This window comes from Scyliorhinus torazame, chromosome 4, assembly GCF_047496885.1.
Source record: "Scyliorhinus torazame isolate Kashiwa2021f chromosome 4, sScyTor2.1, whole genome shotgun sequence".
NCBI classification, from domain to species: domain Eukaryota; kingdom Metazoa; phylum Chordata; class Chondrichthyes; order Carcharhiniformes; family Scyliorhinidae; genus Scyliorhinus; species Scyliorhinus torazame.
This window is the reverse complement of record NC_092710.1, coordinates 366,394,667-366,538,845: the sequence shown is the minus strand read 5'-3', so window position 1 is coordinate 366,538,845 and position 144,179 is coordinate 366,394,667. Positions and strand designations below refer to the sequence as shown.

Below are 144,179 nucleotides of genomic sequence, written 5' to 3'. Positions count from 1 at the left end.
GTGTGTCACTGCTGGAAGGGACAGACAGCACAGAGCTGTCCAGATAGACACTGGTGTGTGTCACTGCTGAATGGGACAGACAGCACAGAGCTGTCCAGATAGACACTGGTGTGTGTCACTGCTGAATGGGACAGACAGCACAGAGCTGTCCAGATAGACACTGGTGTGTGTCACTGCTGGAAGGGACAGACAGCACAGAGCTGTCCAGATAGACACTGGTGTGTGTCGCTGCTGGAAGGGACAGACAGCACAGAGCTGTCCAGATAGACACTGGTGTGTGTCGCTGCTGGAAGGGACAGACAGCACAGAGCTGTCCAGATAGACACTGGTGTGTGTCACTGCTGAATGGGACAGACAGCACAGAGCTGTCCAGATAGACACTGGTGTGTGTCACTGCTGGAAGGGAGAGACAGCACAGAGCTGTCCAGATAGACACTGGTGTGTGTCACTGCTGGAAGGGACAGACAGCACCGATCTGTCCAGATAGACACTGGTGTGTATCACTGCTGGAAGGGGGAGACAGCACAGAGCTGTCCAGATAGACACTGGTGTGTGTCACTGCTGGAAGGGACAGACAGCACAGAGCTGTCCTGATAGACACTGGTGTTTGTCACTGCTGGAAGGGACATACAGCACAGAGCTGTCCAGATAGACACTGGTGTGCGTCACTGCTGGAAGGGACAGACAGCACAGAGCTGTCCTGATAGACACTGGTGTGTGTCACCGCTGGAAGGGACAGACAGCACAGAGCTGTCCAGATAGACACTGGTGTGTGTCACTGCTGGAAGTGGGAGACAGCACAGAGCTGTCCAGATAGACACTGGTGTGTGTCACTGCTGGAAGGGACAGACAGCACAGAGCTGTCCAGATAGACACTGGTGTGTGTCACTGCTGGAAGGGACAGACAGCACAGAGCTGTCCTGATAGACACTGGTGTGTGTCACCGCTGGAAGGGACAGACAGCACAGAGCTGTCCAGATAGACACTGGTGTGTGTCACTGCTGGAAGGGACAGACAGCACAGAGCTGTCCTGATAGACACTGGTGTGTGTCACTGCTGGAAGGGACAGACAGCACAGAGCTGTCCAGATAGACACTGGTGTGTGTAGCTGCTGGAAGGGGGAGACAGCACAGAGCTGTCCAGATAGACACTGGTGTGTGTCACTGCTGGAAGGGACAGACAGCACAGAGCTGTCCAGATAGACACTGGTGTGTGTCACTGCTGGAAGGGGGAGACAGCACAGAGCTGTCCAGATAGACACTGGTGTGTGTAGCTGCTGGAAGGGGGAGACAGCACAGAGCTGTCCAGATAGACACTGGTGTATGTCACTGCTGGAAGGGACAGACAGCACAGAGCTGTCCTGATAGACACTGGTGTTTGTCACTGCTGGAAGGGACAGACAGCACAGAGCTGTCCAGATAGACACTGGTGTGTGTCACTGCTGGAGGGGACAGACAGCACAGAGCAGTCCAGATAGACACTGGTGTGTGTAGCTGCTGGAAGGGGGAGACAGCACAGAGCTGTCCAGATAGACACTGGTGTGTGTCACTGCTGGAAGGGACAGACAGCACAGAGCTGTCCTGATAGACACTGGTGTTTGTCACTGCTGGAAGGGACATACAGCACAGAGCTGTCCAGATAGACACTGGTGTGTGTCGCTGCTGGAAGGGACAGACAGCACAGAGCTGTCCAGATAGACACTGGTGTGTGTCACTGCTGGAAGGGACAGACAGCACAGAGCTGTCCAGATAGACACTGGTGTGTGTCACTGCTGGAAGGGACAGACAGCACAGAGCTGTCCAGATAGACACTGGTGTGTGTCACTGCTGGAAGGGGGAGACAGCACAGAGCTGTCCAGATAGACACTGGTGTGTGCCACTGCTGGAAGGGAGAGACAGCACAGAGCTGTCCAGATAGACACTGGTGTGTGTCACTGCTGGAAGGGACAGACAGCACAGAGCTGTCCAGATAGACACTGGTGTGTGTCACTGCTGGAAGTGGGAGACAGCACAGAGCTGTCCAGATAGACACTGGTGTGTGTCACTGCTGGAAGGGACAGACAGCACAGAGCTGTCCAGATAGACACTGGTATGTGTCACTGCTGGAAGGGACAGACAGCACAGAGCTGTCCAGATAGACACTGGTGTGTGTCACTGCTGGAAGGGACAGACAGCACAGAGCTGTCCAGATAGATACTGGTGTGTGTCACTGCTGGAAGGGACAGACAGCACAGAGCTGTCCTGATAGACACTGGTATGTGTCACTGCTGGAAGGGACATACAGCACAGAGCTGTCCAGATAGACACTGGTGTGTGTCACTGCTGGATGGGGGAGACAGCACAGAGCTGACCAGATAGACACTGGTGTGTCTCACTGCTGGATGGGGGAGACAGCACAGAGCTGTCCAGATAGACACTGGTGTGTGTCACTGCTGGAAGTGGGAGACAGCACAGAGCTGTCCAGATAGACACTGGTGTGTGTCACTGCTGGAAGGGACAGACAGCACAGAGCTGTCCAGATAGACACTGGTGTGTGTCACTGCTGGAAGTGGGAGACAGCACAGAGCTGTCCAGATAGACACTGGTGTGTGTCACTGCTGGAAGGGACAGACAGCACAGAGCTGTCCTGATAGACACTGGTGTGTGTCACTGCTGGAAGGGACATACAGCACAGAGCTGTCCAGATAGACACTGGTGTGTGTCACTGCTGGAAGGGACAGACAGCACAGAGCTGTCCAGATTGACACTGGTGTGTATCGCTGCTGGATGGGACAGGCAGCACAGAGCTGTCCAGATAGACACTGGTGTGTGTCACTGCTGGAAGGGACAGACAGCACAGAGCTGTCCAGATAGACACTGGTGTGTGTCGCTGCTGGAAGGGACAGACAGCACAGAGCTGTCCTGATAGACACTGGTGTGTGTCACTGCTGGAAGGGACATACAGCACAGAGCTGTCCAGATAGACACTGGTGTGTGTCACTGCTGGAAGGGACATACAGCACAGAGCTGTCCAGATAGACACTGGTGTGTGTCACTGCTGGAAGGGACAGACAGCACAGAGCTGTCCAGATAGACACTGGTGTGTGTCACTGCTGGAAGTGGGAGACAGCACAGAGCTGTCCAGATAGACACTGGTGTGTGTCACTGCTGGAAGGGACAGACAGCACAGAGCTGTCCAGATAGACACTGGTGTGTGTCACTGCTGGAAGGGACAGACAGCACAGAGCTGTCCTGATAGACACTGGTGTGTGTCACTGCTGGAAGGGACATACAGCACAGAGCTGTCCAGATAGACACTGGTGTGTGTCACTGCTGGAAGGGACAGACAGCACAGAGCTGTCCAGATAGACACTGGTGTGTGTCACTGCTGGAAGGGACATACAGCACAGAGCTGTCCAGATAGACACTGGTGTGTGTCACTGCTGGAAGGGACAGACAGCACAGAGCTGTCCAGATAGACACTGGTGTGTGTCGCCGCTGGATGGGGGAGACAGCACAGAGCTGTCCAGATAGACACTGGTGTGTGTCACTGCTGGAAGGGACGGACAGCACAGAGCTGTCCAGATAGACACTGGTGTGTGTCGCCGCTGGATGGGGGAGACAGCACAGAGCTGTCCAGATAGACACTGGTGTGTGTCACTGCTGGAAGGGACAGACAGCACAGAGCTGTCCAGATAGACACTGGTGTGTATCGCTGCTGGATGGGACAGGCAGCACAGAGCTGTCCAGATAGACACTGGTGTGTGTCACTGCTGGAAGGGACATACAGCACAGAGCTGTCCAGATAGACACTGGTGTGTGTCACTGCTGGAAGGGACAGACAGCACAGAGCTGTCCAGATAGACACTGGTGTGTGTCACTGCTAGAAGGGACAGACAGCACAGAGCTGTCCAGATAGACACTGGTGTGTATCGCTGCTGGATGGGACAGGCAGCACAGAGCTGTCCAGATAGACACTGGTGTCTGTCACTGCTGGAAGGGACTGACAGCACAGAGCTGTCCAGATAGACACTGGTGTGTGTCACTGCTGAAAGGGACAGACAGCACAGAGCTGTCCAGATAGACATTGGTGTGTGTCACTGCTGGAAGGGACAGACAGCACAGAGCTGTCCAGATAGACACTGGTGTGTGTCGCTGCTGGATGGGGGAGACAGCACAGAGCTGTCCAGATAGACACTGGTGTGTGTCACTGCTGGAAGGGACAGACAGCACAGGGCTGTCCAGATAGACACTGGTGTGTGTCACTGCTGGAAGGGGGAGACAGCACAGAGCTGTCCAGATAGACACTGGTGTGTGTCACTGCTGAAAGGGACAGACAGCACAGAGCTGTCCAGATAGACATTGGTGTGTGTCACTGCTGGAAGGGACAGACAGCACAGAGCTGTCCAGATAGACACTGGTGTGTGTCGCTGCTGGATGGGGGAGACAGCACAGAGCTGTCCAGATAGACACTGGTGTGTGTCACTGCTGGAAGGGACAGACAGCACAGAGCTGTCCAGATAGACACTGGTGTGTGTCACTGCTGGAAGGGACAGACAGCACAGAGCTGTCCTGATAGACACTGGTGTGTGTCACTGCTGGAAGGGACATACAGCACAGAGCTGTCCAGATAGACACTGGTGTGTGTCACTGCTGGAAGTGACAGACAGCACAGAGCTGTCCAGATAGACACTGGTGTGTGTCACTGCTGAAAGGGACAGACAGCACACAGCTGTCCAGATAGACACTGGTGTGTGTCACTGCTGGAAGGGACATACAGCACAGAGCTGTCCAGATAGACACTGGTGTGTGTCACTGCTGGAAGGGACGGACAGCACAGAGCTGTCCAGATAGACACTGGTGTGTGTCGCCGCTGGATGGGGGAGACAGCACAGAGCTGTCCAGATAGACACTGGTGTGTGTCACTGCTGGAAGGGACAGACAGCACAGAGCTGTCCAGATAGACACTGGTGTGTGTCACTGCTGGAAGGGACAGACAGCACAGAGCTGTCCAGATAGACACTGGTGTGTGTCGCTGCTGGAAGGAACAGACAGCACAGAGCTTTCCAGATAGACACTGGTGTGTGTCACTGCTAGAAGGGACAGACAGCACAGAGCTGTCCAGATAGACACTGGTGTGTGTCACTGCTGGAAGGGACAGACAGCACAGAGCTGTCCAGATAGACTCTGGTGTGTGTCACTGCTGGAAGGGACAGACAGCACAGAGCTGTCCAGATAGACACTGGTGTCTGTCACTGCTGGAAGGGACAGACAGCACAGAGCTGTCCTGATAGACACTGGTGTGTGTCACTGCTGGAAGGGACATACAGCACAGAGCTGTCCAGATAGACACTGGTGTGTGTCACTGCTGGAAGGGACAGACAGCACAGAGCTGTCCAGATAGACACTGGTGTCTGTCACTGCTGGAAGGGACAGACAGCACAGAGCTGTCCTGATAGACACTGGTGTGTGTCACTGCTGGAAGGGACATACAGCACAGAGCTGTCCAGATAGACACTGGTGTGTGTCACTGCTGGAAGGGACAGACAGCACAGAGCTGTCCAGATAGACACTGGTGTGTGTCACTGCTGGATGGGGGAGACAGCACAGAGCTGTCCAGATAGACACTGGTGTGTGTCACTGCTGGAAGGGACAGACAGCACAGAGCTGTCCAGATAGACACTGGTGTGTGTCACTGCTGGAAGGGACAGACAGCACAGAGCTGTCCTGATAGACACTGGTGTTTGTCACTGCTGGAAGGGACAGACAGCACAGAGCTGTCCAGATAGACACTGGTGTGTGTCACTGCTGGAAGGGACATACAGCACAGAGCTGTCCAGATAGATACTGGTGTGTGTAACTGCTGGAAGGGACAGACAGCACAGAGCTGTCCAGATAGACACTGGTGTGTGTCACTACTGGAAGGGGGAGACAGCACAGAGCTGTCCAGATGGACACTGGTGTGTGTCACTGCTGGAAGTGGGAGACAGCACAGAGCTGTCCAGATAGACACTGGTGTGTGTCACTGCTGGAAGGGACAGACAGCACAGAGCTGTCCAGATAGACACTGGTGTGTTTCACTGCTGGAAGGGACAGACAGCACAGAGCTGTCCTGATAGACACTGGTGTGTGTCACTGCTGGAAGGGACAGACAGCACAGAGCTGTCCAGATAGACACTGGTGTGTGTCACTGCTGGAAGTGACAGACAGCACAGAGCTGTCCAGATAGACACTGGTGTGTGTCACTGCTGGAAGGGACATATAGCACAGAGCTGTCCAGATAGACACTGGTGTGTGTCACTGCTGGAAGGGACAGACAGCACAGAGCTGTCCAGATAGACACTGGTGTGTGTCACTGCTGGAAGGGACTGACAGCACAGAGCTGTCCAGATAGACACTGGTGTGTGTCACTGCTGGAAGGGACAGACAGCCAGAGCTGTCCAGATAGACATTGGTGTGTGTCACTGCTGGAAGTGGGAGACAGCACAGAGCTGTCCAGATAGACACTGGTGTGTGTCCCTGCTGGAAGGGACAGACAGCACAGAGCTGTCCAGATAGACACTGGTGTGTGTCACTGCTGGAAGGGACAGACAGCACAGAGCTGTCCAGATAGACACTGGTGTGTGTCACTGCTGGAAGGGACATACAGCACAGAGCTGTCCAGATAGACACTGGTGTGTGTCACTGCTGGAAGGGACAGACAGCACAGAGCTGTCCAGATAGACACTGGTGTGTGTCACTGCTGGAAGGGACAGACAGCACAGAGCTGTCCAGATAGACACTGGTGTGTGTCACTGCTGGAAGGGACAGAGCACAGAGCTGTCCAGATAGACACTGGTGTGTGTCACTGCTGGAAGGGACAGAGCACAGAGCTGTCCAGATAGACACTGGTGTGTGTCACTGCTGGAAGGGACAGACAGCACAGAGCTGTCCAGATAGACACTGGTGTGTGTCACTGCTGGAAGGGACAGAGCACAGAGCTGTCCAGATAGACACTGGTGTGTGTCGCTGCTGGAAGGGACAGACAGCACAGAGCTGTCCAGATGGACACTGGTGTGTGTCACTGCTGGAAGTGGGAGACAGCACAGAGCTGTCCAGATAGACACTGGAGTGTGTCACTGCTGGAAGGGACATACAGCACAGAGCTGTCCAGATAGACACTGGTGTGTGTCACTGCTGGAAGGGACAGACAGCACAGAGCTGTCCAGATAGACACTGGTGTGTGTCACTGCTGGAAGGGACAGACAGCACAGAGCTGTCCAGATAGGCACTGGTGTGTGTCACTTCTGGAAAGGGGAGACAGCACAGAGCTGTCCAGATAGACACTGGTGTGTGTCACTGCTGGAAGGGGGAGACAGCACAGAGCTGTCCAGGTAGACACTGGTGTGTGTCACTGCTGGAAGTGGGAGACAGCACAGAGCTGTCCAGATAGACACTGGTGTGTGTCACTGCTGGAAGGGACAGACAGCACAGAGCTGTCCAGATAGACACTGGTGTGTGTCACTGCTGGAAGGGACAGACAGCACAGAGCTGCCCAGATAGACACTGGTGTGTGTCACTGCTGGAAGGGGGAGACAGCACAGAGCTGTCCAGATAGACACTGGTGTGTGTCACTGCTGGAAGGGACAGACAGCACAGAGCTGTCCAGATAGACACTGGTGTGTGTCACTGCTGGAAGTGACAGACAGCACAGAGCTGTCCAGATAGACACTGGTGTGTGTCACTGCTGGAAGGGACATATAGCACAGAGCTGTCCAGATAGACACTGGTGTGTGTCACTGCTGGAAGGGACTGACAGCACAGAGCTGTCCAGATAGACACTGGTGTGTGTCACTGCTGGAAGTGGGAGACAGCACAGAGCTGTCCAGATAGACACTGGTGTGTGTCACTGCTGGAAGGGACAGACAGCACAGAGCTGTCCAGATAGACACTGGTGTGTGTCACTGCTGGAAGGGACAGACAGCACAGAGCTGCCCAGATAGACACTGGTGTGTGTCACTGCTGGAAGGGGGAGACAGCACAGAGCTGTCCAGATAGACACTGGTGTGTGTCACTGCTGGAAGGGACAGACAGCACAGAGCTGTCCAGATAGACACTGGTGTGTGTCACTGCTGGAAGGGACATATAGCACAGAGCTGTCCAGATAGACACTGGTGTGTGTCACTGCTGGAAGGGACTGACAGCACAGAGCTGTCCAGATAGACACTGGTGTGTGTCACTGCTGGAAGGGACAGACAGCCAGAGCTGTCCAGATAGACACTGGTGTGTGTCACTGTTGGAAGTGGGGGACAGCACAGAGCTGTCCAGATAGACACTGGTGTGTGTCCCTGCTGGAAGGGACAGACAGCACAGAGCTGTCCAGATAGACACTGGTGTGTGTCACTGCTGGAAGGGACAGACAGCACAGAGCTGTCCAGATAGACACTGGTGTGTGTCACTGCTGGAAGGGACAGACAGCACAGAGCTGTCCAGATAGACACTGGTGTGTGTCACTGCTGGAAGGGACAGACAGCACAGAGCTGTCCAGATAGACACTGGTGTGTGTCACTGCTGGAAGGGACAGACAGCACAGAGCTGTCCAGATAGACACTGGTGTGTGTCCCTGCTGGAAGGGACAGACAGCACAGAGCTGTCCAGATGGACACTGGTGTGTGTCACTGCTGGAAGTGGGAGACAGCACAGAGCTGTCCAGATAGACACTGGTGTGTGTCACTGCTGGAAGGGACAGACAGCACAGAGCTGTCCTGATAGACACTGGTGTGTGTCACTGCTGGAAGGGACAGACAGCACAGAGCTGTCCAGATAGACACTGGTGTGTGTCACTGCTGGAAGGGACAGACAGCACAGAGCTGTCCAGATAGACACTGGTGTGTGTCACTGCTGGAAGGGACAGACAGCACAGAGCTGTCCAGATAGACACTGGTGTGTGTCACTGCTGGAAGGGACAGACAGCACGGAGCTGTCCAGATAGGCACTGGTGTGTGTCACTGCTGGAAGGGACAGACAGCACAGAGCTGTCCAGATAGACACTGGTGTGTGTCACTGCTGGAAGTGGGAGACAGCACAGAGCTGTCCAGATAGACACTGGTGTGTGTCACTGCTGGAAGGGACAGACAGCACAGAGCTGTCCTGATAGACACTGGTGTGTGTCACTGCTGGAAGGGACATGCAGCACAGAGCTGTCCAGATAGACACTGGTGTGTGTCACTGCTGGAAGGGGGAGACAGCACAGAGCTGTCCAGATAGACACTGGTCTGTGTCACTGCTGGAAGGGGGAGACAGCACAGAGCTGTCCAGATAGACACTGGTGTGTGTCACTGCTGGAAGGGACAGACAGCACAGAGCTGTCCAGATAGACACTGGTGTGTGTCACTGCTGGAAGTGGGAGACAGCACAGAGCTGTCCAGATAGACACTGGTGTGTGTCACTGCTGGAAGGGACATACAGCACAGAGCTGTCCAGATAGACACTGGTGTGTGTCACTGCTGGAAGGGACAGACAGCACAGAGCTGTCCAGATAGACACTGGTGTGTGTCACTGCTGGAAGGGACAGACAGCACAGAGCTGTCCTGATAGACACTGGTGTGTGTCACTGCTGGAAGGGACATACAGCACAGAGCTGTCCAGATAGACACTGGTGTGTGTCACTGCTGGAAGTGACAGACAGCACAGAGCTGTCCAGATAGACACTGGTGTGTGTCACTGCTGAAAGGGACAGACAGCACACAGCTGTCCAGATAGACACTGGTGTGTGTCACTGCTGGAAGGGACAGACAGCACAGAGCTGTCCAGATAGACACTGGTGTGTGTCACTGCTGGAAGGGACATACAGCACAGAGCTGTCCAGATAGACACTGGTGTGTGTCACTGCTGGAAGGGACGGACAGCACAGAGCTGTCCAGATAGACACTGGTGTGTGTCGCCGCTGGATGGGGGAGACAGCACAGAGCTGTCCAGATAGACACTGGTGTGTGTCACTGCTGGAAGGGACAGACAGCACAGAGCTGTCCAGATAGACACTGGTGTGTGTCACTGCTGGAAGGGACAGACAGCACAGAGCTGTCCAGATAGACACTGGTGTGTGTCACTGCTAGAAGGGACAGACAGCACAGAGCTGTCCAGATAGACACTGGTGTGTATCGCTGCTGGATGGGACAGGCAGCACAGAGCTGTCCAGATAGACACTGGTGTGTGTCACTGCTAGAAGGGACAGACAGCACAGAGCTGTCCAGATAGACACTGGTGTGTATCGCTGCTGGATGGGACAGGCAGCACAGAGCTGTCCAGATAGACACTGGTGTGTGTCACTGCTGGAAGGGACAGACAGCACAGAGCTGTCCAGATAGACACTGGTGTCTGTCACTGCTGGAAGGGACAGACAGCACAGAGCTGTCCTGATAGACACTGGTGTGTGTCACTGCTGGAAGGGACAGACAGCACAGAGCTGTCCAGATAGACACTGGTGTGTGTCACTGCTGGAAGGGACAGACAGCACAGAGCTGTCCAGATAGACACTGGTGTGTGTCACTGCTGGATGGGGGAGACAGCACAGAGCTGTCCAGATAGACACTGGTGTGTGTCACTGCTGGAAGGGACAGACAGCACAGAGCTGTCCTGATAGACACTGGTGTTTGTCACTGCTGGAAGGGACAGACAGCACAGAGCTGTCCAGATAGACACTGGTGTGTGTCACTGCTGGAAGGGACATACAGCACAGAGCTGTCCAGATAGATACTGGTGTGTGTAACTGCTGGAAGGGACAGACAGCACAGAGCTGTCCAGATAGACACTGGTGTGTGTCACTACTGGAAGGGGGAGACAGCACAGAGCTGTCCAGATGGACACTGGTGTGTGTCACTGCTGGAAGTGGGAGACAGCACAGAGCTGTCCAGATAGACACTGGTGTGTGTCACTGCTGGAAGGGACAGACAGCACAGAGCTGTCCAGATAGACACTGGTGTGTTTCACTGCTGGAAGGGACAGACAGCACAGAGCTGTCCTGATAGACACTGGTGTGTGTCACTGCTGGAAGGGACAGACAGCACAGAGCTGTCCAGATAGACACTGGTGTGTGTCACTGCTGGAAGGGACAGACAGCACAGAGCTGTCCAGATAGACACTGGTGTGTGTCACTGCTGGAATGGGGAGACAGCACAGAGCTGTCCAGATAGACAGTGGTGTGTGTCACTGCTGGAAGGGACAGACAGCACAGAGCTGTCCAGATAGACACTGGTGTGTGTCACTGCTGGAATGGGGAGACAGCACAGAGCTGTCCAGATAGACACTGGTGTGTGTCACTGCTGGAAGGGACAGACAGCACAGAGCTGTCCAGATAGACACTGGTGTGTGTCACTGCTGGAAGGGGGAGACAGCACAGAGCTGTCCAGATAGACACTGGTGTGTGTCACTGCTGGAAGTGACAGACAGCACAGAGCTGTCCAGATAGACACTGGTGTGTGTCACTGCTGGAAGGGACATATAGCACAGAGCTGTCCAGATAGACACTGGTGTGTGTCACTGCTGGAAGGGACTGACAGCACAGAGCTGTCCAGATAGACACTGGTGTGTGTCACTGCTGGAAGGGACAGACAGCCAGAGCTGTCCAGATAGACATTGGTGTGTGTCACTGCTGGAAGTGGGAGACAGCACAGAGCTGTCCAGATAGACACTGGTGTGTGTCCCTGCTGGAAGGGACAGACAGCACAGAGCTGTCCAGATAGACACTGGTGTGTGTCACTGCTGGAAGGGACAGACAGCACAGAGCTGTCCAGATAGACACTGGTGTGTGTCACTGCTGGAAGGGACAGACAGCACAGAGCTGTCCAGATAGACACTGGTGTGTGTCACTGCTGGAAGGGACAGACAGCACAGAGCTGTCCAGATAGACACTGGTGTGTGTCACTGCTGGAAGGGACAGACAGCACAGAGCTGTCCAGATAGACACTGGTGTGTGTCACTGCTGGAAGGGACAGACAGCACAGAGCTGTCCAGATAGACACTGGTGTGTGTCACTGCTGGAAGGGACATACAGCACAGAGCTGTCCAGATAGACACTGGTGTGTGTCACTGCTGGAAGGGACAGACAGCACAGAGCTGTCCAGATAGACACTGGTGTGTGTCACTGCTGGAAGGGACAGACAGCACAGAGCTGTCCAGATAGACACTGGTGTGTGTCACTGCTGGAAGGGACAGACAGCACGGAGCTGTCCAGATAGGCACTGGTGTGTGTCACTGCTGGAAGGGACAGACAGCACAGAGCTGTCCAGATAGACACTGGTGTGTGTCACTGCTGGAAGGGACAGACAGCACGGAGCTGTCCAGATAGGCACTGGTGTGTGTCGCTGCTGGAAGGGACAGACAGCACAGAGCTGTCCAGATGGACACTGGTGTGTGTCACTGCTGGAAGTGGGAGACAGCACAGAGCTGTCCAGATAGACACTGGAGTGTGTCACTGCTGGAAGGGACATACAGCACAGAGCTGTCCAGATAGACACTGGTGTGTGTCACTGCTGGAAGGGACAGACAGCACAGAGCTGTCCAGATAGACACTGGTGTGTGTCACTGCTGGAAGGGACAGACAGCACAGAGCTGTCCAGATAGGCACTGGTGTGTGTCACTTCTGGAAAGGGGAGACAGCACAGAGCTGTCCAGATAGACACTGGTGTGTGTCACTGCTGGAAGGGGGAGACAGCACAGAGCTGTCCAGGTAGACACTGGTGTGTGTCACTGCTGGAAGTGGGAGACAGCACAGAGCTGTCCAGATAGACACTGGTGTGTGTCACTGCTGGAAGGGACAGACAGCACAGAGCTGCCCAGATAGACACTGGTGTGTGTCACTGCTGGAAGGGGGAGACAGCACAGAGCTGTCCAGATAGACACTGGTGTGTGTCACTTCTGGAAAGGGGAGACAGCACAGAGCTGTCCAGATAGACACTGGTGTGTGTCACTGCTGGAAGGGGGAGACAGCACAGAGCTGTCCAGGTAGACACTGGTGTGTGTCACTGCTGGAAGGGACAGACAGCACAGAGCTGTCCAGATAGACACTGGTGTGTGTCACTGCTGGAAGGGACAGACAGCACAGAGCTGCCCAGATAGACACTGGTGTGTGTCACTGCTGGAAGGGGGAGACAGCACAGAGCTGTCCAGATAGACACTGGTGTGTGTCACTGCTGGAAGGGACATACAGCACAGAGCTGTCCAGATAGACACTGGTGTGTGTCACTGCTGGAAGGGACAGACAGCACAGAGCTGTCCAGGTAGACACTGGTGTGTGTCACTGCTGGAAGGGACAGACAGCACAGAGCTGTCCAGATAGACACTGGTGTGTGTCACTGCTGGAAGGGACAGACAGCACAGAGCTGCCCAGATAGACACTGGTGTGTGTCACTGCTGGAAGGGGGAGACAGCACAGAGCTGTCCAGATAGACACTGGTGTGTGTCACTGCTGGAAGGGACATACAGCACAGAGCTGTCCAGATAGACACTGGTGTGTGTCACTGCTGGAAGGGACAGACAGCACAGAGCTGTCCAGATAGACACTGGTGTGTGTCGCTGCTGGAAGGGACAGACAGCACAGAGCTGTCCAGATAGACACTGGTGTGTGTCACTGCTGGAAGTGGGAGACAGCACAGAGCTGTCCAGATAGACACTGGTGTGTGTCCCTGCTGGAAGGGACAGACAGCACAGAGCTGTCCAGATAGACACTGGTGTGTGTCACTGCTGGAAGGGACAGACAGCACAGAGCTGTCCAGATAGACACTGGTGTGTGTCACTGCTGGAAGGGACAGGCAGCACAGAGCTGTCCAGATAGACACTGGTGTGTGTCACTGCTGGAAGGGGGAGACAGCACAGAGCTGTCCAGATAGACACTGGTGTGTGTCGCTGCTGGAAGGGACAGACAGCACAGAGCTGTCCAGATAGACACTGGTGTGTGTCACTGCTGGAAGGGGGAGACAGCACAGAGCTGTCCAGATAGACACTGGTGTGTGTCACTGCTGGAAGGGACAGACAGCACAGAGCTGCCCAGATAGACCCTGGTGTGTGTCACTGCTGGAAGGGGGAGACAGCACAGAGCTGTCCAGATAGACACTGGTGTGTGTCGCTGCTGGAAGGGACAGACAGCACAGAGCTGTCCAGATAGACACTGGTGTGTGTCACTGCTGGAAGGGGGAGACAGCACAGAGCTGTCCAGATAGACACTGGTGTGTGTCACTGCTGGAAGGGACAGACAGCACAGAGCTGTCCAGATAGACACTGGTGTGTGTCACTGCTGGAAGGGGGAGACAGCACAGAGCTGTCCAGATAGACACTGGTGTGTGTCACTGCTGGAAGGGACAGACAGCACAGAGCTGTCCAGATTGGCACTGGTGTGTGTCACTGCTGGAAGGGACAGACAGCACAGAGCTGTCCAGATAGACACTGGTGTGTGTCACTGCTGAAGGGGGAGACAGCACAGAGCTGTCCAGATAGACACTGGTGTGTGTCACTGCTGGAAGGGACAGACAGCACAGAGCTGTCCAGATAGACACTGGTGTGGGTCGCTGCTGGAAGGGACAGACAGCACAGAGCTGTCCAGATAGACACTGGTGTGGGTCGCTGCTGGAAGGGGGAGACAGCACAGAGCTGTCCAGATAGACACTGGTGTGTGTCACTGCTGGAAGGGACAGACAGCACAGAGCTGTCCAGATAGACACTGGTGTGTGTCACTGCTGGAAGGGACAGACAGCACAGAGCTGTCCTGATAGACACTGGTGTTTGTCACTGCTGGAAGGGACAGACAGCACAGAGCTGTCCAGATAGACACTGGTGTGGGTCGCTGCTGGAAGGGGGAGACAGCACAGAGCTGTCCAGATAGACACTGGTGTGTGTCACTGCTGGAAGGGACAGACAGCACAGAGCTGTCCAGACAGACACTGGTGTGTGTCGCTGCTGGAAGGGACAGACAGCACAGAGCTGTCCAGATAGACACTGGTGTGTGTCGCTGCTGGAAGGGACAGACAGCACAGAGCTGTCCAGATAGACACTGGTGTTTGTCACTGCTGGAAGGGACATACAGCACAGAGCTGTCCAGATAGACACTGGTGTGTGTCACTGCTGGAGGGGACAGACAGCACAGAGCAGTCCAGATAGACACTGGTGTGTGTCACTGCTGGAAGGGACAGACAGCACAGAGCTGTCCTGATAGACACTGGTGTTTGTCACTGCTGGAAGGGACAGACAGCACAGAGCTGTCCAGATAGACACTGGTGTGTGGCACTGCTGGAAGGGACATACAGCACAGAGCTGTCCAGATAGACACTGGTGTGTGTCGCTGCTGGAAGGGACAGACAGCACAGAGCTGTCCAGATAGACACTGGTGTGTGTCACTGCTGGAAGGGACAGACAGCACAGAGCTGTCCAGATAGACACTGGTGTGTGTCACTGCTGGAAGGGACAGACAGCACAGAGCTGTCCTGATAGACACTGGTGTTTGTCACTGCTGGAAGGGACAGACAGCACAGAGCTGTCCAGATAGACACTGGTGTGTGGCACTGCTGGAAGGGACATACAGCACAGAGCTGTCCAGATAGACACTGGTGTGTGTCGCTGCTGGAAGGGACAGACAGCACAGAGCTGTCCAGATAGACACTGGTGTGTGTCACTGCTGGAAGGGACAGACAGCACAGAGCTGTCCAGATAGACACTGGTGTGTGTCACTGCTGGAAGGGACAGACAGCACAGAGCTGTCCAGATAGACACTGGTGTGTGTCACTGCTGGAAGGGGGAGACAGCACAGAGCTGTCCAGATAGACACTGGTGTGTGCCACTGCTGGAAGGGAGAGACAGCACAGAGCTGTCCAGATAGACACTGGTGTGTGTCACTGCTGGAAGTGGGAGACAGCACAGAGCTGTCCAGATAGACACTGGTGTGTGTCACTGCTGGAAGGGACAGACAGCACAGAGCTGTCCAGATAGACACTGGTGTGTGTCACTGCTGGAAGGGACAGACAGCACAGAGCTGTCCAGATAGACACTGGTGTGTGTCACTGCTGGAAGGGGGAGACAGCACAGAGCTGTCCAGATAGACACTGGTGTGTGCCACTGCTGGAAGGGAGAGACAGCACAGAGCTGTCCAGATAGACACTGGTGTGTGTCACTGCTGGAAGTGGGAGACAGCACAGAGCTGTCCAGATAGACACTGGTGTGTGTCACTGCTGGAAGGGACAGACAGCACAGAGCTGTCCAGATAGACACTGGTGTGTGTCACTGCTGGAAGGGGGACACAGCACAGAGCTGTCCTGATAGACACTGGTATGTGTCACTGCTGGAAGGGACAGACAGCACAGAGCTGTCCAGATAGACACTGGTGTGTGTCACTGCTGGAAGGGACAGACAGCACAGAGCTGTCCTGATAGACACTGGTATGTGTCACTGCTGGAAGGGACATAAAGCACAGAGCTGTCCAGATAGACACTGGTGTGTGTCACTGCTGGAAGGGACAGACAGCACAGAGCTGTCCAGATAGATACTGGTGTGTGTCACTGCTGGAAGGGACAGACAGCACAGAGCTGTCCTGATAGACACTGGTATGTGTCACTGCTGGAAGGGACATACAGCACAGAGCTGTCCAGATAGACACTGGTGTGTGTCACTGCTGGATGGGGGAGACAGCACAGAGCTGACCAGATAGACACTGGTGTGTCTCACTGCTGGATGGGGGAGACAGCACAGAGCTGTCCAGATAGACACTGGTGTGTGTCACTGCTGGAAGGGACAGACAGCACAGAGCTGTCCAGATAGACACTGGTGTGTGTCACTGCTGGAAGTGGGAGACAGCACAGAGCTGTCCAGATAGACACTGGTGTGTGTCACTGCTGGAAGGGACAGACAGCACAGAGCTGTCCTGATAGACACTGGTGTGTGTCACTGCTGGAAGGGACATACAGCACAGAGCTGTCCAGATAGACACTGGTGTGTGTCACTGCTGGAAGGGACAGACAGCACAGAGCTGTCCAGATTGACACTGGTGTGTATCGCTGCTGGATGGGACAGGCAGCACAGAGCTGTCCAGATAGACACTGGTGTGTGTCACTGCTGGAAGGGACAGACAGCACAGAGCTGTCCAGATAGACACTGGTGTGTGTCGCTGCTGGAAGGGACAGACAGCACAGAGCTGTCCTGATAGACACTGGTGTGTGTCACTGCTGGAAGGGACATACAGCACAGAGCTGTCCAGATAGACACTGGTGTGTGTCACTGCTGGAAGGGACATACAGCACAGAGCTGTCCAGATAGACACTGGTGTGTGTCACTGCTGGAAGGGACAGACAGCACAGAGCTGTCCAGATAGACACTGGTGTGTGTCACTGCTGGAAGGGACAGACAGCACAGAGCTGTCCAGATAGACACTGGTGTGTGTCACTGCTGGAAGTGGGAGACAGCACAGAGCTGTCCAGATAGACACTGGTGTGTGTCACTGCTGGAAGGGGGAGACAGCACAGAGCTGTCCAGATAGACACTGGTGTGTGTCACTGCTGAAAGGGACATACAGCACAGAGCTGTCCAGATAGACACTGGTGTGTGTCACTGCTGGAAGGGACATACAGCACAGAGCTGTCCAGATAGACACTGGTGTGTGTCACTGCTGGAAGGGACAGACAGCACAGAGCTGTCCAGATAGACACTGGTGTGTGTCACTGCTGGAAGGGACAGACAGCACAGAGCTGTCCAGATAGACACTGGTGTGTGTCACTGCTGGAAGTGGGAGACAGCACAGAGCTGTCCAGATAGACACTGGTGTGTGTCACTGCTGGAAGGGACAGACAGCACAGAGCTGTCCAGATAGACACTGGTGTGTGTCACTGCTGGAAGGGACAGACAGCACAGAGCTGTCCTGATAGACACTGGTGTGTGTCACTGCTGGAAGGGACATACAGCACAGAGCTGTCCAGATAGACACTGGTGTGTGTCACTGCTGGAAGGGACAGACAGCACAGAGCTGTCCAGATAGACACTGGTGTGTGTCACTGCTGGAAGGGACATACAGCACAGAGCTGTCCAGATAGACACTGGTGTGTGTCACTGCTGGAAGGGACGGACAGCACAGAGCTGTCCAGATAGACACTGGTGTGTGTCGCCGCTGGATGGGGGAGACAGCACAGAGCTGTCCAGATAGACACTGGTGTGTGTCACTGCTGGAAGGGACAGGCAGCACAGAGCTGTCCAGATAGACACTGGTGTGTGTCACTGCTGGAAGGGACATACAGCACAGAGCTGTCCAGATAGACACTGGTGTGTGTCACTGCTGGAAGGGACAGACAGCACAGAGCTGTCCAGATAGACACTGGTGTGTGTCACTGCTAGAAGGGACAGACAGCACAGAGCTGTCCAGATAGACACTGGTGTGTGTCACTGCTGGATGGGACAGGCAGCACAGAGCTGTCCAGATAGACACTGGTGTCTGTCACTGCTGGAAGGGACAGACAGCACAGAGCTGTCCAGATAGACACTGGTGTGTGTCACTGCTGGAAGGGACAGACAGCACAGAGCTGTCCAGATAGACACTGGTGTGTGTCACTGCTGAAAGGGACAGACAGCACAGAGCTGTCCAGATAGACATTGGTGTGTGTCACTGCTGGAAGGGACAGACAGCACAGAGCTGTCCAGATAGACACTGGTGTGTGTCGCTGCTGGATGGGGGAGACAGCACAGAGCTGTCCAGATAGACACTGGTGTGTGTCACTGCTGGAAGGGACAGACAGCACAGAGCTGTCCAGATAGACACTGGTGTGTGTCACTGCTGGAAGGGACAGACAGCACAGAGCTGTCCTGATAGACACTGGTGTGTGTCACTGCTGGAAGGGACATACAGCACAGAGCTGTCCAGATAGACACTGGTGTGTGTCACTGCTGGAAGTGACAGACAGCACAGAGCTGTCCAGATAGACACTGGTGTGTGTCACTGCTGAAAGGGACAGACAGCACACAGCTGTCCAGATAGACACTGGTGTGTGTCACTGCTGGAAGGGACATACAGCACAGAGCTGTCCAGATAGACACTGGTGTGTGTCACTGCTGGAAGGGACAGACAGCACAGAGCTGTCCAGATAGACACTGGTGTGTGTCGCCGCTGGATGGGGGAGACAGCACAGAGCTGTCCAGATAGACACTGGTGTGTGTCACTGCTGGAAGGGCCAGACAGCACAGAGCTGTCCAGATAGACACTGGTGTGTGTCGCTGCTGGAAGGAACAGACAGCACAGAGCTTTCCAGATAGACACTGGTGTGTGTCACTGCTAGAAGGGACAGACAGCACAGAGCTGTCCAGATAGACACTGGTGTGTATCGCTGCTGGATGGGACAGGCAGCACAGAGCTGTCCAGATAGACACTGGTGTGTGTCACTGCTGGAAGGGACAGACAGCACAGAGCTGTCCAGATAGACACTGGTGTCTGTCACTGCTGGAAGGGACAGACAGCACAGAGCTGTCCTGATAGACACTGGTGTGTGTCACTGCTGGAAGGGACATACAGCACAGAGCTGTCCAGATAGACACTGGTGTGTGTCACTGCTGGAAGGGACAGACAGCACAGAGCTGTCCAGATAGACACTGGTGTGTGTCACTGCTGGAAGGGACAGACAGCACAGAGCTGTCCAGATAGACACTGGTGTGTGTCACTGCTGGATGGGGGAGACAGCACAGAGCTGTCCAGATAGACACTGGTGTGTGTCACTGCTGGAAGGGACAGACAGCACAGAGCTGTCCAGATAGACACTGGTGTGTGTCACTGCTGGAAGGGACAGGCAGCACAGAGCTGTCCAGATAGATACTGGTGTGTGTCACTGCTGGAAGGGACAGGCAGCACAGAGCTGTCCAGATAGACACTGGTGTGTGTCACTGCTGGAAGGGACAGACAGCACAGAGCTGTCCAGATAGACACTGGTGTGTGTCACTGCTGGAAGGGACAGACAGCACAGAGCTGTCCAGATAGACACTGGTGTGTGTCACTGCTGGAAGGGACAGGCAGCACAGAGCTGTCCAGATAGACACTGGTGTGTGTCACTGCTGGAAGGGACAGACAGCACAGAGCTGTCCAGATAGACACTGGTGTGTGTCGCTGCTGGAAGGGACAGACAGCACAGAGCTGTCCTGATAGACACTGGTGTTTGTCACTGCTGGAAGGGACAGACAGCACAGAGCTGTCCAGATAGACACTGGTGTGTGTCACTGCTGGAAGGGACATACAGCACAGAGCTGTCCAGATAGATACTGGTGTGTGTAACTGCTGGAAGGGACAGACAGCACAGAGCTGTCCAGATAGACACTGGTGTGTGTCACTACTGGAAGGGGGAGACAGCACAGAGCTGTCCAGATGGACACTGGTGTGTGTCACTGCTGGAAGTGGGAGACAGCACAGAGCTGTCCAGATAGACACTGGTGTGTGTCACTGCTGGAAGGGACAGACAGCACAGAGCTGTCCAGATAGACACTGGTGTGTTTCACTGCTGGAAGGGACAGACAGCACAGAGCTGTCCTGATAGACACTGGTGTGTGTCACTGCTGGAAGGGACAGACAGCACAGAGCTGTCCAGATAGACACTGGTGTGTGTCACTGCTGGAAGTGACAGACAGCACAGAGCTGTCCAGATAGACACTGGTGTGTGTCACTGCTGGAAGGGACATATAGCACAGAGCTGTCCAGATAGACACTGGTGTGTGTCACTGCTGGAAGGGACTGACAGCACAGAGCTGTCCAGATAGACACTGGTGTGTGTCACTGCTGGAAGGGACAGACAGCCAGAGCTGTCCAGATAGACATTGGTGTGTGTCACTGCTGGAAGTGGGAGACAGCACAGAGCTGTCCAGATAGACACTGGTGTGTGTCCCTGCTGGAAGGGACAGACAGCACAGAGCTGTCCAGATAGACACTGGTGTGTGTCACTGCTGGAAGGGACATACAGCACAGAGCTGTCCAGATAGACACTGGTGTGTGTCACTGCTGGAAGGGACAGACAGCACAGAGCTGTCCAGATAGACACTGGTGTGTGTCACTGCTGGAAGGGACATACAGCACAGAGCTGTCCAGATAGACACTGGTGTGTGTCACTGCTGGAAGGGACAGACAGCACAGAGCTGTCCAGATAGACACTGGTGTGTGTCACTGCTGGAAGGGACAGACAGCACAGAGCTGTCCAGATAGACACTGGTGTGTGTCACTGCTGGAAGGGACAGACAGCACGGAGCTGTCCAGATAGGCACTGGTGTGTGTCACTGCTGGAAGGGACAGACAGCACGGAGCTGTCCAGATAGGCACTGGTGTGTGTCGCTGCTGGAAGGGACAGACAGCACAGAGCTGTCCAGATGGACACTGGTGTGTGTCACTGCTGGAAGTGGGAGACAGCACAGAGCTGTCCAGATAGACACTGGTGTGTGTCACTGCTGGAAGGGACAGACAGCACGGAGCTGTCCAGATAGGCACTGGTGTGTGTCGCTGCTGGAAGGGACAGACAGCACAGAGCTGTCCAGATGGACACTGGTGTGTGTCACTGCTGGAAGTGGGAGACAGCACAGAGCTGTCCAGATAGACACTGGAGTGTGTCACTGCTGGAAGGGACATACAGCACAGAGCTGTCCAGATAGACACTGGTGTGTGTCACTGCTGGAAGGGACAGACAGCACAGAGCTGTCCAGATAGACACTGGTGTGTGTCACTGCTGGAAGGGACAGACAGCACAGAGCTGTCCAGATAGGCACTGGTGTGTGTCACTTCTGGAAAGGGGAGACAGCACAGAGCTGTCCAGATAGACACTGGTGTGTGTCACTGCTGGAAGGGGGAGACAGCACAGAGCTGTCCAGGTAGACACTGGTGTGTGTCACTGCTGGAAGTGGGAGACAGCACAGAGCTGTCCAGATAGACACTGGTGTGTGTCACTGCTGGAAGGGACAGACAGCACAGAGCTGTCCAGATAGACACTGGTGTGTGTCACTGCTGGAAGGGACAGACAGCACAGAGCTGCCCAGATAGACACTGGTGTGTGTCACTGCTGGAAGGGGGAGACAGCACAGAGCTGTCCAGATAGACACTGGTGTGTGTCACTGCTGGAAGGGACAGACAGCACAGAGCTGTCCAGATAGACACTGGTGTGTGTCACTGCTGGAAGTGACAGACAGCACAGAGCTGTCCAGATAGACACTGGTGTGTGTCACTGCTGGAAGGGACATATAGCACAGAGCTGTCCAGATAGACACTGGTGTGTGTCACTGCTGGAAGGGACTGACAGCACAGAGCTGTCCAGATAGACACTGGTGTGTGTCACTGCTGGAAGTGGGAGACAGCACAGAGCTGTCCAGATAGACACTGGTGTGTGTCACTGCTGGAAGGGACAGACAGCACAGAGCTGTCCAGATAGACACTGGTGTGTGTCACTGCTGGAAGGGACAGACAGCACAGAGCTGCCCAGATAGACACTGGTGTGTGTCACTGCTGGAAGGGGGAGACAGCACAGAGCTGTCCAGATAGACACTGGTGTGTGTCACTGCTGGAAGGGACAGACAGCACAGAGCTGTCCAGATAGACACTGGTGTGTGTCACTGCTGGAAGGGACATATAGCACAGAGCTGTCCAGATAGACACTGGTGTGTGTCACTGCTGGAAGGGACAGACAGCACAGAGCTGTCCAGATAGACACTGGTGTGTGTCACTGCTGGAAGGGACATACAGCACAGAGCTGTCCAGATAGACACTGGTGTGTGTCACTGCTGGAAGTGACAGACAGCACAGAGCTGTCCAGATAGACACTGGTGTGTGTCACTGCTGAAAGGGACAGACAGCACACAGCTGTCCAGATAGACACTGGTGTGTGTCACTGCTGGAAGGGACATACAGCACAGAGCTGTCCAGATAGACACTGGTGTCTGTCACTGCTGGAAGGGACATACAGCACAGAGCTGTCCAGATAGACACTGGTGTGTGTCACTGCTGGAAGGGACGGACAGCACAGAGCTGTCCAGATAGACACTGGTGTGTGTCGCCGCTGGATGGGGGAGACAGCACAGAGCTGTCCAGATAGACACTGGTGTGTGTCACTGCTGGAAGGGACAGACAGCACAGAGCTGTCCAGATAGACACTGGTGTGTGTCACTGCTGGAAGGAACAGACAGCACAGAGCTTTCCAGATAGACACTGGTGTGTGTCACTGCTAGAAGGGACAGACAGCACAGAGCTGTCCAGATAGACACTGGTGTGTATCGCTGCTGGATGGGACAGGCAGCACAGAGCTGTCCAGATAGACACTGGTGTGTGTCACTGCTGGAAGGGACAGACAGCACAGAGCTGTCCAGATAGACACTGGTGTCTGTCACTGCTGGAAGGGACAGACAGCACAGAGCTGTCCTGATAGACACTGGTGTGTGTCACTGCTGGAAGGGACATACAGCACAGAGCTGTCCAGATAGACACTGGTGTGTGTCACTGCTGGAAGGGACAGACAGCACAGAGCTGTCCAGATAGACACTGGTGTGTGTCACTGCTGGATGGGGGAGACAGCACAGAGCTGTCCAGATAGACACTGGTGTGTGTCACTGCTGGAAGGGACAGACAGCACAGAGCTGTCCTGATAGACACTGGTGTTTGTCACTGCTGGAAGGGACAGACAGCACAGAGCTGTCCAGATAGACACTGGTGTGTGTCACTGCTGGAAGGGACATACAGCACAGAGCTGTCCAGATAGATACTGGTGTGTGTAACTGCTGGAAGGGACAGACAGCACAGAGCTGTCCAGATAGACACTGGTGTGTGTCACTGCTGGAAGGGACAGACAGCACAGAGCTGTCCAGATGGACACTGGTGTGTGTCACTGCTGGAAGTGGGAGACAGCACAGAGCTGTCCAGATAGACACTGGTGTGTGTCACTGCTGGAAGGGACAGACAGCACAGAGCTGTCCAGATAGACACTGGTGTGTTTCACTGCTGGAAGGGACAGACAGCACAGAGCTGTCCTGATAGACACTGGTGTGTGTCACTGCTGGAAGGGACAGACAGCACAGAGCTGTCCAGATAGACACTGGTGTGTGTCACTGCTGGAAGGGACAGACAGCACAGAGCTGTCCAGATAGACACTGGTGTGTGTCACTGCTGGAAGGGGGAGACAGCACAGAGCTGTCCAGATAGACACTGGTGTGTGTCACTGCTGGAAGTGACAGACAGCACAGAGCTGTCCAGATAGACACTGGTGTGTGTCACTGCTGGAAGGGACATATAGCACAGAGCTGTCCAGATAGACACTGGTGTGTGTCACTGCTGGAAGGGACTGACAGCACAGAGCTGTCCAGATAGACACTGGTGTGTGTCACTGCTGGAAGGGACAGACAGCCAGAGCTGTCCAGATAGACATTGGTGTGTGTCACTGCTGGAAGTGGGAGACAGCACAGAGCTGTCCAGATAGACACTGGTGTGTGTCCCTGCTGGAAGGGACAGACAGCACAGAGCTGTCCAGATAGACACTGGTGTGTGTCACTGCTGGAAGGGACAGACAGCACAGAGCTGTCCAGATAGACACTGGTGTGTGTCACTGCTGGAAGGGACAGACAGCACAGAGCTGTCCAGATAGACACTGGTGTGTGTCACTGCTGGAAGGGACAGACAGCACAGAGCTGTCCAGATAGACACTGGTGTGTGTCACTGCTGGAAGGGACAGACAGCACAGAGCTGTCCAGATAGACACTGGTGTGTGTCACTGCTGGAAGGGACAGACAGCACAGAGCTGTCCAGATAGAAACTGGTGTGTGTCACTGCTGGAAGGGACAGACAGCACAGAGCTGTCCAGATAGACACTGGTGTGTGTCACTGCTGGAAGGGACAGACAGCACAGAGCTGTCCAGATAGACACTGGTGTGTGTCACTGCTGGAAGGGACAGACAGCACAGAGCTGTCCAGATAGACACTGGTGTGTGTCACTGCTGGAAGGGACAGACAGCACAGAGCTGTCCAGATAGACACTGGTGTGTGTCACTGCTGGAAGGGACAGACAGCACAGAGCTGTCCAGATAGACACTGGTGTGTGTCACTGCTGGAAGGGACATACAGCACAGAGCTGTCCAGATAGACACTGGTGTGTGTCACTGCTGGAAGGGACAGACAGCACAGAGCTGTCCAGATAGACACTGGTGTGTGTCACTGCTGGAAGGGACAGACAGCACAGAGCTGTCCAGATAGACACTGGTGTGTGTCACTGCTGGAAGGGACAGACAGCACGGAGCTGTCCAGATAGGCACTGGTGTGTGTCACTGCTGGAAGGGACAGACAGCACAGAGCTGTCCAGATAGACACTGGTGTGTGTCACTGCTGGAAGGGACAGACAGCACGGAGCTGTCCAGATAGGCACTGGTGTGTGTCGCTGCTGGAAGGGACAGACAGCACAGAGCTGTCCAGATGGACACTGGTGTGTGTCACTGCTGGAAGTGGGAGACAGCACAGAGCTGTCCAGATAGACACTGGAGTGTGTCACTGCTGGAAGGGACATACAGCACAGAGCTGTCCAGATAGACACTGGTGTGTGTCACTGCTGGAAGGGACAGACAGCACAGAGCTGTCCAGATAGACACTGGTGTGTGTCACTGCTGGAAGGGACAGACAGCACAGAGCTGTCCAGATAGGCACTGGTGTGTGTCACTTCTGGAAAGGGGAGACAGCACAGAGCTGTCCAGATAGACACTGGTGTGTGTCACTGCTGGAAGGGGGAGACAGCACAGAGCTGTCCAGGTAGACACTGGTGTGTGTCACTGCTGGAAGTGGGAGACAGCACAGAGCTGTCCAGATAGACACTGGTGTGTGTCACTGCTGGAAGGGACAGACAGCACAGAGCTGCCCAGATAGACACTGGTGTGTGTCACTGCTGGAAGGGGGAGACAGCACAGAGCTGTCCAGATAGACACTGGTGTGTGTCACTTCTGGAAAGGGGAGACAGCACAGAGCTGTCCAGATAGACACTGGTGTGTGTCACTGCTGGAAGGGGGAGACAGCACAGAGCTGTCCAGGTAGACACTGGTGTGTGTCACTGCTGGAAGGGACAGACAGCACAGAGCTGTCCAGATAGACACTGGTGTGTGTCACTGCTGGAAGGGACAGACAGCACAGAGCTGCCCAGATAGACACTGGTGTGTGTCACTGCTGGAAGGGGGAGACAGCACAGAGCTGTCCAGATAGACACTGGTGTGTGTCGCTGCTGGAAGGGACAGACAGCACAGAGCTGTCCAGATAGACACTGGTGTGTGTCACTGCTGGAAGTGGGAGACAGCACAGAGCTGTCCAGATAGACACTGGTGTGTGTCCCTGCTGGAAGGGACAGACAGCACAGAGCTGTCCAGATAGACACTGGTGTGTGTCACTGCTGGAAGGGACAGACAGCACAGAGCTGTCCAGATAGACACTGGTGTGTGTCACTGCTGGAAGGGACAGGCAGCACAGAGCTGCCCAGATAGACCCTGGTGTGTGTCACTGCTGGAAGGGGGAGACAGCACAGAGCTGTCCAGATAGACACTGGTGTGTGTCGCTGCTGGAAGGGACAGACAGCACAGAGCTGTCCAGATAGACACTGGTGTGTGTCACTGCTGGAAGGGACAGACAGCACAGAGCTGTCCAGATAGACACTGGTGTGTGTCACTGCTGGAAGGGACAGACAGCACAGAGCTGCCCAGATAGACACTGGTGTGTGTCGCTGCTGGAAGGGGGAGACAGCACAGAGCTGTCCAGATTGGCACTGGTGTGTGTCACTGCTGGAAGGGACAGACAGCACAGAGCTGTCCAGATAGACACTGGTGTGTGTCACTGCTGGATGGGGGAGACAGCACAGAGCTGTCCAGATAGACACTGGTGTGTGTCACTGCTGGAAGGGACATACAGCACAGAGCTGTCCAGATAGACACTGGTGTGTGTCACTGCTGGAAGGGACAGACAGCACAGAGCTGTCCAGATAGACACTGGTGTGTGTCACTGCTGGAAGGGGGAGACAGCACAGAGCTGTCCAGATAGACACTGGTGTGTGTCACTGCTGGAAGGGACAGACAGCACAGAGCTGTCCAGATTGGCACTGGTGTGTGTCACTGCTGGAAGGGACAGACAGCACAGAGCTGTCCAGATAGACACTGGTGTGTGTCACTGCTGGATGGGGGAGACAGCACAGAGCTGTCCAGATAGACACTGGTGTGTGTCACTGCTGGAAGGGACAGACAGCACGGAGCTGTCCAGATAGGCACTGGTGTGTGTCACTGCTGGAAGGGACAGACAGCACAGAGCTGTCCAGATAGACACTGGTGTGTGTCACTGCTGGAAGGGACAGACAGCACAGAGCTGTCCAGATGGACACTGGTGTGTGTCACTGCTGGAAGTGGGAGACAGCACAGAGCTGTCCAGATAGACACTGGAGTGTGTCACTGCTGGAAGGGACAGACAGCACAGAGCTGTCCAGATAGACACTGGTGTGTGTCACTGCTGGAAGGGGGAGACAGCACAGAGCTGTCCAGATAGACACTGGTGTGTGTCACTGCTGGAAGGGACAGACAGCACAGAGCTGTCCAGATAGACACTGGTGTGTGTCACTGCTGGAAGGGACAGACAGCACAGAGCTGTCCAGATAGACACTGGTGTGTGTCACTGCTGGAAGGGGGAGACAGCACAGAGCTGTCCAGATAGACACTGGTGTGTGTCACTGCTGGAAGGGACAGACAGCACAGAGCTGTCCAGATAGACACTGGTGTGTGTCACTGCTGGAAGGGACAGACAGCACAGAGCTGTCCAGATAGATACTGGTGTGTGTCACTGCTGGTAGGGGGAGACAGCACAGAGCTGTCCAGATAGACACTGGTGTGTGTCACTGCTGGAAGGGACAGACAGCACAGAGCTGTCCAGATAGACACTGGTGTTTGTCGCTGCTGGAAGGGACAGACAGCACAGAGCTGCCCAGATAGACACTGGTGTGTGTCACTGCTGGAAGGGGGAGACAGCACAGAGCTGTCCAGATAGACACTGGTGTGTGTCACTGCTGGAAGGGACATACAGCACAGAGCTGTCCAGATAGACACTGGTGTGTGTCACTGCTGGAAGGGACAGACAGCACAGAGCTGTCCAGATAGACACTGGTGTGTGTCACTGCTTGAAGTGGGAGACAGCACAGAGCTGTCCAGATAGACACTGGTGTGTGTCCCTGCTGGAAGGGACAAACAGCACAGAGCTGTCCAGATAGACACTGGAGTGTGTCACTGCTGGAAGGGGGAGACAGAACCGAGCTGTCCAGATAGACACTGGTGTGTGTCACTGCTGGAAGGGACAGACAGCACAGAGCTGTCCAGATAGACACTGGTGTGTGTCACTGCTGGAAGGGGCAGACAGCACAGAGCTGTCCAGATAGACACTGGTGAGTGTCACTGCTGGAAGGGACATACAGCACAGAGCTGTCCAGATAGACACTGGTGTGTGTCACTGCTGGAAGGGACAGACAGCACAGAGCTGTCCAGATAGACACTGGTGTGTGTCACTGCTGGAAGGGACAGACAGCACAGAGCTGTCCAGATAGACACTGGTGTGTGTCACTGCTGGAAGGGACAGACAGCACAGAGCTGTCCAGATAGACACTGGTAAGTGTCACTGCTGGAAGGGACAGACAGCACAGAGCTGTCCAGATAGACACTGCTGTGTGTCACTTCTGGAAGGGGGAGACAGCACAGAGTTGTCCAGATAGATACTGGTCTGTGTCACTGCTGGAAGGGAGAGACAGCACAGAGCTGTCCAGATAGACACTGGTGTGTGTCACTGCTGGAAGGGACAGACAGCACAGAGCTGTCCAGATAGACACTGGTGTGTGTCACTTCTGGAAGGGGGAGACAGCACAGAGTTGTCCAGAAAGATACTGGTGTGTGTCACTGCTGGAAGGGGGAGACAGCACAGAGCTGTCCAGATAGACACTGGTGTGTGTCACTGCTGGAAGGGACAGACAGCACAGAGCTGTCCAGATAGACACTGGTGTGTGTCGCTGCTGGAAGGGACAGTCAGCACAGAGCTGTCCTGATAGACACTGGTGTGTGTCACTGCTGGAAGGGGGAGACAGCACAGAGCTGTCCAGATAGACACTGGTGTGTGTCACTGCTGGAAGGGACAGACAGCACAGAGCTGTCCAGATGGGCACTGGTGTGTGTCGCTGCTGGAAGGGACAGACAGCACAGAGCTGTCCAGATAGACACTGGTGTGTGTCACTGCTGGAAGGGACAGACAGCACAGACCTGTCCAGATGGGCACTGGTGTGTGTCACTGCTGGAAGGGACAGACAGCACAGAGCTGTCCAGATAGACACTGGTGTGTGTCGCTGCTGAAGGGGGAGACAGCACAGAGCTGTCCAGATAGACACTGGTGTGTGTCACTGCTGGAAGGGACAGACAGCACAGAGCTGTCCTGATAGACACTGGTGTGTGTCGCTGCTGGAAGGGACAGACAGCACAGAGCTGTCCAGATAGACACTGGTGTGTGTCACTGCTGGAAGGGACAGACAGCACAGAGCTGTCCAGATGGACACTGGTGTGTGTCACTGCTGGAAGGGACAGACAGCACAGAGCTGTCCAGATAGACACTGGTGTGTGTCGCTGCTGGAAGGGACAGACAGCACAGAGCTGTCCAGATAGACACTGGTGTGTGTCGCTGCTGGAAGGGACAGACAGCACAGAGCTGTCAAGATAGACATTGGTGTGTGTCACTGCTGGAAGGGGGAGACAGCACAGAGCTGTCCAGATAGACACTGGTGTGTGTCACTGCTGGAGGGGGAGACAGCACATAGCTGTCAGATAGACACTGGTGTGTGTCACTGCTGGAATGGACAGACAGCACAGAGCTGTCCAGATAGACACTGGTGTGTGTCACTGCTGGAAGGGGCAGACAGCACAGAGCTGTCCAGATAGACACTGGTGTGTGTCACTGCTGGAAGGGACAGACAGCACAGAGCTGTCCAGATAGACACTGGTGTGTGTCACTGCTGGAAGGGGCAGACAGCACAGAGCTGTCCAGATAGACACTGGTGTGTGTCACTGCTGGAAGGGGGAGACAGCACAGAGCTGTCCAGATAGACACTGGTGTGTGTCACTGCTGGAAGGGAAAGAGAGCACAGAGCTGTCCAGATAGACACTGGTGTGTGTCACTGCTGGAAGGGACAGACAGCACAGAGCTGTCCAGATAGACACTGGTGTGTGTCACTGCTGGAAGGGACAGACAGCACAGAGCTGTCCAGATAGACACTGGTGTGTGTCACTGCTGGAAGGGGGAGACAGCACAGAGCTGTCCAGATAGACACTGGTGTGTGTCACTGCTGGAAGGGACGGACAGCACAGAGCTGTCCAGATAGACACTGGTGTGTGTCACTGCTGGAAGTGGGAGACAGCACAGAGCTGTCCAGATAGACACTGGTGTGTGTCACTGCTGGAAGGGACAGACAGCACAGAGCTGTCCAGATAGACACTGGTGTGTGTCACTGCTGGAAGGGACAGACAGCACAGAGCTGTCCAGATAGACACTGGTGTGTGTCACTGCTGGAAGGTGGAGACAGCACAGAGCTGTCCAGATAGACACTGGTGTGTGTCGCTGCTGGAAGGGGGAGACAGCACAGAGCTGTCCTGATAGACACTGGTGTGTGTCACTGCTGGAAGGGACATACAGCACAGAGCTGTCCAGATAGACACTGGTGTGTGTCACTGCTGGAAGGGACAGACAGCACAGAGCTGTCCAGATAGACACTGGTGTGTGTCACTGCTGGAAGGGACGGACAGCACAGAGCTGTCCAGGTAGACACTGGTGTGTGTCGCTGCTGGAATGGACAGAAAGCACAGAGCTGTCCTGATAGACACTGGTGTGTGTCACTGCTGGAAGGGACATACAGCACAGAGCTGTCCAGATAGACACTGGGGTGTGTCACTGCTGGAAGGGACATACAGCACAGAGCTGTCCAGATAGACACTGGTGTGTGTCACTGCTGGAAGGGACAGACAGCACAGAGCTGTCCAGATAGACACTGGTGTGTGTCACTGCTGGAAGGGGGAGACAGCACAGAGCTGTCCAGATAGTCACTGGTGTGTGTCACTGCTGGAAGGGACAGACAGCACAGAGCTGTCCAGATAGACACTGGTGTGTGTCACTGCTGGAAGGGACAGACAGCACAGAGCTGTCCAGATAGACACTGGTGTGTGTCACTGCTGGAAGGGACAGACAGCACAGAGCTGTCCAGATAGACACTGGTGTGTGTCACTGCTGGAAGGGACAGACAGCACAGAGCTGTCCAGATAGACACTGGTGTGTGTCACTGCTGGAAGGGACAGACAGCACAGAGCTGTCCAGATAGACACTGGTGTGTGTCACTGCTGGAATGGACATACAGCACAGAGCTCTCCAGATAGACACTGGTGTGTGTCACTGCTGGAAGGGAAAGAGAGCACAGAGCTGTCCAGATAGACACTGGTGTGTGTCACTGCTGGAAGGGACAGACAGCACAGAGCTGTCCAGATAGACACTGGTGTGTGTCACTGCTGGAAGGGACAGACAGCACAGAGCTGTCCAGATAGACACTGGTGTGTGTCACTGCTGGAAGGGGGAGACAGCACAGAGCTGTCCAGATAGACACTGGTGTGTGTCACTGCTGGAAGGGACGGACAGCACAGAGCTGTCCAGATAGACACTGGTGTGGGTCACTGCTGGAAGTGGGAGACAGCACAGAGCTGTCCAGATAGACACTGGTGTGTGTCACTGCTGGAAGGGACAGACAGCACAGAGCTGTCCAGATAGACAATGGTGTGTGTCGCTGCTGGAAGGGGGAGACAGCACAGAGCTGTCCTGATAGACACTGGTGTGTGTCACTGCTGGAAGGGACATACAGCACAGAGCTGTCCAGATAGACACTGGTGTGTGTCACTGCTGGAAGGGACAGACAGCACAGAGCTGTCCAGATAGACACTGGTGTGTGTCACTGCTGGAAGGGACATACAGCACAGAGCTGTCCAGGTAGACACTGGTGTGTGTCGCTGCTGGAATGGACAGAAAGCACAGAGCTGTCCTGATAGACACTGGTGTGTGTCACTGCTGGAAGGGACATACAGCACAGAGCTGTCCAGATAGACACTGGGGTGTGTCACTGCTGGAAGGGACATACAGCACAGAGCTGTCCAGATAGACACTGGTGTGTGTCACTGCTGGAAGGGACAGACAGCACAGAGCTGTCCAGATAGACACTGGTGTGTGTCACTGCTGGAAGGGACAGACAGCACAGAGCTGTCCAGATAGACACTGGTGTGTGTCACTGCTGGAAGGGACAGACAGCACAGAGCTGTCCAGATAGACACTGGTGTGTGTCACTGCTGGAAGGGACAGACAGCACAGAGCTGTCCAGATAGACACTGGTGTGTGTCACTGCTGGAAGGGACAGACAGCACAGAGCTGTCCAGATAGACACTGGTGTGTGTCACTGCTGGAATGGACATACAGCACAGAGCTGTCCAGATAGACACTGGTGTGTGTCGCTGCTGGAGGTGGAGAAGGAGACTCCTGTACTCGCAGCCCTGGCACAATACTGAACGGGAAACGGTGGCACAGGCGTGTCCATGGGTCCAGCAGCACGGTGCTGCCCATGAAGACGAGCTGGGCATGGAGACGGAGGGCAGGAAGTGTGGTGAACGATGCATCAGAAGCGGCGCAGCACTGTGGCAGTGTTGCATTCACCTCAAATCTCGGGTGAACCGAGAGCCCCCTGTTCACGCCAGCCTTCATCACCATTAACCCGCCATTGGGAGACTTGTAACGGAATTTTACACCAGCGGGTATTCGACGGTCTGGCTCCCACCAGATTCACCGCATCCAGCCGGCACTAAGAGAATTGGGAGAATGGGGTCCCTGGTTTAACAGAGCTGTGAGTGAGGTCGGTCTCATTGCTCTATTGGACTGATCCATTTAATTGCACGGACCCTCTCTTCACTTTCCCCATTCGTTAAACATTTCTCTGTTGAATTTTAGCCTTGCATTTGTTTCCAGTTCATTCCCGTGACTTCCGGCCTCCCCAGAGTTGGATTTGGAGAGGGTTTTCCAAAGATGTTACATTCGCGCCACACAAGTGCCCGGCAATGACCATCTCCGACAAGAGAGGGTCTCACCCTCGCCCCAGAGAGCGGGGAATCTGTGGAATTTGAAGAAGGAATTAGATTTGATCTTGGGACGAAAGGGATCGAGGGAGATGGGGGAAGGTGGGATCAGGGTATTGAACTTGATGATCAGCCATGATCAGAATGAATGGCGGGGCAGTCTCGAAGGGCCGAATGGCCTCCTCCTGCTTCTATTTTCCCGGTTTGTTTCTATGTGTGTAAGTAGCCCAAATAGCGCCTCAACCCACTGGTCACATGTGACCGCGGAACGCTCTGGGATTGACAATTCTTTGCTCAGTGTGTCAGTCTGTACAGAAAGTTTGAAACGTGACAGGTTAAAGAGTGAGTGGCTGTTTTAGAATCTGTTGTTACTTTGAAGGAACATCTGACATACCTGCAACATTCCCACAACGTGCATAACTGAATAGTTTGTCCAGACCGATCGCCAGCGCACTTTTAATATCCACGGCATCAACTTCAGTTTGAACCCTCAGGCGTTTTTTGAATTGTGCCTCAAGATAATTCTAAAACAAGAAAATAAAATCCATCACCATGTGACACAACTGAACTCGCACCAAAACACATCAGTGTTGAGGGGACTGTCCTCGGTTCCCAGGTGTGGGAGCAGTATTCATGTCCTGTGATAGGGAGACCCCCACACAGATACCCCAGTGATAGGGAGACCCACCCCACGGAGACCCCAGTGATAGGGCGACCCCCCCCCACAGAGACCCCAGTGATAGGGAGACCCGCCCCACAGAGACCCCTGTGATAGGGAGACCCGCCCCACAGAGACCCCTGTGATAGGGCGAACCCCACACAGAGACCCCTGTGATAGGGAGACCCCCCTCACAGAGACCCCTGTGTGAGGGAGACCCCCCACAGAGACCCCTGTGATAGGGAGACCCCCTCACAGAGACCCCTGTGATAGAGAGACCCCCCCACAAAGACCCCTGTGATAGGGAGAACCCCACACAGAGACCCCTGTGAGAGGGAGACCCCCCTCAGAGACCCCTGTGATAGGGAGACCTTCACAGAGACCCCTGTGATAGGGAGAACCCCACACAGAGACCCCTGTGATAGGGAGACCCCCACAGAGACCCATGTGATAGGGAGAACCCCACACAGAGACCCCTGTGAGAGGGAGACCCCCCCACAGAGACCCCTGTGATAGGGAGACCCCCACAGAGACCCCTGTGATAGGGAGAACCCCACACAGAGACCCCTGTGAGAGGGAGACCCCCCCACAGAGGCCCCTGTGATAGGGAGACCTCCTTAGCACAGGGCTAAATAGCGGGCTTTGAAAGCAGACCAAGGCAGGCCAGCAGCACGGTTCAATTCCCGTAACAGCCTCCCCGAACAGGCGCCGGAATGTGGCGACTAGGGGCTTTTCACAGTAACTTCATTTGAAGCCTACTTGTGACAATAAGCGATTTTCATATTTGTCAAGAAAGACCTTCCACGCTGACTATTCCTGATTAATCCGTGTCTAAAGTACAGATAGATTCTGTCCCTCAGAATACTTTCCTGATCCCAGCCTTGAATTTAGAAATCATTAACTGTGTGAGTGCCGGGTCCCGGGATGTGTGAACCGCCCGGGGCAGATATTTCACTGTTTATTCCAGTTCACACACTCAGCATTGACAACCCTCCCTGCCTGAGTCAGACAGATGTTTGACAGTAAAGAGAGTAAAGGGGACTCGACCCAAAAACACAGGCATTAAATAATTTCCACTGGTACGAACATTACACAATGCAGTAAACTCTGAAGGGCAGCACGGTAGCACAGTGGTTAGCACTGTTGCTTCACTGCTCCAGGGTCCTGGGTTCAATTCCCGGCCTGGGTGACCGGGTACTCCGGTTTCCTCCCACAAGTCCCGAAAGACATGCTGTTAGGTGAATCGGACATTTGGAATTCTCCCTCTGTGACCCGAACAGGCGCCGGAATGTGGCGACTAGGGGCTTTTCACAGTAACATCATTGCAGTGTTAATGTAAGCCTACTTATGACAATAATAAAGATTATTCTTGTTCTAATTATACTTACCTTGTCCTCAATGATTTCTGCGGGTTTCTGGCAGTCATTTTCATTACAGAAACCGATCACCTCTTCTGCTACGTCGAGTGCAGCGAGTTGGTTCCAGAAGAGGACAGACACGGTTAAGAAGATTCTCAGCATCTTGGTGTCGGTACAGGTCACTGGTGAATTCACTGAATGACCCTCAGCACCTTCAGCTCGATCTGCAGTTTGAGCAGAGAGCTCTGGGATTTTTATACAGTTTTAAGGGGACGATTTTGAATAAAGTTCAGCTACGGGAACATCAGATGTTGAAGAAACGCACCAGCTGATTAACTATGGAAATGTTTTTGGGTGTTTTGATCACAGCCTGGAATTTAGAAACCATGGGCAGCACGGTATCACAGTGGTTAGCACTGTTGCTTCACTGCTCCAGTGTCCCTGGTTCGATTCCCGGCTTGGGTCACTGTCTGTGTGGAGTCTGCACATTCTCCCCGTGTCTGCGTGGGTTTCCTCCGGGTGCTCCGGTTTCCTCCCACAAGTCCCGAAAGACGTGCTGTTGGTGAATTGGACATTCTGAATTCTCCCTCTGTGTACCCGAACAGGCGCAGGAATGTGGCGACGAGGGGGTTTACACAGTAACTTCATTGCAGTGTTAATGTAAGCCTGCTTGTGACAATAATAAAGATTATTATTATCTCGGTGATGCCGTTTACCAGGAAATGTGAATCGCCCGAGGCAGATATTTCACTATTGATTCCAATTCACACACTCAGCATTGATCCCCCTGCCTGAGTTAGACAGGAAATGTGAACCGCCCGGGGCAGATATTTCACTATTGATTCCAGTTCACACACTCAGCATTGACCCCCCTGCCTGAGTTAGACAGGAAATGTGAACCGCCCGGGGCAGATATTTCACTATTGATTCCAGTTCACACACTCAGCATTGACCCCCCTGCCTGAGTTAGACAGGAAATATGAACCGCCCGGGACAGATATTTCTCTATTAATTCCAGTTCACACACTCAGCATTGACCCCACTGCCTGAGTTAGTCAGGAAATGTGAACCGCCCGGGGCAGATATTTCACTATTAATTCCAGTTCACACACTCAGCATTGACCCCCCTGCCTGAGTTAGACAGGAAATGAGAACCGCCCGGGCCAGATATTTCACTATTGATTCCAGTTCACACACTCAGCATTGATTCCCCTACCTGAGTTAGACAGGAAATGTGAACCGCCCGGGGCAGATATTTCACTATTGATTCCAGTTCACACACTCAGCATCGATCCTCCTGCCTGAGTTAGACAGGAAATGTGAATCGCCCGGGGCAGATATTTCACTATTGATTCCAGTTCACACACTCAGCATTGACCCCCCTGCCTGAGGTAGACAGGAAATGTGAACTGCCCGGGGCAGATATTTCACTATTGATTCCAGTTCACACACTCAGCATCGATCCACCTGCCTGAGTTAGACAGGAAATGTGAACCGCCCGGGGCAGATATTTCACTATTGATTCCAGTTAACATACTCAGCATTGATCACCCTGCCTGAGTTAGACAGGAAATGTGAATCGCCCGGGGCAGACATTTCACTATTGATTCCAGTTCACACACTCAGCATTGACCCCCCTGCCTGAGTTAGAGAGGAAATGTGAACCGCCCGGGGCAGATATTTCACTATTGATTCCAGTTCACACACTCAGCATTAACCCCCCTGCCTGAGTTAGACAGGAAATGTGAATCGCCCGGGGCAGATATTTCACTATTGATTCCATTTCACACACTCAGCATTGATCCCCCTGCCTGAGTTAGACAGGAAATGTGAACCACCCGGGACAGATATTTCACTATTGATTCCAGTTCACACACTCAGCATTAACCCCACTGCCTGAGTTCGACAGGAAATGTGAATCGCCCGGGGCAGATATTTCACTATTGATTCCAGTTCAGACACTCAGCATTGACCCCCCTGCCTGAGTTAGACAGGAAATGTGAACCGCCTGGGGCAGATATTTCACTTTTGATTCCAGTTCACACACTCAGCATTGACCCCCCTGCCTGAGTTAGACAGGAGATGTGAACCGCCCGGGGCAGATATTTCACTATTGATTCCAGTTCACACACACAGCATTGACCCCCCTGCCTGAGTTAGACAGGAAATGTGAACCGCCCGGGGCAGATATTTCACAATTGATTCCAGTTCACACACTCAGCATTGATCCCCCTGCCTGAGTTAGACAGGAAATGTAAACCGCCCGGGGCAGATATTCCACTATTGATTCCAGTTCACACACTCAGCACTGATCCCCCTGCCTGAGTTAGACAGGAACTGTGAACCGCCAGGGGCAGATATTTCACTATTGATTCCAGTTCACACACTCAGCATTGATTCCCCTGCCTGAGTTAGACAGGAAATGTGAACCGCCCGGGGCAGATATTTCACAGTTGATTCCAGTTCACACACTCAGCATTGACCACCCTGCCTGAGTTAGACAGGAAATATGAACCGCCTGGGGCAGATATTTCACTATTGATTCCAGTTCACACACTCAGCATTGATCCCCCTGCCTGAGTTAGACATGACATGTGAACCGCCCGGGGCAGTTATTTCACTATTGATTCCAGTTCACACACTCAGCATTGACCCCCTTACTTGAGTTAGACAGGAAATGTGAACCGCCCGAGGCAGACATTTCACTATTGATTCCAGTTCACACACTCAGCATTGATTCCCCTGCCTGAGTAAGAAAGGAAATGTGAACCGCCCGGGGCAGATATTTCACTATTGATTCCAGTTCACACACTCAGCATTGACCCCCCTATCTGAGTTAGACAGGAAATGTGAACCGCCCGGGGCAGATATTTCACTATTGATTCCAGTTCACACACTCAGCATTGATTCCCCTGCCTGAGTAAGAAAGGAAATGTGAACCGCCCGGGGCAGATATTTCACTATTGATTCCAGTTCACACACTCAGCATTGACCCCCCTATCTGAGTTAGACAGGAAATGTGAACCGCCCGGGGCAGATATTTCACTATTGATTCCAGTTCACACACTCAGCATTGACCCCCCTGCCTGAGTTAGACAGGAAATGTGAACCGCCCGGGGCAGATATTTCACTATTGATTCCAGTTCACACACTCAGCATTGACCCCCCTGCTGAGTTCGACAGGAAATGTGAACCGCCCGGGGCAGATATTTCACTATTGATTCCAGTTCACACACTCAGCATTGACCCCCCTATCTGAGTTAGACAGGAAATGTGAACCGCTCGGGGCAGATATTTCACGATTGAATCCAGTTCACACACTCAGCATTGACCCCCCTATCTGAGTTAGACAGGAAATGTGAACCGCCCGGGGCAGACATTTCACTATTGATTTCAGTTCACACACTCAGCACTGATCCCCCTGCCTGAGTTAGACAGGAAATGTGAACCGCCCGGGGCAGATATTTCACTATTGATTCCAGTTCACACACTCAGCATTAACCCCCCTGCCTGAGTTAGACAGGAAATGTGAACCGCCCGGGGCAGATACTTCACTATTGATTCCAGTTCACACACTCAGCATTGACCCCCCTGCCTGAGTTAGACAGGAAATGTGAACCGCCCGGGGCAGATATTTCACTATTAATTCCAGTTCACACACTCAGCATTGACCCCCCTGCCTGAGTTAGACAGGAAATGTCAACCGACGGGACAGATATTTCACTATCGATTCCAGTTCACACACTCAGCATTGACCCCCCTGCCTGAGTTAGGCAGGAAATGTGAACCTCCCGGGGCAGATATTTCACTATTGATTCCAGTTCAGACACTCAGCATTGACCCCCCTGCCTGAGTTAGACAGGAAATGTGAACCGCCTGGGGCAGATATTTCACTTTTGATTCCAGTTCACACACTCAGCATTGACCCCCCTGCCTGAGTTAGACAGGAGATGTGAACCGCCCGGGGCAGATATTTCACTATTGATTCCAGTTCACACACACAGCATTGACCCCCCTGCCTGAGTTAGACAGGAAATGTGAACCGCCCGGGGCAGATATTTCACAATTGAATCCAGTTCACACACTCAGCATTGATCCCCCTGCCTGAGTTAGACAGGAAATGTAAACCGCCCGGGGCAGATATTCCACTATTGATTCCAGTTCACACACTCAACACTGATCCCCCTGCCTGAGTTAGACAGGAACTGTGAACCGCCCGGGGCAGATATTTCACTATTGATTCCAGTTCACACACTCAGCATTGATTCCCCTGCCTGAGTTAGACAGGAAATGTGAACCGCCCGGGGCAGATATTTCACAGTTGATTCCAGTTCACACACTCAGCATTGACCACCCTGCCTGAGTTAGAAAGGAAATGTGAACCGCCCGGGGCAGATATTTCACTATTGATTCCAGTTCACACACTCAGCATTGATCCACCTGCCTGAGTTAGACAGGAAATATGAACCGCCCGGGGAGATATTTCACTATTGATTCCAGTTCACACACTCAGCATTGATCCCCCTGCCTGAGTTAGACAGGACATGTGAACCGCCCGGGGCAGATATTTCACTATTGATTCCAGTTCACACTCTCAGCATTGACCCCCTTACTTGAGTTAGACAGGAAATGTGAACCGCCCGAGGCAGACATTTCACTATTGATTCCAGTTCACACACTCAGCATTGATTCCCCTGCCTGAGTTAGACAGGAAATGTGAACCGCCCGGGGCAGATATTTCACTATTGATTCCAGTTCACACACTCAGCATTGACCCCCCTATCTGAGTTAGACAGGAAATGTGAACCGCCCGGGGCAGATATTTCACTATTGATTCCAGTTCACACACTCAGCATTGACCCCCCTGCCTGAGTTAGACAGGAAATGTGAACCTCCCGGGGCAGATATTTCACTATTGATTCCAGTTCACACACTCAGCATTGACCCCCCTGCCTGAGTTAGACAGGAAATGTGAACCGCCCGGGGCAGATATTTCACGATTGAATCCAGTTCACACACTCAGCATTGACCCCCCTATCTGAGTTAGACAGGAAATGTGAACCGCCCGGGGCAGACATTTCACTATTGATTTCAGTTCACACACTCAGCACTGATCCCCCTGCCTGAGTTAGACAGGAAATGTGAACCGCCCGGGGCAGATATTTCACTATTGATTCCAGTTCACACACTCAGCATTGACCCCCCTGCCTGAGTTAGACAGGAAATGTGACCGGCCGGGGCAGATACTTCACTATTGATTCCAGTTCACACACTCAGCATTGACCCCCCTGCCTGAGTTAGACAGGAAATGTGAACCGCCCGGGGCAGATATTTCACTATTAATTCCAGTTCACACACTCAGCATTGACCCCCCTGCCTGAGTTAGACAGGAAATGTCAACCGACGGGACAGATATTTCACTATCGATTCCAGTTCACACACTCAGCATTGACCCCCCTGCCTGAGTTAGGCAGGAAATGTGAACCTCCCGGGGCAGATATTTCACTATTGATTCCAGTTCACTCACTCAGCATTGGTCCCCCTGCCTGAGTTAGTCAGGAAATGTGAACCGCCCGGGGCAGATATTTCACTATTGATTTCAGTTCACACACTCAGCATCGATCCCCCTGCCTGCGTTAGACGGGAAATGTGAACCGCCCGGGGCAGATATTTCACCATTGATTCCAGTTCACACACTCAGCATTGACCCCCCCTGCCTGAGTTAGACAGGAAATGTGAACCGCCCGGGGCAGATATTTCACTATTGATTCCAGTTCTCACACTCAGCATTGACCCCCCTGCCTGAGTTAGATAGGAAATGTGAACCGCCCGGGGCAGATATTTCACTATTGATTCCAGTTCAGACACTCAGCATTGACCCCCCTGCCTGAGTTAGACAGGAAATGTGAACCGCCCGGGGCAGGTATTTCACTATTGATTCCAGTTCACACACAGAGCATTGACCCGCCTGCCTCAGTTAGACAGGAAATGTGAACCGCCTGGGGCAGATATTTCACTATTGATTCCAGTTCACACAATCAGCATCGATCCCCCTCCCTGAGTTAGACAGGAAATGTGAACCGCCTGGGGCAGATATTTCACAGTTGATTCCAGTTCACACACTCAGCATTGACCACCCTGCCTGAGTTAGACAGGAAATGTGAACCGCCCGGGGCAGATATTTCACTATTGATTCCAGTTCACACACTCAGCATTGATCCCCCTGCCTGAGTTAGACAGGAAATATGAACCGCCCGGGGCAGTTATTTCACTATTGATTCCAGTTCACACACTCAGCATTGATCCCCCTGCCTGAGTTAGACAGGACATGTGAACCGCCCGGGGCAGATATTTCACTATTGATTCCAGTTCACACACTCAGCATTGACCCCCTTACTTGAGTTAGACAGGAAATGTGAACCGCCCGAGGCAGACATTTCACTATTGATTCCAGTTCACACACTCAGCATTGACCCCCCTGCCTGAGTTAGACAGGAAATGTGAACCGCCCGGGGCAGATATTTCACTATTGATTCCAGTTCACACACTCAGCATTGACCCCCCTGCCTGAGTTAGACAGGAAATGTGAACCGCCCGGGGCAGATATTTCACGATTGAATCCAGTTCACACACTCAGCATTGACCCCCCTATCTGAGTTAGACAGGAAATGTGAACCGCCCGGGGCAGACATTTCACTATTGATTTCAGTTCACACACTCAGCACTGATCCCCCTGCCTGAGTTAGACAGGAAATGTGAACCGCCCGGGGCAGATATTTCACTATTGATTCCAGTTCACACACTCAGCATTGACCCCCCTGCCTGAGTTAGACAGGAAATGTGAACCGCCCGGGGCAGATACTTCACTATTGATTCCAGTTCACACACTCAGCATTGACCCCCCTGCCTGAGTTAGACAGGAAATGTCAACCGACGGGACAGATATTTCACTATCGATTCCAGTTCACACGCTCAGCATTGACCCCCCTGCCTGAGTTAGGCAGGAAATGTGCACCTCCCGGGGCAGATATTTCACTATTGATTCCAGTTCACACACTCAGCATTGACCCCCCTGCCTGAGTTAGACAGGAAATGTGAACCGCCCGGGGCAGATACTTCACTATTGATTCCAGTTCACACACTCAGCATTGACCCCCCTGCCTGAGTTAGACAGGAAATGTCAACCGACGGGACAGATATTTCACTATCGATTCCAGTTCACACACTCAGCATTGACCCCCCTGCCTGAGTTAGGCAGGAAATGTGAACCGCCCGGGGCAGATATTTCACTATTGATTCCAGTTCACACACTCAGCATTGGTCCCCCTGCCTGAGTGAGTCAGGAAATGTGAACCGCCCGGGGCAGATATTTCACTATTGATTTCAGTTCACACACTCAGCATCGATCCCCCTGCCTGCGTTAGACGGGAAATGAGAACCGCCCGGGCCAGATATTTCACTATTGATTCCAGTTCACACACTCAGCATTGATTCCCCTGCCTGAGTTAGACAGGAAATGTGAACCGCCCGGGGCAGATATTTCACTATTGATTCCAGTTCACACACTCAGCATCGATCCTCCTGCCTGAGTTAGACAGGAAATGTGAATCGCCCGGGGCAGATATTTCACTATTGATTCCAGTTCACACACTCAGCATTGACCCCCCTGCCTGAGGTAGACAGGAAATGTGAACTGCCCGGGGCAGATATTTCACTATTGATTCCAGTTCACACACTCAGCATCGATCCACCTGCCTGAGTTAGACAGGAAATGTGAACCGCCCGGGGCAGATATTTCACTATTGATTCCAGTTAACATACTCAGCATTGATCACCCTGCCTGAGTTAGACAGGAAATGTGAATCGCCCGGGGCAGACATTTCACTATTGATTCCAGTTCACACACTCAGCATTGACCCCCCTGCCTGAGTTAGACAGGAAATGTGAATCGCCCGGGGCAGATATTTCACTATTGATTCCAGTTCACACACTCAGCATTGACCCCCCTGCCTGAGTTAGACAGGAAATGTGAACCGCCTGGGGCAGTTATTTCACTTTTGATTCCAGTTCACACACTCAGCATTGACCCCCCTGCCTGAGTTAGACAGGTCATGTGAACCGCCCGGGGCAGATATTTCACTACTGATTCCAGTTCACACACACAGCATTGACCCCCCTGCCTGAGTTAGACAGGAAATGTGAACCGCCCGGGGCAGATATTTCACTATTGATTCCAGTTCACACACTCAGCATTGATCCCCCTGCCTGAGTTAGACAGGAAATGTAAACCGCCCGGGGCAGATATTCCACTATTGATTCCAGTTCACACACTCAGCACTGATCCCCCTGCCTGAGTTAGACAGGAACTGTGAACCGCCCGGGGCAGATATTTCACTATTGATTCCAGTTCACACACTCAGCATTGATTCCCCTGCCTGAGTTAGACAGGAAATGTGAACCGCCCGGGGCAGATATTTCACAGTTGATTCCAGTTCACACACTCAGCATTGACCACCCTGCCTGAGTTAGACAGGAAATGTGAACCGCCCGGGGCAGATATTTCACTATTGATTCCAGTTCACACACTCAGCATTGATCCCCCTGCCTGAGTTAGACAGGAAATATGAACCGCCCGGGGCAGATATTTCACTATTGATTCCAGTTCACACACTCAGCATTGATCCCCCTGCCTGAGTTAGACAGGACATGTGAACCGCCCGGGGCAGATATTTCACTATTGATTCCAGTTCACACACTCAGCATTGACCCCCTTACTTGAGTTAGACAGGAAATGTGAACCGCCCGAGGCAGACATTTCACTATTGATTCCAGTTCACACACTCAGCATTGATTCCCCTGCCTGAGTTAGACAGGAAATGTGAACCGCCCGGGGCAGATATTTCACTATTGATTCCAGTTCACACACTCAGCATTGACCCCCCTATCTGAGTTAGACAGGAAATGTGAACCGCCCGGGGCAGATATTTCACTATTAATTGCAGTTCACACACTCAGCATTGACCCCCCTGCCTGAGTTAGACAGGAAATGTGAACCGCCCGGGGCAGATATTTCACTATTGATTCCAGTTCACACACTCAGCATTGACCCCCCTGCCTGAGATAGACAGGAAATGTGAACCGCCCGGGGCAGATATTTCACGATTGAATCCAGTTCACACACTCAGCATTGACCCCCCATCTGAGTTAGACAGGAAATGTGAACCGCCCGGGGCAGACATTTCACTATTGATTTCAGTTCACACACTCAGCACTGATCCCCCTGCCTGAGTTAGACAGGAAATGTGAACCGCCCGGGGCAGATATTTCACTATTGATTCCAGTTCACACACTCAGCATTGACCCCCCTGCCTGAGTTAGACAGGAAATGTGACCGGCCGGGGCAGATACTTCACTATTGATTCCAGTTCACACACTCAGCATTGATCCCCTGCCTGAGTTAGACAGGAAATGTGAACCGCCCCGGGCAGATATTTCACTATTAATTCCAGTTCACACACTCAGCATTGACCCCCCTGCCTGAGTTAGACAGGAAATGTCAACCGACGGGACAGATATTTCACTATTGATTCCAGTTCACACACTCAGCATTGACACCCCTGCCTGAGTTAGACAGGAAATGTCAACCGACGGGACAGATATTTCACTATCGATTCCAGTTCACACACTCAGCATTGACCCCCCTGCCTGAGTTAGACAGGAAATGTGAACCGCCCGGGGCAGATATTTCACTATTAATTCCAGTTCACACACTCAGCATTGACCCCCCTGCCTGAGTTAGACAGGAAATGTCAACCGACGGGACAGATATTTCACTATCGATTCCAGTTCACACACTCAGCATTGACCCCCCTGCCTGAGTTAGGCAGGAAATGTGAACCTCCCGGGGCAGATATTTCACTATTGATTCCAGTTCACTCACTCAGCATTGGTCCCCCTGCCTGAGTTAGTCAGGAAATGTGAACCGCCCGGGGCAGATATTTCACTATTGATTTCAGTTCACACACTCAGCATCGATCCCCCTGCCTGCGTTAGACGGGAAATGTGAACCGCCCGGGGCAGATATTTCACCATTGATTCCAGTTCACACACTCAGCATTGACCCCCCCTGCCTGAGTTAGACAGGAAATGTGAACCGCCCGGGGCAGATATTTCACTATTGATTCCAGTTCACACACAGAGCATTGACCCGCCTGCCTCAGTTAGACAGGAAATGTGAACCGCCCGGGGCAGATATTTCACTATTGATTCCAGTTCACACAATCAGCATCGATCCCCCTCCCTGAGTTAGACAGGAAATGTGAACCGCCCTGGACAGATATTTCACTATTGATTCCAGTTCACACACTCAGCATTGACCCCCCTGCCTGAGTTAGACAGGAAATGTGAACCGCCCGGGCCTGATATTTCACTATTGATTCCAGTTCACACACTCAGCATTGACCCCCTTTCCTGAGATAGACAGGAAATGTGAACCGCCCGGGACAGGTATTTCACTATTGATTCCTATTCACACACTCAGCATTGACCCCCCCTGCCTGAGTTAGACAGGAAATGTGAACCGCCCGAGATAGAATTTCACTATTGTTTCCAGTTCACACACTCAGCATTGACCCCCCCTGCCTGAATTAGACAGGAAATGTGAACCACCCGGGGCAGATATTTCACTATTGATTCCAGTTAACATACTCAGCATTGATCACCCTGCCTGAGTTTGACAGGAAATGTGAATCGCCCGGGGCAGACATTTCACTATTGATTCCAGTTCACACACTCAGCATTAACCCCCCTGCCTGAGTTAGACAGGAAATGTGAATCGCCCGGGGCAGATATTTCACTATTGATTCCATTTCACACACTCAGCATTAACCCCACTGCCTGAGTTCGACAGGAAATGTGAACCGCCCGGGACAGATATTTCACTATTGATTCAAGTTCACACACTCAGCATTGACCCCCGTGCCTGAGTTAGACAGGAAATGTGAACCGCCCGGGGCAGATATTTCACTATTGATTCCAGTTCAGACACTCAGCATTGACCCCCCTGCCTGAGTTAGACAGGAAATGTGAACCGCCTGGGGCAGATATTTCACTTTTGATTCCAGTTCACACACTCAGCATTGACCCCCCTGCCTGAGTTAGACAGGAGATGTGAACAGTCCGGGGCAGATATTTCACTATTGATTCCAGTTCACACACACAGCATTGACCCCCCTGCCTGAGTTAGACAGGAAATGTGAACCGCCCGGGGCAGATATTTCACTATTGATTCCAGTTCACACACTCAGCATTGATCCCCCTGCCTGAGTTAGACAGGAAATGTAAACCGCCCGGGGCAGATATTCCACTATTGATTCCAGTTCACACACTCAGCACTGATCCCCCTGCCTGAGTTAGACAGGAACTGTGAACCGCCCGGGGCAGATATTTCACTATTGATTCCAGTTCACACACTCAGCATTGATTCCACTGCCTGAGTTAGACAGGAAATGTGAACCGGCCGGGGCAGATATTTCACAGTTGATTCCAGTTCACACACTCAGCATTGACCACCCTGCCTGAGTTAGACAGGAAATGTGAACCGCCCGGGGCAGATATTTCACTATTGATTCCAGTTCACACACTCAGCATTGATCCCCCTGCCTGAGTTAGACAGGAAATATGAACCGCCCGGGGCAGATATTTCACTATTGATTCCAGTTCACACACTCAGCATTGATCCCCCTGCCTGAGTTAGACAGGACATGTGAACCGCCCGGGGCAGATATTTCACTATTGATTCCAGTTCACACACTCAGCATTGACCCCCTTACTTGAGTTAGACAGGAAATGTGAACCGCCCGAGGCAGACATTTCACTATTGATTCCAGTTCACACACTCAGCATTGATTCCCCTGCCTGAGTTAGACAGGAAATGTGAACCGCCCGGGGCAGATATTTCACTATTGATTCCAGTTCACACACTCAGCATTGACCCCCCTATCTGAGTTAGACAGGAAATGTGAACCGCCCGGGGCAGATATTACACTATTGATTCCAGTTCACACACTCAGCATTGACCCCCCTGCCTGATTTAGACAGGAAATGTGAACCGCCCGGGGCAGATATTTCACTATTGATTCCAGTTCATACACTCAGCATTGACCCCCCCTGCCTGAGTTAGACAGGAAATGTGAACCGCTCGGGGCAGATATTTCACGATTGAATCCAGTTCACACACTCAGCATTGACCCCCCATCTGAGTTAGACAGGAAATGTGAACCGCCCGGGACAGACATTTCACTATTGATTTCAGTTCACACACTCAGCATTGACCCCCCTGCCTGAGTTAGACAGGAAATGTGAACCGCCCGGGGCAGATATTTCACTATTGATTCCAGTTCACACACTCAGCATTGACCCCCCTGCCTGAGTTAGACAGGAAATGTGACCGGCCGGGGCAGATACTTCACTATTGATTCCAGTTCACACACTCAGCATTGATCCCCCTGCCTGAGTTAGACAGGAAATGTGAACCGCCCGGGGCAGATATTTCACTATTGATTCCAGTACACACACTCAGCATTGATCCCCTGCCTGAGTTAGACAGGAAATGTGAACCGCCCGGGGCAGATATTTCACTATTAATTCCAGTTCACACACTCAGCATTGACCCCCCTGCCTGAGTTAGACAGGAAATGTCAACCGACGGGACAGATATTTCACTATCGATTCCAGTTCACACACTCAGCATTGACCCCCCTGCCTGAGTTAGACAGGAAATGTGAACCGCCCGGGGCAGATATTTCACTGTTGATTCCAGTTCACACACTCAGCATTGATCCCCCTGCCTGAGTTAGACAGGAAATGTGAACCGCCCGGGGCAGATATTTCACGATTGAATCCAGTTCACACACTCAGCATTGACCCCCCTGCCTGAGTTAGACAGGAAATGTGAACCGCCCGAGACAGATATTTCACTATTGATTCCAGTTCACACACTCAGCATTGTCCCCCTGCCTGAGTTAGACAGGAAATGTGAACCGCCCGGGGCAGATATTTCACGATTGAATCCAGTTCACACACTCAGCATTGATCCCTCTGCCTGAGTTAGACAGGAAATGTGAACCGTCCGGGGCAGATACTTCACTATTGATTCCAGTTCACACACTCAGCATTGACCCCCCTGCCTGAGTTAGACAGGAAATGTGAACCGCCTGGGGCAGATATTTCACTATTGATTCCAGTTCACACACTCAGCATTGACCCCCCTGCCTGAGTTAGACAGGAAATGTGAACCGCCTGGGGCAGATATTTCACTATTGATTCCAGTTCACACACTCAGCATTGACCCCCCTGCCTGAGTTAGACAGGAAATGTGAACCGCCTGGGGCAGATATTTCACTATTGATTCCAGTTCACACACTCAGCATTGACCCCCCTGCCTGAGTTAGACAGGAAATGTGAACCGCCTGGGGCAGATATTTCACTATTGATTCCAGTTCACACACTCAGCATTGACCCCCCTGCCTGAGTTAGACAGGAAATGTGAACCGCCCGGGGCAGATACTTCACTATTGATTCCAGTTCACACACTCAGCATTGACCCCCCTGCCTGAGTTAGACAGGAAATGTGAACTGCCCGGGGCAGATATTTCACTATTAATTCCAGTTCACACACTCAGCATTGACCCCCCTGCCTGAGTTAGACAGGAAATGTCAACCGACGGGACAGATATTTCACTGTTGATTCCAGTTCACACACTCAGCATTGACCCCCCTGCCTGAGTTAGACAGGATATGTGAACCGCCCGGGGCAGATATTTCACTATCGATTCCAGTTCACACACTCAGCATTGACCCCCCTGCCTGAGTTAGTCAGGAAATGTGAACCGCCCGGGGCAGATATTTCACTATTGATTTCAGTTCACACACTCAGCATCGATCCCCCTGCCTGCGTTAGACGGGAAATGAGAACCGCCCGGGCCAGATATTTCACTATTGATTCCAGTTCACACACTCAGCATTGATTCCCCTGCCTGAGTTAGACAGGAAATGTGAACCGCCCAGGGCAGATATTTCACTATTGATTCCAGTTCACACACTCAGCATCGATCCTCCTGCCTGAGTTAGACAGGAAATGTGAATCGCCCGGGGCAGATATTTCACTATTGATTCCAGTTCACACACTCAGCATTGACCCCCCTGCCTGAGGCAGACAGGAAATGTGAACTGCCCGGGGCAGATATTTCACTATTGATTCCAGTTCACACACTCAGCATCGATCCACCTGCCTGAGTTAGACAGGAAATGTGAACCGCCCGGGGCAGATATTTCACTATTGATTCCAGTTAACATACTCAGCATTGATCACCCTGCCTGAGTTAGACAGGAAATGTGAATCGCCCGGGGCAGATATTTCACTATTGATTCCAGTTCACACACTCTGCATTGACCCCCCTGCCTGAGTTAGACAGGAAATGTGAACCGCCCGGGGCAGATATTTCACTATTGATTCCAGTTCAGACACTCAGCATTGACCCCCCTGCCTGAGTTAGACAGGAAATGTGAACCGCCTGGGGCAGATATTTCACTTTTGATTCCAGTTCACACACTCAGCATTGACCCCCCTGCCTGAGTTAGACAGGAAATGTGAACCGCCCGGGGCAGATATTTCACTATTGATTCCAGTTCACACACTCAGCATTGATCCCCCTGCCTGAGTTAGACAGGAAATGTGAACCGCCCGGGGCAGATATTTCACTATTGATTCCAGTTCACACACTCAGCACTGATCCCCCTGCCTGAGTTAGACAGGAACTGTGAACCGCCCGGGGCAGATATTTCACTATTGATTCCAGTTCACACACTCAGCATCGATCCTCCTGCCTGAGTTAGACAGGAAATGTGAATCGCCCGGGGCAGATATTTCACTATTGATTCCAGTTCACACACTCAGCATTGACCCCCCTGCCTGAGGTAGACAGGAAATGTGAACTGCCCGGGGCAGATATTTCACTTTTGATTCCAGTTCACACACTCAGCATCGATCCACCTGCCTGAGTTAGACAGGAAATGTGAACCGCCCGGGGCAGATATTTCACTATTGATTCCAGTTAACATACTCAGCATTGATCACCCTGCCTGAGTTCGACAAGAAATGTGAATCGCCCGGGGCAGATATTTCACTATTGATTCCAGTTCAGACACTCAGCATTGACCCCCCTGCCTGAGTTAGACAGGAAATGTGAACCGCCTGGGGCAGATATTTCACTTTTGATTCCAGTTCACACACTCAGCATTGACCCCCCTGCCTGAGTTAGACAGGAAATGTGAACCGCCTGGGGCAGATATTTCACTTTTGATTCCAGTTCACACACTCAGCATTGACCCCCTGCCTGAGTTAGACAGGAGATGTGAACCGCCCGGGGCAGATATTTCACTATTGATTCCAGTTCACACACACAGCATTGACCCCCCTGCCTGAGTTAGACAGGAAATGTGAACCGCCCGGGGCAGATATTTCACTATTGATTCCAGTTCACACACTCAGCATTGATCCCCCTGCCTGAGTTAGACAGGAAATGTAAACCGCCCGGGGCAGATATTCCACTATTGATTCCAGTTCACACACTCAGCACTGATCCCCCTGCCTGAGTTAGACAGGAACTGTGAACCGCCCGGGGCAGATATTTCACTATTGATTCCAGTTCACACACTCAGCATTGATTCCCCTGCCTGAGTTAGACAGGAAATGTGAACCGCCCGGGGCAGATATTTCACAGTTGATTCCAGTTCACACACTCAGCATTGACCACCCTGCCTGAGTTAGACAGGAAATGTGAACCGCCCGGGGCAGATATTTCACTATTGATTCCAGTTCACACACTCAGCATTGATCCCCCTGCCTGAGTTAGACAGGAAATATGAACCGCCCGGGGCAGATATTTCACTATTGATTCCAGTTCACACACTCAGCATTGATCCCCCTGCCTGAGTTAGACAGGACATGTGAACCGCCCGGGGCAGATATTTCACTATTGATTCCAGTTCACACACTCAGCATTGACCCCCTTACTTGAGTTAGACAGGAAATGTGAACCGCCCGAGGCAGACATTTCACTATTGATTCCAGTTCACACACTCAGCATTGATTCCCCTGCCTGAGTTAGACAGGAAATGTGTACCGCCCGGGGCAGATATTTCACTATTAATTCCAGTTCACACACTCAGCATTGACCCCCTTACTTGAGTTAGACAGGAAATGTGAACCGCCCGAGGCAGACATTTCACTATTGATTCCAGTTCACACACTCAGCATTGATTCCCCTGCCTGAGTTAGACAGGAAATGTGAACCGCCCGGGGCAGATATTTCACTATTGATTCCAGTTCACACACTCAGCATTGACCCCCCTATCTGAGTTAGACAGGAAATGTGAACCGCCCGGGGCAGATATTTCACTATTGATTCCAGTTCACACACTCAGCATTGACCCCCCTGCTTGAGTTAGACAGGAAATGTGAACTGCCCGGGGCAGATATTTCACGATTGAATCCAGTTCACACATTCAGCATTGACCCCCCATCTGAGTTAGACAGGAAATGTGAACCGCCCGGGGCAGACATTTCACTATTGATTTCAGTTCACACACTCAGCACTGATCCCCCTGCCTGAGTTAGACAGGAAATGTGAACCGCCCGGGGCAGATATTTCACTATTGATTCCAGTTCACACACTCAGCATTGACCCCCCTGCCTGAGTTAGACAGGAAATGTGACCGGCCGGGGCAGATACTTCACTATTGATTCCAGTTCACACACTCAGCATTGACCCCCCTGCCTGAGTTAGACAGGAAATGTGAACCGCCCGGGGCAGATATTTCACTATTGATTCCAGTTCACACACTCAGCATTGATCCCCTGCCTGAGTTAGACAGGAAATGTGAACCGCCCGGGGCAGATATTTCACTATTAATTCCAGTTCACACACTCAGCATTGACCCCCCTGCCTGAGTTAGACAGGAAATGTCAACCGACGGGACAGATATTTCACTATCGATTCCAGTTCACACACTCAGCATTGACCCCCCTGCCTGAGTTAGGCAGGAAATGTGAACCTCCCGGGGCAGATATTTCACGATTGATTCCAGTTCACACACTCAGCATTGACCCCCCTGCCTGAGTTAGACAGGAAATGTGAACCGCCCGGGGCAGATATTTCACTATTGATTCCAGTTCACTCACTCAGCATTGGTCCCCCTGCCTGAGTTAGTCAGGAAATGTGAACCGCCCGGGGCAGATATTTCACTATTGATTTCAGTTCACACACTCAGCATCGATCCCCCTGCCTGCGTTAGACAGGAAATGTGAACCGCCCGGGGCAGATATTTCACTATTGATTCCAGTTCACACACTCAGCATCGTTCCCCCTGCCTGAGTTAGACAGGAAATGTGAACCGCCAGGGACAGATATTTCACTATTGATTCCAGTTCACACACTCAGCATTGACCCCCCCTGCCTGAGTTAGACAGGAAATGTGAACCGCCCGGGGCAGATATTTCACTATTGATTCCAGTTCACACACAGAGCATTGACCCGCCTGCCTCAGTTAGACAGGAAATGTGAACCGCCCGGGGCAGATATTTCACTATTGATTCCAGTTCACACAATCAGCATCGATCCCCCTCCCTGAGTTAGACAGGAAATGTGAACCGCCCTGGACAGATATTTCACTATTGATTCCAGTTCACACACTCAGCATTGACCCCCCTGCCTGAGTTAGACAGGAAATGTGAACCGCCCGGGCCTGATATTTCACTATTGATTCCAGTTCACACACTCAGCATTGACCCCCTTTCCTGAGTTAGACAGGAAATGTGAACCGCCCGGGACAGGTATTTCACTATTGATTCCTATTCACACACTCAGCATTGACCCCCCCTGCCGGAGTTAGACAGGAAATGTGAACCGCCCGAGATAGAATTTCACTATTGTTTCCAGTTCACACACTCAGCATTGACCCCCCCTGCCTGAATTAGACAGGAAATGTGAACCGCCCGGGGCAGATATTTCACTATTGATTCCAGTTAACATACTCAGCATTGATCACCCTGCCTGAGTTAGACAGGAAATGTGAATCGCCCGGGGCAGACATTTCACTATTGATTCCAGTTCACACACTCAGCATTAACCCCCCTGCCTGAGTTCGAGAGGAAATGTGAATCGCCCGGGGCAGATATTTCACTATTGATTCCAGTTCAGACACTCAGCATTGACCCCCCTGCCTGAGTTAGACAGGAAATGTGAACCGCCTGGGGCAGATATTTCACTTTTGATTCCAGTTCACACACTCAGCATTGACCCCCCTGCCTGAGTTAGACAGGAGATGTGAACCGCCCGGGGCAGATATTTCACTATTGATTCCAGTTCACACACACAGCATTGACCCCCCTGCCTGAGTTAGACAGGAAATGTGAACCGCCCGGGGCAGATATTTCACTATTGATTCCAGTTCACACACTCAGCATTGATCCCCCTGCCTGAGTTAGACAGGAAATGTAAACCGCCCGGGGCAGATATTCCACTATTGATTCCAGTTCACACACTCAGCACTGATCCCCCTGCCTGAGTTAGACAGGAACTGTGAACCGCCCGGGGCAGATATTTCACTATTGATTCCAGTTCACACACTCAGCATTGATTCCACTGCCTGAGTTAGACAGGAAATGTGAACCGCCCGGGGCAGATATTTCACAGTTGATTCCAGTTCACACACTCAGCATTGACCACCCTGCCTGAGTTAGACAGGAAATGTGAACCGCCCGGGGCAGATATTTCACGATTGATTCCAGTTCACACACTCAGCATTGACCCCCCTGCCTGAGTTAGACAGGAAATGTGAACCGCCCGGGGCAGATACTTCACTATTGATTCCAGTTCACACACTCAGCATTGACCCCCCCTGCCTGAGTTAGACAGGAAATGTGAACCGCCCGGGGCAGATATTTCACTATTAATTCCAGTTCACACACTCAGCATTGACCCCCCTGCCTGAGTTAGACAGGAAATGTCAACCGACGGGACAGATATTTCACTATCGATTCCAGTTCACACACTCAGCATTGACCCCCCTGCGTGAGTTAGGCAGGAAATGTGAACCTCCCGGGGCAGATATTTCACTATTGATTCCAGTTCACACACTCAGCATTGATCCCCCTGCCTGAGTTAGACAGGAAATGTAAACCGCCCGGGGCAGATATTTCACTATTGATTTCAGTTCACACACTCAGCACTGATCCCCCTGCCTGAGTTAGACAGGAACTGTGAACCGCCCGGGGCAGATATTTCACTATTGATTCCAGTTCACACACTCAGCATTGATTCCCCTGCCTGAGTTAGACAGGAAATGTGAACCGCCCGGGGCAGATATTTCACAGTTGATTCCAGTTCACACACTCAGCATTGACCACCCTGCCTGAGTTAGACAGGAAATGTGAACCGCCCGGGGCAGATATTTCACTATTGATTCCAGTTCACACACTCAGCATTGATCCCCCTGCCTGAGTTAGACAGGAAATATGAACCGCCCGGGGCAGATATTTCACTATTGATTCCAGTTCACACACTCAGCATTGATCCCCCTGCCTGAGTTAGACAGGACATGCGAACCGCCCGGGGCAGATATTTCACTATTGATTCCAGTTCACACACTCAGCATTGACCCCCTTACTTGTGTTAGACAGGAAATGTGAACCGCCCGAGGCAGACATTTCACTATTGATTCCAGTTCACACACTCAGCATTGATTCCCCTGCCTGAGTTAGACAGGAAATGTGAACCGCCAGGGGCAGATATTTCACTATTGATTCCAGTTCACACACTCAGCATTGACCCCCCTATCTGAGTTAGACAGGAAATGTGAACCGCCCGGGGCAGATATTTCACTATTGATTCCAGTTCACACACTCAGCATTGACCCCCCTGCCTGAGTTAGACAGGAAATGTGAACCGCCCGGAGCAGATATTTCACTATTGATTCCAGTTCACACACTCAGCATTGACCCCCCTGCCTGAGTTAGACAGGAAATGTGAACCGCCCGGGGCAGATATTTCACGATTGAATCCAGTTCACACACTCAGCATTGACCCCCCTGCCTGAGTTAGACAGGAAATGTGAACCGCCCGGGGCAGATATTTCACTATTGATTTCAGTTCACACACTCAGCACTGATCCCCCTGCCTGAGTCAGACAGGAAATGTGAACCGCCCGGGGCAGATATTTCACTATTGATTCCAGTTCACACACTCAGCATTGACCCCCCTGCCTGAGTTAGACAGGAAATGTGAACCGCCCGGGGCAGATACTTCACTATTGATTCCAGTTCACACACTCAGCATTGACCCCCCTGCCTGAGTTAGACAGGAAATGTGAACCGCCCGGGGCAGATATTTCACTATTGATTCCAGTTCACACACTCAGCATTGACCCCGCTGCCTGAGTTAGACAGGAAATGTGAACCGCCCGGGGCAGATATTTCACTATTGATTCCAGTTCACACACTCAGCGTTGACCCCCCTGCCTGAGTTAGACAGGAAATGTGAACCGCCCGGGGCAGATATTTCACTATTGATTCCAGTTCACACACTCAGCATTGACCCCCCTGCCTGAGTTAGACAGGATATGTGAACCGCCCGGGGCAGATATTTCACTATTAATTCCAGTTCACACACTCAGCATTGACCCACCTGCCTGAGTTAGACAGGAAATGTCAACCGACGGGACAGATATTTCACTATCGATTCCAGTTCACACACTCAGCATTGACCCCCCTGCCTGAGTTAGGCAGGAAATGTGAACCTCCCGGGGCAGATATTTCACTATTGATTCCAGTTCACACACTCAGCATTGACCCCCCCTGCCTGAGTTAGACAGGAAATGTGAACCGCCCGGGGCAGATATTTCACTATTGATTCCAGTTCACACACAGAGCATTGACCCGCCTGCCTCAGTTAGACAGGAAATGTGAACCGCCCGGGGCAGATATTTCACTATTGATTCCAGTTCACACAATCAGCATCGATCCCCCTCCCTGAGTTAGACAGGAAATGTGAACCGCCCTGGACAGATATTTCACTATTGATTCCAGTTCACACACTCAGCATTGACCCCCCTGCCTGAGTTAGACAGGAAATGTGAACCGCCCGGGCCTGATATTTCACTATTGATTCCAGTTCACACACTCAGCATTGACCCCCTTTCCTGAGTTAGACAGGAAATGTGAACCGCCCGGGACAGGTATTTCACTATTGATTCCTATTCACACACTCAGCATTGACCCCCCCTGCCTGAGTTAGACAGGAAATGTGAACCGCCCGAGATAGAATTTCACTATTGTTTCCAGTTCACACACTCAGCATTGACCCCCCCTGCCTGAATTAGACAGGAAATGTGAACCGCCCGGTGCAGATATTTCACTCTTGATTCCAGTTCACACACTCAGCATCGATCCCGCTGCCTGAGTTAGATAGGAAATGTGAACCGCTCGGTGCAGATATTTCACTGTTGATTCCAGTTCACACACTCAGCATTGACCCCCCTGCCTGAGATAGACAGGAAATGTGACTCGCCCGGGGCAGATATTTCACTATTGATTCCAGTTCACACACTCAGCATTGGTCCCCCTCCCTGAGTTAGACAGGAAATGTGACCCGCCCGGGGTATATATTTCATTATTGATTCCAGTTCACACACTCAGCATTGATCACCCTGCCTGAGTTAGACAGGAAATGTGAACCGCCCGGGGCAGATATTTCACTATTGATTCCAGTTCACACACTCAGCATTGATCACCCTGCCTGAGTTAGACAGGAAATGTGAACCGCCTGGGGCAGATATTTCACTATTGATTCCAGTTCACACTCTCAGCATTGACCCCCCTGCCTGAGTTAGACAGGAAATGTGAACCGCCCGGGGCAGATATTTCACTATTGATTCCAGTTCACACACTCAGCATTGATCACCCTGCCTGAGTTAGACAGGAAATGTGAACCGCCCGGGGCAGATATTTCACTATTGATTCCAGTTCACACACTCAGCATTGATCACCCTGCCTGAGTTAGACAGGAAATGTGAACCGCCTGGGGCAGATATTTCACTATTGATTCCAGTTCACACACTCAGCATTGACCCCCCTGCCTGAGTTAGACAGGAAATGTGAACCGCCCGGGGCAGATATTTCACTATTGATTCCAGTTCACACACTCAGCACTGACACCCCTGCCTGAGTTAGACAGGAAATGTGAACCGCCCGGGGCAGATATATCACTATTGATTCCAGTTCACACACTCAGCATTGATCCCCCTGCCTGAGTTAGGCAGGAAATGTGAACCGCCCGGGGCAGATATTTCACTATTGATTCCAGTTCACACACTCAGCATTGACCCCCCTGCCTGTGTTAGACAGGAAATGTGAACCGCCTGGGGCAGATATTTCACTATTGATTACAGTTCACACACTCAGCATTGACCCCCCTGCCAGAGTTAGACAGGAAATGTGAACCGCCCGGGGCAGATATTTCACTATTGATTCCAGTTCACACACTCAGCATTGACCCCCATGCCTGAGTTAGACAGGAAATGTGAACCGCCCGGGGCAGATATTTCACTATTGATTCCAGTTCAAACACTCAGCATTGACCCCCCTGCCTGAGTTAGACAGGAAATGTGAACCGCCAGGGCCAGATATTTCACTATTGATTCCAGTTCACACACTCAGCATTGACCCCCCTGCCTGAGTTAGACAGGAAATGTGAACATCCCGGGGCAGATATTTCACTAATGATTCCAGTTCACACACTCAGCATTGATCCCCCTGCCTGAGTTAGACAGGAAATGCGAACCGCCCGGGGCAGATATTTCACTATTGATTCCAGTTCACACACTCAGCATCGACCCCCACTGCCTGAGTTAGACAGGAAATGTGAACCGCCCGGGACAGATATTTCACTATTGATTCCAGTTCACACACTCAGCATCGATACCCCTGCCTGAGTTAGACAGGAAATGTGAACCGCCCGGGGCAGATATTTCACTATTAATTCCAGTTCACATACTCAGCATTGACCCCCCTGCCTGAGTTAGACAGGAAAAGTGAACCGCCCGGGCCAGATATTTCACTATTGATTCCAGTTCACACACTCAGCATTGACCCCCCTGCCTGAGTTAGACAGGAAATGTGAACCGCCCGGGGCAGATATTTGACTGTTGATTCCAGTTCACACACTCAGCACTGATCCCCCTGCCTGAGTTAGACAGGAAATGTGAACCGCCCGGGGCAGATATTTCACTATTGATTCCAGTTCACACACTCAGCATTGACCCCCCTGCCTGAGTTAGACAGGAAATGTGAACCGCCCGGGGCAGATATTTCACTATTGATTCCAATTCACACACTCAGCATTGACCCCCCTGCCTGAGTTAGACAGGAAATGTGAACCGCCCGGGGCAGATATTTCACTATTAATTCCAGTTCACACACTCAGCATTGACCCCCCTGCCTGAGTTAGACAGGAAATGTCAACCGACGGGACAGATATTTCACTATCGATTCCAGTTCACACACTCAGCATTGACCCCCCTGCCTGAGTTAGGCAGGAAATGTGAACCTCCCGGGGCAGATATTTCACTATTGATTCCAGTTCACACACTCAGCATTGACCCCCCCTGCCTGAGTTAGACAGGAAATGTGAACCGCCCGGGGCAGATATTTCACTATTGATTCCAGTTCACACACAGAGCATTGACCCGCCTGCCTCAGTTAGACAGGAAATGTGAACCGCCCGGGGCAGATATTTCACTATTGATTCCAGTTCACACAATCAGCATCGATCCCCCTCCCTGAGTTAGACAGGAAATGTGAACCGCCCTGGACAGATATTTCACTATTGATTCCAGTTCACACACTCAGCATTGACCCCCCTGCCTGAGTTAGACAGGAAATGTGAACCGCCCGGGCCTGATATTTCACTATTGATTCCAGTTCACACACTCAGCATTGACCCCCTTTCCTGAGTTAGACAGGAAATGTGAACCGCCCGGGACAGGTATTTCACTATTGATTCCTATTCACACACTCAGCATTGACCCCCCTGCCTGAGTTAGACAGGAAATGTGAACCGCCCGAGATAGAATTTCACTATTGTTTCCAGTTCACACACTCAGCATTGACCCCCCCTGCCTGAATTAGACAGGAAATGTGAACCGCCCGGTGCAGATATTTCACTCTTGATTCCAGTTCACACACTCAGCATCGATCCCGCTGCCTGAGTTAGATAGGAAATGTGAACCGCTCGGTGCAGATATTTCACTGTTGATTCCAGTTCACAAACTCAGCATCGATCACCCTGCCTGTGTTAGACTTAAATGTGAACCGCCCGGGGCAGATATTTCACTATTGATTCCAGTTCACACACTCAGCATTGACCCCCCTGCCTGAGATAGACAGGAAATGTGACTCGCCCGGGGCAGATATTTCACTATTGATTCCAGTTCACACACTCAGCATTGGTCCCCCTCCCTGAGTTAGACAGGAAATGTGACCCGCCCGGGGTATATATTTCATTATTGATTCCAGTTCACACACTCAGCATTGATCACCCTGCCTGAGTTAGACAGGAAATGTGAACCGCCCGGGGCAGATATTTCACTATTGATTCCAGTTCACACACTCAGCATTGATCACCCTGCCTGAGTTAGACAGGAAATGTGAACCGCCTGGGGCAGATATTTCACTATTGATTCCAGTTCACACACTCAGCATTGACCCCCCTGCCTGAGTTAGACAGGAAATGTGAACCGCCCGGGGCAGATATTTCACTATTGATTCCAGTTCACACACTCAGCACTGACACCCCTGCCTGAGTTAGACAGGAAATGTGAACCGCCCGGGGCAGATATATCACTATTGATTCCAGTTCACACACTCAGCATTGATCCCCCTGCCTGAGTTAGGCAGGAAATGTGAACCGCCCGGGGCAGATATTTCACTATTGATTCCAGTTCACACACTCAGCATTGACCCCCCTGCCTGTGTTAGACAGGAAATGTGAACCGCCTGGGGCAGATATTTCACTATTGATTACAGTTCACACACTCAGCATTGACCCCCCTGCCAGAGTTAGACAGGAAATGTGAACCGCCCGGGGCAGATATTTCACTATTGATTCCAGTTCACACACTCAGCATTGACCCCCATGCCTGAGTTAGACAGGAAATGTGAACCGCCCGGGGCAGATATTTCACTATTGATACCAGTTCAAACACTCAGCATTGACCCCCCTGCCTGAGTTAGACAGGAAATGTGAACCGCCAGGGCCAGATATTTCACTAATGATTCCAGTTCACACACTCAGCATTGACCCCCCTGCCTGAGTTAGACAGGAAATGTGAACATCCCGGGGCAGATATTTCACTAATGATTCCAGTTCACACACTCAGCATTGATCCCCCTGCCTGAGTTAGACAGGAAATGCGAACCGCCCGGGGCAGATATTTCACTATTGATTCCAGTTCACACACTCAGCATCGACCCCCACTGCCTGAGTTAGACAGGAAATGTGAACCGCCCGGGACAGATATTTCACTATTGATTCCAGTTCACACACTCAGCATCGATCCCCCTGCCTGAGTTAGACAGGAAATGTGAACCGCCCGGGGCAGATATTTCACTATTAATTCCAGTTCACATACTCAGCATTGACCCCCCTGCCTGAGTTAGACAGGAAAAGTGAACCGCCCGGGCCAGATATTTCACTATTGATTCCAGTTCACACACTAAGCATTGACCCCCCTGCCTGAGTTAGACAGGAAATGTGAACCGCCCGGGGCAGATATTTGACTGTTGATTCCAGTTCACACACTCAGCACTGATCCCCCTGCCTGAGTTAGACAGGAAATGTGAACCGCCCGGGGCAGATATTTCACTATTGATTCCAGTTCACACACTCAGCACTGATCCCCCTGCCTGAGTTAGACATGAAATGTGAACCGCCCGGGGCAGATATTTCACTATTGATTTCAGTTCACACACTCAGCATTGATCCCCCTGCCTGAGTTAGACAGGAAATGTGAACCGCCCGGGGCAGATATTTCAATATTGATTCCAGTTCACACACTCAGCATTGACCCCCCTGCCTGAGTTAGACAGGAAATGTGAACCGCCCGGGGCAGATATTTCACTATTGATTTCAGTTCACACACTCAGCATTGATCCCCCTGCCTGAGTTAGACAGGAAATGTGAACCGCCCGCGGCAGATATTTCACTATTGATTCCAGTTCACACACTCAGCACTGATCACCCTGTCTGAGTAAGTCAGGAAATGTGAACCGCCCGGGGCAGATATTTCACTATTAATTCCAGTTCACACACTCAGCATTGTCCCCCCCTGCCTGAGTTAGACAGGAAAAGTGAACCGCCCGGGCCAGATATTTCACTATTAATTCCAGTTCACACACTCAGCATTGACCCCCCTGCCTGAGTTAGACAGGAAATGTGAACCGCCCGGGGCACATATTTCACTATTGATTCGAGTTCACACACTCAGCATTGACCCCCCTGCCTGAGTTAGACAGGAAATGTGAACCGCCCGGGGCAGATATTTCACTATTAATTCCAGTTCACACACTCAGCATTGTCCCCCCCTGCCTGAGTTAGACAGGAAAAGTGAACCGCCCGGGCCAGATATTTCACTATTAATTCCAGTTCACACACTCAGCATTGACCCCCCTGCCTGAGTTAGACAGGAAATGTGAACCGCCCGGGGCAGATATTTCACTATTAATTCCAGTTCACACACTCAGCATTGTCCCCCCCTGCCTGTGTTAGACAGGAAATGTGAACCGCCTGGGGCAGATATTTCACTATTGATTACAGTTCACACACTCAGCATTGACCCCCCTGCCTGTGTTAGACAGGAAATGTGAACCGCCCGGGGCAGATATTTCACTATTAATTCCAGTTCACACACTCAGCATTGTCCCCCCCTGCCTGAGTTAGACAGGAAAAGTGAACCGCCCGGGCCAGATATTTCACTATTAATTCCAGTTCACACACTCAGCATTGACCCCCCTGCCTGAGTTAGACAGGAAATGTGAACCGCCCGGGGCAGATATTTCACTATTGATTCGAGTTCACACACTCAGCATTGACCCCCCTGCCTGAGTTAGACAGGAAATGTGAACCGCCCGGGGCAGATATTTCACTATTGATTCCAGTTCACACACTCAGCATTGACCCCCCTGCCTGAGTTGTACAGGAAATGTGAACCGCCCGGGGCAGATATTTCACTATTGATTCCAGTTCACAGACTCAGCAGTGACCCCCCTGCCTGAGTTAGACCGGAAATGTGAACCGCCCGGGGCAGATATTTCAATATTGATTCCAGTTCACACACTCAGCATTGACCCCCCTGCCTGAGTTCGACAGGAAATGTGAACCGCCCGGGGCAGATATTTCACTATTGATTCCAGTTCACACACTCAGCATTGACCCCCCTGCCTGAGTTAGACAGGAAATGTGAACTGCCCGGGGCAGATATTTCACTATTGATTCCAGTTCACACACTCAGCATTGACCCTCCTGCCTGAGTTAGACAGGAAATGTGAACCGCCCGGGGCAGATATTTCACTATTGATTCCAGTTCACACACTCAGCATTGACCCCCCTGCCTGAGTTAGACAGGAAATGTGTACCGCCCAGGGCAGATATTTCACTATTGATTCCAGTTCACACACTCAGCATTGACCCCCCTGCCTGAGTTAGACAGGAAATGTGAACCGCCCGGGGCAGATATTTCACTATTGATTCCAGTTCACACACTCAGCATTGACCCCCTGCCTGAGTTAGACAGGAAATGTGAACCGCCCGGGGCAGATATTTCACTATTGATTCCAGTTCACACACTCAGCATTGACCCCCCTGCCTGAGTTAGACAGGAAATGTGAACCGCCCGGGGCAGATATTTCACTATTGATTCCAGTTCACACACTCAGCATTGATGCCCCTGCCTGAGTTAGACAGGAAAAGTGAACCGCCCGGGCCAGATATTTCACAATTGATTCCAGTTCACACACTCAGCATTGATGCCCCTGCCTGAGTTAGACAGGAAACGTGAACCGCCCGGGGCAGATATTTCACTATTGATTCCAGTTCACACACTCAGCATTGACCCCCCTGCCTGAGTTAGACAGGAAATGTGAACCGCCCGGGGCAGATATTTCACTATTGATTCCAGTTCACACACTCAGCATTGATCCCCTGCCTGCGTTAGACAGGAAATGTGAACCGCCCGGGGCAGATATTTCACTATTGATTCCAGTTCACACACTCAGCATTGACCCCCCTGCCTGAGTTAGACAGGAAAAGTGAACCGCCCGGGCCAGATATTTCACTATTGATTCCAGTTCACACACTCAGCATTGACCCCACTGCCTGAGTTAGTCAGGAAATGTGAACCGCCCGGGGCAGATATTTCACTATTGATTCCAGTTCACACACTCAGCATTGACCCCCCTGCCTGAGTTAGACAGGAAATGTGAACCGCCCGGGGCAGATATTTCACTATTGATTCCAGTTCACACACTCAGCAGTGACCCCCCTGCCTGAGTTAGACCGGAAATGTGAACCGCCCGGGGCAGATATTTCAATATTGATTCCAGTTCACACACTCAGCATTGACCACCCTGCCTGAGTTAGACAGGAAATGTGAATCGCCCGGGGCAGATATTTCACTATTGATTCCAGTTCACACACTCAGCATTGACCCCCCTGCCTGAGTTAGACAGGAAATGTGAACCGCCCGGGGCAGATATTTCACTACTAATTCCAGTTCACACACTCAGCATTGATCCCCCTGCCTGAGTTAGACAGGAAATGTGAACCGCCCGGGGCAGATATTTCACTATTGATTCCAGTTCACACACTCAGCATTGACCCCCCCTGCCTGAGTTAGACAGGAAATGTGAACCGCCCGGGGCAGATATTTCACTATTAATTCCAGTTCACACACTCAGCATTGACCCCCCTGCCTGAGTTAGACAGGAAATGTGTACCGCCCGGGGCAGATATTTCACTATTGATTCCAGTTCACACACTCAGCATTGATCCCCCTGCCTGAGTTAGGCAGAAAATGTGAACCGCCCGGGGCAGATATTTCACTATTGATTCCAGTTCACACACTCAGCATTGACCCCCCCTGCCTGAGTTAGACAGGAAATGTGAACCGCCCGGGGCAGATATTTCACTATTAATTCCAGTTCACACGCTCAGCATTGTCCTCCCTGCCTGAGTAAGACAGGAAATGTGAACCGCCCGGGGCAGATATTTCACTATTGATTCCAGTTCACACACTCAGCATTGATCACCCTGCCTGAGTTAGACAGGAAATGTGAACCGCCCGGGGCAGATATTTCACTATTGATTCCAGTTCACACACTCAGCATTGACCCCCCTGCCTGAGTTAGACAGGAAATGTGAACCGCCCGGGGCAGATATTTCACTCTTGATTCCAGTTCACACACTCAGCATTGATGCCCCTGCCTGAGTTAGACAGGAAAAGTGAACCGCCCGGGCCAGATATTTCACAATTGATTCCAGTTCACACACTCAGCATTGATGCCCCTGCCTGAGTTAGACAGGAAACGTGAACCGCCCGGGGCAGATATTTCACTATTGATTCCAGTTCACACACTCAGCATTGACCCCCCTGCCTGAGTTAGACAGGAAATGTGAACCGCCCGGGGCAGATATTTCACTATTGATTCCAGTTCACACACTCAGCATTGATCCCCTGCCTGCGTTAGACAGGAAATGTGAACCGCCCGGGGCAGATATTTCACTATTGATTCCAGTTCACACACTCAGCATTGACCCCCCTGCCTGAGTTAGACAGGAAAAGTGTACCGCCCGGGCCAGATATTTCACTATTGATTCCAGTTCACACACTCAGCATTGACCCCACTGCCTGAGTTAGTCAGGAAATGTGAACCGCCCGGGGCAGATATTTCACTATTGATTCCAGTTCACACACTCAGCATTGACCCCCCTGCCTGAGTTAGACAGGAAATGTGAACCGCCCGGGGCAGATATTTCACTATTGATTCCAGTTCACACACTCAGCAGTGACCCCCCTGCCTGAGTTAGACCGGAAATGTGAACCGCCCGGGGCAGATATTTCAATATTGATTCCAGTTTACACACTCAGCATTGACCACCCTGCCTGAGTTAGACAGGAAATGTGAATCGCCCGGGGCAGATATTTCACTATTGATTCCAGTTCACACACTCAGCATTGACCCCCCTGCCTGAGTTAGACAGGAAATGTGAACCGCCCGGGGCAGATATTTCACTACTAATTCCAGTTCACACACTCAGCATTGATCCCCCTGCCTGAGTTAGACAGGAAATGTGAACCGCCCGGGGCAGATATTTCACTATTGATTCCAGTTCACACACTCAGCATTGACCGCCCCTGCCTGAGTTAGACAGGAAATGTGAACCGCCCGGGGCAGATATTTCACTATTAATTCCAGTTCACACACTCAGCATTGACCCCCCTGCCTGAGTTAGACAGGAAATGTGTACCGCCCGGGGCAGATATTTCACTATTGATTCCAGTTCACACACTCAGCATTGATCCCCCTGCCTGAGTTAGGCAGAAAATGTGAACCGCCCGGGGCAGATATTTCACTATTGATTCCAGTTCACACACTCAGCATTGACCCCCCCTGCCTGAGTTAGACAGGAAATGTGAACCGCCCGGGGCAGATATTTCACTATTAATTCCAGTTCACACGCTCAGCATTGACCTCCCTGCCTGAGTAAGACAGGAAATGTGAACCGCCCGGGGCAGATATTTCACTATTGATTCCAGTTCACACACTCAGCATTGATCACCCTGCCTGAGTTAGACAGGAAATGTGAACCGCCCGGGGCAGATATTTCACTATTGATTCCAGTTCACACACTCAGCATTGACCCCCCTGCCTGAGTTAGACAGGAAATGTGAACCGCCCGGGGCAGATATTTCACTCTTGATTCCAGTTCACACACTCAGCATCGAGCCCGCTACCTGAGTTAGAAAGGAAATGTGAACCGCCCGGGGCAGATATTTCACTCTTGATTCCAGTTCACACACTCAGCATTGACCCCCCTGCCTGAGTTAGACAGGAAATGTGACCCGCCCGGTGCAGATATTTCACTGTTGATTCCAGTTCACAAACTCAGCATCGATCACCCTGCCTGAGTTAGACAGGAAATGTGAACCGCCCGAGATAGAATTTCACTATTGTTTGCAGTTCACACACTCAGCATTGACCCCCCTGCCTGAGTTAGACAGGAAATGTGAACCGCCCGGGGCAGATATTTCACTATTGATTCCAGTTCACACACTCAGCATTGACCTCCCTGCCTGAGTTAGACAGGAAATGTGAACCGCCCGGGGCAGATATTTCACTATTGATTCCAGTTCACACACTCAGCATTGATCACCCTGCCTGAGTTAGACAGGAAATGTGAACCGCCCGGTGCAGATATTTCACTGTTGATTCCAGTTCACAAACTCAGCATCGATCACCCTGCCTGAGTTAGACAGGAAATGTGAACCGCCCGAGATAGAATTTCACTATTGTTTCCAGTTCACACACTCAGCATTGACCCCCCTGCCTGAATTAGACAGGAAATGTGAACCGCCCGGGGCAGATATTTCACTCTTGATTCCAGTTCACACACTCAGCATCGAGCCCGCTGCCTGAGTTAGATAGGAAATGTGAACCGCCCGGGGCAGATATTTCACTCTTGATTCCAGTTCACACACTCAGCATTGACCACCCTGCCTGAGATAGAGAGGAAATGTGACTCGCCCGGGGCAGATATTTCACTATTGATTCCAGTTCACACACTCAGCATTCGTCCCCCTGCCTGAGTTAGATAGGAAATGTGAACCGCCCGGGGTATATATTTCATTATTGATTGCAGTTCACACACAGCATCGATCCCCCCTGCCTGAGTTAGACAGGAAATGTGAACCGCCCAGGGCAGATATTTCACTATTGATTCCAGTTCACACACTCAGCATTGACCCCCCTGCCTGAGTTAGACAGGAAATGTGAACCGCCCGGGGCAGATATTTCACTATTGATTCCAGTTCACACACTCAGCATTGATTACCCTGCCTGAGTTAGACAGGAAATGTGAACCGCCCGGGGCAGATATTTCACTATTGATTCCAGTTCACACACTCAGCATTGATCACCCTGCCTGAGTTAGACAGGAAATGTGAACCGCCCGGGGCAGATATATCACTATTTATTCCAGTTCACACACTCAGCATTGATCCCGCTGCCTGAGTTAGGCAGGAAATGTGAATCGCCCGGGGCAAATATTTCACTATTGATTCCAGTTCACACACTCAGCATTGACCCCGCTGCCTGTGTTAGACAGGAAATGTGAACCGCCCGGGGCAGATGTTTCACTATTGATTACAGTTCACACGCTCAGCATTGACCCCCATGCCAGAGTTAGACAGGAAATGTGAACCGCCCGGGGCAGATATTTCACTATTGATTCCAGTTCACACACTCAGCATTGATCACCCTGCCTGAGTTAGACAGGAAATGTGAACCGCCCGGGGCAGATATTTCACTCTTGATTCCAGTTGACACACTCAGCATCGAGCCCGCTACCTGAGTTAGATAGGAAATGTGAACCGCCCGGTGCAGATATTTCACTGTTGATTCCAGTTCACAAACTCAGCATCGATCACCCTGCCTGAGTTAGACAGGAAATGTGAACCGCCCGGGGCAGATATTTCACTATTAATTCCAGTTCACACGCTCAGCATTGACCTCCCTGCCTGAGTTAGACAGGAAATGTGAACCGCCCGGGGCAGATATTTCACTATTGATTCCAGTTCACACACTAAGCATTGATCACCCTGCCTGAGTTAGACAGGAAATGTGAACCGCCCGAGATAGAATTTCACTATTGTTTCCAGTTCACACACTCAGCATTGACCCCCCTGCCTGAATTAGACAGGAAATGTGAACCGCCCGGGGCAGATATTTCACTCTTGATTCCAGTTCACACACTCAGCATCGAGCCCGCTGCCTGAGTTAGACAGGAAATGTGAACCGCCCGGGGCAGATATTTCACTCTTGATTCCAGTTCACACACTCAGCATCGAGCCCGCTGCCTGAGTTAGATAGGAAATGTGAACCGCCCGGTGCAGATATTTCACTATTGATTCCAGTTCACACACTCAGCATTGACCACCCTGCCTGAGATAGAGAGGAAATGTGACTCGCCCGGGGCAGATATTTCACTATTGATTCCAGTTCACACACTCAGCATTCGTCCCCCTGCCTGAGTTAGATAGGAAATGTGAACCGTCCGGGGCAGATATTTCACTAATGATTCCAGTTCACACACAGCATCGATCCCCCCTGCCTGAGTTAGACAGGAAATGTGAACCGCCCGGGGCAGATATTTCACTACTGATTACAGTTCACACGCTCAGCATTGACCCCCCTGCCTGAGTTAGACAGGAAATGTGAACCGCCCGGGGCAGATATTTCACTATTGATTCCAGTTCACACACTCAGCATTGACCCCCCTGCCTGAGTTAGACAGGAAATGTGAACCGCCCGGGGCAGATATTTCACTATTGATTCCAGTTCACACACTCAGCATTGATCCCCCTGCCTGAGTTAGACAGGAAATGTGAACCGCCCGGGGCAGATATTTCACTATTGATTCCAGTTCACACACTCAGCATTGATCCCCCTGCCTGAGTTAGACAGGAAATGTGAACCGCCCGCTGCAGATATTTCACTATTGATTCCAGTTCACACACTCAGCATTGACCCCCTGCCTGCGTTAGACAGGAAATGTGAACCGCCCGGGGCAGATATTTCACTATTGATTCCAGTTCACACACTCAGCATTGACCACCCTGCCTGAGATAGAGAGGAAATGTGACTCGCCCGGGGCAGATATTTCACTATTGATTCCAGTTCACACACTCAGCATTCGTCCCCCTGCCTGAGTTAGATAGGAAATGTGAACCGCCCGGGGTATATATTTCATTATTGATTGCAGTTCACACACAGCATCGATCCCCCCTGCCTGAGTTAGACAGGAAATGTGAACCGCCCAGGGCAGATATTTCACTATTGATTCCAGTTCACACACTCAGCATTGACCCCCCTGCCTGAGTTAGACAGGAAATGTGAACCGCCCGGGGCAGATATTTCACTATTGATTCCAGTTCACACACTCAGCATTGATCACCCTGCCTGAGTTAGACAGGAAATGTGAACCGCCCGGGGCAGATATTTCACTATTGATTCCAGTTCACACACTCAGCATTGATCACCCTGCCTGAGTTAGACAGGAAATGTGAACCGCCCGGGGCAGATATATCACTATTGATTCCAGTTCACACACTCAGCATTGATCCCGCTGCCTGAGTTAGGCAGGAAATGTGAATCGCCCGGGGCAAATATTTCACTATTGATTCCAGTTCACACACTCAGCATTGACCCCGCTGCCTGTGTTAGACAGGAAATGTGAACCGCCCGGGGCAGATGTTTCACTATTGATTACAGTTCACACGCTCAGCATTGACCCCCATGCCAGAGTTAGACAGGAAATGTGAACCGCCCGGGGCAGATATTTCACTATTGATTCCAGTTCACACACTCAGCATTGATCACCCTGCCTGAGTTAGACAGGAAATGTGAACCGCCCGGGGCAGATATTTCACTCTTGATTCCAGTTGACACACTCAGCATCGAGCCCGCTACCTGAGTTAGATAGGAAATGTGAACCGCTCGGTGCCGATATTTCACTGTTGATTCCAGTTCACAAACTCAGCATCGATCACCCTGCCTGAGTTAGACAGGAAATGTGAACCGCCCGGGGCAGATATTTCACTATTAATTCCAGTTCACACGCTCAGCATTGACCTCCCTGCCTGAGTTAGACAGGAAATGTGAACCGCCCGGGGCAGATATTTCACTATTGATTCCAGTTCACACACTAAGCATTGATCACCCTGCCTGAGTTAGACAGGAAATGTGAACCGCCCGAGATAGAATTTCACTATTGTTTCCAGTTCACACACTCAGCATTGACCCCCCTGCCTGAATTAGACAGGAAATGTGAACCGCCCGGGGCAGATATTTCACTCTTGATTCCAGTTCACACACTCAGCATCGAGCCCGCTGCCTGAGTTAGACAGGAAATGTGAACCGCCCGGGGCAGATATTTCACTCTTGATTCCAGTTCACACACTCAGCATCGAGCCCGCTGCCTGAGTTAGATAGGAAATGTGAACCGCCCGGTGCAGATATTTCACTATTGATTCCAGTTCACACACTCAGCATTGACCACCCTGCCTGAGATAGAGAGGAAATGTGACTCGCCCGGGGCAGATATTTCACTATTGATTCCAGTTCACACACTCAGCATTCGTCCCCCTGCCTGAGTTAGACAGGAAATGTGAACCGCCCGGGGCAGATATTTCACTACTGATTACAGTTCACACGCTCAGCATTGACCCCCCTGCCTGAGTTAGACAGGAAATGTGAACCGCCCGGGGCAGATATTTCACTATTGATTCCAGTTCACACACTCAGCATTGATCACCCTGCCTGAGTTAGACAGGAAATGTGAACCGCCCGGGGCAGATATTTCACTATTGATTCCAGTTCACACACTCAGCATTGATCACCCTGCCTGAGTTAGACAGGAAATGTGAACATCCCGGGGCAGATATATGACTATTGATTCCAGTTCACACACTCAGCATTGATCCCCCTGCCTGAGTTAGGCAGGAAATGTGAATCGCCCGGGGCAAATATTTCACTATTGATTCCAGTTCACACACTCAGCATTGACCCCGCTGCCTGTGTTAGACAGGAAATGTGAACCGCCCGGGGCAGATATTTCACTACTGATTACAGTTCACACGCTCAGCATTGACCCCCATGCCAGAGTTAGACAGGAAATGTGAACCGCCCGGGGCAGATATTTCACTATTGATACCAGTTCACACACTCAGCATTGACCCCCATGCCTGAGTTAGACAGGAAATGTGAACCGTCCGGGGCAGATATTTCACTAATGATTCCAGTTCACACACAGCATCGATCCCCCCTGCCTGAGTTAGACAGGAAATGTGAACCGCCCGGGGCAGATATTTCACTACTGATTACAGTTCACACGCTCAGCATTGACCCCCCTGCCTGAGTTAGACAGGAAATGTGAACCGCCCGGGGCAGATATTTCACTATTGATTCCAGTTCACACACTCAGCATTGATCACCCTGCCTGAGTTAGACAGGAAATGTGAACCGCCCGGGGCAGATATTTCACTATTGATTCCAGTTCACACACTCAGCATTGATCACCCTGCCTGAGTTAGACAGGAAATGTGAACATCCCGGGGCAGATATATGACTATTGATTCCAGTTCACACACTCAGCATTGATCCCCCTGCCTGAGTTAGGCAGGAAATGTGAATCGCCCGGGGCAAATATTTCACTATTGATTCCAGTTCACACACTCAGCATTGACCCCGCTGCCTGTGTTAGACAGGAAATGTGAACCGCCCGGGGCAGATATTTCACTACTGATTACAGTTCACACGCTCAGCATTGACCCCCATGCCAGAGTTAGACAGGAAATGTGAACCGCCCGGGGCAGATATTTCACGATTGATACCAGTTCACACACTCAGCATTGACCCCCATGCCTGAGTTAGACAGGAAATGTGAACCGCCCGGGGCAGATATTTCACTATTGATTCCAGTTCACACACTCAGCATTGACCCCCCCTGCCTGAGTTAGACAGGAAATGTGAACCGCCCTGGGCAGATATTTCACTCGGGATTCCAGTTCACACACTCAGCATTGACCCCCCTGCCTGAGTTAGACAGGAAATGTGAACCGCCCGGGGCAGATATTTCACTATTGATTCCAGTTCACACACTCAGCATTGATCCCCCTGCCTGAGTTAGACAGGAAATGTGAACCGCCCGGGGCAGATATTTCACTATTGATTCCAGTTCACACACTCAGCATTGATCCCCCTGCCTGAGTTAGACAGGAAATGTGAACCGCCCGCGGCAGATATTTCACTATTGATTCCAGTTCACACACTCAGCATTGACCCCCTGCCTGCGTTAGACAGGAAATGTGAACCGCCCGGGGCAGATATTTCACTATTAATTCCAGTTCACACACTCAGCATTGACCCCCCTGCCTGAGTTAGACAGGAAAAGTGAACCGCCCGGGCCAGATATTTCACTATTGATTCCAGTTCACACACTCAGCATTGACCCCCCTGCCTGAGTTAGACAGCAAAGGTGAACCGCCCGGGGCAGATATTTCACTATTGATTCCAGTTCACACACTCAGCATTGACCCCCCTGCCTGAGTTAGACAGGAAATGTGAACCGCCCGGGGCAGATATTTCACTATTGATTCCAGTTTACACACTCAGCAGTGACCCCCCTGCCTGAGTTAGACAGGAAATGTGAACCGCCCGGGGCAGATATTTCACTATTGATTCCAGTTCACACACTCAGCATTGACCCCCCCTGCCTGAGTTAGACAGGAAATGTGAACCGCCCGGGGCAGATATATCACTATTGATTCCAGTTCACACACTCAGCATTGATCCCCCTGCCTGAGTTAGACAGGAAATGTGAACCGCCCGGGACAGATATTTCACTATTGATTCCAGTTCACACACTCAGCATTGACCCCCCTGCCTGAGTTAGACAGGAAATGTGAACCGCCCGGGGCAGATATTTCACTATTGATTCCAGTTCACACACTCAGCATTGACCACCCTGCCTGAGATAGAGAGGAAATGTGACTCGCCCGGGGCAGATATTTCACTATTGATTCCACTTCACACACTCAGCATTCGTCCCCCTGCCTGAGTTAGACAGGAAATGTGAACCGCCCGGGGTATATATTTCATTATTGATTCCAGTTCACACACAGCATCGATCCCCCCTGCCTGAGTTAGACAGGAAATGTGAATCGCCCGGGGCAGATATTTCACTATTAATTCCAGTTCACACGCTCAGCATTGACCTCCCTGCCTGAGTTAGACAGGAAATGTGAACCGCCCGGGGCAGATATTTCACTCTTGATTCCAGTTCACACACTCAGCATCGATCCCGCTGCCTGAGTTAGACAGGAAATGTGAACCGCCCGGGACAGATATTTCACTATTGATTCCAGTTCACACACTCAGCATTGACCCCCCCTGCCTGAGTTAGATAGGAAATGTGAACCGCCCGGTGCAGATATTTCTCTGTTGATTCCAGTTCACAAACTCAGCATCGATCACCCTGCCTGTGTTAGACTTAAATGTGAACCGCCCGGGGCAGATATTTCACTATTGATTCCAGTTCACACACTCAGCATTGACCACCCTGCCTGAGATAGAGAGGAAATGTGACTCGCCCGGGGCAGATATTTCACTATTGATTCCAGTTCACACACTCAGCATTCGTCCCCCTGCCTGAGTTAGACAGGAAATGTGAACCGCCCGGGGTATGTATTTCATTATTGATTGCAGTTCACACACAGCATCGATCCCCCCTGCCTGAGTTAGACAGGAAATGTGAACCCCCCCCGGCAGATATTTCACTATTGATTCCAGTTCACACACTGAGCATTGACCCCCCTGCCTGTGTTAGACAGGAAATGTGAACCGCCCGGGGCAGATATTTGACTATTGATTCCAGTTCACACACTCAGCATTGATCACCCTGCCTGAGTTAGACAGGAAATGTGAACCGCCCGGGGCAGATATTTCACTATTGATTCCAGTTCACACACTCAGCATTGATCACCCTGCCTGAGTTAGACAGGAAATGTGAACCGCCCGGGGCAGATATTTCACTATTGATTCCAGTTCACACACTCAGCATTGACCCCCCTGCCTGAGTTAGACAGGAAATGTGAACCGCCCGGGGCAGATATTTCACTCTTGATTCCAGTTCACACACTCAGCACTGACACCCCTGCCTGAGTTAGACAGGAAATGTGAACCGCCCGGGGCAGATATATCACTATTGATTCCAGTTCACACACTCAGCACTGATCCCCCTGCATGAGTTAGGCAGGAAATGTGAACCGCCCGGGGCAGATATTTCACTATTGATTCCAGTTCACACACTCAGCATTGACCCCCATGCCTGAGTTAGACAGGAAATGTGAACCGCCCGGGGCAGATATTTCACTATTGATTACAGTTCACACACTCAGCATTGACCCCCATGCCTGTGTTAGACAGGAAATGTGAACCGCCCGGGGCAGATATTTCACTATTGATTACAGTTCACACACTCAGCATTGACCCCCATGCCTGAGTTAGACAGGAAATGTGAACCGCCCGGGGCAGATATTTCACTATTGATTCCAGTTCACACACTCAGCATTGATCCCTCCTGCCTGAGTTAGACAGGAAATGTGAACCGCCCGGGGCAGATATTTCACCCGTGATTCCAGTTCACACACTCAGCATTGACCCCCCTGCCTGAGTTAGACAGGAAATGTGAACCGCCCCGGGCAGATATTTCACTATTGATTCCAGTTCACACACTCAGCATTGATCCCTCTGCCTGAGTTAGACAGGAAATGTGAACCGCCCGGGGCAGATATTTCACTATTGATTCCAGTTCATACACTCAGCATTGATCCCACTGCCTGAGTTAGACAGGAAATGTGAACCGCCCGCGGCAGATATTTCACTATTGATTCCAGTTCACACACTCAGCATTGATCCCCCTGCCTGAGTTAGACAGGAAATGTGAACCGCCCGGGGCAGATATTTCACTATTGATTCCAGTTCACACACTCAGCATTGACCCCCCCTGCCTGAGTTAGACAGGAAATGTGAACCGCCCGGGGCAGATATTTCACTATTAATTCCAGTTCACACACTCAGCATTGACCCCCCTGCCTGAGTTAGACAGGAAATGTGTACCGCCCGGGGCAGATATTTCACTATTGATTCCAGTTCACACACTCAGCATTGATCCCCCTGCCTGAGTTAGGCAGAAAATGTGAACCGCCCGGGGCAGATATTTCACTATTGATTCCAGTTCACACACTCAGCATTGACCCCCCCTGCCTGAGTTAGACAGGAAATGTGAACCGCCCGGGGCAGATATTTCACTATTAATTCCAGTTCACACGCTCAGCATTGACCTCCCTGCCTGAGTAAGACAGGAAATGTGAACCGCCCGGGGCAGATATTTCACTATTGATTCCAGTTCACACACTCAGCATTGATCACCCTGCCTGAGTTAGACAGGAAATGTGAACCGCCCGGGGCAGATATTTCACTATTGATTCCAGTTCACACACTCAGCATTGACCCCCCTGCCTGAGTTAGACAGGAAATGTGAACCGCCCGGGGCAGATATTTCACTCTTGATTCCAGTTCACACACTCAGCATCGAGCCCGCTACCTGAGTTAGATAGGAAATGTGAACCGCCCGGGGCAGATATTTCACTCTTGATTCCAGTTCACACACTCAGCATTGACCCCCCTGCCTGAGTTAGACAGGAAATGTGAACCGCCCGGTGCAGATATTTCACTGTTGATTCCAGTTCACAAACTCAGCATCGATCACCCTGCCTGAGTTAGACAGGAAATGTGAACCGCCCGAGATAGAATTTCACTATTGTTTCCAGTTCACACACTCAGCATTGACCCCCCTGCCTGAGTTAGACAGGAAATGTGAACCGCCCGGGGCAGATATTTCACTATTGATTCCAGTTCACACACTCAGCATTGACTTCCCTGCCTGAGTTAGACAGGAAATGTGAACCGCCCGGGGCAGATATTTCACTATTGATTCCAGTTCACACACTCAGCATTGATCACCCTGCCTGAGTTAGACAGGAAATGTGAACCGCCCGGTGCAGATATTTCACTGTTGATTCCAGTTCACAAACTCAGCACCGATCACCCTGCCTGAGTTAGACAGGAAATGTGAACCGCCCGAGATAGAATTTCACTATTGTTTCCAGTTCACACACTCAGCATTGACCCCCCTGCCTGAATTAGACAGGAAATGTGAACCGCCCGGGGCAGATATTTCACTCTTGATTCCAGTTCACACACTCAGCATCGAGCCCGCTGCCTGAGTTAGATAGGAAATGTGAACCGCCCGGGGCAGATATTTCACTCTTGATTCCAGTTCACACACTCAGCATCGAGCCCGCTGCCTGAGTTAGATAGGAAATGTGAACCGCCCGGTGCAGATATTTCACTATTGATTCCAGTTCACACACTCAGCATTGACCACCCTGCCTGAGATAGAGAGGAAATGTGACTCGCCCGGGGCAGATATTTCACTATTGATTCCAGTTCACACACTCAGCATTCGTCCCCCTGCCTGAGTTAGATAGGAAATGTGAACCGCCCGGGGTATATATTTCATTATTGATTGCAGTTCACACACAGCATCGATCCCCCCTGCCTGAGTTAGACAGGAAATGTGAACCGCCCAGGGCAGATATTTCACTATTGATTCCAGTTCACACACTCAGCATTGACCCCCCTGCCTGAGTTAGACAGGAAATGTGAACCGCCCGGGGCAGATATTTCACTATTGATTCCAGTTCACACACTCAGCATTGATCACCCTGCCTGAGTTAGACAGGAAATGTGAACCGCCCGGGGCAGATATTTCACTATTGATTCCAGTTCACACACTCAGCATTGATCACCCTGCCTGAGTTAGACAGGAAATGTGAACCGCCCGGGGCAGATATATCACTATTGATTCCAGTTCACACACTCAGCATTGATCCCGCTGCCTGAGTTAGGCAGGAAATGTGAATCGCCCGGGGCAAATATTTCACTATTGATTCCAGTTCACACACTCAGCATTGACCCCGCTGCCTGTGTTAGACAGGAAATGTGAACCGCCCGGGGCAGATGTTTCACTATTGATTACAGTTCACACGCTCAGCATTGACCCCCATGCCAGAGTTAGACAGGAAATGTGAACCGCCCGGGGCAGATATTTCACTATTGATTCCAGTTCACACACTCAGCATTGATCACCCTGCCTGAGTTAGACAGGAAATGTGAACCGCCCGGGGCAGATATTTCACTCTTGATTCCAGTTGACACACTCAGCATCGAGCCCGCTACCTGAGTTAGATAGGAAATGTGACTCGCCCGGGGCAGATATTTCACTATTGATTCCAGTTCACACACTCAGCATTCGTCCCCCTGCCTGAGTTAGATAGGAAATGTGAACCGCCCGGGGTATATATTTCATTATTGATTGCAGTTCACACACAGCATCGATCCCCCCTGCCTGAGTTAGACAGGAAATGTGAACCGCCCAGGGCAGATATTTCACTATTGATTCCAGTTCACACACTCAGCATTGACCCCCCTGCCTGAGTTAGACAGGAAATGTGAACCGCCCGGGGCAGATATTTCACTATTGATTCCAGTTCACACACTCAGCATTGATCACCCTGCCTGAGTTAGACAGGAAATGTGAACCGCCCGGGGCAGATATTTCACTATTGATTCCAGTTCACACACTCAGCATTGATCACCCTGCCTGAGTTAGACAGGAAATGTGAACCGCCCGGGGCAGATATATCACTATTGATTCCAGTTCACACACTCAGCATTGATCCCGCTGCCTGAGTTAGGCAGGAAATGTGAATCGCCCGGGGCAAATATTTCACTATTGATTCCAGTTCACACACTCAGCATTGACCCCGCTGCCTGTGTTAGACAGGAAATGTGAACCGCCCGGGGCAGATGTTTCACTATTGATTACAGTTCACACGCTCAGCATTGACCCCCATGCCAGAGTTAGACAGGAAATGTGAACCGCCCGGGGCAGATATTTCACTATTGATTCCAGTTCACACACTCAGCATTGATCACCCTGCCTGAGTTAGACAGGAAATGTGAACCGCCCGGGGCAGATATTTCACTCTTGATTCCAGTTGACACACTCAGCATCGAGCCCGCTACCTGAGTTAGATAGGAAATGTGAACCGCCCGGTGCAGATATTTCACTGTTGATTCCAGTTCACAAACTCAGCATCGATCACCCTGCCTGAGTTAGACAGGAAATGTGAACCGCCCGGGGCAGATATTTCACTATTAATTCCAGTTCACACGCTCAGCATTGACCTCCCTGCCTGAGTTAGACAGGAAATGTGAACCGCCCGGGGCAGATATTTCACTATTGATTCCAGTTCACACACTCAGCATTGATCACCCTGCCTGAGTTAGACAGGAAATGTGAACCGCCCGAGATAGAATTTCACTATTGTTTCCAGTTCACACACTCAGCATTGACCCCCCTGCCTGAATTAGACAGGAAATGTGAACCGCCCGGGGCAGATATTTCACTCTTGATTCCAGTTCACACACTCAGCATCGAGCCCGCTGCCTGAGTTAGACAGGAAATGTGAACCGCCCGGGGCAGATATTTCACTCTTGATTCCAGTTCACACACTCAGCATCGAGCCCGCTGCCTGAGTTAGATAGGAAATGTGAACCGCCCGGTGCAGATATTTCACTATTGATTCCAGTTCACACACTCAGCATTGACCACCCTGCCTGAGATAGAGAGGAAATGTGACTCGCCCGGGGCAGATATTTCACTATTGATTCCAGTTCACACACTCAGCATTCGTCCCCCTGCCTGAGTTAGATAGGAAATGTGAACCGCCCGGGGTATATATTTCATTATTGATTGCAGTTCACACACAGCATCGATCCCCCCTGCCTGAGTTAGACAGGAAATGTGAACCGCCCAGGGCAGATATTTCACTATTGATTCCAGTTCACACACTCAGCATTGACCCCCCTGCCTGAGTTAGACAGGAAATGTGAACCGCCGGGGGCAGATATTTCACTATTGATTCCAGTTCACACACTCAGCATTGACCCCCCTGCCTGAGTTAGACAGGAAATGTGAACCGCCCGGGGCAGATATTTCACTATTGATTCCAGTTCACACACACAGCAGTGACCCCCCTGCCTGAGTTAGACAGGAAATGTGAACCGCCCGGGGCAGATATTTCAATATTGATTCCAGTTCACACACTCAGCATTGATCCCCCTGCCTGAGTTAGACAGGAAATGTGAACCGCCCGGGGCAGATATTTCACTATTGATTCCAGTTCACACACTCAGCATTGATCCCACTGCCTGAGTTAGACAGGAAATGTGAACCGCCCGGGGCAGATATATGACTATTGATTCCAGTTCACACACTCAGCATTGATCCCCCTGCCTGAGTTAGGCAGGAAATGTGAATCGCCCGGGGCAAATATTTCACTATTGATTCCAGTTCACACACTCAGCATTGACCCCGCTGCCTGTGTTAGACAGGAAATGTGAACCGCCCGGGGCAGATATTTCACTACTGATTACAGTTCACACGCTCAGCATTGACCCCCATGCCAGAGTTAGACAGGAAATGTGAACCGCCCGGGGCAGATATTTCACTATTGATTCCAGTTCACACACTCAGCATTGACCCCCATGCCTGAGTTAGACAGGAAATGTGAACCGCCCGGGGCAGATATTTCACTATTGATTCCAGTTCACACACTCAGCATTGACCCCCCCTGCCTGAGTTAGACAGGAAATGTGAACCGCCCTGGGCAGATATTTCACTCGTGATTCCAGTTCACACACTCAGCATTGACCCCCCTGCCTGAGTTAGACAGGAAATGTGAACCGCCCGGGGCAGATATTTCACTATTGATTCCAGTTCACACACTCAGCATTGATCCCCCTGCCTGAGTTAGACAGGAAATGTGAACCGCCCGGGGCAGATATTTCACTACTGATTCCAGTTCACACACTCAGCATTGATCCCCCTGCCTGAGTTAGACAGGAAATGTGAACCGCCCGCGGCAGATATTTCACTATTGATTCCAGTTCACACACTCAGCATTGACCCCCTGCCTGCGTTAGACAGGAAATGTGAACCGCCCGGGGCAGATATTTCACTATTAATTCCAGTTCACACACTCAGCATTGACCCCCCTGCCTGAGTTAGACAGGAAAAGTGAACCGCCCGGGCCAGATATTTCACTATTGATTCCAGTTCACACACTCAGCATTGACCCCCCTGCCTGAGTTAGACAGGAAATGTGAACCGCCCGGGGCAGATATTTCACTATTGATTCCAGTTTACACACTCAGCAGTGACCCCCCTGCCTGAGTTAGACAGGAAATGTGAACCGCCCGGGGCAGATATTTCACTATTGATTCCAGTTCACACACTCAGCATTGACCCCCCCTGCCTGAGTTAGACAGGAAATGTGAACCGCCCGGGGCAGATATATCACTATTGATTCCAGTTCACACACTCAGCATTGATCCCCCTGCCTGAGTTAGACAGGAAATGTGAACCGCCCGGGACAGATATTTCACTATTGATTCCAGTTCACACACTCAGCATTGACCCCCCTGCCTGAGTTAGACAGGAAATGTGATCCGCCCGGGGCAGATATTTCACTATTGATTCCAGTTCACACACTCAGCATTGACCACCCTGCCTGAGATAGAGAGGAAATGTGACTCGCCCGGGGCAGATATTTCACTATTGATTCCAGTTCACACACTCAGCATTCGTCCCCCTGCCTGAGTTAGACAGGAAATGTGAACCGCCCGGGGTATATATTTCATTATTGATTGCAGTTCACACACAGCATCGATCCCCCTGCCTGAGTTAGACAGGAAATGTGAACCGCCCGAGGCAGATATTTCACTATTGATTCCAGTTCACACACTCAGCAGTGACTCCCCCTGCCTGAGTTAGACAGGAAATGTGAATCGCCCGGGGCAGATATTTCACTATTAATTCCAGTTCACACGCTCAGCATTGACCTCCCTGCCTGAGTTAGACAGGAAATGTGAACCGCCCGGGGCAGATATTTCACTCTTGATTCCAGTTCACACACTCAGCATCGATCCCGCTGCCTGAGTTAGACAGGAAATGTGAACCGCCCGGGACAGATATTTCACTATTGATTCCAGTTCACACACTCAGCATTGACCCCCCCTGCCTGAGTTAGATAGGAAATGTGAACCGCCCGGTGCAGATATTTCTCTGTTGATTCCAGTTCACAAACTCAGCATCGATCACCCTGCCTGTGTTAGACTTAAATGTGAACCGCCCGGGGCAGATATTTCACTATTGATTCCAGTTCACACACTCAGCATTGACCACCCTGCCTGAGATAGAGAGGAAATGTGACTCGCCCGGGGCAGATATTTCACTATTGATTCCAGTTCACACACTCAGCATTCGTCCCCCTGCCTGAGTTAGACAGGAAATGTGAACCGCCCGGGGTATGTATTTCACTATTGATTCCAGTTCACACACAGCATCGATCCCCCCTGCCTGAGTTAGACAGGAAATGTGAACCCCCCCCGGCAGATATTTCACTATTGATTCCAGTTCACACACTGAGCATTGACCCCCCTGCCTGTGTTAGACAGGAAATGTGAACCGACCGGGGCAGATATTTCACTATTGATTCCAGTTCACACACTCAGCATTGATCACCCTGCCTGAGTTAGACAGGAAATGTGAACCGCCCGGGGCAGATATTTCACTATTGATTCCAGTTCACACACTCAGCATTGATCACCCTGCCTGAGTTAGACAGGAAATGTGAACCGCCCGGGGCAGATATTTCACTATTGATTCCAGTTCACACACTCAGCATTGACCCCCCTGCCTGAGTTAGACAGGAAATGTGAACCGCCCGGGGCAGATATTTCACTCTTGATTCCAGTTCACACACTCAGCACTGACACCCCTGCCTGAGTTAGACAGGAAATGTGAACCGCCCGGGGCAGATATATCACTATTGATTCCAGTTCACACACTCAGCACTGATCCCCCTGCATGAGTTAGGCAGGAAATGTGAACCGCCCGGGGCAGATATTTCACTATTGATTCCAGTTCACACACTCAGCATTGACCCCGCTGCCTGTGTTAGACAGGAAATGTGAACCGCCCGGGGCAGATATTTCACTATTGATTACAGTTCACACACTCAGCATTGACCCCCATGCCTGAGTTAGACAGGAAATGTGAACAGCCCGGGGCAGATATTTCACTATTGATTCCAGTTCACACACTCAGCATTGATCCCTCCTGCCTGAGTTAGACAGGAAATGTGAACCGCCCGGGGCAGATATTTCACTCGTGATTCCAGTTCACACACTCAGCATTGACCCCCCTGCCTGAGTTAGACAGGAAATGTGAACCGCCCGGGGCAGATATTTCACTATTGATTCCAGTTCACACACTCAGCATTGATCCCTCTGCCTGAGTTAGACAGGAAATGTGAACCGCCCGGGGCAGATATTTCACTATTGATTCCAGTTCATACACTCAGCATTGATCCCACTGCCTGAGTTAGACAGGAAATGTGAACCGCCCGCGGCAGATATTTCACTATTGATTCCAGTTCACACACTCAGCATTGACCCCCTGCCTGCGTTAGACAGGAAATGTGAACCGCCCGGGGCAGATATTTCACTATTAATTCCAGTTCACACACTCAGCATTGACCCCCCTGCCTGAGCTAGACAGGAAAAGTGAACCGCCCGGGCCAGATATTTCACTATTGATTCCAGTTCACACACTCAGCATTGACCCCCCTGCCTGAGTTAGAGAGGAAAGGTGAACCGCCCGGGGCAGATATTTCACTATTGATTCCAGTTCACACACTCATCATTGACCCCCCTGCCTGAGTTGGACAGGAAATGTGAACCGCCCGGGGCAGATATTTCACTATTAATTCCAGTTCACACACTCAGCATTGACCCCCCTGCCTGAGTTAGACAGGAAATGTGAACCGCCCGGGACAGATATTTCACTATTGATTCCAGTTCACACACTCAGCATTGACCCCCCTGCCTGAGTTAGACAGGAAATGTGAACCGCCCGGGGCAGATATTTCACTATTGATTCCAGTTCACACACTCAGCATTGACCCCCCTGCCTGAGTTGGACAGGAAATGTGAACCGCTCGGGGCACATATTTCACTATTGATTCCAGTTCACACACTCAGCAGTGACCCCCCTGCCTGAGTTAGACAGGAAATGTGAACCGCCCGGGGCAGATTTTTCACTATTGATTCCAGTTCACACACTCAGCATTGATCCCCCTGCCTGCGTTAGACAGGAAATGTGAACCGAACGGGGCAGATATTTCACTATTAATTCCAGTTCACACACTCAGCATTGACCCCCCTGCCTGAGTTAGACAGGAAATGTGAGCTGCCCGGGACAGATATTTCACTATTGATTCCAGTTCACACACTCAGCATTGACCCCCCTGCCTGAGTTAGACAGGAAATGTGAACCGCCCGGGGCAGATATTTCACTATTGATTCCAGTTCATAGACTCAGCATTGTCCCCCCTGCCTGAGTTAGACAGGAAATGTGAACCGCCCGGGGCAGATATTTCACTATTGATTCCAGTTCACACACTCAGCATTGACCCCCCTGCCTGAGTTAGACCGGAAATGTGAACCGCCCGGGGCAGATATTTCACTATTGATTCCAGTTCACACACTCAGCATTGACCCTCCCTGCCTGAGTTAGACAGGTAATGTGAACAGCCCGGGGCAGAGATTTCACTATTGATTCCAGTTCACACACTCAGCATTGATCCCCCTCCCTGAGTTAGACAGGTAATGTGAACCGCCCGGGGCAGATATTTCACTATTGATTCCAGTTCACACACTCAGCATTGACCCTCCCTGCCTGAGTTAGACAGGAAATGTGAACCGCCCGGGGCAGATATTTCACTATTGATTCCAATTCACACACTCAGCATTGATCCCCCCTGCCTGAGTTAGACAGGAAATGAGGACCGCCCGGGGCAGATACTTCACTAGTAATTCCAGTTCACACACTCAGCATTGACCCCCCTGCCTGAGTTAGACAGGAAATGTGAACCGCCCGGGGCAGATATTGCACTATTGATTCCAGTTCACACACTCAGCATTGATCCCCCTGCCTGAGTTAGACAGGAAATGTGAACCGCCCGGGGCAGATATTTCACTATTGATTCCAGTTCACACACTCAGCATTGATCCCCCTGCCTGAGTTAGACAGGAAATGTGAACCGCCCGGGGCAGATATTTCACTATTGATTCCAATTCACACACTCAGCATTGATCCCCCTGCTTGCGTTAGACAGGAAATGTGAACCGCCCAGGGCAGATATTTCACTATTGATTCCAGTTCACACACTCAGCATTGACCCCCCTGCCTGAGTTAGACAGGAAATGTGAACCGCCGGGGGCAGATATTTCACTATTGATTCCAGTTCACACACTCAGCATTGACCCCCCTGCCTGAGTTAGACAGGAAATGTGAACCGCCCGGGGCAGATATTTCACTATTGATTCCAGTTCACACACACAGCAGTGACCCCCCTGCCTGAGTTAGACAGGAAATGTGAACCGCCCGGGGCAGATATTTCAATATTGATTCCAGTTCACACACTCAGCATTGATCCCCCTGCCTGAGTTAGACAGGAAATGTGAACCGCCCGGGGCAGATATTTCACTATTGATTCCAGTTCACACACTCAGCATTGATCCCACTGCCTGAGTTAGACAGGAAATGTGAACCGCCCGGGGCAGATATTTCCCTATTAATTCCAGTTCACACACTCAGCATTGACCTCCCTGCCTGAGTTAGACAGGAAATGTGAACCGCCCGGGGCAGATATTTCACTATTGATTCCAGTTCACACACTCAGCATTGATCACCCTGCCTGAGTTAGACAGGAAATGTGAACCGCCCGAGATAGAATTTCACTATTGTTTCCAGTTCACACACTCAGCATTGATCCTCCTGCCTGAATTAGACAGGAAATGTGAACCGCCCGGGGCAGATATTTCACTCTTGATTCCAGTTCACACACTCAGCATCGATCCCGCTGCCTGAGTTAGACAGGAAATGTGAACCGCCCGGTGCAGATATTTCACTGTTGATTCCAGTTCACAAACTCAGCATCGATCACCCTGCCTGTGTTAGACTTAAATGTGAACCGCCCGGGGCAGATATTTCACTATTGATTCCAGTTCACACACTCAGCATTGACCACCCTGCCTGAGTTAGACAGGAAATGTGAACCGCCCGGGGTATATATTTCATTATTGATTGCAGTTCACACACAGCATTGATCCCCCCTGCCTGAGTTAGACAGGAAATGTGAACCGCCCGGGGCAGATATTTCACTATTGATTCCAGTTCACACACTCAGCATTGACCCCCCTGCCTGAGTTAGACAGGAAATGTGAACCGCCCGGGGCAGATATTTCACTATTGATTCCAGTTCACACACTCAGCATTGATCACCCTGCCTGAGTTAGACAGGAAATGTGAACCGCCCGGGGCAGATATTTCACTATTGATTCCAGTTCACACACTCAGCATTGATCACCCTGCCTGAGTTAGACAGGAAATGTGAACCGCCCGGGGCAGATATTTCACTATTGATTCCAGTTCACACACTCAGCATTGACCCCCCTGCCTGAGTTAGACTGGAAATGTGAACCGCCCGGGGCAGATATTTCACTATTGATTCCAGTTCACACACTCAGCATTGACCCCCCTGCCTGAGTTAGACAGGAAATGTGAACCGCCCGGGGCAGATATTTCACTATTGATTCCAGTTCACACACTCAGCAGTGACCCCCCTGCCTGAGTTAGACAGGAAATGTGAACCGCCCGGGGCAGATATTTCACTATTGATTCCAGTTCACACACTCAGCATTCACCCCCCTGCCTGAGTCAGACAGGAAATGTGAACCGCCCGGGGCAGATATTTGACTATTAATTCCAGTTCACACACTCAGCATTCACCCCGCTGCCTGAGTTAGACAGGAAAAGTGAACCGCCCGGGCCAGATATTTCACTATTGATTCCAGTTCACACACTCAGCATTGATCCCCCTGCCTGAGTTAGACAGGAAATGTGAACCGCCCGCGGCAGATATTTCACTATTGATTCCAGTTCACACACTCAGCATTGACCCCCTGCCTGCGTTAGACAGGAAATGTGAACCGCCCGGGGCAGATATTTCACTATTAATTCCAGTTCACACACTCAGCATTGACCCCCCTGCCTGAGCTAGACAGGAAAAGTGAACCGCCCGGGCCAGATATTTCACTATTGATTCCAGTTCACACACTCAGCATTGACCCCCCTGCCTGAGTTAGAGAGGAAAGGTGAACCGCCCGGGGCAGATATTTCACTATTGATTCCAGTTCACACACTCATCATTGACCCCCCTGCCTGAGTTGGACAGGAAATGTGAACCGCCCGGGGCAGATATTTCACTATTAATTCCAGTTCACACACTCAGCATTGACCCCCCTGCCTGAGTTAGACAGGAAATGTGAACCGCCCGGGACAGATATTTCACTATTGATTCCAGTTCACACACTCAGCATTGACCCCCCTGCCTGAGTTAGACAGGAAATGTGAACCGCCCGGGGCAGATATTTCACTATTGATTCCAGTTCACACACTCAGCATTGACCCCCCTGCCTGAGTTGGACAGGAAATGTGAACCGCTCGGGGCACATATTTCACTATTGATTCCAGTTCACACACTCAGCAGTGACCCCCCTGCCTGAGTTAGACAGGAAATGTGAACCGCCCGGGGCAGATTTTTCACTATTGATTCCAGTTCACACACTCAGCATTGATCCCCCTGCCTGCGTTAGACAGGAAATGTGAACCGAACGGGGCAGATATTTCACTATTAATTCCAGTTCACACACTCAGCATTGACCCCCCTGCCTGAGTTAGACAGGAAATGTGAGCTGCCCGGGACAGATATTTCACTATTGATTCCAGTTCACACACTCAGCATTGACCCCCCTGCCTGAGTTAGACAGGAAATGTGAACCGCCCGGGGCAGATATTTCACTATTGATTCCAGTTCATAGACTCAGCATTGTCCCCCCTGCCTGAGTTAGACAGGAAATGTGAACCGCCCGGGGCAGATATTTCACTATTGATTCCAGTTCACACACTCAGCATTGACCCCCCTGCCTGAGTTAGACCGGAAATGTGAACCGCCCGGGGCAGATATTTCACTATTGATTCCAGTTCACACACTCAGCATTGACCCTCCCTGCCTGAGTTAGACAGGTAATGTGAACAGCCCGGGGCAGAGATTTCACTATTGATTCCAGTTCACACACTCAGCATTGATCCCCCTCCCTGAGTTAGACAGGTAATGTGAACCGCCCGGGGCAGATATTTCACTATTGATTCCAGTTCACACACTCAGCATTGACCCTCCCTGCCTGAGTTAGACAGGAAATGTGAACCGCCCGGGGCAGATATTTCACTATTGATTCCAATTCACACACTCAGCATTGATCCCCCCTGCCTGAGTTAGACAGGAAATGAGGACCGCCCGGGGCAGATACTTCACTAGTAATTCCAGTTCACACACTCAGCATTGACCCCCCTGCCTGAGTTAGACAGGAAATGTGAACCGCCCGGGGCAGATATTGCACTATTGATTCCAGTTCACACACTCAGCATTGATCCCCCTGCCTGAGTTAGACAGGAAATGTGAACCGCCCGGGGCAGATATTTCACTATTGATTCCAGTTCACACACTCAGCATTGATCCCCCTGCCTGAGTTAGACAGGAAATGTGAACCGCCCGGGGCAGATATTTCACTATTGATTCCAATTCACACACTCAGCATTGATCCCCCTGCTTGCGTTAGACAGGAAATGTGAACCGCCCAGGGCAGATATTTCACTATTGATTCCAGTTCACACACTCAGCATTGACCCCCCTGCCTGAGTTAGACAGGAAATGTGAACCGCCGGGGGCAGATATTTCACTATTGATTCCAGTTCACACACTCAGCATTGACCCCCCTGCCTGAGTTAGACAGGAAATGTGAACCGCCCGGGGCAGATATTTCACTATTGATTCCAGTTCACACACACAGCAGTGACCCCCCTGCCTGAGTTAGACAGGAAATGTGAACCGCCCGGGGCAGATATTTCAATATTGATTCCAGTTCACACACTCAGCATTGATCCCCCTGCCTGAGTTAGACAGGAAATGTGAACCGCCCGGGGCAGATATTTCACTATTGATTCCAGTTCACACACTCAGCATTGATCCCACTGCCTGAGTTAGACAGGAAATGTGAACCGCCCGGGGCAGATATTTCCCTATTAATTCCAGTTCACACACTCAGCATTGACCTCCCTGCCTGAGTTAGACAGGAAATGTGAACCGCCCGGGGCAGATATTTCACTATTGATTCCAGTTCACACACTCAGCATTGATCACCCTGCCTGAGTTAGACAGGAAATGTGAACCGCCCGAGATAGAATTTCACTATTGTTTCCAGTTCACACACTCAGCATTGATCCTCCTGCCTGAATTAGACAGGAAATGTGAACCGCCCGGGGCAGATATTTCACTCTTGATTCCAGTTCACACACTCAGCATCGATCCCGCTGCCTGAGTTAGACAGGAAATGTGAACCGCCCGGTGCAGATATTTCACTGTTGATTCCAGTTCACAAACTCAGCATCGATCACCCTGCCTGTGTTAGACTTAAATGTGAACCGCCCGGGGCAGATATTTCACTATTGATTCCAGTTCACACACTCAGCATTGACCACCCTGCCTGAGTTAGACAGGAAATGTGAACCGCCCGGGGTATATATTTCATTATTGATTGCAGTTCACACACAGCATTGATCCCCCCTGCCTGAGTTAGACAGGAAATGTGAACCGCCCGGGGCAGATATTTCACTATTGATTCCAGTTCACACACTCAGCATTGACCCCCCTGCCTGAGTTAGACAGGAAATGTGAACCGCCCGGGGCAGATATTTCACTATTGATTCCAGTTCACACACTCAGCATTGATCACCCTGCCTGAGTTAGACAGGAAATGTGAACCGCCCGGGGCAGATATTTCACTATTGATTCCAGTTCACACACTCAGCATTGATCACCCTGCCTGAGTTAGACAGGAAATGTGAACCGCCCGGGGCAGATATTTCACTATTGATTCCAGTTCACACACTCAGCATTGACCCCCCTGCCTGAGTTAGACTGGAAATGTGAACCGCCCGGGGCAGATATTTCACTATTGATTCCAGTTCACACACTCAGCATTGACCCCCCTGCCTGAGTTAGACAGGAAATGTGAACCGCCCGGGGCAGATATTTCACTATTGATTCCAGTTCACACACTCAGCAGTGACCCCCCTGCCTGAGTTAGACAGGAAATGTGAACCGCCCGGGGCAGATATTTCACTATTGATTCCAGTTCACACACTCAGCATTCACCCCCCTGCCTGAGTCAGACAGGAAATGTGAACCGCCCGGGGCAGATATTTGACTATTAATTCCAGTTCACACACTCAGCATTCACCCCGCTGCCTGAGTTAGACAGGAAAAGTGAACCGCCCGGGCCAGATATTTCACTATTGATTCCAGTTCACACACTCAGCATTGATCCCCCTGCCTGAGTTAGACAGGAAATGTGAACCGCCCGGGGCAGATATTTCACTATTGATTCCAGTTCACACACTCAGCATTGACCCCCCTGCCTGAGTTAGACAGGAAATGTGAACCGCCCGGGGCAGATACTTCACTATTAATTCCAGTTCACACACTCAGCATTGACCTCCCTGCCTGAGTTAGACAGGAAATGTGAACCGCCCGGGGCAGATATTTGACTATTAATTCCAGTTCACACACTCAGCATTCACCCCGCTGCCTGAGTTAGACAGGAAAAGTGAACCGCCCGGGCCAGATATTTCACTATTGATTCCAGTTCACACACTCAGCATTGATCCCCCTGCCTGAGTTAGACAGGAAATGTGAACCGCCCGGGGCAGATATTTCACTATTGATTCCAGTTCACACACTCAGGTTTGACCCCCCATGCCTGAGTTAGACAGGAAATGTGAACCGCCCGAGATAGAATTTCACTATTGTTTCCAGTTCACACACTCAGCATTGACCCCCCTGCCTGAATTAGACAGGAAATGTGAACCGCCCGGGGCAGATATTTCACTCTTGATTCCAGTTCACACACTCAGCATCGATCCCGCTGCCTGAGTTAGACAGGAAATGTGAACCGCCCGGTGCAGATATTTCACTGTTGATTCCAGTTCACAAACTCAGCATCGATCACCCTGCCTGTGTTAGACTTAAATGTGAACCGCCCGGGGCAGATATTTCACTATTGATTCCAGTTCACACACTCAGCATTGACCACCCTGCCTGAGTTAGACAGGAAATGTAAACCGCCCGGGGTATATATTTCATTATTGATTGCAGTTCACACACAGCATTGATCCCCCCTGCCTGAGTTAGACAGGAAATGTGAACCGCCCGGGGCAGATATTTCACTATTGATTCCAGTTCACACACTCAGCATTGACCCCCCTGCCTGAGTTAGACAGGAAATGTGAACCGCCCGGGGCAGATATTTCACTATTGATTCCAGTTCACACACTCAGCATTGAACCCCCTGCCTGAGTTAGACAGGAAATGTGAACCGCCCGGGGCAGATATTTCACTATTGATTCCAGTTCACACACTCAGCATTGATCACCCTGCCTGAGTTAGACAGGAAATGTGAACCGCCCGGGGCAGATATTTCACTATTGATTCCAGTTCACACACTCAGCATTGACCCCCCTGCCTGAGTTAGACAGGAAATGTGAACCGCCCGGGGCAGATATTTCACTATTGATTCCAGTTCACACACTCAGCATTGACCTCCCTGCCTGAGTTAGTCAGGAAATGTGAACCGCCCGGGGCAGATATTTCACTATTGATTCCAGTTCACACACTCAGCAGTGACCCCCCTGCCTGAGTTAGACAGGAAATGTGAACCGCCAGGGGCAGATATTTCACTATTGATTCCAGTTCACACACTCAGCATTGATCCCCTGCCTGCGTTAGACAGGAAATGTGAACCGCCCGGGGCAGATATTTGACTATTAATTCCAGTTCACACACTCAGCATTCACCCCCCTGCCTGAGTTAGACAGGAAAAGTGAACCGCCCGGGCCAGATATTTCACTATTGATTCCAGTTCACACACTCAGCATTGACCCCACTGCCTGAGTTAGTCAGGAAATGTGGACCGCCCGGGGCAGATATTTCACTATTGATTCCAGTTCACACACTCAGCATTGACCCCTCTGCCTGAGTTAGACAGGAAATGTGAACCGCCCGGCGCAGATATTTCACTATTGATTCCAGTTCACACACTCAGCAGTGACCCCCCTGCCTGAGTTAGACCGGAAATGTGAACCGCCCGGGGCAGATATTTCAATATTTATTCCAGTTCACACACTCAGCATTGACCCCCCTGCCTGAGTTAGACAGGAAATGTGAACCGCCCGGGGCAGATATTTCACTACTAATTCCAGTTCACACACTCAGCATTGATCCCCCTGCCTGAGTTAGACAGGAAATGTGAACCGCCCGGGGTAGATATTTCACTATTAATTCCAGTTCACACACTCAGCACTGACCCCCCTGCCTGAGTTAGACAGGAAATGTGAACCGCCCGGGGTATATATTTCATTATTGATTGCAGTTCACACACAGCATTGATCCCCCCTGCCTGAGTTAGACAGGAAATGTGAACCGCCCGGGGCAGAAATTTCACGATTGATTCCAGTTCACACACTCAGCATTGACCCCGCTGCCTGAGTTAGACAGGAAATGTGAACCGCCCGGGGCAGATATTTCACTATTGATTCCAGTTCACACACTCAGCATTGATCCCCCTGCCTGAGTTAGACAGGAAATGTGAACCGCCCGGGGCAGATATTTCACTATTGATTCCAGTTCACACACTCAGCATTGATCCCCCTGCCTGAGTTAGACAGGAAGTGTGAACTGCCCGGGGCAGATATTTCTCTATTGATTCCAGTTCACACACTCAGCATTGATCACCCTGCCTGAGTTAGACAGGAAATGTGAACCGCCCGGGGCAAATATTTCACTATTGATTCCAGTTCACACACTCAGCATTGATCACCCTGCCTGAGTTAGACAGGAAATGTGAACCGCCCGGGGCAGATATTTCACTATTGATTCCAGTTCACACACTCAGCATTGACCCCCCTGCCTGAGTTAGACAGGAAATGTGAACCGCCCGGGGCAGATATTTCACTATTGATTCCAGTTCACACACTCAGCATTGATCCCACTGCCTGAGTTAGACAGGAAATGTGAACCGCCCGGGGCAGATATTTCACTATTGATTCCAATTCACACACTCAGCATTGATCCCCCTGCTTGCGTTAGACAGGAAATGTGAACCGCCCGGGGCAGATATTTCACTATTGATTCCAGTTCACACACTCAGCATTGACCCCCCTGCCTGAGTTAGACAGGAAATGTGAACCGCCGGGGGCAGATATTTCACTATTGATTCCAGTTCACACACTCAGCATTGACCCCCCTGCCTGAGTTAGACAGGAAATGTGAACCGCCCGGGGCAGATATTTCACTATTGATTCCAGTTCACACACACAGCAGTGACCCCCCTGCCTGAGTTAGACAGGAAATGTGAACCGCCCGGGGCAGATATTTCACTATTGATTCCAGTTCACACACTCAGCATTGATCCCCTGCCTGAGTTAGTCAGGAAATGTGAACCGCCCGGGGCAGATATTTCACTATTGATTCCAGTTCACACACTCAGCATTGACCCCTCTGCCTGAGTTAGACAGGAAATGTGAACCGCCCGGCGCAGATATTTCACTATTGATTCCAGTTCACACACTCAGCAGTGACCCCCCTGCCTGAGTTAGACCGGAAATGTGAACCGCCCGGGGCAGATATTTCAATATTGATTCCAGTTCACACACTCAGCATTGACCCCCCTGCCTGAGTTAGACAGGAAATGTGAATCGCCCGGGGCAGATATTTCACTATTGATTCCAGTTCACACACTCAGCATTGATCCCCCTGCCTGAGTTAGACAGGAAATGTGAACCGCCCGGGGCAGATATTTCACTATTGATTCCAGTTCACACACTCAGCATTGACCCCCCCTGCCTGAGTTAGACAGGAAATGTGAACCGCCCGGGGCAGATATTTCACTGTTAATTCCAGTTCACACACTCAGCATTGACCCCCCTGCCTGAGTTAGACAGGAAATGTGAACCGCCCGGGGCAGATATTTCACTATTGATTCCAGTTCACACACTCAGCATTGATCCCCCTGCCTGAGTTAGACAGGTAATGTGAACCGCCCGGGGCAGATATTTCACTATTGATTCCAGTTCACACACTCAGCATTGATCCCCCTGCCTGAGTTAGACAGGAAATGTGAACCGCCCGGGGCAGATATTTCACTATTGATTCCAGGTCACACACTCAGGTTTGACTTCCCATGCCTGAGTTAGACAGGAAATGTGAACCGCCCGGGGCAGATATTTCCCTATTAATTCCAGTTCACACACTCAGCATTGACCTCCCTGCCTGAGTTAGACAGGAAATGTGAACCGCCCGGGGCAGATATTTCACTATTGATTCCAGTTCACACACTCAGCATTGATCACCCTGCCTGAGTTAGACAGGAAATGTGAACCGCCCGAGATAGAATTTCACTATTGGTTCCAGTTCACACACTCAGCATTGACCCCCCTGCCTGAATTAGACAGGAAATGTGAACCGCCCGGGGCAGATATTTCACTCTTGATTCCAGTTCACACACTCAGCATCGATCCCGCTGCCTGAGTTAGACAGGAAATGTGAACCGCCCGGTGCAGATATTTCACTGTTGATTCCAGTTCACAAACTCAGCATCGATCACCCTGCCTGTGTTAGACTTAAATGTGAACCGCCCGGGGCAGATATTTCACTATTGATTCCAGTTCACACACTCAGCATTGACCACCCTGCCTGAGTTAGACAGGAAATGTGAACCGCCCGGGGTATATATTTCATTATTGATTGCAGTTCACACACAGCATTGATCCCCCCTGCCTGAGTTAGACAGGAAATGTGAACCGCCCGGGGCAGATATTTCACTATTGATTCCAGTTCACACACTCAGCATTGACCCCCCTGCCTGAGTTAGACAGGAAATGTGAACCGCCCGGGGCAGATATTTCACTATTGATTCCAGTTCACACACTCAGCATTGATCACCCTGCCTGAGTTAGACAGGAAATGTGAACCGCCCGGGGCAGATATTTCACTATTGATTCCAGTTCACACACTCAGCATTGATCACCCTGCCTGAGTTAGACAGGAAATGTGAACCGCCCGGGGCAGATATTTCACTCTTGATTCCAGTTCACACACTCAGCATTGACCCCCCTGCCTGAGTTAGACAGGAAATGTGAACCGCCCGGTGCAGATATTTCACTATTGATTCCAGTTCACACACTCAGCATTGACCCCCCTGCCTGAGTTAGACAGGAAATGTGAACCGCCCGGGGCAGATATTTCACTATTGATTCCAGTTCACACACTCAGCAGTGACCCCCCTGCCTGAGTTAGACAGGAAATGTGAACCGCCCGGGGCAGATATTTCACTATTGATTCCAGTTCACACACTCAGCATTGATCCCCTGCCTGCGTTAGACAGGAAATGTGAACCGCCCGGGGCAGATATTTGACTATTAATTCCAGTTCACACACTCAGCATTCACCCCCCTGCCTGAGTTAGACAGGAAAAGTGAACCGCCCGGGCCAGATATTTGACTATTAATTCCAGTTCACACACTCAGCATTCACCCCCCTGCCTGAGTTAGACAGGAAAAGTGAACCGCCCGGGCAGATATTTCACTATTGATTCCAGTTCACACACTCAGCATTGACCCCACTGCCTGAGTTAGTCAGGAAATGTGAACCGCCCGGGGCAGATATTTCACTATTGATTCCAGTTCACACACTCAGCATTGACCCCTCTGCCTGAGTTAGACAGGAAATGTGAACCGCCCGGCGCAGATATTTCACTATTGATTCCAGTTCACACACTCAGCAGTGACCCCCCTGCCTGAGTTAGACCGGAAATGTGAACCGCCCGGGGCAGATATTTCAATATTTATTCCAGTTCACACACTCAGCATTGACCCCCCTGCCTGAGTTAGACAGGAAATGTGAACCGCCCGGGGCAGATATTTCACTACTAATTCCAGTTCACACACTCAGCATTGATCCCCCTGCCTGAGTTAGACAGGAAATGTGAACCGCCCGGGGCAGATATTTCACTATTGATTCCAGTTCACACACTCAGCATTGATCCCCCTGCCTGAGTTAGAAAGGAAATGTGAACCGCCCGGGTCAGATATTTCACTATTGATTCCAGTTCACACACTCAGCATTGATCCCCCTGCCTGAGTTAGACAGGAAATGTGAACCGCCCGGGGCAGATATTTCACTATTGATTCCAGGTCACACACTCAGCATTGATCCCCCTGCCTGAGTTAGACAGGAAATGTGAACCGCCCGGGGCAGATATTTCACTATTAATTCCAGTTCACACACTCAGCATTGACCTCCCTGCCTGAGTTAGACAGGAAATATGAACCGCCCGGGGCAGATATTTCACTATTGATTCCAGTTCACACACTCAGCATTGATCACCCTGCCTGAGTTAGACAGGAAATGTGAACCGCCCGAGATAGAATTTCACTATTGTTTCCAGTTCACACACTCAGCATTGACCCCCCTGCCTGAATTAGACAGGAAATGTGAACCGCCCGGGGCAGATATTTCACTATTGATTCCAGTTCACACACTCAGCATTGACCCCCCTGCCTGAGTTAGACAGGAAATGTGAACCGCCCGGGGCAGATATTTCACTATTGATTCCAGTTCACACACTCAGCACTGACACCCCTGCCTGAGTTAGACAGGAAATGTGAACCGCCCGGGGCAGATATATCACTATTGATTCCAGTTCACACACTCAGCATTGATCCCCCTGCCTGAGTTAGGCAGGAAATGTGTACCGCCCGGGGCAGATATTTCACTATTGATTCCAGTTCACACACTCAGCATTGACCCCGCTGCCTGTGTTAGACAGGAAATGTGAACCGCCCGGGGCAGATATTTCACTATTGATTACAGTTCACACACTCAGCATTGACCCCCCTGCCAGAGTTAGACAGGAAATGTGAACCGCCCGGGGCAGATATTTCACTATTGATTCCAGTTCACACACTCAGCATTGACCCCGCTGCCTGTGTTAGACAGGAAATGTGAACCGCCCGGGGCAGATATTTCACTATTGATTACAGTTCACACACTCAGCATTGACCCCCCTGCCAGAGTTAGACAGGAAATGTGAACCGCCCGGGGCAGATATTTCACTATTGATTCCAGTTCACACACTCAGCATTGATCCCCCTGCCTGAGTTAGACAGGAAATGTGAACCGCCCGGGGCACATATTTCACTATTGATTCCAGTTCACACACTCAGCATTGATCCCCCTGCCTGAGTTAGACAGGAAATGTGAACCGCCCGGGGCAGATATTTCAATATTAATTCCAGTTCACACACTCAGCATTGACCCCCCTGCCTGAGTTAGACAGGAAAAGTGAACCGCCCGGGCCAGATATTTCACTATTGATTCCAGTTCACAAACTCAGCATTGACCCCCCTGCCTGAGTTAGACAGGAAATGTGAACCGCCCGGGGCAGATATTTCACTATTGATTCCAGTTCACACACTCAGCATTGACCCCCCTGCCTGAGTTAGACAGGAAATGTGAACCGCCCGGGGCAGATATTTCACTATTGATTCCAGTTCACAAACTCAGCAGTGACCCCCCTGCCTGAGTTAGATAGGAAAAGTGAACAGCCCGGGGCAGATATTTCACTATTGATTCCAGATCACACACTCAGCATCGATCCCCCTGCCTGAGTTTCACAGGAAATGTGAACTGCCCGGGGCAGATATTTCACTATTGATTCCAGTTCACACACTCAGCATCGATCACCCTGCCTGTGTTAGACAGGAAATGTGAACCGCCCGGGGCAGATATTTCACTATTGATTCCAGTTCACACACTCAGCATTGACCCCCCCTGCCTGAGTTAGACAGGAAATGTGAACCGCCCGGGGCAGATATTTCATTATTGATTCCAGTTCACACTCTCAGCACTGACCCCCCCTGCCTGAGTTAAACAGGAAATGTGAACCGCCCGGGGCAGATATTTCATTATTGATTCCTGTTCACACACTCAGCACTGACCCCCTGCCTGAGTTAGACAGAAAATGTGAACCTCCCGGGGCAGATATTTCACTATTGATTCCAGTTCAAACACTCAACATTGACCCCCCTGCCTGAGTTCGACAGGAAATGTGAACCGACCGGGGCTGTTATTTCACTATTGATTCCAGTTCACACACACAGCATTGACCCCCCTGCCTGAGTTAGACAGGAAATGTGAACCGCCCGGGGCAGATATTTCACTCTTGATTCCAGGTCACACACTCAGCAATAACCACCCTGCCTGAGTTAGACAAGAAATGTGAACCGCCCGGGGCAGATATTTCACTATTGATTCCAGTTCACACACTCAGCATTGACCCACATGCCTGAGTTAGACAGGAAACGTGAACCGCCCGGGGCAGATATTTCACTATTGATTCCAGTTCACACACTCAGCATTGATCCCCCTGCCTGAGTTAGACAGGAAATGTGAACCGCCCGGGGCAGATATTTCACTATTGATTCCAGTTCACACACTCAGCATTGACCCCCCTGCCTGAGTTAGACAGGAAATGTGAACCGCCCGGGGCAGATATTTCACTATTGATTCCAGTTCACACACTCAGCATTGACCCCCCTGCCTGAGTTAGACAGGAAATGTGAACCGCCCGGGGCTGATATTTCACTATTGATTCCAGTTCACACATTCAGCATTGACACCCGTGCCTGAGTTAGACAGGAAATGTGAACCGCCCGGGGCAGATATTTCACTATTGATTCCTGTTAACACACTCAGCATTGACCCCCCTGCCTGAGTTAGACAGGAAATGTGAACTCCCGGGGCAGATATTTCACTATTGATTCCAGTTCACACACTCAGCATTAACTCCCCCTGCCTGAGTTAGACAGGAAATGTGAACCGCCTGGGGCAGATATTTCACTATTGCTTCCAGTTCACACACTCAGCATTGACCCCCCTGCCTGAGTTAGACAGGAAATGTGAACCGCCCGGGGCAGAGATTTCACTATTGATTCCAGTTCACACACTCAGCATTGATCCCCCCTGCCTGAGTTAGACATGAAATGTGAACCGCCCGGGGCAGTTATTTCACTCTTGATTCCAGGTCACACACTCAGCAATAACCCCCCTGCCTGAGTTAGACAGGAAATGTGAACCGCCCGGGGCAGATATTTCACTCTTGATTACAGTTCACACACTCAGCATTGACCCCCCTGCCTGAGTTAGACAGGAAATGTGAACCGCCCGGGGCAGATATTTCACTATTGATTACAGTTCACACACTCAGCATTGACCCCCTGCCTGAGTTAGACAGGAAATGTGAACCGCCCGGGGCAGATATTTCACTATTGATTCCAGTTCACACACTCAGCATTGACCCACATGCCTGTGTTAGACAGGAAATGTGAACCGCCCGGGGCAGATATTTCACTATTGATTCCAGTTCACACACTCAGCATTGACCCCACTGCCTGAGTTAGACAGGAAATGTGAACCGCCCGGGGCAGATATTTCACTGTTGATTCCAGTTCACACTCTCAGCATTGATTCCCCTGCCTGAGTTAGACAGGAAATGTGAACCGCCCGGGGCAGATATTTCACTGTTGATTCCTGTTAACACACTCAGCATTGACCCCCCTGCCTGAGTTAGACAGGAAATGTGAACTCCCGGGGCAGATATTTCACGATTGATTCCAGTTCACACACTCAGCATTAACTCCCCCTGCCTGAGTTAGACAGGAAATGTGAACCGCCTGGGGCAGATATTTCACTGTTGATTCCAGTTCACACACTCAGCATTGACCCCCCTGCCTGAGTTAGACAGGAAATGTGAACCGCCCGGGGCAGAGATTTCACTATTGATTCCAGTTCACACACTCAGCATTGACCCCCCTGCCTGAGTTAGACAGGAAATGTGAACCGCCCGGGGCAGAGATTTCACTATTGATTCCAGTTCACACACTCAGCATTGATCCCCCTGCCTGAGTTAGACAGGAAATGTGAACCGCCCGGGGCAGATATCTCACTCGTGATTCCAGTTCACACACTCATTGACCCCCCTGCCTGAGTTAGACAGGAAATGTGAACCGCCCGGGCCAGATATTTCACTATTGATTCCAGTTCACAAACTCAGCATTGACCCCCATGCCTGAGTTAGACAGGAAATGTGAACCGCCCGGGGCAGATATTTCACTATTGATTCCAGTTCACACACTCAGCATTGACCCCCCTGCTTGAGTTAGACAGGAAATGTGAACCGCCCGGGGCAGATATTTCACTATTGATTCCAGTTCACACACTCAGCAGTGACCCCCCTGCCTGAGTTAGACAGGAAAAGTGAACAGCCCGGGGCAGATATTTCACTATTGATTCCAGTTCACACACTCAGCATCGATCCCCCTGCCTGAGTTTCACAGGAAATGTGAACTGCCCGGGGCAGATATTTCACTATTGATTCCAGTTCACACACTCAGCATTGACCCCCCCTGCCTGAGTTAGACAGGAAATGTGAACCGCCCGGGGCAGATATTTCATTATTGATTCCAGTTCAAACACTCAGCATTGACCCCCCCTGCCTGAGTTAGACAGGAAATGTGAACCGCCCGGGGCAGATATTTCATTATTGATTCCTGTTCGCACACTCAGCACTGACCCCCCTGCCTGAGTTAGACAGGAAATGTAAACCTCCCGGGGCAGATATTTCATTATTGATTCCAGTTCACACACTCAGCATTGATCCCCCCTGCCTGAGTTAGACAGGAAATGTGAACCGCCCGGGGCAGTTATTTCACTCTTGATTCCAGGTCACACACTCAGCAATAACCCCCCTGCCTGAGTTAGACAGGAAATGTGAACCGCCCGGGGCAGATATTTCACTATTGATTCCAGTTCACACACTCAGCATCGATCCGCCTGCCTGAGTTAGACAGGAAATGTGAACCGCCCGGGGCAGATATTTCACTATTGATTCCTGTTAACACACTCAGCATTGACCCCCCTGCCTGAGTTAGACAGGAAATGTGAACTCCCGGGGCAGATATTTCACTATTGATTCCAGTTCACACACTCAGCATTGATTCCCCTGCCTGATTTAGACAGGAAATGTGAACCGGCCGGGGCAGATATTTCACTATTGATTCCTGTTAACACACTCAGCATTGACCCCCCTGCCTGAGTTAGACAGGAAATGTGAACTCCCAGGGCAGATATTTCACTATTGATTCCAGCTCACACCCTCAGCATCGATCACCCTGCCTGTGTTAGACAGGAAATGTGAACCGCCCGGGGCAGATATTTCACTATTGATTCCAGTTCACACACTCAGCATTGACCCCCACTGCCTGAGTTAGACAGGAAATGTGAACCGCCCGGGGCAGATATTTCATTATTGATTCCAGTTCACACACTCAGCACTGACCCCCCTGCCTGAGTTAGACAGGAAATGTGAACCGCCCGGGGCAGATATTTCACTATTGATTCCAGTTCACACACTCAGCATTGCCCCCCTGCCTGAGTTAGACAGGAAATGTGAACCGCCCGGGGCAGATATTTCATTATTGATTCCTGTTCACACACTCAGCATTGACCCCCCTGCCTGAGTTAGACAGGAAATGTGAACCGCCCGGGGCAGATATTTCACTGGTGATTCCAGTTCACACACTCAACATTGACCCCCCTGCCTGAGTTAGGCAAGAAATGTGAACCGACCGGGGCTGTTATTTCACTATTGATTCCAGTTCACACACTCAGCAATAACCCGCCTGCCTGAGTTAGACAGGAAATGTGAACCGCCCGGGGCAGTTATTTCACTCTTGATTCCAGGTCACACACTCAGCAATAACCCCCCTGCCTGAGTTAGGCAAGAAATGTGAACCGCCCGGGGCAGATATTTCACTATTGATTCCAGTTCACACACTCAGCATTGAACCCCTGCCTGAGTTAGACAGGAAATGTGAACCGCCCGGGGCAGATATTTCACTATTGATTCCAGTTCACACACTCAGCATTGACCCCCCTGCCTGAGTGAGACAGGAAATGTGAACCGCCCGGGACAGATATTTCACTATTGATTCCAGTTCACACACTCAGCATTGACCCACATGCCTGAGTTAGACAGGAAATGTGAACCGCCCGGGGCAGATATTTCACTATTGATTCCAATTCACACACTCAGCATTGAACCCCCTGCCTGAGTTAGACAGGAAATGTGAACCGCCCGGGGCAGATATTTCACTATTGATTCCAGTTCACACACTCAGCATTGACCCCCCTGCCTGAGTTAGACAGTGAATGTGAACAGCCCGGGGCAGATATTTCACTATTGATTCCAGTTCACACACTCAGCATCGATCCCCCTGCCTGAGTTTCACAGGAAATGTGAACTGCCCGGGGCAGATATTTCACTATTGATTCCAGTTCACACACTCAGCATCGATCACCGTGCCTGTGTTAGACAATAAATGTGAACCGCCCGGGGCAGATATTTCACTGTTGATTCCAGTTCACACACTCAGCATTGACCCCCCCTGCCGGAGGTAGACAGGAAATGTGAACCGCCCGGGGCAGATATTTCATTATTGATTCCTGTTCGCACACTCAGCATTGACCACCCTGCCTGAGTTAGACAGGAAATGTGAACCTCCCGGGGCAGATATTTCACTATTGATTCCAGTTCACACACTCAGCACTGATCCCCCTGCCTGAGTTAGACAGGAAATGTGAACCGCCCGGGGCAGATATTTCACTATTGATTCCAGTTCACACACTCAGCAATAACCCGCCTGCCTGATTTAGACAGGAAATGTGAACCGCCCGGGGCAGTTATTTCACTCTTGATTCCAGGTCACACACTCAGCATTGACCCCCCTGCCTGAGTTAGACAGGAAATGTGAACCGCCCGGGGCAGATATTTCACTATTGATTCCAGTTCACGCACTCAGCATTGACCCCCCTGCCTGAGTTAGACAGGAAATGTGAACCGCCCGGGGCAGATATTTCACTATTGATTCCAGTTCACACACTCAGCAATAACCCCCCTGCCTGAGTTAGACAGGAAATGTGAACCGTCCGGAGCAGATATTTCACTATTGATTCCAGTTCACACACTCAGCATTGATCACCCTGCCTGAGTTAGACAGGAAATGTGAACCGCCCGGGGCAGATATTTCACTATTGATTCCAGTTCACACACTCAGCAATAACCCCCCTGCCTGAGTTAGACAGGAAATGTGAACCGCCCGGGGCAGATATTTCACTATTGATTACAGTTCACACACTCAGCATTGACCCCCCTGCCTGAGTTAGACAGGAAATGTGAACCGCCCGGGGCAGTTATTTCACTCTTGATTCCAGGTCACACACTCAGCAATAACCCCCCTGCCTGAGTTAGACAGGAAATGTGAACCGCCCGGGGCAGATATTTCACTATTGATTACAGTTCACACACACAGCAGTGACCCCCCTGCCTGAGTTAGACAGGAAATGTGAACCGCCCGGGGCAGATATTTCACTATTGATTCCAGTTCACACACTCAGCATTGACCCCCCTGCCTGAGTTAGACAGGAAATGTGAACCGCCCGGGGCACATATTTCACTATTGATTCCAGTTCACACACTCAGCATTGACCCCCCTGCCTGAGTTAGACAGGAAATGTGAACTGCCCGCGGCAGATATTTCACTATTGATTCCAGTTCACACACTCAGCATTGACCCCCCCTGCCTGAGTTAGACAGGAAATGTGAACCGCCCGGGGCAGATATTTCATTATTGATTCCAGTTCACACACTCAGCACTGACCCCCCCTGCCTGAGTTAGACAGGAAATGTGAACCGCCCGGGGCAGATATTTCATTATTGATTCCTGTTCACACACTCAGCACTGACCCCCTGCCTGAGTTAGACAGGAAATGTGAACCTCCCGGGGCAGATATTTCACTATTGATTCCAGTTCACACACTCAACATTGACCCCCCTGCCTGAGTTCGACAGGAAATGTGAACCGACCGGGGCTGTTATTTCACTATTGATTCCAGTTCACACACTCAGCAATAACCCCCCTGCCTGAGTTAGACAGGAAATGTGAACCGCCCGGGGCAGATATTTCACTGTTGATTCCAGTTCACACACTCAGCATTGACCCCCCCAGCCTGAGTTAGACAGGAAATGTGAACCGGCCGGGGCAGATATTTCACTATTGATTCCAATTCACACACTCAGCATTGACCCCCCTGCCTGAGTTAGACAGGAAATGTGAACCGCCCGGGACAGATATTTCACTATTGATTCCAGTTCACACCCTCAGCATTGACCCCCCTGCCTGAGTTCGACAGGAAATGTGAACCGCCCGGGGCAGATATTTCACTATTGATTCCAGTTCACACACTCAGCATTGACCCCCCTGCCTGAGTTAGACAGGAAATGTGAACCGCCCGGGGCAGATATTTCACTATTGATTCCAGTTCACACACTCAGCAGTGACCCCCCTGCCTGAGTTAGATAGGAAAAGTGAACAGCCCGGGGCAGATATTTCACTATTGATTCCAGATCACACACTCAGCATCGATCCCCCTGCCTGAGTTTCACAGGAAATGTGAACTGCCCGGGGCAGATATTTCACTATTGATTCCAGTTCACACACTCAGCATCGATCACCCTGCCTGTGTTAGACAGGAAATGTGAACCGCCCGGGGCAGATATTTCACTATTGATTCCAGTTCACACACTCAGCATTGACCCCCCCTGCCTGAGTTAGACAGGAAATGTGAACCGCCCGGGGCAGATATTTCATTATTGATTCCAGTTCACACACTCAGCACTGACCCCCCCTGCCTGAGTTAGACAGGAAATGTGAACCGCCCGGGGCAGATATTTCATTATTGATTCCTGTTCACACACTCAGCACTGACCCCCTGCCTGAGTTAGACAGGAAATGTGAACCTCCCGGGGCAGATATTTCACTATTGATTCCAGTTCACACACTCAACATTGACCCCCCTGCCTGAGTTCGACAGGAAATGTGAACCGGCCGGGGCAGTTATTTCACTCTTGATTCCAGGTCACACACTCAGCAATAACCCCCCTGCCTGAGTTAGACAGGAAATGTGAACCGCCCGGGGCAGATATTTCACTATTGATTCCAGTTCACACACTCAGCATTGACCCCCTGCCTGAGTTAGACAGGAAATGTGAACCGCCCGGGGCAGATATTTCACTATTGATTCCAGTTCACACACTCAGCATTGATTCCCCTGCCTGAGTTAGACAGGAAATGTGAACCGCCCGGGGCTGATATTTCACTATTGATTCCAGTTCAGACACTCAGCATTGATTCCCCTGCCTGAGTTAGACAGGAAATGTGAACCGCCCGGGGCAGATATTTCACTATTGATTCCTGTTAACACACTCAGCATTGACCCCCCTGCCTGAGTTAGACAGGAAATGTGAACTCCCGGGGCAGATATTTCACTATTGATTCCAGTTCACACACTCAGCATTAACTCCCCCTGCCTGAGTTAGACAGGAAATGTGAACCGCCCGGGGCAGAGATTTCACTATTGATTCCAGTTCACACACTCAGCATTGATCCCCCCTGCCTGAGTTAGACAGGAAATGTGAACCGCCCGGGGCAGATATTTCACTCGTGATTCCAGTTCACACACTCAGCATTGACCCCCCTGCCTGAGTTAGACAGGAAATGTGAACCGCCCGGGGCAGATATTTCGCTATTGATTCCAGTTCACACACTCAGCATTGATCCCCCTGCCTGAGTTAGACAGGAAATGTGAACCGCCCGGGGCAGATATTTCACTATTGATTTCAGTTCACACACTCAGCATTGATCCCCCTGCCTGAGTTAGACAGGAAATGTGAACCGCCCGGGGCAGATATTTCACTATTAATTCCAGTTCACACACTCAGCATTGACCCCCCTGCCTGAGTTAGACAGGAAAAGTGAACCGCCCGGGCCAGATATTTCACTATTGATTCCAGTTCACAAACTCAGCATTGACCCCCCTGCCTGAGTTAGACAGGAAATGCGTACCGCCCGGGGCAGATATTTCACTATTGATTCCAGTTCACACACTCAGCATTGACCCCCCTGCCTGAATTAGACAGGAAATGTGAACCGCCCGGGGCAGATATTTCACTATTGATTCCAGTTCACACACTCAGCAGTGACCCCCCTGCCTGAGTTAGACAGGAAAAGTGAACAGCCCGGGGCAGATATTTCACTATTGATTCCAGTTCACACACTCAGCATCGATCCCCCCGCCTGAGTTTCACAGGAAATGTGAACTGCCCGGAGCAGATATTTCACTATTGATTCCAGTTCACACACTCAGCATCGATCACCCTGCCTGTGTTAGACAGGAAATGTGAACCGCCCGGGGCAGATATTTCACTATTGATTCCAGTTCACACACTCAGCATTGACCCCCCCTGCCTGAGTAAGACAGGAAATGTGAACCGCCCGGGGCAGATATTTCATTATTTATTCCAGTTCACACACTCAGCATTGACCCACATGCCTGAGTTAGACAGGAAATGTGAACCGCCCGGGGCAGATATTTCATTATTGATTCCTGTTCGCACACTCAGCACTGACCCCCCTGCCTGAGTTAGACAGGAAATGTGAACCTCCCGGGGCAGATATTTCACGATTGATTCCAGTTCACACACTCAACATTGACCCCCCTGTCTGAGTTCGACAGGAAATGTGAACCGACCGGGGCTGTTATTTCACTCTTGATTCCAGGTCACACACTCAGCAATAACCCCCCTGCCTGAGTTAGACAGGAAATGTGAACCGCCCGGGGCAGATATTTCACTCTTGATTACAGTTCACACACTCAGCATTGACCCCCCTGCCTGAGTTAGACAGGAAATGTGAACCGCCCGGGGCAGATATTTCACTATTGATTACAGTTCACACACTCAGCATTGACCCCCTGCCTGAGTTAGACAGGAAATGTGAACCGCCCGGGGCAGATATTTCACTATTGATTCCAGTTCACACACTCAGCATTGACCCACATGCCTGAGTTAGACAGGAAATGTGAACCGCCCGGGGCAGATATTTCACTATTGATACCAGTTCACACACTCAGCATTGACCCCCCTGCCTGAGTTAGACAGGAAATGTGAACCGCCCGGGGCAGATATTTCACTGTTGATTCCAGTTCACACTCTCAGCATTGATTCCCCTGCCTGAGTTAGACAGGAAATGTGAACCGCCCGGGGCAGATATTTCACTATTGATTCCAGTTCACACACTCAGCATTGATCCCCCTGCCTGAGTTAGACAGGAAATGTGAACTCCCGGGGCAGATATTTCACTATTGATTCCACTTCACACACTCAGCATTAACTCCCCCTGCCTGAGTTAGACAGGAAATGTGAACCGCCCGGGGCAGATATTTCACTATTGATTCCAGTTCACACACTCAGCATTGATCCCCCTGCCTGAGTTAGACAGGAAATGTGAACCGCCCGGGGCAGATATTTCACTATTGATTCCAGTTCACACACTCAGCATTGATCCCCCTGCCTGAGTTAGACAGGAAATGTGAACCGCCCGGGGCAGATATTTCACTATTGATTCCAGTTCACACACTCAGCATTGACCCCCCTGCCTGAGTTAGACAGGAAATGTGAACCGCCCGGGGCAGATATTTCACTATTGATTCCAGTTCACACACTCAGCATTGATCCCCCTGCCTGAGTTAGACAGGAAATGTGAACCGCCCGGGGCAGATATTTCACTATTGATTCCAGTTCACACACTCAGCATTGATCCCCCTGCCTGAGTTAGACAGGAAATGTGAACCGCCCGGGGCAGATATTTCACTATTGATTCCAGTTCACACACTCAGCAGTGACCCCCCTGCCTGAGTTAGACAGGAAAAGTGAACAGCCCGGGGCAGATATTTCACTATTGATTCCAGTTCACACACTCAGCATCGATCCCCCTGCCTGAGTTTCACAGGAAATGTGAACTGCCCGGGGCAGATATTTCACTATTGATTCCAGTTCACACACTCAGCATCGATCACCCTGCCTGTGTTAGACAGGAAATGTGAACCGCCCGGGGCAGATATTTCACTATTGATTCCAGTTCACACACTCAGCATTGACCCCCCCTGCCTGAGTTAGACAGGAAATGTGAACCGCCCGGGGCAGATATTTCATTATTGATTCCAGTTCACACACTCAGCATTGACCCCCCCTGCCTGAGTTAGACAGGAAATGTGAACCGCCCGGGACTGATATTTCAGTATTGATTCCAGTTCACACACTCAGCACTGACCCCCCTGCCTGAGTTAGACAGGAAATGTGAACCGCCCGGGGCAGATATTTCACTATTGATTCCAGTTCACACACTCAGCATTGTCCCCCCTGGCTGAGTTGGACAGGAAATGTGAACCGCCCGGGGCAGATATTTCACTATTGATTCCAGTTCACACACTCAGCATTGACCTCCCTGCCTGAGTTAGACAGGAAATGTGAACCTCCCGGGGCAGATATTTCACTATTGATTCCAGTTCACACACTCAGCAATAACCCCCCTGCCTGAGTTAGACAGGAAATGTGAACCGCCCGGGGCAGATATTTCACTTTTGATTCCAGTTCACACACTCAGCATTGACCCTCCTGCCTGAGTTAGACAGGAAACGTGAACCACCCGGGGCAGATATTTCACTATTGATTCCAGTTCACACACTCAGCATTGACCCCCCTGCCTGAGTTAGACAGGAAATGTGAACCGCCCGGGGCAGATATTTCACTATTGATTCCAGTTCACACACTCAGCATTGATTCCCCTGCCTGAGTTAGACAGGAAATGTGAACCGCCCGGGGCAGATATTTCACTATTGATTCCTGTTAACACACTCAGCATTGACCCCCCTGCCTGAGTTAGACAGGAAATGTGAACTCCCGGGGCAGATATTTCACTATTGATTCCAGTTCACACACTCAGCATTGACTCCCCCTGCCTGAGTTAGACAGGAAATGTGAACCGCCTGGGGCGGATATTTCACTATTGATTCCAGTTCACACACTCAGCATTGACCCCCCTGCCTGAGTAAGACAGGAAATGTGAACCGCCCGGGGCAGATATTTCACTATTGATTCCAGTTCACACACTCAGCATTGACCCACATGCCTGAGTTAGACAGGAAATGTGAACCGCCCGGGGCAGATATTTCACTATTGATTCCAGTTCACACACTCAGCATTGACCCACATGCCTGAGTTAGACAGGAAATGTGAACCGCCCGGGGCAGATATTTCACTATTGATTCCAGTTCACACACTCAGCATTGACCACCCTGCCTGTGTTAGACAGGAAATGTGAACCGCCCTGGGCAGATATTTCACTATTGATTCCAGTTCACACACTCAGCATTGATTCCCCTGCCTGAGTTAGACAGGAAATGTGAACCGCCCGGGGCAGATATTTCACTATTGATTCCTGTTAACACACTCAGCATTGACCCCCCTGCCTGAGTTAGACAGGAAATGTGAACTTCCGGGGCAGATATTTCACTATTGATTCCAGTTCACACACTCAGCATTGACCCCCCTGCCTGAGTTAGACAGGAAATGTGAACCGCCCGGGGCAGAAATTTCACTATTGATTCCAGTTCACACACTCAGCATTGACCCCCCTGCCTGAGTTAGACAGGAAATGGGAACCGCCCGGGGCAGATATTTCACTATTGACTCCAGTTCAGACACTCAGCATTGACTCCCCCTGCCTGAGTTAGACAGGAAATGTGAACCGCCCGGGGCAGATATTTGACGATTTATTCCAGTTCACACACTAAGCATTGACCCCCCCCTGCCTGAGGTAGACTGGAAATGTGAACCGCCCGGGGCAGATATTTCACTATTGAATCCAGTTCACACACTCAGCATTGATCCCCCTGCCTGAGTTGAATAGGAAATGTTAACCGCCCGGGGCAGATATTTCACTATTGATTCCAGTTCACACACTCAGCATTGACCCCCCTGCCTGAGTTAGAGAGGAAATTTGAACCGCCCGGGGCAGATATTTCACTACTGATTCCAGTTCACACACTCAGCATTGACCCCCCTTCCTGAGTTAGACAGGAAATGTGAACCGCCCGGGGCACATATTTCACTATTGATTCCAGTTCACACACTCAGCATTGACCCCCCTGCCTGAGTTAGAGAGGAAATGTGAACCGCCCGGGGCAGATATTCCACTATTGATTCCAGTTCACACACTCAGCATTGACACCCCTGCCTGAGTTAGAGAGGAAATGTGAACCGCCCGGGGCAGATATTTCACTATTGATTCCAGTTCACACACTCAGCATTGACCCCCCTGCCTGAGTTAGACAGGAAATGTGAACTGCCCGGGGCAGATATTTCACTCTTGATTCCAGTTCACACACTCAGCATTGACCCCCCTGCCTGAGTGAGACAGGAAATGTGAACCGCCCGGGCCAGATATTTCACTATTGATTCCAGTTCACACACTCAGCATTGACCCCCCTGCCTGAGTTAGACAGGAAATGTGAACCGCCCGGGACAGATATTTCACTATTGATTCCAGTTCACACACTCAGCATTGACCCCCCTGCCTGAGTTAGACAGGAAATGTCAACCGCCCGGGGCAGATATTTCAATATTGATTCCAGTTCACACACTCAGCATTGACCCCCCTGCCTGAGTTAGACAGGAAATGTGAACCGCCCGGGGCAGATATTTCACTATTGATTCCAGTTCCCACACTCAGCATTGACCCCCCTGCCTGAGTTAGACAGGAAATGTGAACCGCTCGGGGCAGATATTTCACTATTGATTCCAGTTCACACACTCAGCATTGACCCCCCTGCCTGAGTTAGACAGGAAATGTGAACCGCCCGGGGCAGATATTTCACTATTGATTCCAGTTCACACACTCAGCATTGACCCCCCTGCCTGAGTTAGACAGGAAATGTGAACCGCCCGAGGCAGATATTTCACTATTGATTCCAGTTCAAACACTCAGCATTGACGCCCCTGCCTGAGTTAGACAGGAAATGTGAACCGCCCGGGGCAGATATTTCACTATTGATTCCAGTTCACACACTCAACATTGATCCCCCTGCCTGAGTTAGACAGGAAATGTGAACCGACCGGGGCAGATATTTCACTATTGATTCCAGTTCACACACTCAGCATTGACCCCCCTGCCTGAGTTAGACAGGAAATGTGAACCGCCCGGGGCAGATATTTCATTATGGATTCCAGTTCACACACTCAGCATCGATCCCCCCTGCCTGAGTTAGACAGGAAATGTGAACCGCCCGAGGCAGATATTTCACTATTGATTCCAGTTCACACACTCAGCATTGATCCCCCTGCCTGAGTTAGACAGGAAATGTGAACCGCCCGGGGCAGATATTTCATTATTGATTCCAGTTCACACATTCAGCATTGACCCCCCTGCCTGAGTTAGACAGGAAATGTGAACAGCCCGGGGCAGATATTTCACTATTGATTCCAGTTCACACACTCAGCATTGATCCCCCTGCCTGAGTTAGACAGGAAATGTGAACCGCCCGGAGCAGATATTTCACTATTGATTCCAGTTCACACACTCAGCATCGATCACCCTTCCTGAGTTAGACAGGAAATGTGAACCGCCCGGGGCAGATATTTCACTATTGATTCCAGTTCACACACTCAGCATTGACCCCCCTGCCTGAGTTAGACAGGAAATGTGAACCGCCCGGGGCAGATATTTCACTATTGATTCCAGTTCACATACTCAGCATCGATCCCCCTGCCTGAGTTAGAGAGGAAATGTGAACCGCCCGGGGCAGATATTTCACTATTGATTCCAGTTCACACACTCAGCATTGACCTCCCCTGCCTGAGTTAGACAGGAAATGTGAACCGCCCGGGGCAGATATTTCACTATTGATTCCAGTTCACACACTCAGCATTGACCCCCCTGCCTGAGTTAGACAGGAAATGTGAACAGCCCGGGGCAGATATTTCACTATTGATTCCAGTTCACACACTCAGCATTGAACCCCCTGCCTGAGTTAGACAGGAAATGTGAACTGCCCGGGGCAGATATTTATCTATTGATTCCAGTTCATACACTCAGCATTGACCCTCCTGCCTGAGTTAGACAGGAAATGTGAACCGCCCGGGGCAGATATTTCACTATTGATTCCAGTTCACACACTCAGCATTGACCCCCCTGCCTGAGTTAGACAGGAAATGTGAACCGCCCGGGGCAGATATTTCACTATTGATTCCAGTTCACACACTGAGCATTGACCCCCCTGCCTGAGTTAGACAGGAAATGTGAACCGCCCGGGGCAGATATTTCACTATTGATACCAGTTCACACACTCAGCATTGACCCCCCTGCCTGAGTGAGACAGGAAATGTGAACCGCCCGGGCCAGATATTTCACTATTGATTCCAGTTCACACACTCAGCATTGACCCCCCTGCCTGAGTTAGACAGGAAATGTGAACCGCCCGGGACAGATATTTCACTATTGATTCCAGTTCACACACTCAGCATTGACCCCCCTGCCTGAGTTAGACAGGAAATGTCAACCGCCCGGGGCAGATATTTCAATATTGATTCCAGTTCACACACTCAGCATTGACCCCCCTGCCTGAGTTAGACAGGAAATGTGAAACGCCCGGGGCTAATATTTCACTATTGATTCCAATTCACACACTCAGCATTGACCCCCCTGCCTGAGTTAGACAGGAAATGTGAACCGCCCGGGGCAGATATTTCACTATTGATTCCCGTTCCCACAGTCAGCATTGACCCCCCTGCCTGAGTTAGACAGGAAATGTGAACCGCCCGAGGCAGATATTTCACTATTGATTCCAGTTCAAACACTCAGCATTGACGCCCCTGCCTGAGTTAGACAGGAAATGTGAACCGCCCGGGGCAGATATTTCACTATTGATTCCAGTTCACACACTCAACATTGATCCCCCTGCCTGAGTTAGACAGGAAATGTGAACCGACCGGGGCAGATATTTCACTATTGATTCCAGTTCACACACTCAGCATTGACCCCCCTGCCTGAGTTAGACAGGAAATGTGAACCGCCCGGGGCAGATATTTCATTATGGATTCCAGTTCACACACTCAGCATCGATCCCCCCTGCCTGAGTTAGACAGGAAATGTGAACCGCCCGAGGCAGATATTTCACTATTGATTCCAGTTCACACACTCAGCATTGATCCCCCTGCCTGAGTTAGACAGGAAATGTGAACCGCCCGGGGCAGATATTTCATTATTGATTCCAGTTCACACATTCAGCATTGACCCCCCTGCCTGAGTTAGACAGGAAATGTGAACAGCCCGGGGCAGATATTTCACTATTGATTCCAGTTCACACACTCAGCATTGATCCCCCTGCCTGAGTTAGACAGGAAATGTGAACCGCCCGGAGCAGATATTTCACTATTGATTCCAGTTCACACACTCAGCATCGATCACCCTTCCTGAGTTAGACAGGAAATGTGAACCGCCCGGGGCAGATATTTCACTATTGATTCCAGTTCACACACTCAGCATTGACCCCCCTGCCTGAGTTAGACAGGAAATGTGAACCGCCCGGGGCAGATATTTCACTATTGATTCCAGTTCACACACTCAGCATCGATCCCCCTGCCTGAGTTAGAGAGGAAATGTGAACCGCCCGGGGCAGATATTTCACTATTGATTCCAGTTAACACACTCAGCATTGACCTCCCCTGCCTGAGTTAGACAGGAAATGTGAACCGCCCGGGGCAGATATTTCACTATTGATTCCAGTTCACACACTCAGCATTGACCCCCCTGCCTGAGTTAGACAGGAAATGTGAACTGCCCGGGGCAGATATTTCACTATTGATTCCAGTTCACACACTCAGCATTGACCCCCCTGCCTGAGTTAGACAGGAAATGTGAACCGCCCGGGGCAGATATTTCACTATTGAATCCAGTTCACACACTCACCATTGACCCCCCCGTCTGAGTTAAACAGGAAATGTGAACAGCCCGGGGCAGATATTTCACTATTGATTCCAGTTCACACACTCAGCATTGACCCCCCTGCCTGAGTTAGACAGGAAATGTGAACTGCCCGGGGCAGATATTTCACCATTGATTCCAGTTCATACACTCAGCATTGACCCTCCTGCCTGAGTTAGACAGGAAATGTGAACCGCCCGGGGCAGATATTTCACTATTGATTCCAGTTCACACACTCAGCATTGACCCCCCTGCCTGAGTTAGACAGGAAATGTGAACCGCCCGGGGCAGATATTTCACTATTGATTCCAGTTCACACACTGAGCATTGACCCCCCTGCCTGAGTTAGACAGGAAATGTGAACCGCCCGGGGCAGATATTTCACTATTGATACCAGTTCACACACTCAGCATCGATCCCCCTGCCTGAGTTAGAGAGGAAATGTGAACCGCCCGGGGCAGATATTTCACTATTGATTCCAGTTCACACACTCAGCATTGACCCCCCCTGCCTGAGTTAGACAGGAAATGTGAACCGCCCGGGACAGATATTTCACTATTGATTCCAGTTCACACACTCAGCATTGACCCCCCTGCCTGAGTTAGACAGGAAATGTGAACCGCACGGGGCAGATGTTTCACTATTGATTCCAGTTCACACACACAGCATCGATCCCCCTGCCTGAGTTAGACAGGAAATGTGAATCACCCGGTGCAGATATTTCACTGTTGATTCCAGTTCACACACTCAGCATTGACCCCCCTGACTGAGTTAGACAGGAAATGTGAACCGCCCGGGGCATATATTTCACTCTTGATTCCAGTTCACACACTCAGCATTGACCCCCCTGACTGAGTTAGACAGGAAATGTGAACCGCCCGAGGCAGATATTTCACTATTGATTCCAGTTGACACACTCAGCATTGACCCCCTTTCCTGAGTTAGACAGGAAATGTGAACCGCACGGGGCAGATATTTCACTATTGATTCCAGTTCACACACTCAGCATTGACCCCCCTGCCTGAGTTAGACAGGAAATGTGAACCGACCGGGGCAGATATTTCACTATTGATTCCAGTTCACACACTCAGCATTGACCCCCCTGCCTGAGTTAGACAGGAAATGTGAACCGCCCGGGGCAGATATTTCACTATTGATTCCAGTTCTCACACTCGGCATTGACCCCCCTGCCTGAGTTAGACAGGAAATGTGAACCGCCCGGGGCAGATATTTCACTATTGATTCCAGTTCACACACTCAGCATTGACCCCCCTGCCTGAGATAGACAGGAAATGTGAACTGCCCGGGAGAGAGCAGAGAGATCTCGGTGTCCATGTACATAGATCCCTGAAAGTTGCCACCCAGGTTGAGAGGATTGTTAAGAAGGCGTACGGTGTGTTAGCTTTTATTGGTAGAGGGATTGAGTTTCGGAGCCATGAGGTCATGTTGCAGCTGTATAAAACTCTGGTGCGGCCGCATTTGGAGCATTGCGTGCAATTCTGGTCACCGCTTTATAGGAAGGATGTGGAAGCATTGGAAAGGTTGCAGATGAGATTTACCAGAATGTTGCCTGGTGTGGAGCGAAGACCTTATGAGGAAAGACTGAGGGACTTGAGGCTGTTTTCGTTAGAGAGAAGAAGGTTAAGAGGTGACTTAATTGAGGCATACAAGATGATCAGAGGATTGGATAGGGTGGACAGTGAGAGACTTTTTCCTCGGATGGTGATGTCTCGCACGAGGGGACATAGCTTTAAATTGAGGGGTGATAGATATAGGACAGATGTCAGAGGTAGGTTCTTTACTCAGAGAGTAGTAAGGGCGTGGAATACCCTGTCTGCAACATAGTGGACTCACCAACACTAAGGACATTCAAATGATCATTGGATAGACATATGGACGATAAGGGAATAGTGTAGATGGGCTTTAGAGTGGTTTCACAGGTCGGCGCAACATCAAGGGGCCTGTACTGCGCTGTAATGTTCTATGTTCTAAGAGGAAACCACATTGCTGTGGGTCTGGAGTCACGTGTAGGCCAGACCGGATAAGGGCGGCAGATTTCCTTCCCTAAAGGACATGAGTGAACCAGGTGAGATTTTATCAATCATTCGACTTTAAATTCCAGATTTTCTTTATTGAATTAAAATGTCACCAGCTGCCAGAGTGGGATTCGATCCGGGGATCACAGAGCATTCCCCTGGATTACTTGTCCAGTGACAAGGCCACTGTGCCACCTCCTCCTCTAATGATTTGATGCCAGCACCTGTTGTGATGCAGCATCCTCTGTATTTAGCCGTGAGAATCCATTCCCAGCCTTTTGAAAAACAAGACAGATAAAGTGAGAAGACATTGTTTAATTTACTCCACAAGAAATACCTGGCAATGGGCTGCCTTTAATCGGAGCCATGACCACACAGAGAATCCCTATAGTGCAGAATAAGGCTATTCGGCCCATTGAATCTGCACCGACCCTACCGAGGCCCACTCCCCACCATATCCCCATAACCCCAGCTAATCTTTGGACACTAAGGGACAATTAACATGACCAATCCCCCTAACCTGCACATCTTTGGACTGTGGGAGGAAACCGGAGCACCCGGAGGAAACCCACGCTGACACGGGGAGAACGTTCAGACTCCACAGTCACCCGAGGCTGGAAATGAACCCGGGTCCCTGGCTCTGTGAGAGAGCAGTGTTAACCCGGGTCCCTGGCACTGTGAGACAGCAGTGTTAACCCGGGTCCCTGGCACTGTGAGGCAGCAGTGTTAACCCAGGTCCCTGGCTCTGTGAGACAGCAGTGTTAACCCGGGTCCCTGGCACTGTGAGGCAGCAGTGTTAACCCGGGTCCCTGGCACTGTGAGACAGCAGTGTTAACCCGGGTCCCTGGCACTGTGAGACAGCAGTGTTAACCCGGGTCCCTGGCACTGTAAGACAGCAGTGTTAACCCGGGTCCCTGGCACTGTGAGACAGCAGTGTTAACCCGGGTTCCTGGCACTGTGAGACAGCAGTGCTAACCTGGGTCCCTGGCTCTGTGAGACAGCTGTGTTAACCGCGTCCCTGACACATGAGACAGCAGTGTTAACCCGGGTCCCTGGCACTGTGAGACAGCAGTGCTAACCGCGTCTCTGACACTGTGAGACAGCAGTGTTAACCTGGGTCCCTGGCACTGTGAGACAGCAGTGTTAACCCGGGTCCCTGGCTCTGTGAGAGAGCAGTGTTAACCCGGGTCCCTGGCACTGTGAGACAGCAGTGTAAACCCGGGTCCCTGGCACTGTGAGCCAGCAGTGTTAACCCGTGTCCCTGGCTCTGTGAGACAGCAGTGTTAACCCGGATCCCTGGCACTGTGAGACAGCAGTGTTAACCCGTGTCCCTGGCACTGTGAGACAGCAGTGTTAACCCGGGTCCATGGCTCTGTGAGACGGCAGTGTTAACCCGGGTCCCTGGCACTGTGAGACAGCAGTGTTAACCCGGGTCCCTGGCACTGTGAGACAGCAGTGTTAACCCGGGTCCCTGGCACTGTGAGACAGCAGTGTTAACCTGTGTCCCTGACACTGTGAGACAGCAGTGTTAACCCGGGTCACTGGCACTGTGAGACAGCAGTGTTAACCCGGGTCCCTGGCTCTGTGAGACAGCAGTGTTAACCCGGGTCCCTGGCTCTGTGAGACAGCAGTGTTAACCCGGATCCCTGGCACTGTGAGACGGCAGTGTTAACCCGGGTCCCTGGCACTGTGAGACAGCAGTGTTAACCCGGGTCCCCGGCACTGTGAGACAGCAGTGTTAACCTGTGTCCCTGGCACTGTGAGACAGCAGTGTTAACCCGGGTCCCTGGCACTGTGAGGCAGCAGTGTTAACCCGGGACCCTGGCACTGTGAGACAGCAGTGTTAACCCGGGACCCTGGCTCTGTGAGACAGCAGTGTTAACCCGGGACCGTGGCCACTGCAGTACCGCGCCTGGCCACTGCAGTACCGCGCCTGGCCACTGCAGTACCGCTCCTGGCCACTGCAGTACCGCGCCTGGCCACTGCAGTGCCGCTCCTGGCCACTACAGTACTGCTCCTGGCCACTGCAGTACTGCTCCTGGGCACTGCAGTACCGCTCCTGGACACTGCAGTACCGCTCCTGGCCACTGCAACATCGCTCCTGGCCACTACAGTACCGTTCCTGGCCACTGCAGTACTGCGCCTGGCCACTGCAGTATGACTCCTGGTCTCTGCAGTACCGCGCCTGGCCACTGCAGTACCGTTCCTGGACACGGCAGTACCGCGCCTGGCCACTGCAGTACCGCGCCTGGCCACTGCAGTACCGCTCCTGGCCACTGCAGTACCGCTCCTGGCCACTGCAGTACCGTTCCTGGCCACTGCAGTACCGCGCCTGGCCACTGCAGTACAGCACCTGGCCACTGCAGTACTGCTCCTGGCCACTGCAGTCCCGCTCCGGGCCACTGCAGTACCGCTCCTGGCGACTGCAGTACCGCTCCTGGCCACTGCAGTACCGCTCCTGGCCACTGCAGTACCGCTCCTGGCCACTGCAGCGCCGCTCCTGGCCACTGCAGTACTGCTCCTGTCCACTGCAGTACTGCTCCTGGCCACTGAAGTACCGTGCCTGACCACTGCAGTACCGCGCCTGGCCACTGCAGCGCCGCTCCTGGCCACTGCAGTACCGCTCCTGGCCACTGCAGTACCCCTCCTGGCCACTGCAGTACCGCTCCTGGCCACTGCAGCGCCACTCCGAGCCGGGTTGGAGACCTGGTGACCAATCCCACAGGCAGGACTTCCTTTGAAGGGTAGGACGGGAATGCCGTCCTCTACCAAGTCGGCCAAAACTCACTGTCCAGTGGGAATTCGAGAGTCAGCGGGAGCCCCTTTCCTTAAAATCCTCCCCACTGTCTCTTTCCAGTCTGGAACTAACACAGCGAGAGCTCAGGGACAATCCAGCAGCTGGTTTAGCACAGGGCTAAATCGCGGGCTATGAAAGCACACCAAGGCAGGCCAGCAGCACGGTTCAATTCCCGTACCAGCCTCCCCGAACAGGTGCCGGAATGTGGCGACTAGGGGCTTTTCACAGTAACTTCATTTGAAGCCTCCTTGTGACAATAAGTGATTTTCATTTCATCCCACACGGACCTCTCCGTGATTTCACATTGAACAACTTCGATACTCTGCGCTCTGTGTCGAGGGCAGCAAAACGCCTGCAGCCGCACACTGTGACCGTTCTATATAAACCCAGATGGAAACGGGGTAGTGTGGACACCGTGGATCCTCTCGTGGTGGCAGATTGCTTTTTCTGGGTCCAGGGGTCCCATTAATCCTTTCTTCCATCGGGAGAATTTCAGTGGGAGCACAGTTCGGGACACAGCCAGAAGCAGAAAGCGTATTCCCGCCAGTGAATTTGGATGAATCCTAATCGCAGAGGTCCTCCGACCAGTAGACAATTGGGTCCCAATTTCTTGTAGATTTTCGGGCAGAAGTGTATCAACTTTTTAAAGTACTTCCCCAAAGTCTGTCTAAATTCCTGGCTACGTTTCTCAGTGTTTTCTCTCTCCTGTGTGTGTCCACCAACTCAACTAATCCAATCAAAGAACAAAGAACAAAGAAAAGTACAGCACAGGAACAGGCCCTTCGGCCCTCCAAGCCTGTGCCGACCATGCTGCCCGTCTAAACTAAAATCTTCCACACTTCCGGGGTCCGTATCCCTCTATTCCCATCCTATTCATGTATTTGTCAAACATAAGAACATAAAAACTAGGAGCAGGAGTAGGCCATCTGGCACCTCGAGCCTCGGGCCATTCAATGAGATCATGGCTGATTTTTTGTGGACTCAGCTCCACTTTCCGGCCCGAATACCATAACCCTTAATCCCTTTATTCTTCAAAAAACTGTCTATCTTTATCTTAAAAACATTTAATGAAGGAGCCTCTACTGCTTCACTGGGCAAGGAATTCCATAGATTCACAACCCTTTGGGTGAAGAAGTTCCTCCTAAACTCAGTCCTAAATCTACTTCCCCTTATTTTGAGGCTATGCCCCCTAGTTCTGCTTTCACCCGCCAGTGGAAACAACCTGCCCGCATCTATCCTACCTATTCTCTTCATAATTTTATATGTTTCTATAAGATCCCCCCTCATCCTTCTAAATTCCAACGAGTACAGTCCCAGTCTACTCAACCTCTCCTCGTAATCCAACCCCTTCAGCTCTGGGATTAACCTAGTGAATCTCCTCTGCACACCCTCCAGTGCCAGTACGTCCTTTCTCAAGTAAGGAGACCAAAACTGAACACAATACTGCAGGTGTGGCCTCACTAACACCTGATACAATTGCAGCAGAACCTCCCTAGTCTTAAACTCCTTCCCTCTAGCAATGAAGGACAACATTCCATTTGCCTTCTTAATCACCTGTTGCATCTGAAAACCAACTTTTTGCGACTCATGCACGAGCACACCCAGGTCTCTCTGCACAGCAGCCTGTTTTAATATTTTATCATTTAAATAATAATCCCTTTTGCTGTTATTCCTACTAAAATGGATAACCTCACATTTGTCAACATTGTATTCCATCTGCCAGACCCTAGCCCATTCACTTAGCCTATCCAAATCCCTCTGCAGACTTCCAGTATCCTCTGCACTTTTTGCTTTACCACTTATCTTAGTGTCGTCTGCAAACTTGGACACATTGCCCTTGGTCCCCAACTCCAAATCATCTATGTAAATTGTGAACAGTTGTGGGCCCAACACTGATCCCTGAGGGACACCACTAGCTACTGATTGCCAACCAGAGAAACACCCATTAATCCCCACTCTTTGCTTTCTATTAATTAACCAATCCTCTATCCATGCTACTACTTTCCCCTTAATGCCATGCATCTTGATCTTATGCAGCAACCTTTTGTGTGGCACCTAGTCAAAGGCTTTCTGGAAATCCAGATATACCACATCCATTGGCTCCCTGTTATCTACCGCACTGTTAATGTCCTCAAAAAATTCCACTAAATTAGTTAGGCACGACCTGCCCTTTATGAACCCATGCTGCGTCTGTCCAATGGGACAATTTCCATCCAGATGCCTCGCTATTTCTTCCTTGATGATAGATTCCAGCATCTTCCCTACTACCGAAGTTAAGCTCACTGGCCTATAATTACCCGCTTTCTGCCTACCTCATTTTTTAAACAGTGGTGTCACGTTTGCTAATTTCCAATCTGCCGGGACCACCCCAGAGTCTAGTGAATTTTGGTAAATTATCACTAGTGCATTTGCAATTTCCCTAGCCATCTCTTTTAGCACTCTGGGGTGCATTCCATCAGGTCCAGGAGACTTGTCTACCTTTAGCCTCATTAGCTTGCCCATCACTACCTCCTTGGTGATAGCAATCCTCTCAAGGTCCTCACCTGTCATAGCCTCATTTCCATCAGTCACTGGCATGTTATTTGTGTCTTCCACTGTGACCAAAAAACCTGTTCAGTTCCTCAGCCATTTCCTCATCTCCCATTATTAAATCTCCCTTCTCATCCTCTAAAGGACCAATATTTACCTTAGCCACTCTTTTTTGTTTTATGTATTTGTAGAAACTTTTACTATCTGTTTTTATATTCTGAGCAAGTTTACTCTCGTAATCTATCTTACTCTTCTTTATAGCTTTTTTAGTAGCTTTCTGTTGCCCCCTAAAGATTTCCCAGTCCTCTAGTCTGCCACTGATCTTTGCTACTTTGTATGTTTTTTCCTTCAATTTGATACTCTCCCTTATTTCCTTAGATATCCACGGTCGATTTTCCCTCTTTTTACCGTCCTTCCTTTTTGTTGGTATAAACCTTTGCTGGGCACTGTGAAAAATCACTTGGAAGGTTCTCCACTGTTCCTCAACTGTTTCACCATAAAGTCTTTGCTCCCAGTCTACCTTAGCTAGTTCTTCTCTCATCCCATTGTAATCTCCTTTGTTTAAGCACAAAACACTAGTGCTTGATTTTACCTTCTCACCCTCCATCTGTATTTTAAATTCCACCATATTGTGATCGCTCCTTCCAAGAGGGTCCCTAACTATGAGATCCTGAATCAATCCTGTCTCATTACACAGGACCAGATCTAGGACCGCTTGTTCCCTCGTAGGTTCCATTACATACTGTTCAAGGAAACTATCGCGGATATATTCTATAAATTCCTCCTCAAGGCTGCCTTGACCGACCTGGTTAAACCAATCGACATGTAGATTAAAATCCCCCATGATAACTGCTGTACCATTTCTACATGCATCTGTTATTTCTTTGTTTATTGCCTGCCCCACCATAATGTTACTATTTGGTGGCCTATAGATTGCTCCTATCAGTGACTTTTTCACCTTACTATTCCTGATTTCCACCCAAATGGATTCAACCTTATCCTCCATAGCACCGATGTCATCCCTTACTGTTGCCCGGATGTCATCCTTAAATAACAGAGCTACACCACCTCCCTTACCATCCACTCTGTCCTTCCGAAAAGTTTGATACCCTCGGATATTTAACTCCCAGTCGTGACCATCCTTTAACCATGTTTCAGTAATGGCCACTAAATCATAGTCATTCACGATGATTTGCGCCATCAACTCATTTACCTTATTCCGAATACTACGAGCATTCAGGTAAAGTACACTTATGTTGGCTTTTTTACCTCTGTTCTTAATCTTAACACCTCGATCAGTAACCTCTCCTAAGTTATATTTCCTCTTAACCTTTCTCCTAATTTTCCTTGTCGTCGAACCCATATCTTCCTGTAACAACCTGCCGCGTCGCTTACCATTAATGTTTTCACTTCCCTTTTTATTTCTTTTAGTATTCCTGGTCCTATTCACTGAGCTCCCCTCAGTCACTGTACCTTGTACTGTCGCCCTTTTGGATTTTTGACTATGGCTTCTCTGCCTTACACTTTCCCCCTTACTGCCTTTTATTTCTGTCCCTGTTTTACTACCTTCCAACTTCCTGCATCGGTTCCCATCCCCCTGCCACATTAGTTTAAACTCTCCCCAACAGCTCTAGCAAACCCCCCCCCAAGACATCGGTTCCAGTCCTGCCCAGGTGCAGACCGTCCGGTTTGTACTGGTCCCACTTAAGATGCCCCTTAAACGTCACTATCGTCCCTGCTTCCACCGCCTCCTCCGGCAGCGAGTTCCAGGCACCCACTACCCTCTGTGTAAAACACGTTAAAAAGAAGCAAAGAAAGGCCTTCCAGCATGACAGGAAAACACAAAATATCCAAATGCCTGACACCTGTAAGGCTGATAAATTTCCCAGCGATACAGATAGAACTTTGGTGAAGGTTCAGGAGGGGCTTGTTCTCTATCTGATGTTTCAAACACACACAACAAATCCCACTCCCTATTGTCAGTGTAACAGGCAGCTCCCAGTATATAAGATGGAGACGAGGTGATAAAAGGTGTGGATAAAGTAGACATGGAGCAGATGCTTCCTCTTATGGGGAATTCGAAAACGAGACGTCACAGACTTTAGATCAGAGGAAGAAAGTTTAAAACAGATTTGAGGTGAAACTACTTCTCCCAAAGGGTTGTGAATCTGTGGAATTCGCCCCCACACCCAAAGATGTGCAGTGTAGGTGAATTGGCCACACTAAATTGCCTCTAAATTGGAAAAAATGAATTGGGTACTCTAAATGTATTTATTTTATTAAATTTAAGGGGGAGTTAGACAGATTTTCAATTGGTAATGGGGTGAAGGGTTATGGAGAACGGGCAGGACGGTGGAGTTGAGGTCAGGATGGCATCAGCCATGATCGAATGGCGGAACAGGGTCAAAGGGCAGATGCCCAAATTCTGCTCCATTATATCTGATCGAATCTTATTAGCAACGCCACCCCTCAGGGAGATGAAATGAAATGAAAATCCCTTACTGTCACAAGTAGGCTTCAAATGAAGTTACTGTGAAAAGCCCCTAGTCGCCACATTCCGGCGCCTGTTTGTGGAGGCTGGTACGGGAATTGAACCGTGCTGCTGGCCTGCCTTGGTCTGCTTTAAAAGCCGGCTCTTTAGCCCTGTGCTAAACCAGCCCCAATGTGGACATTGGGGGATTGTGTGCAATGGGCTCCGTCAGCTCAGTTGCATCTCTTCAATATTCAAACTGTCTCAATGTGTCTCTGAAATCCAGCCCGGTCCCAGTTAGTGAGTTGTCCTGTGATGTGGACCAGTGTCATGGAGACCAGGATAGAGCCATGGGGAGGGGTTGTTTTGGGCAGTACGACAGATTGGGTGATAGTGGATCAGGGCCTGATTTACACTCCAATCCATTCCACCAGAGTCAATGGGAATGAAAATGGAGCTGCTGCCCAGGATGGGTTTCAGGCCCTGCTTTACCCTCCAGCCTGTGCTGTCTGATTGGATCTCAGCTGGCCCAATAGGTGGCTGGTGTACGCTCACACATTGGTGCTCCTGTCCAAGACAAATTTAAACTGCTGCTGGAATCTTCACTGAGTTATCCAATCACACCTCGATGTCAATGAGGCTACAACAGGCAGATTAACCTCGCAGGTCTGGGAAGTGGGAACAATCCACGTTCCTCTCCAAAACCTCAATCTCCATTTTCCCACTGCCGCTGGCTTGAAATCCTGGAACTGACAACTTAACGATGTTGGTGTATCTGCACCACATGGAACGCAGCGTTTAAAAACAGGGCTCATCGCCATCTTAGAACACCAAGGAAAGGGTCATAAAAACCAACCTTGTCGACAACTCCCACATCCCAAGAAGCAATAATAAATACCATGTGACCACAATCTGCAATGACTCAACCAAATATGTTCCTGGTTAAAGTTTTTTACAGCTTCATTTTTCTACAGGATTGAGGAGCAATGGAACAATCTCAAATATAAAATTCAGCTCCACCTATTGCTCTGAAATGTGGGCCCTGTAAATGTCCCAATGGACAATTGAAATGAGGTTTCAGATCTGCCTTTGGGGCAGTTTTACTTCAGTGGTCAGTGGGTGCCCCAGATCTCCCGGACATTTCCAATGACCTTGTTATTGAGTGAGGCACTCAGCTGATGTGATGACTTTGCATTGACAGAGCCACACACCATCGCCTGGCCTCTCTTCACAGTAACATTTACATGGTGCTTTGCAACTTCTGATGTTGAACTCATGGGAGACGAAGAAAAACATTGTCACAAGCTCAAAGTGACTTCACCTGCAACTGGACAAACTAAATTGCTGGATTTTCTACCCTGATATTCAAAATGGAACTGTAATTCTCTCTGACTCTTTATTCCCGGGATTAGTTACACAGATTGTCACAAGCCAGAAGCTGACAGGAATGAGGAGGTGGGTGGTGGGTGTGAGTGTGATTCCTCACAGCAGAGACTGGAGGGAATGATCCCGGGCATCCGGAAAGGGGGCAGGGAAAATATCTGGAAGTTATTGCAGCTGGGAAAGGTGAAGAGAATTCTGCACCAAAGAATGGCCAAGAGTTTCGATTTTGCCCTGGAGTGACTCAAATAGACCAGGGGCTCTGATTGGACAGACAGTCGGCGGGGATTGAACTATCTGTTCCTGCCCCCCTGTCCAATAGGAGCCCTTCAAAACATTAAAAAGATGTGTTGGAGGGCATTTTGTGATACTGGACTATGATATAAATTATAGGTGGCCCTGTCACTACATTTGTGCTCCTATATTACTTTTGAATCGTTCTGATGAAACAAAAGGTACTCATTGGCTTCGATGCCTGTTTAGAAGAGGCAATGTGTAGAAATAGAGAGTGTATTCACAATGCTGTTAATATCAGAAAAGACACGAAAAGGCCGTTAGCTATTTCCGCGTATCCGGTGTGACGAGGCGACTGTGCTCAGAGGCTTTACCGATCGTCCACTCCCGTTGGGTGGCGGTCCTGGCTTGGCACTGTGTCACGATAAATTTCACCACCCGTTATTCTCTCAACAATCTGTGCGCCTCGGATTCCCAACTAACTCTGGCCGTCACGTGAGAGCTCAATTGCCCCCTTAATTCAGGCTCAGCATGGGGCCTCGAGCCGCCAATTAGTACGAAAGAAAATGGTATCGCGGACCAACAAAACAAAACCATAAAAATACATTTTAAACTGAGTCTGTTACTCACTTGGCCTTGATACCAGATTCGTTGGATGTGACCTCACCGTCCGTCCGCCTCGCCGTGTGACTCTAATTTCTGGCGGTCAACGGTTTGACTACTCGCCTTGTCCACCGGCTCGAGCGGCGTCCGGCTCAGCAACACCCCGCCAGACTACGCCAAGTGTTAGAGGTGAAAATATTCCCACGAAGGCCTGAGTATCAGTAAAAAAAAGCAGTTTATGTCAGAATTCTGGGAGACAAGGCCTGGGGACTCCGCAGCCTATTGACAGCACCCTTTCTCACTTGAGCTAAGGCTCACACGGGTTAATATACAGATTGAAGGGGCGGAATTAGTTGTTTTCTCAATTACATACAATCAATCAACTATATTCGCGTCACACTTATTACATGCGGTCAATCAATTTTCCAAGCAGCCCCAATTATCACATATATGGTTAAAGTGGGTGTTGTCTTACCCGCCCCTAACTTCATACAGAAGTCATTGAAAACTAACATCATGATGTGTCCTGTCTACAGCTGTAGACCTTGAGCTTATCAAGGATACATTGCAAGTCTTGTTCTGTGAAGCTGTTATCAGCGGCTGTTGGGACACTCTCTATACAGACCCACGCTTGGCTCTCATGAGACAGTTTACAGGGAATGAGGCTTGTTCAGCCATTTTATATCAGGGTGACAGAGACGACACGGTTAACACATCATGGAAAAGCGAGGCACAAGGCCGCTTTTCTGGGGTCCCCCCGGGGAGCCATGAGTCTGGCGTTCGGGTAAGAGCAAAATACTCTGGTAGAAAATAAACACTGATGAAAGATGGGTGGGATCCCGCGCAGCCCCTGTGGAACAGAGACAATGGTGAGATACACAGAAGTGAGATCAGACAAATAAAACAGGAGTCATCTTAGTTCACCAGTTAGAAGAACAAATGACTGAAATGAAGCCTTCAGACCGTTGGGAAAACAGGCTAGTTTCAAGGAATTGAGCTCTGACTCCTTTAAGCACAGCAATAAAGCGAGTAAAGATAGCGGCAGTACAGACTGTGCAAACTGGCAACGACATCACAGAAAACTGCTCCAATTACGGCTAAAGACTGTCCTGGAATGTCTCAAGGAGAGGGGAAAGAATTAGGCTCCCTGGAAATGGACATTTTAAATCAACTAAAAGTTTAGACATATCCAAAGGACAGGGAGGGAAAAAAATCAAATCAAGTAAAGTCCAAAAGATCAGAAAGGGGCTGAAACGCTCAATCAGCTTTTGTTCAGAAATATCTGAGGTTGACAAATCCCCCTCCCAAAACGGAAAATGGGGAGTAAAGTCAATACAAGATTATGGTTCGAAACTTAACAATGGATTCTTGTCCAGAATAATTTCAGATCGTTTCGAGCCGTCCAGATAAACTCAGCAGTAATTCAATTCAATTGAAGCAAAAATAACCATCCAGTCACATCTCTTTCAAACACTGGTTAAATAGCGAACATTGAAAATTGAATTCAGTTTGAAGACCAAGAAAGAAATTTGAGTAACATTGAAGGAAAGAATAAATAAAGTTTGAGGTCACGTACCAGATAAAAATGGCATCATGCCAAGTTCTCCGCCTCTTTCGATTCTGCACAAAAATGTAACCATTTCAGCAAGCAGGTCACCTGTACAAAGAAATATACGTCTCTCAGAATAGCTAATGCCTAGAAAGTTAATCAGTGGCAATCGACTGAAATGGAATAACATAGATAAAGTTTCATGCCGAATGAGAATGGTAGATTTTGTTCAGTATTTTAATGAAGCGATTGTGAAATTGCTGTCTCTTTACGCTGATATTTGCGACCTGTGAGAATGTGTGTGTTTGGTCTGTGAATGTTAATTTCTCTCTGCTAAGGTTTATCTTCGAAGAAAGTAACCTTGGGTTTATAATCTGGAATTTTAGAATAGGCTCCAGAAGGATTGTTACCTAACTTATTTTGGTGAGTCGGCTGACATTGTGATTTAAAAGATCATAGTTTGAGTGTAGTTAGTAATGACATTTCCAGGGTAATTTTGATACACAAGGGATTTTAATCAGGGTACAAAATCAAGTATGTAAGAATAATATTAGTTTTATGGTGTTCATTGGACGTTCGGACTGTTGAAATACATATGACAGCTGCAATACATATGGCATATGACCAAGCCGGTGTTTCATTAGTTCAGATTGGATCCGATTGGATTTCGGCGGCAGCGGTGCGCAGGGGCCTTCTGGGAGGTGAGTAGTGAGTTTAAAAGCACTTACCTTTACAGGAGCAGCCCTTTGGATTTCGGCGGCAGCGGTGCGCAGGGGCCTTCTGGGAGGTGAGTAGTTAGTTTAAAAGCTCTTACCTTTACAGGAGCAGCCCATTGGATTTCGGCGGCAGCGGTGCGCAGGGGCCTTCTGGGAGGTGAGTAGTGAGTTTAAAAGCACTTACCTTTACAGGAGCAGCCCTTTGGATTTCGGCGGCAGCGGTGCGCAGGGGCCTTCTGGGAGGTGAGTAGTTAGTTTAAAAGCTCTTACCTTTACAGGAGCAGCCCATTGGATTTCGGCGGCAGCGGTGCGCAGGGGCCTTCTGGGAGGTGAGTAGTTAGTTTAAAAGCACTTACCTTTACAGGAGCAGCCCTTTGGATTTCGGCGGGAACCGGAAGTTCGACCTCTGGCAAGTCCCCCCCCCCCCCCCCCCCCAATAAATTCTGGTGGAGAGGAAACCCGAGACACTACACGTGTAGTGTCTCCCACCCACCCTCCTCCTCTAACCTAATAATAAGACCCATTGGTGTAAGGTAAGTGCCATATTATATTATATATTATTAGCATTGTGCAGGCCAAGGATTGGAGGTGGAGGAGCAGTCTCTGTCAGCGAGAGAACCTGAGAACATCTCAGAAGGTAAGCAAGTGATTTTTACTTTTATACCTTTTTTCAAATTGTGTGTGTCGGGGGGGACAGAAAAGCTGTGACCTGAGTGGCTGGTTGGGATTCTAACCTAAATTTTTTTGACTATTTGGGAACTAATTAAACATAATAACTTAATTATAATTTAGAGGATATCTAAGCCAGAGATCGGAGGATATTATAGTTAGCTATCGCATTTCTATTAGAAATCTAGTGCTAGGAAACAGATAGTTGACAGTAACTTTGTAATTTAAAAAAAAAAAGTATTTATAAAAAAAAAGACAAATTTTAATTTTAATTAATTGACGCAATGTCAGTTAGAGGGGTGCTGTGCTCTGACTGTGAGATGTGGCAGGTCCGGGAGGCTTCCAGCGTCCTGGATGGCTTCATCTGCAGAAAGTGCACCCAACTGCAGCTCCTCACAGACCGCATGGTTCGGTTGGAGCAGCAATTGGATGCACTTAGGAGCATGCAGGTGGCGGAAAGCGTCATAGATCGCAGTTATGTAAGTGTGGTCACACCCAAGGTGCAGGCAGAGAAATGGGTGACCACCAGAAAGGGCAGGCAGTCAGTGCAGGAATCCCCTGTGGTTGTCCCCCTCTCGAACAGATATACCCCTTTGGATACTGTCGGGGGGGATAGCCTATCAGGGGAAAACAGCAGCAGCCAGAGCAGTGGCACCACGGCTGGCTCTGATGTTCAGAAGGGAGGGTCAAAGCGCAGAAGAGTAATAGTTATAGGGGACTCTATAGTCAGGGGAACAGATAGGCGCTTCTGTGGACGTGAAAGAGACTCCAGGATGGTATGTTGCCTCCCTGGTGCCAGGGTCCAGGATGTCTCCGAACGGGTAGAGGGAATCCTGAAGGGGGAGGGCAAACAGGTAGAGGTCGTTGTACATATTGGTACTAACGACATAGGCAGGAAGAGGCATGAGGTCCTGCAGCAGGAGTTCAGGGAGCTAGGCAGAAAGTTAAAAGACAGGACCTCGAGGGTTGTAATCTCGGGATTACTCCCTGTGCCACGTGCCAGTGAGGCTAGAAATAGGAAGATAGAGCAGACAAACACGTGGCTAAACAGCTGGTGTAGGAGGGAGGGTTTCGGTTATCTGGACCACTGGGAGCTCTTCCGGGGCAGGTGTGACCTGTATAAGATGGACGGGTTGCATCTAAACCGGAGAGGCATAAATATCCTGGCCGCGAGATTTGCTAGTGTCACACGGGAGGGTTTAAACTAGTATGGCAGGGGGGTGGGCACGGGAGCAATAGGTCAGAAGGTGAGAGCGTTGAGGGAGAACTAGGGAATATGGACAGTGTGGCTCTGAGGCAGAGCAGACGGGGAGAAGTTGCTGAACACAGCGGGTCTGGTGGCCTGAAGTGCATATGTTTTAATGCAAGGAGCATTACGGGTAAGGCAGATGAACTTAGAGCTTGGATTAGTACTTGGAACTATGATGTTGTTGCCATTACAGAGACCTGGTTGAGGGAAGGGCAGGATTGGCAGCTAAACGTTCCAGGATTTAGATGTTTCAGGCGGGATAGAGGGGGATGTAAAAGGGGAGGCGGAGTTGCGCTACTTGTTCAGGAGAGTATCACAGCTATACAGCGAGAGGACACCTCAGAGGGCAGTGAGGCTATATGGGTAGAGATCAGGAATAAGAAGGGTGCAGTCACAATGTTGGGGGTATACTACAGGCCTCCCAACAGCCAGCGGGAGATAGAGGAGCAGATAGGTAGACAGATTTTGGAAAAGAGTAAAAACAACAGGGTTGTGGTGATGGGAGACTTCAACTTCCCCAATATTGACTGGGACTCACTTAGTGCCAGGGGCTTAGACGGGGCAGAGTTTGTAAGGAGCATCCAGGAGGGCTTCTTAAAACAATATGTAAACAGTCCAACTAGGGAAGAGGCGGTACTGGACCTGGTATTGGGGAATGAGCCCGGCCAGGTGGTAGATGTTTCAGTAGGGGAGCATTTCGGTAACAGTGACCACAATTCAGTAAGTTTTAAAGTACTGGTGGACAAGGATAAGAGTGGTCCGAGGATGAATGTGCTAAATTGGGGGAAGGCTAATTATAACAATATTAGGCGGGAACTGAAGAGCATAGATTGGGGGCGGATGTTTGAGGGCAAATCAACATCTGACATGTGGGAGGCTTTCAAGTGTCAGTTGATAGGAATACAGGACAGGCATGTTCCTGTGAGGAAGAAAGACAAATACGGCAATTTTCGGGAACCTTGGATGACGAATGATATTGTAGGCCTCGTCAAAAAGAAAAAGGAGGCATTTGTCAGGGCTAAAAGGCTGGGAACAGACGAAGCCTGTGTGGCATATAAGGAAAGTAGGAAGGAACTTAAGCAGGGAGTCAGGAGGGCTATGAGGGGTCATGAAAAGTCATTGGCAAATAGGGTTAAGGAAAATCCCAAGGCTTTTTACACTTACATAAAAAGCAAGAGGGTAGCCAGGGGAAGGGTTGGCCCACTGAAGGATAGGCAAGGGAATCTATGTGTGGAGCCAGAGGAAATGGGCGAGGTACTAAATGAATACTTTGCATCAGTATTCACCAAAGAGAAGGAATTGGTAGATGTTGAGTCTGGAGAAGGGGGTGTAGATAGCCTGGGTCACATTGTGATCCAAAAAGACGAGGTGTTGGGTGTCTTAAAAAATATTAAGGTAGATAAGTCCCCAGGGCCGGATGGGATCTACCCCAGAATACTGAAGGAGGCTGGAGAGGAAATTGCGGAGGCCTTGACAGAAATCTTTGGATCCTCGCTGTCTTCAGGGGATGTCCCGGAGGACTGGAGAATAGCCAATGTTGTTCCTCTGTTTAAGAAGGGTGGCAGGGATAATCCCGGGAACTACAGGCCGGTGAGCCTTACTTCAGTGGTAGGGAAATTACTGGAGAGAATTCTTCGAGACAGGATCTACTCCCATTTGGAAGCAAATGGACGTATTAGTGAGAGGCAGCACGGTTTTGTGAAGGGGAGGTCGTGTCTCACTAACTTGATCGAGTTTTTCGAGGAGGTCACTAAGATGATTGATGCAGGTAGGGCAGTAGATGTTGTCTATATGGACTTCAGTAAGGCCTTTGACAAGGTCCCTCATGGTAGACTAGTACAAAAGGTGAAGTCACACGGGATCAGGGGTGAACTGGCAAGGTGGATACAGAACTGGCTAGGCCATAGAAGGCAGAGGGTAGCAATGGAGGGATGCTTTTCTAATTGGAGGGCTGTGACCAGTGGTGTTCCACAGGGATCAGTGCTGGGACCTTTGCTCTTTGTAGTATATATAAATGATTTGGAGGAAAATGTAACTGGTCTGATTAGTAAGTTTGCAGACGACACAAAGGTTGGTGGAATTGCGGATAGCGATGAGGACTGTCTGAGGATACAGCAGGATTTAGATTGTCTGGAGACTTGGGCGGAGAGATGGCAGATGGAGTTTAACCTGGACAAATGTGAGGTAATGCATTTTGGAAGGGCTAATGCAGGTAGGGAATATACAGTGAATGGTAGAACCCTCAAGAGTATTGAAAGTCAAAGAGATCTAGGAGTACAGGTCCACAGATCACTGAAAGGGGCTACACAGGTGGAGAAGGTAGTCAAGAAGGCATACGGCATGCTTGCCTTCATTGGCCGGGGCATTGAGTATAAGAATTGGCAAGTCATGTTGCAGCTGTATAGAACCTTAGTTAGGCCACACTTGGAGTATAGTGTTCAATTCTGGTCGCCACACTACCAGAAGGATGTGGAGGCTTTAGAGAGGGTGCAGAAGAGATTTACCAGAATGTTGCCTGGTATGGAGGGCATAAGCTATGAGGAGCGATTGAATAAACTCGGTTTGTTCTCACTGGAACGAAGGAGGTTGAGGGGCGACCTGATAGAGGTATACAAAATTATGAGGGGCATAGACAGAGTGGATAGTCAGAGGCTTTTCCCCAGGGTAGAGGGGTCAATTACTAGGGGGCATAGGTTTAAGGTGAGAGGGGCAAAGTTTAGAGTAGATGTACGAGGCAAGTTTTTTACGCAGAGGGTAGTGGGTGCCTGGAACTCACTACCGGAGGAGGTAGTGGAGGCAGGGACGATAGGGACATTTAAGGGGCATCTTGACAAATATATGAATAGGATGGGAATAGAAGGATACGGACCCAGGAAGTGTAGAAGATTGTAGTTTAGTCGGGCAGTATGGTCGGCACGGGCTTGGAGGGCCGAAGGGCCTGTTCCTGTGCTGTACATTTCTTTGTTCTTTGTTCTTTGTTCTTTGTTCAGGGTTAAAACTTCCCTGACACAAATACTTTGTGATCATCAGTAGGGTGAAACTAACCTGTCTCACAACGGAGATGTTTTAATTCTGAGACTGCAGGATTAGGTGTAAAGGACAGATGGGTAAATAAAATATGTCCATGATCATGTTTCTTGTTTAAACAAAAGTAGGCTGGTGACAACATGCCGTCTGGTAGAGAGCCCCGACACAGCGCAAAATTGGTTCAGTCATATATTCAACAACTTATTGTGTTTGATAATTTAAAATAAATGTTTAAAATTAGCTTGGAAATTAAAACTGCAGACAATGTGGAAGCTGGTTTTAAAAGGAAAAACACCCAACTCTGATTGAAAGCAAATCTATATTCCAAAAAACACATCGTTCTCAGATACTTGATCACAGGAACTTGGCAGCAATCCAACTTTTACTCCACCCCCTTTTCAAACCAGCAGAGAATTGCCCCGGGCTGGGTTTGCCTGTCCACACTCTGAGCTCAGGCTTCGTCATTCTGATAAAGTAATAAAAGACAAAACAGCTGAAGATGTATTTTTAACTGGAACTGACAAATCTTAAGTTTTGAATTGTCAGATATATTCAGATGAGTTAAGCCACTCTGTCCCATGCAGAATGGATCTTTGGTGTTAGAACATAGACACAGAACATGCAGTGCGGAACTTTACAAGTAACTATAAGTGCCTGGATATTTGCAGCAGCTTCAGGAATTTGAGACAGTTGAGTTATTGTAAACGGGCTAATTAACCAGGCAAATGCACGTCAAGGTCGGGTTCAAACCCAACAGAACGAGGAAAATGGATATGAACGGGTTGGAATATATATAAGGACAACTAACCCCTGCATAACCCACGTGTTCGCCCAGACAGGAAAAGCTTTATACGGACAACACCTGGTGACGACCAGGACACTTTTCCACTTTTCCTTAAAATTTTGAGGTTAAACATTCAAGAAGGGCTGGAACGGCAGCAGCAGCTGTGGGGACTCGTGAGGGCTCTTGAGACCTCAGAACAACTACAAGCACTTCAAGGCGCTTGAACATCATTGGCTTGACAACGTACACAGGATGCAGGTAGATATATGAACTATGGTGCTTTATAGAATTTTAGTGACGGGATGTGCATCCCAGCAGCCAGAGACTGGACCAATGATATAGTTTATTTGAATGTTTGGTTACAGCTACATTCGGGGAAAGACATCGGATGCGAATACAACTTGTGTCTGTACTTCTCGCGCGTTCCGGTATTGTTTATAACATGAAATAAATCTGCGCAGTGTTTTTAGTAAGGTTGGTATGAAGCAGGCTGCCAATGACACGGGCTAGATTTTTCGGGCATGACAACCTACACAGGGTTAGAAGAGGCAGAATCAATGATGCAGTGACTTGACTGAACACAGAAACTTCGATGGTAAAGTCACCGGACATACGGAGGTTAAATGCGAAGGTGGAACAACTTACAGGAATAAAGAAGAGAATATTAGGGAAAGCAGAGAAAGGTCTAGCCAGCTTGGGGAAGAGGGCCTGGATATACGATTGAATAGGACAACAGTGTTAGGTACACACACTGAGACATTCAACAATAATTAACAAACACATCGACCGAGAGAGGGAGACAGCCGGAAGGCTCTGACAGGGGCAGCTAAGACACAACCTTGATCTGATCTAAAGGGGGGAGGTGCCTGATTGAATAGACAGCCCGCTACTGGCTAAGCTAGCCAAATGACAAGGGACGCTGGACAACCGTACTCTAAAGGGAGTAACCAGAGTATACTCAGCGATCCCCGACTGTAAAATGGACGAGATGACGGGGGTACAGATGGTCCTGATGATCCCGATCATCACACTGGACTCAGGGCCATACCCTCACAACCAACTGGAGGACATTGGAATGGTACAGGCTAACCCCTCCCTCAGGTACTATCTCATCGAGACCATAAAACCATAAAACATAGGAACGGAAGTAAGGCCATTCGGCCCATCGAGTCCACTCCACCATTCAATCATGGCTGATTTCAACTCCATTTACCCGCTCTCTCTCCGTTGCCCTTAATTCCTCGAGAAATCAAGAATTTATCAACTTCTGTCTTAAAGACACTCAACATCCCGGCCTCCACCGCCCTCTGTGGCAATGAATTCCACAGACCCACCACTCTCTGGCTGAAGAAATTTCTCCTCATCTCTGTTCTAAAGTGACTCCCTTTTATTCTCAGGCTGTGCCCCCGGGTCCTAGTCTCCCCTGCTAATGGAAACAACTTCCCTACGTCCACCCTATCTAAGCCATTCATTATCTTGTAAGTTTCTATTAGATCTCCCCTCAACCTCCTAAACTCCAATGAATATAATCCCAGGATCCTCAGACGTTCATCGTCTGTTAGGCCTACCATTCCTGGGATCATCCATGTGAATCTCCGCTGGACCCACTCCAGTGCCAGGATGTCCTTCCTGAGGTGTGGGGCCCAAAATTGCTCACCGTATTCTAAATGGGGCCTAACTAATGCCTTATAAAGCTTCAGAAGTACATCCCTGCTTTTATATTCCAAGCCTCTTGAGATAAATTACAACATTGCATTTGCTTTCGTAATTACAGACTCAACCTGCAAGTTTACCTTTAGAGAATCCTGGACTAGGACTCTCAAGTCCCTTTGCACTTCAGCATTCTGGTGGTATACAAAGAACAAAGAACAAAGAAATGTACAGCACAGGAACAGGCCCTTCGGCCCTCCAAGCCCGTGCCGACCATGCTGCCCGACTAAACTTCCTGGGTCCGTATCCCTATATTCCCATCCTATTCATGTATTTGTCAAGATGCCCCTTAAATGTCACTATCGTCCCTGCTTCCACCACCTCCTCCGGTAGCGAGTTCCAGACACCCACTACCCTCTGCGTAAAAAACTTGCCTCGTACATCTACTCTAAACCTTGCCCCTCTCACCTTAAACCTATCCCCCCTAATAATTGACCCCTTTACCCTGGGGAAAAGCCTCTGACTATCCACTCTGTCTATGCCCCTCATAATTTTGGATACCTCTATCAGGTCTCCCCTCAACCGCCTTCGTTCCATGAGAACAAACCGAGTTTATTCAACCGCTCCTCATAGCTAATGCCCTCCATACCAGGCAACATTCTGGTAAATCTCTTCTGCACCCTCTCTAAAGCCTCCACATCCTTCTGGTAGTGTGGCGACCAGAATTGAACACTATACTCCAAGTGTGGCCTAACTAAGGTTCTATACAGCTGCAACATGACTTGCCAATTTTATACTCAATGCCCTGGCCAATGAAGGCAAGCATGCCGTATGCCTTCTTGACTACCTTCTCCACCTGTGTTGCCCCTTTCAATGACCTGTGGACCTGTACTCCTAGATCTCTTTGACTTTCAATACTCTTGAGGGTTCTACCATTCACTGTATATTCCCTACCTGCATTAGACATTCCAAAATGCATTACCTCACATTTGTCCGGATTAAACTCCATCTGCCATCTCTCCGCCCAAGTCTCCAAACAATCTAAATCCTGCTGTATCCTCTGACAGTCCTCATCGCTATCCGCAATTCCACCAACCTTTGTGTCATCTGCAAACTTATTAATCAGACCAGTTACATTTTCCTCCAAATCATTTATATATACTACAATAAGCAAAGGTCCCAGCACTGATCCCTGTGGAACACCACTGGTCACAACCCTCCAATTAGAAAAGCATCCCTCCATTGCCACGCTCTACCTTCTATGACCAAGCCAGTTCTGTATCCACCTTGCCAGCTCACCCCTGATCCCGTGTGACTTCACCTTTTGACTAGTCTACCATGCGGGACCTTGTCAAAGGCCTTACTGAAGTCCATATAGACAACATCCACTGCCCTACCTGCATCAATCATCTTAGTGACCTCCTCGAAAAACCCTATCAAGTTAGTGAGACATGACCTCCCCTTCACAAAACCATGCTGCCTCTCACTAATACGTCCATTTGCTTCCAAATGGGAGTAGATCCTGTCTCGAAGAATTCTCTCCAGTAATTTCCCTACCACTGAAGTAAGGCTCACCGGCCTGTAGTTCCCTGGATTAACCTTGCTACCCTTCTTAAACAGAGGAACAACATTGGCTATTCTCCAGTCCTCCGGGACATCCCCTGAAGACAGTGAGGATCCAAAGATTTCTGTCAAGGCCTCAGCAATTTCCTCTCCAGCCTCCTTCAGTATTCTGGGGTAGATCCGATCAGGCCCTGGGGACTTATCTACCTTAATATTTTTTAAGACACCCAACACCTCGTCTTTTTGGATCTCAATGTGACCCAGGCTATCTACACACCCTTCTCCAGACTCAACATCTACCAATTTCTTCTCTTTGGTGAATACTGATGCAAAGCATTCATTTAGTACCTCGCCCATTTCCTCTGGCTCCACACATAGATTCCCTTGCCTATCCTTCAGTGGGCCAACCCTTTCCCTGGCTACCCTCTTGCTTTTTATGTACGTGTAAAAAGCCTTTGGATTTTCCTTAACCCTATTTGCCAATGACTTTTTGTGACCCCTTCTAGCCCTCCTGACTCCTTGCTTAAGTTCCTTCCTACTTTCCTTATATTCCACGCAGGCATCGTCTGTTCCCAGCCTTTTAGCCCTTGACAAATGCCTCCTTTTTCTTTTTGACAAGGCCTACAATATCTCTCGTTATCCAAGGTTCCCGAAAATTGCCGTATTTATCCTTCTTCCTCGCAGGAACATGCCGGTCCTGAATTCCTTTCAACTGCCACTTGAAAACCTCCCACATGTCAGATGTTGATTTGCCCTCAAACATCTGCCCCCAATCTATGTTCTTCAGCTCCCGCCTAATATTGTTATAATTAGCCTTCCCCCAATTTAGCACATTCATCCTAGGACCACTCTTATCCTTGTCCGCCAGTACTTTAAAACTTACTGAATTGTGGTCACTGTTACCGAAATGCTCCCCTACTGAAACACCTACCACCTGGCCGGGCTCATTCCCCAATACCAGGTCCAGTACCGCCCCTTCCCTAGTTGGACTGTCTACATATTGTTTTAAGAAGCCCTCCTGGATGCTCCTTACAAACTCCGCCCCGTCTAAGCCCCGGGACTAAGTGAGTCCCAGTCAATGTTGGGGAAGTTGAAGTCTCCCATCACCACAACCCTGTTGTTTTTACTCTTTTCCAAAATCTGTCTACCTATCTGCTCCTCTATCTCCCGCTGGCTGTTGGGAGGCCTGTAATAAACCCCCAACATTGTGACTGCACCCTTCTTATTCCTGATCTCTACCCATATAGCCTCACTGCCCTCTGAGGTGTCCTCCCGCAGTACAGCTATGATATTCTCCCGAACCAGTAGCGCAACTCCGCCTCCCGTTTTACATCCCCCTCTATCCCGCCTGAAACATCTAAATCCTGGAACGTTTAGCTGCCAATCCTGCCCTTCCCTCAACCAGGTCTCTGTAATGGCAACAACATCATAGTTCCAAGTACTAATCCAAGCTCTAAGTTCATCTGCCTTACCCGTAATACTTCTTGCATTAAAACATATGCACTTCAGGCCACCAGACCCGCTGTGTTCAGCAACTTCTCCCTGTCTGCTCTGCCTCAGAGCCACACTGTCCCTATTCCCCAGTTCTCCCTCAATGCTCTCACCTGCTGACCTATTGCTCCCGTACCCACCTCCCTGCCATACTAGTTTAAACCAGTATGGTATGTATTAGGGGTAATACGGTACACGACGAGTCGACAGGCTATTGGTGGAGGGATGCCAGGTCCTGATAGGATCTGCCACCTACTGGACTCCACCCACAAATGCCGGTATAAGAATCCAGTTTTTCCCTCCATTTCCCTCAGCAGTTGCATTCTGTAACCACGCTACTGGGGATAAAGTTCTGCTTAATAAAGCCTTCAATTGACATTACCTCAACCTGCCTCGCGTCATATTGATGGTGCTACAAGCATTATGAATTTTGTCACCGTTTAGAAAATAGTCCATGCCTCTATTCTTTTTTCCAAAGTGCAAGACCTCGCACTTGCCCACGTTGAATTTCATCAGCCATTTCTTGGACCACTCTCCTAAACTGTCTAAATCTTTCTGCAGACTCCCCACCCCCTCCATACTACCTGCCCCTCCACCTATCTTTGTATCATCGGCAAACTTAGCCAGAATGCCCCCAGTCCCGTCATCTAGATCGTTAATATATAAAGAGAACAGGTGCGGCCCCAACACTGAACCCTGCGGGACACCACTAGTCACCGGTTGCCATTCCGAAAAAGAACCTTTTATCCCAACTCTCTGCCTTCTGCCTGACAGCCAATCGTCAATCCATGTTAGTACCTTGCCTCGAATACCATGGGCCCTTATTTTACTCAGCAGTCTCCCGTGAGGCACCTTATCAAAGGCATTTTGGAAGTCAAGATCGATAACATCCATTGGCTCTCCTTGGTCTAACCTATTTGTTATCTCTTCAAAGAACTCTAACAGGTTTGTCAGGCACGACCTCCCCTTACTAAATCCATGCTGACTTGTCCTAATCCGACCCTGGGCGTCCAAGAATTTAGAAACCTCATCCTTAACAATGGATTCTAGAATCTTGCCAACATCCGAGGTTAGGCTAATTGGCCTATAATTTTCCATCTTGTTCCTTGTTCCCTTCTTGAACAGGGGGGTTACAACAGCGATTTTCCAATCCTCTGGGACTTTCCCTGACTCCTGTGACTTTTGAAAGATCATAACTAACGCCTCCACTATTTCTTCAGCTATCTCCTTTACAACTCTAGGATGTAGCCCATCTGGGCCCGGAGATTTATCAATTTTTGGACCTCTTAGTTTCTCTAGCACTTTCTCCTTTGTGATGGCTACCATATTCAACTCTGCCCCCTGACTCTCCTGAAATGTTGGGATATTACTCATGTCTTCTACTGTAAAGACTGACGCAAAGTACTTATTTAGTTCCTCAGCTATTTCCTTGTCTCCCATCACTAGATTACCAGCGTCATTTTGGAGTGGCCCAATGTCTACTTTTGCCTCCCGTTTGTTTTTAATGTATTTAAATAAACTTTTACGATCATTCCTAATGTTACTGGCTCGCCTACCTTCATATTTGATCCTCTCTTTCCTTATTTCTCTCTTTGTTATCCTCTGTTTGTTTTTGTAGCCTTCCCAATCTTCTGACTTCCCACTACTCTTTGCCACATTATAGGCTTTCTCTTTTGCTTTGATGCATTCCCTAACTTCCTTTGTCAGCCATGGCTGCCTAATCCCCCCTCTGATAACCTTTCTTTTCTTTGGGATGAACCTCTGTACTATGTCCTCAATTACTCCCAGAAACTCCTGCCATTGCTGTTCTACTGTCTTTCCCACTAGGGTCTGCTCCCAGTCGATTTTCGTCAGTTCCTCCCTCATGCCCCTGTAGTTACCTTTATTTAACTGTAACACCTTTACATCTGATTCTACCTTCTTTCTTTCAAATTGGAGATTGAATTCGACCATATTATGATCACTGCCTCCTAAGTGCTCCCTTACTTTAAGATCTTTAATCAAGTCTGGCTCATTACATAACACTAAGTCCAGAATGGCCTGTCCCCTCCTGGGCTCCATCACAAGCTGTTCCAAAAAGCCCTCCTGTAAACATTCAATGAATTCCCTTTCCTTGGGTCCACTGGCAGCATTATTTACCCAGTCCACCTGCATACTGAAGTCCCCCATGATCACTGTGACCTTGCCTTTCTGACATGCACTTTCTATTTCGTGGTGCATTTTGTGCCCCTGGTCCTGACCACTGTTAGGAGGCCTGTACATAACTCCCATTATGTTTTTTTGCCTTTGTGGTTCCTCAACTCTACCCACACAGCCTCCACATCATCTGACCCTATGTCGTTTAGTGCTATTGATTTAATTTCATTCCTAATTAACAAGGCAACCCCGCCCCCTCTGCCCACCTCTCTGTCTTTTCGATAGGTTGTGAATCTCTGGATGTTTAAATGCCAGTCCTGAACCCCCTGCAACCACGTCTCTGTGATGCCTACCACATCATACCTGCCATTCACAATCTGGGCCACAAGCTCATCTATTATTTTGTGTCTTTCATGTTTTTTCTTTTCTTTAAAATAAATGTTCAAATTTAGTTTTCAAAATAGTGGCAAGTGGTTTGAAATTCGTCCTCTGACTTCAGACACCTTCTCAGTAAATACAAATTAAAAATTGTTGTGATAACTTGTTCAAGTTTCCCTTTGGGATTTGGGTAGCCTGGCACTTACTACCTGTCACATCATAACAAGAGAAAGAAGCATCAAACATCATCAGTTTCTGAATGAGGGAAGACTCCAGTCATTTGGGGGATGTTACTATGAAAATTCAATTACCAGAGTCCCCACATCTGATCTCGGGACTTAATCCTGGAATTCTATGTCTGTCTCCCAGGGGAGGAACATCACAGAGCAGGACACCTGCCTCTATATTGGTTACACAGTTGACCCCATCTCAAATCCCAGGATCCGGAAGATGAGAATGTTTTGAGGATGTGGTTGCGATTGTATATCTAATTGAGCTGTCGGACTGAGAGAGGTTTGGAGGGATGTCACTGTGTTATCTTGCTGCAATATCAGTGGGACCACGGATGGATCTCTGTGTCTATTCGGAACTCCAGATATGCGTTATCCCTTCTTCGTTCCCAAATAATAGAGATTCAAACTGCTTTTTGGCAAAGTTTTGTTGAACTTTATTGTCAGCTTTAGTGTCCACTGGTAAACTTTGGTTCCAATACAGACTGAGGTCAGGTTAATTGTCTTTAGCGAATACAGTGGTTGAGTTTAAAATACAAATCGTGGTAATTCTTCAAATCATCATACACAGTACAAAATGAGGGATTGATTTAAACAAAAGAAAATTGGCGATTGAGCAAAAGCAAGCAGCAAAGAAATAGGTTTCAGAAAGAGATAGACTGATCCCGGAATGGATTATTCCATCCCGACAAGTGATTTTTAAGGAGATTATTATCTTAAAGTCTCACCTTCTTTTCATCTCTGATTGGTTTTACCTAATTTATAATCCACTCAATTCGACCGAAGTGTCTGTCTGTCAATTTTGAGAGAGAGATGTATTTAGTCAGTTGGTGTGAATTTTCCATTCCATCGCCTGCCAATTTTCCAACTTAGCCACAAACACATCCCAACATTATTGGAGAACATATTGTTTGCTGAGAAAGTATCTCTCTCGACTGGCTGTTTCCACAGAAATGGACCGGCCGGTTCTTTCACACAATGGGGCCTTTCAGCCAGCTGACGTCACTGCTCCTTCAGTCTCCAGTGATTCTCGAGCAATTTGCTAAATGTTCCCAGCTATTCGGCTTTCCTCACTCTCATGGTTAATATGATTCAGTTAATTACTCTCAATGAGTTCTCAATTAAACCTTTTATCTCTGTCATCGATAGCTCACAAAATATTTTCTGAAACGTTTTCCTACATGTGATTTAAATGTTGTGTTTTTGGGGAAGCGTCCTTTCGATGGGCAGCAGGTCTGACTTCAGCCAGGACCTGCCCCTGGAACGCTGGTCTCCCAGTTTCCTGCAGGTAGAAGCAGCTTTCACACCATGGAGAGGCAACTGGCAGCAATCCCGCTCAGCGACATTACCCCCTCAGTTCACCCTCTTCCTGTCACCCCCTGCAATGTAAAGTGTGGAGCGAAGGAGTTCCCCACCCCCCTGAGTGGAAATTAGAAGGTGTGAGGAAAGGAGAATGAGACCCGGGTCGGCACGGTGACACAGTGGTTAGCACTGCTGTCTCACAGCACCAGGGACCCGGGTCAGCACGGTGACACAGTGGTTAGCACTGCTGTCTCACAGCACCAGGGACCCGGGTCGGCACGGTGACACAGTGGTTAGCACTGCTGCTTCACAGCGCCAGAGACCCGGGACAGCACGGTGACACAGTGGTTAGCACTGCTGCCTCACAGCACCAGGGACCCGGGTCAGCACGGTGACACAGTGGTTAGCACTGCTGCCTCACAGCACCAGGGACCCGGGTCGGCACGGTGACACAGTGGTTAGCACTGCTGCTTCACAGCGCCAGAGACCCGGGACAGCACGGTGACACAGTGGTTAGCACTGCTGCCTCACAGCACCAGGGACCCGGGTCACCACGGTGACACAGTGGTTAGCACTGCTGCTTCACAGCACCAGGGACCCGGGTCGGCACGGTGACACAGTGGTTAGCACTGCTGCCTCACAGAGCCAGGGGCCCAGGGCAGCACAGTGACACAGTGGTTAGCACTGCTGCCTCACAGCACCAGGACCCGGGTCAGCACGGTAACACAGTGGTTAGCACTGCTGCCTCACAGCACCAGGGACCCGGGACAGCACGGTGACACAGTGGTTAGCATTGCTGCCTCACAGCACCAGGGACCCGGGTCAGCACGGTGACACAGTGGTTAGCACTGCTGCCTCACAGTGCCAGAGACCCGGGTCAGCACGGTGATACAGTGGTTAGCACTGCTGCTTCACAGCGCCAGGGACCCGGGTCAGCACGGTGACACAGTGGTTAGCACTGCTGCTTCACAGCGCCAGGGACCCGGGTTGGCACGGTGACACAGTGGTTAGCACTGCTGCCTCACAGAGCTAGGGGCCCAGGGCAGCACGGTAACACAGTGGTTAGCACTGCTGTCTCACAGCACCAGGACCCGGGTCAGCACGGTAACACAGTGGTTAGCACTGCTGTCTCACAGCACCAGGGTCCCGGGTCAGCATGGTAACACAGTGGTTAGCACTGCTGCCACAAGGCACCAGGGACCCGGGACAGCACGGTGACACAGTGGTTAGCACTGCTGCTTCACAGCACCAGGGACCCGGGTCAGCACGGTGACACAGTGGTTAGCACTGCTGCCTCACAGCACCAGGGACCCGGGACAGCACGGTGACACAGTGGTTAGCACTGCTACCCCACAGCACCAGGGACCCGGGTCAGCACGGTGACACAGTGGTTAGCACTGCTGCTTCACAGCACCAGGGACCCGGGTCAGCACGGTGACACAGTGGTTAGCACTGCTGCCTCACAGCACCAGGGACCCGGGACAGCACAGTGGCTTTCAGTTCAGTTCCGACATTGGGTCACTGTCTGTGTGGAGTCTGCACGTTCTCCCAGTGTCTGCGTGGGTTTCCTCCGGGTGCTCCGGTTTCCTCCCACAGTCCAAAGATGTGCAGGTTAGTTGGATTGGCCGTGCTAAATTGCCCCTTATTGTCCGAAGGTTAGGTGCGGTTACATGTTTGCTGGGCCTGGGACGAGCCAGATAGGGTGCTCTGTCAGAGGGTCGGTACAGACTCGGTGGGCCGAATGGCCTCCTTCTGACTTGTAGATGGGGGAACAGATCGCCATTTCTGTGGCAGCAAACGGGAATCCAGCAGAGTGTGTTGCCTCCTTGGTGCTGGGGGCAAGGGTGTCTCGGAGCGGGTACAGGACATTCTGGAGGGGGCGGGGG

At 50.4% G+C, this 144,179-nt stretch overlaps 1 long non-coding RNA gene across 1 annotated transcript; it reads right to left on the bottom strand.

Moving 5' to 3' along the window:
* Nucleotides 1-33,511: 33,511 nt before the first annotated feature.
* Nucleotides 33,512-127,184, bottom strand: LOC140411775 (uncharacterized). Its single transcript, XR_011941000.1, has 4 exons — nucleotides 127,126-127,184; nucleotides 125,577-125,760; nucleotides 35,160-35,353; nucleotides 33,512-33,637 (listed from the first exon to the last, which is right to left on the bottom strand). It is a non-coding gene; the product is annotated as an uncharacterized lncRNA (long non-coding RNA).
* Nucleotides 127,185-144,179: the final 16,995 nt, after the last annotated feature.